The sequence below is a fragment of the Poecilia mexicana genome, unplaced genomic scaffold (assembly GCF_051168715.1).
Source record: "Poecilia mexicana isolate PSO_F unplaced genomic scaffold, ASM5116871v1 scaffold_15, whole genome shotgun sequence".
Classification (NCBI taxonomy): Eukaryota; Metazoa; Chordata; class Actinopteri; order Cyprinodontiformes; family Poeciliidae; genus Poecilia; species Poecilia mexicana.
In genome coordinates this window covers 25,876,538-26,017,993 of record NW_028263384.1, presented here as the reverse complement: position 1 = coordinate 26,017,993, position 141,456 = coordinate 25,876,538, and the positions used below count along the sequence as shown (strand labels likewise).

Here is a 141,456-nt window from a genome sequence, read left to right as displayed (position 1 = left end):
AGTTCAGGGTCATAATCCTGCTGGAAGGTGAACCTTTGCCTACGTTTCAAACAGGTTATTTTCCTACAATTGTACTGTATTTTACCTTCATCCTTCTTCCCATCAACCTTGACCAGTTTCTCTAACCTCTACTAAAGTAAAACATTCCCACAGTATGATGGAACCACTCCCATGTTTCACAGTGGGGATGTGTGAGGATGATAGGAAATCCTGTCTACAGGATTTCTCATAGTTTATTTCAACAAGTTTTTCTTTGTTGTTTTTTTTTTTTTTTTTTTTTTTTTCTCACGTCTCTTTCATGAATGACAGGTGTTGTTTTATCTCCTAACCCTGCTTCAAACTTAAACAAAGCCGTAACTTGTCTGCTGGATCCCTGGGTCTTCATGATGCTTTGTTTTATTCTAAAATCCAGTCAAATACGTTGAATCTTGTGGTCGTAATATGAAAACATGTAAAATATATCTTAGTGAGTCAATGAGAGTAAACAGAATCTTTGAGGATAGCTCATGCAGTCACACACACACACACACAAAAAAAACAACCATATAAAATAGCTTGCAGCATCACCGAGTCTTAGAAAGTGTCCTATAAATGATCTGTCTGCAGCCACCTCAGGAGAGAAAGAAGGCAGCCCCCCTACAGTTTGTCCCCCACTGCCTCAAGCTGTCTCCTGCATTTGTTCGGCTGTTCAAGTGCTCTGAAAGAGACACAAGAGGGGATGGAAAACTCTAATCTCTGCAGTGTTTTTTTATTTTTTTTTATTTATTTTTGTCTCCTTTTCAGCTTTTTTTTTTTTTTTTTTTTTTTTTTTAAACCACATCCATTCAAATCGAGGAGAGGCACTAACAAGACTCCAATGTAAAGACTCGAAATGTGAATGGAGAGTTTTGGGTGATTGTTTTTTGTCTTCCCCCGTCTCCGCCTGGCCCAGTGAAGCCGTCAGATAACACCGGATCTGACAGCTTTGGGTTGGAATAAAGAGGGAGCCAGAGGCGGGCCTGCAAAGTTCGAGTCATTTTTCAAGAGTGGGACAAAATGCCCCCCACAGTTTCTGCCTCTCTGTGTGTCTCTTTCCTTCCTTCCTTCCACTACACAAGTCTATTTACAATCAATTTATTTCCCCGGCACTGAGGCAGCATACGATGGAAAGAAAAATCATCCAGCAAGAGTCTCGGGGCCCTTTGACTGAGCACTGGATGCACTCGGTGCCCTTGGTCTGAGGTATCCTTCAACCTGTCACCGTCTCCTTTATCTCCAACCTTTTCTTCCGCTTTACTTTTCCCCCCGCCGCCCCCTCTGCACTATTCTCCTCCGTGTTTGGACAGAGTGAAAGAGAAAGAAACACAATCAGCCTCTTAAATGAACTTATAGATTTCTTGTTGCTGCTGATGGGGCTCATGAGGACGGGCACTAATTGCAACGCTTGTCCAGCATTGTGTTGATGTGGGAGAAGTTCTCACTGCTGGGGCTGAATCAGAACCTCTAACAAGTCATTAGCAGCACCCCCTGCTGATATGATGATTTTAAATGCTGCTGGAGTAAAATAATCATTACACTCGCTTTACGTCCTGGCATTCTCCAAAATGTGGCTCAGACTTTCAAAAGTTTGAAACTGGTATTGTTTTGTTTTTGTTTTTTTGGTTTTTTTAATGTAATCCTTGGGAAAACAGCAGCGAGTTTGTTTTAATTTCAGTCAAACCCCAAGAGAAGAAAGCATGAAACATTCTGAGTTAGATCAAAGTAGCTCTAAAGGAATTATGCGTGTCTTTGTTACCATTTGAATAACAGTAAGTGTTGTGAATCTAGCAGGGAAACAATATTTAAATAAAAATGTACATTTTTAACTTAGATTTTCAGGGGATTTTATGTCACAGGCTCATACAAGAAATGTGAAGTTGAGAGATAAGTTTTTAATTTTATTTATACAAATCTGAGAATTGTGCCATGTACTTGTATTCAGCTCCACTGAGTTCAGATACTCTAAATGCTGCCCATTCATCTTTGCATAATTGTTCAGGTTCACTCAGATTGGATGGAGGCAATCTTTAATGATACATTTTCAAGTCTAGCTAGGTTGGATTTAGGTGAGTAGTACTTTGACTGGGCCATTCTGACACATGAATGTTGTATCTTTATGGTTCTTGTCTTCCTGGAAGGCAAACCTTTTGACGTTTTGCAGCCTATGAAGATTTGTTTTTTCCACACTTTTTCTCATCAACTCTGACCAGCCTTCCTGTTCCTTCCGTCTGGTCTGACAACCAGACAGTCTGCTTGTTCTCACTGTGGATCAGAGCACCAAAAAAAACCCTACAGAGACAGTCACTGTTTTTATTTCTCTTCTTTCTCAGGTTAACAATGAAGCGGTGTGTTATGATAACTTTGCTACGTCAAATTCAAGAGGCATCCCTTTTGTTATTCCACCAATGTGACGCTGATGCTGAACAAATAAAACATCAAACGTGGACGAGTCACACTATGAGCAAAATATGAACCTAATGTGTGGCTGTGTGATGACGGGGGATGGGAAAGATTGGAGGGAGATGTAGGAAGTAGGAGCCCATTCAAGCCTCTAATTCAAACCATGTATTCCATGAAACAAGAGCCTGAGCTAAGAGGTGTGAAAGGAAGGTTTTGGTTTTTGGTTAGAGAGAGAAAAACAGGCTTCCTCTAATTTTGTAATGTAAATATTTTAGATTTTTTTTTTCACACTTTCTGAATCTTTGGTGCGTTTCTTAAAATAAAAGCAAAAAAAGTTATTTATCATAGTTTACGATGCAGATATTTACACAACCTGTAAAAACCAGACTACAATATAAGGCAGCTATATTTACATATAGAACCTTTCAGCCAAATGCAGCTTAAAGTGGTAGTACATGAAGAAAAAGACAACACACAATGTAATACAATGTGTCACACCAATAAAAATAAAATAGTAGGTAAAGATAGGCAGCAGCAAATAGGAAGATTTTTAAGCTAGTTTTAAGAAAACCTTAAGGTGGGAGCATTCCTGCAGCAAACAGGAAGCTTATTCCAGATTTTGGTGCATAATAGCTAAAAGCTGCTTCAGCATGCTTTGTTCGAACTCTTGGAATAGTTAGTAGATTTAATTCAGGTGTTGTTAAAGGTCTCGATGATACATTGCAATGAAGCAGGCCAGAGATGTAGTCTGGGCTTTTACCATTTAGTGCTTTGTAAGCCATCATTTAAATCTATGAACTCTATTTTTTGAGCAACAGGCAACCAGTGCATATAGACCACAAGACTGGACTAAAATGTTGGTCTCGTTTTAAAGGCAGAGGGAAGGAAAACAATGAAGGAAGGTTGGAAGGGCACAAGGAAATATGAGAGGAGAGAAAGAAAAAGAGAAAGAAAGGCAAAAAAGAAAAGGAAGCAAGGAGGGAAGGATGCAAAGAAGAAAGAAGGAAAGGACAAAAGGAAGAAAGTAAGGAAGACGGGAATGAATGAAGATTGGAAGGAAAATCATATTTCACTTATAATAAAACATTTTTCCCATGTAATGAAAATTGGCAGATTATTTACTGTAGGTGAAATAATCTGCCAAAGGAAGATTAAGGAATTTTGAACATAAAAAAAAGCTCATCTTTCTTGCTGAAAAGTTACTTGAAAGTTAGTGTTGCCTCATTTCAAGCACACTAAGATATTTGCACTATAAACTAGACCAAGCAGACCTGGTATGTTTTTTGCGTTTTTGCATCATAGACAAATGAACAGAGAATGAAATCTGGAAACACAATTTTTTTTTTCACTGTTTTCTTTTCTACACTCCTTCAGACTTGGAAAACACTGAAGTCAAATTCCATTATTTTCCACCGGCGAAAGAAATCAGCTTGAAAAATGGACAGCAGCTCCATGTTGGAGTTTCACTCTGACTGCTGCTCTCTCTCACCTGGCCTGACTCGGGTCATTTTGCCGTTCTGCTTTCACACCCAGGGGCCGCATGGTGCATGTCAGAGCGTCGTCCTGCCCACCGCCCACTGGGTTCGCTTCATCTGGACACCCAGGCCTCCGCTGTCTTCTCCTCCCTCTCAGCAGGTAAGAAAGAGCAGGGATAGAGGGAGTGCTTTGAGGGGAGTGGAGGCTCAATCTTCCAGATTCCTCTCATGTTTCCACATCGGTGCTCTGGAGTGTTTGGAATAGCTGGGATGCCTGCTCGCAGTCAGGCTCAGCTGAAAGGCGGACACCAGGAAACTGGGGTGGCATTTGCAGCATAAAATTGAGACTTTGATTGTCCCGACTTCCTCAAGCTGCAGAGGGAACAAAATAAGACCTGCAAACGTTCAGCTTTACTTTTGATCAGCATGCTTTCCCTCCCACCTGACTGGCACCCATTACTCCCAATAAAAATAACAGACCTCTGTTTTTTCCACAGGGAACCTCAGACAAATGCTGAGTGGAACTGACAACTTTAAACCTCCTCATAAAGTGAAGAATGACCACAGATTTATTTATTTATTTTTTTTTCCTGGCTTTTCAACACTGATAAGGACTTTCTCCCTCATTTTTCACTCTCCACCTTTGTCTCCAAATCTCTCTTTTATTTCACCCTTCCTCTCTCCTATTTATCCAGGGCTCAATAGTCACACTGTGCACGAATGCCAGCATTGTGCTCACACACACATAAATACAAACACATTACACAGCTCATTTGGTTCAGAGAACAGGTCACTTCAGTCGTTCCGACTATGACGCATCACTTTGTAAGTAAGGACTTCAGACTGTACACAGAGTTTGTTTTTCACCCCAATCTATCTGCCTTCTAATGGGTTAACTGCATCTACCCTTATCTGCTGTGCCACAAAAGGGGCCAACCTTCATTTTTTTGTTGTTGTTTTCTTATCAAAGATAAAGGCAAAATGATCTGTCACTTGTTCATGGGTTCTTTGTTAGTCTTTCACCGGAAAAAGGAAAAGAAAAATCAAACTTAACATCATAATTCTGCTGTCAGATAGACCGTGTTTCAGAAAAAAATGAAAAAATCCTTCAAAATTGACTTCAACAGACTTAACAGTCACAAGCCCTTGCACACACACAAAATAAAAACACCGGGTTAAAAGTAACATATTTAAGTTTTTTGCTTTTTTGCAAATGAAAATCCTGGATGAACTATGGATTGATCCAGTCCTGGGTTTAACCAGCGACATCACCAAAGGAGGGTCGGCTGCAGTGACCCACCCGAGCCAAACAGTTCCTATCAGCTTAAGATTTTATGAAAATGAACTCAAGAAAATTTAGACTTTAACGCTTGGTTTAAGCTTGAATCATGTACATTCTAACAACGGCTCTAGGTGAGTCAGAGATGGGACAAAACATGCCACTTTAATTCCCCTGTTAAATTTGGTGAAGGATCTGGCATGCATGTTATTTCAAGTGTAATAAAAACAATGAGACTTTCCTGGTTAAATGAAAGTAAAGTAAATAAACTGAAAAAATAAATAAATGCCATGAAAAAAAACCCTGTTGTTAGGTAAAGAGAGGGAACCAGAACTTTTCACAAAGTACAAAGACTGAAGAAAGAGGCTGAAAATCCCAATGTGTGTTCTGTAAGTTTGTGAAATGTTATGGAAGACGATTATCCTCCTAATAAAATTGTTCAAAGCACTAACAAATTTTGGGAAATTTGGAGAACATTTGATTATAAAATTATGATTTGCACCAAATTATTTCTTTATTTTAGTAGCCTTGATTTCTGACAAGGAGTTGGATAAGTAGATTAACTAAAGTCGCAGCCTGTAACTTGCCTCTAACTCACTTTTGTAAGCATTAAACACTTTAACATGGCTTCACATCTCCCCTGCCTAAAAGAATCCAAATCCTTCTATGCACACCTCAAAAGCTCATTAACTTAATGACTTAATTTAGGTTTAAGATTTAAAACATGTTCCTGCTGATGTCGGCAGTCTGTTATTTTAAGCATGGACGTGCTGCTGGGCAAATTTACCTACAGACAGACTGTTGAATTCAGTGGATAAGGCTGCAGTGATCCATGCAGTTCCCCTGACCAGCACAGCAGGAAGTCAGGTTAAACATTACACCAAGCACTGAACCAAACTGTTCCCCCGAACCAGCGGCCGCTCTGACTGACACAAGATGTGTGCTTTGTAGTGCCCACAATCTACTGCTCTTTTCCAGCAACTCTATCCGCCACTGCGAAGGGAACTGATGCTATCTTTGATGATGTCCTCAAGGACTCCCTTTTGAGACAGAGCGGCTTCTGAAAGACTTTCACTGCAGGTGTTTCCTATTGTGAATCTTTTCACGTTACGCAGGTGAATCCAGCCTCTATGAGAGACTTTCGGTGAGAGTTGTTTTTTGTTTTTTTTTTTCGCAGATGGTGGTAAGCGACGCACTAAAGTGGGGTGAGGAAAAAAAAAGGATAAACTCATACTCAGGGCCTCTCTGGACTGCCCACCTTTTGACAGAGCAATGCATTCCCGGCATAGACGTGGCTTTCATTGTGTTTATAGATTGAGGGAGGCCCAAGGAATAAATCATGGGGTCATTGAATAGGCTGTCTGACCTTTAACCCCCAGGCTGAGAAAAGACCCTGCTCTATGTCCTGATGTCATCAGCAAGTCATTACCGCCAAGGCTCTCAACACCTCTACCATCCTACCCTAATGCACTCCATCGACGTGCTGTTTGAATATCCCCCCGGCTGTGGCACTTAAATCACTTGTTAGCATGGCAGTTATAGACTTGACCTTGCCTTGGCACTGCTTTCCATCCCCTGCTTCCCTCACATCAGGCCATGTTTATAGTTTCTTCTACCCCTCTTTCCTGCCCCAGTCCAAAGTACCCTCAGCTACGGAGGCAGCACACCAAACTCAGACAAATGCGCTTTATGTGGTTCGGTTGGCTGCTCACAGCAAACTTTTGTGTGGCTGGTTTTTCTCAAAGTACGCCCGTCCATGTTTTCAGCCTGGACCTCTGTGCTAACGTGGGCTTTTGCTTTTGAAAGCAGCAGCTCATCCAGAAGATGTTTGGACATGTGTCAGTGGTCCGTCGAGAAGAAGCATGTTTGCTCTTGTGTGGGTGACAGAGTCTGTTAGAATGAGACAGAGGCACTGAGGCCAGGCTTATGTTTTCTTAAGAGACACTGAGGTGAACTGAGGTTAACTATTTTGACCGTGAACGCCAATCTGAGACCTAATTTGAGCTGAGAGGTCTCCCGAGCAGTCACCTCCTCACCAGGACCCTGACCTTTAAACCCTCCAAGCTGCCTCTGCTCTATATCCAGATAAACAGATACAAGAGAGGGGTGAAAGTTCCCAAAATACGTCTTTTATTAAACATTTTATACAACCCAAACTGGAAGTTGGCAGTGTGTTGGAAAAGGTGTAGCTTTTCTGTCAATGTTTCAAAAAAATAATGTTGACATTGTTCGAAAGACAGCCTGAGTAAATACAAAATGCAGTTTTCAAAAATGGCTTTGTAAATCTTTCCAGACTGATAGATGTCAGTGAGTCTGCTTTTTATCTGGTCTGGAATTTCTTCAGATTGGGGAACTGTTTTTCACTTTTTGAGATGTTTGGCCTACTTCAAGCTGTTGAGAAGCTTTTCTTTAAGGGATTTCTTGATTCTACAAGGGTAGCAAAAATACATCTGTGTGTGACTGGTTAAAGAAGATAAAAAGTTTAGCTCACCTTGGCTTATCTTCAGTTTAGCTTATTTATTCTGCATACATAATTATTTTACCAGGTACTCTTGAGACAGAATTAGTTGCAAACTATGCTAAGACAAACTTATTGCAAAAATCTGTTGCCTGCAGAGCAATGAAATCGAATAAATTATTAAAAACATCAGAGATTTTAAAATAATTCTTTCTTTTAAATGAGTACAGGCATATATGTTATTAAACTGAGGTTTGTGTGTGTAGTTTGTAAAATGTGATGTCTGACTAATCTTGTGGATATTAACTGTCTGATGTATTAATATTTTTTGTGTTTTATCAATTGGACCTCAGGAAGACCAATAACCACTTCAGTGGAAACTCATGGGAATCCTAATAAATAAACACAAAAACAGTAAATCTCAGTTAATTCAGAATTTTAAAAAGGTGAAAAACTACATGTAACATAAGATCAGACTGCTTTGGGTTCCTATTTTGCCTTAGTAATTGAACTCATCCTTCTAAAACTGCAGTTTGTTGTCGTATGCACGTTACTCAGGTTATTTTTGACAATTTTTTTGGGATGATCTGAAATATAAATGTGGCTAAACAGCAAAACCAGGCGAAATACATAAAAGACCCAATAAAAGGGTTCTTACAATAAGAATTAATACATATTGGTAAAAAGAATTCCTCAAGCCTTTCTGTTTGTGCTTTACTTCACAAAGTTTCCATGCTGTTTACATAGTTTCCTGTGCCTGGTAACAGAGAAGCGACTGTGTAAAGCGGAATGACTCAAGGCTTCATGTTGCTGCATGCCCACCTCCGGAGCTCTGACTGACAGATTTATAGCACCGTCTACCACATCGTTCTGCACTTGCAAGTTTTAATCACGCTGTTGAGCAATGGCATTCTCTGAAAATCCCATCTCTCAGCATCTAGAAGTTTCATTTTCATCCACCCTCTCGCCCACAGCAATAGCGGAAAACTTGAGGTGCTCAAAGAAAAGCAGATTAAAAACTCCTACCGGGCTCGTAAAATAACCAAGTATTCATGAGGGCACCTGGATCAACCCCCCCCTCCAGAAGTGAACTCACCTCAGCACAAAAGCACTTTTGACTAATCTATGAAAATTAAAGATTATGTCTACACCAACCATGCGAGGCTTGCCAGGAGTAGCCCTTTACAATTACAGCTTCAAGTAAACAGTCGTGTGTGTGCCCGAACATGCAGTGGATAATGTGTTCTTCATTCAATCCCATTCCTTCAGCAGCCTGAGACCCCCGTTGGTGTTTATAGCGTATTCCATCATTATAATCAAATCTCTGTGGAAAAATGGGATAATGCCAAGCAAAGCAAATCTGTTTTTTTTTCTTTTTTTTGAGAACACAAACAATGAAAATGGCAGCTCATTTATTTCTGTCTAGCTTAGTTCTCTTTACCTTAGATTTGTCAAGTTCTGGTGTTTTTACACTTACCTTAAATGATGTAATCTTATTTTAGATATTGCATTGTGAGGCTTAGTTTAGGCTAGCTTTGTTTACTTCATTTTAATCTAATGTTGTCTAGTTCAGCTCATTCAGCTTGGCTTTACTTTCTTATTGTTTTTTGTTCACTAAGCTACAGTTCTGTTTAGTTTAGTTTCCCAGAAATATGTCATTTTTATCTTAAGAAAACCTACAAAGTGTCAGTTCCACTCAGAAACACCTCGTTATGACCACCAGCATGCCACTTTAGACCACCAGGTTTTTAAAGACCATATTGAGATGTGGCAAGTTAGTAATTATTTCTTGAAGGCTCATTTTTTATTATAATACTGCAAAGCAAAAGCTGCAAACTAAAACACATGCTGAAGATTTGTGACATTCATAACGATGTTCATGATTTGATCTCTGCCATAACACGAACACCACTCGTTCTAATTTAAGTACTTTACCTGCCGTGGTGAAAACAGGTGAAATTAGAGCGACGGAGAACGACTAAAAATACAGACACGACTTTAGTAATGTCGCAAACCTGCCGTGACTCATCGGGTAAACAATGAATCATTGTTTAGCGTGTTTACTGTAATTAAAAGTACAGTCGCTTCAGTGCAAAAGTGTGGGAAAACCTCAGGTTGTAATTAGTGTAACAGTGAAAGTCAAGAAGACACACCTTTGTAAACTGACTCCTGAGAACTCAGATATTCACCCTGGAAACTCCTCCTCTAACTCTTCTTCTGGCTCCACCATTAGGCTTCGGGTAAAAAAATACTCCCCACTAACGCACGCACAGACAACATGTGATCTGCATGAAGCCATCTCAGCTCCGGCCTGGCCTGTCTTTCACATGTAAGTGCTGCCCAGCAGGAGCTGTCAAGGCTTTAGCACATCACCGTAATTTACAGGGACAACGAACAACTGCTTCTGCTGCTATTTATTAATGATCACACAGTTTTCTTCTAAAATAAATCAGTACATTCCTTTAAGAGGAGTTTTTTATGTTAAGAGATGGGAAGAGGTAACCTCTGACCTCTGGGCAAAGAAAAAATCAACTCAGAAGTTAAGTTGAACACTGCACTAATGAGGTGCAAATTTTTCATCCTATTTCTCTGATTTTTGCAACACATAGAGTAAATAGGAGATTAGAAATATTGTGAAAGAAAAGGGACAGTCAAAAGAAAGGAGCACGACCCAAAGATCAGCTGAAGTAAGAGGATAAGTCAGAAATGCCGAGAAAGGCAGCCCCCTCTCTACATTTTGCTCTCCAGCCGGCGAGCCAAATTGTTCTGCAGCAGAAAGTGGCCGCCTCTGTCGATTGATGTGCTAATAACGCAGATCAATTGCTGTTTATCTAGCCATACTTAGAAGAGCTGAAATCGGTCCTGGTGTAAACATTAACCAGAGCAATGAGAGTTGCCGGACGGGAAAGAGCTTTCAGGGAAAATGAAGAAATTTGCTCTCACATGGAAGGACAAACAGAGAAAGTTCTTAGCAGAACTAACCAAAGCTGCAAACAATGGAGCAAGAAAAACATCGTCAACCTTTACACACATACGATGTACTAATCAAACATCTAGATTTATTACGTTCCAAATCAGAAACAGTGTATTTTAAAGTTGCATGATGTGTAAAGTATTCATAGGTGTTTTCTATTTTACTCAATCAGAAACCGTTGAAAATGGGGGGAAAAAAATTGAAACAAAATTCTGAAAAGCATAGCATGATTAATTAGCACTCATTGGAGATAAATACAGGGTAATTCAGGAGGAAAATCTTCAGCTGTGGCTGACCTGGGTGGAGGTTCACTGGTCAACAAGGTACCAGGTCAACGATCCTAAACAGACAGCATGAGCAACAATGGAAGAATTTAGATCAAAACATAAATGTGTTAAAATGACCTGCAAAACTTGACCTGCAAATCTGTGATAAAACTTGAATATTGATGGTTACAGACGCTCTCCAACCACTCTGAGTGAGTTTGAGGGTTTTTTCCCCACGGGAGTAGGCAAACACATTAAATCTAAAAACAAAATGTTGTTTTCCTTTCTCCAGACATCCATCCACTCCTTTGCATTGGTCTAACACTTTAAAAACCAATAAAACATAATGGAGATTGTGGTTTTAATGTTACAAAATAAAACATAATTATGGGTTATTAATAGTTTTGTCAGGAACCATAACATTTTCATGGAGGCTTTTGCTGTCCAGTCTCATTTAGATTTAAAATTCCTCTCTACTGTTACAAAAAGTTCAGTTTTTTTTTCCTTCCAGTGATATTTTAATGAGTAGTCCAAACTGTAATTAACATTTTAAGGAGTTACGATGCAAAATGGTGGGTTTTAAATTTGAATGCTAATCAGAGGGTTAGGACATCAGAATGATTTCGTCTTGCCCTGCTTTTGGGTCTGGGAGGGGGTGAGCCTGTTGTGTGTACACTCATGTGTTCCTGGTGGGACTTGCAGCCTGTGACCATGATGCCTGATACTTTGACCCAGAGCAACACCCTTCACCCTAAACAAGATGCACAAGCACACACAATGACCAGGTCAACAGCCACTTGCTCAGACCATTAAAGAATTGCAAAACTTGTCCGACAAAGTAAAGGTGAAATTTGCGATTTGTAAAGAAGAATAACACCTTTTATTTTTAGAGTTCTGAGACGTAGGAAAGTTAAGACAGACAGTGCTCATGTAGGCATTCTTGTAATTTGGGAGTGTCAGAACAGGCATGGGCCCAATGGCCCCTGGCACTGGGGTCTCTGTGTTTGGTCCATGGCTCTGCGTCTGAATGGGCCAGTGGCTTAGCTGAGAAATGTGTGTGCACAAGGCCTCCACGGTTAATCTGCTAATGTATTGCAGAGGTCAGGAGGGTTTTGCACCAAATCAATGGAGGGATTTACACAGCTTTCCCCTGGAATGTGCTCCATCCGCACTCTGCTTTGGACAAGAAAAACACATCCACCTTCCAAATTTTCATTCCGTTTAATGACAAAAACATTTGAAAAGTTCTGTTTGTATTCCCAACTTTGTTATACGTCCACTGCAAAGAGTCAACAGAAAGAGAGAGACTCGGCTTTGCTTATCTGAGTTTGTCTGACCAAATACAGCAACTGTACTTGAATAAAGTTGAACTAACACAGAACAAATGATGTAGAGAATGTATTTACAGTAGAAGATATTTACTGGGTTCCATTTTGTTCATGTCATGTTTCTGTGATTTTATAAACTCAAATTTTAGGATACATGGATGACGGACGGATGGACGGTAGAAAAGCAGAGTCCCATAGATCTCAGGTTTGAACTTTATTGATCTAAGGAAAAGTTTTAGAAAGTTCCTAAAATGATACAAACAGGAGGAACATTTCTATTAGCCACGTTCATGTAAGCAAGAAGCAGACACAGCTTCACTGAAGCCAGGTAGAAACAGACATCAGAAAACATTTATGCAGAAAATTTAAATCATCATCAAACAACCAGACCTGATCTCAACCTCTCTTCTTCTTCTTCTTTATCTGGACTCTAGTGTGAATTTAAAACCAAAGTAAATCTCCCTCTGCAGCTCAGCCAACCTGTTTCTCATATGAGATCACCTGAGATATTTCAGACTTCTTATCTGCAGCGAGTCTGACTTGTTTTATTCGAGCGTCTGCACGTTTGCGTTTGCATGTGCGCATGTGTGTGTGTGTGTGTGTGTGTGTGTCAGTGAGATTTGGGGGTGAGCAGGAATGCAGCCAGTGCTCCATCCCTCCTCTTGTTACCTTCTCAGGCTGCCAGACCGGGCCAGGCTCAGGTCATAAATATAAGCCGGCCTGGATAGAGGAGGACACCCGATCCCAGACAAGCAGACGCAGAGAACGGGGGCCCCGGCTTTAAAACCCCAGACAGCCGAGCTCGGACCAGAGCAACAACCACAGACACTCACACAGACAGCTCACTCGCACCAGCACAAAGGTCACAGGGCTCCATGTAAGTCCGCTCGGCTCCTTCAGCTTTGATGTTTGGCTCAGGAGAATCTGGTGTTGTTCTTTTGCCTTTATTTATGAGAGTAAGATTAAGCAGCACCAACCTGGAGGGTTGGTATAATGGGTGGTTCATGTAGAGAATGGATTTACGGCCAGCTAATAGACGCAGGATCTGAAGAAGATTGATTTAGTGACTATTTTGTGTTAATTTGTCCTTATGTTCTGGATCATGCTCCGACCCAAAAACATTGACCCATTTTAGTTTTAATGGTAAAGTCCACCATATTTCAGTTTATGCACAACTTCCCCAGATCCTTTGAAAGAGAAACAGGTGGGCACCATCACAGACCCTGCTGCTGACTTAACAGTGGGTATGAGGTAGTTTTATAAAGAATGTCCCTTTGTTTTACTCCAAATCACAAGAATTAATTAGTCAATCAATTATTTATAAATAAATATCTATAAAGAGTTCATACACATCAAAGGAAACACAAAATACTTCTTTATATAACAGAAAAACAGGGGGAAATGAAGAGTCAAACAAACAATAAAAAAAAGAGATTTTTTTCTTTTTATTTTCATCCGAGACCATAATACCTAAGAATGTTATTATTTATCTAGATTTTGACACAGATTGACACAGAATTTGAATTCTGAGTTTTTAGTCAGAATTTTACTTAATTATTTTCAGTGGCCCTTATGTTCTTCCATATAGTAATTACTTTTTTTTTTTTTTTTAATAAAAACAATCCTTATTTTTGATTCTGTTTTCTTGCTCTTCTACATCAGACTGATGTATCTGTGTGAGCTGCTGCAACGCTACATGATGTGTTTACCAATAGTGTGCTTTGCTGCTGGGAGGAGAACCAGAACTGATAGCCAAAGGTCTTTTTAAAGCCTTTAGATCAGGGGTGGCCAGTCCTGGTCCTCGAGGGCCAGTGTCCTGCAACTCTTAGATGCAGGACATCAGCCAACATCCTGGTCCAACACACTTGAATCAAACAGCTGAAAGTGCAGTCAAGTTCTCCAGAGTCCTGCTAATGACCTCATTATTTGACTCAGGTGTGTTGAAGTAGAGACGCATCTAAAAGTTGCAGGAGACCGGCCCTCCCCTGCTTTAGATCATACACCTACAGTTCAGAGAAAGTCTGACGTGTCAAGAGGATTTTACAAAAGGAGCTCATAGTGTGCATCCCAGTTTGTTACATGCGACTGAAAAAAGCAGCAGCTTCTGCAAAGACGTCCATCCCAAACCTCAAGTTCACTCGCTGCTCCCACCCTGCCTCTGGCCTCTGGCCCTGGGCTCCTCAGTGACGTGATCTCTCCATTCATCTGCCAGATTGTTTCCTGTGCATCAGGAGGGGAAGTGATGCGGGAGTCAGCTGTTGGATAAACCCACAAAAGCCCCCCAGCTTTCAGTCCACGAAGGCCCCCGGTGGCCTCTGCCCTCTGTTCCCATCGCCTGTCTGTCTGTCACTCCTTTTGACTGACGAGCCTCATCACCTCCCACGGCCACACCCACTCACACACACACTTTGAATATCATTTGTTCTGTCCTGCCAGCTTCCAAAAAATTGTCTTGCATCTTCCTTTTTGTTCGCCTCCGGTTCTGCAGAAAATGACGCTGCATCTGTCATCACTGGGCTGATACTGATGTTACCTTTCTCTCTGCAAAATGGCAATTCTTAGAGAAAACGAGAGACTTCTCACAAAATCTAGTATCCGATGTGTTAGTATGCTGTTAAAATCATTTCACAAAGTGTTCATAGTGTTAAGAGAAAAAAAAAACAAATAAGCAGCATTTATTGAGTAACTAACTAACTAAATACATTTTATTTACCGATTACTTAAAATTGACTGAATTAATAAACGTTTTCAGGAAAATGAACACTGATATTTGTGGCGGTTATAGGGACGATAGCCATCTGCAAATAGCTAATAAATTTAATACTTAAAATGCCAAATATCTCTTAATATGAATTAATCCACACAGTGGAAACTGTCTTAGCACAGAAGACATCCACAGTTTTCCTTATCTCAGGTCTTGGAGGAACAGCTAATCATTGGCAAGAAAAACTTATGACACTCCTGGTTTGTTTTGCTCGCAGCGTGTTAAGCAGCACTGTGCCCAAGCGTTTCTGCTTCCAATGCTGCAGCTCTTTCAAATGTTTCAGATACGTTCTCTCAAAAAAAGGCAAATTTTCCACAAACAATTTGGAGTTAAGGTTCACAGAAAAATTTAGGAAAAGGTGAATCAGGGAATACTTATTACCTTTAAGCATCAAAACACTGCTCAAGATTTCCATTTTAACTTGTTCCCAATTTTCCCTCCTCTTTCCTTCCTTCCATGTTCCAACCACATATTGCCCCTGGATTGAGCTCTGTCTGCAAAATGGAGGGCAGTCCTGATTCAAGACGCTTTGACGGAAAGTCATCTTTGGAGGCCAAAAATTAAGCTCAATGTGTCTGAAAGCCAAAAGCTTCAAGGAATAAATGCAGGATTAAGAGGAAACCTGTGGAAGGGAGTGAGGAGGACGTCTGTCACGGTGAGAGAAATGTATTTTGGAGAACGCCGCATGGGGCGTTATCTTGAAAGCATGATTAATTTGTCTCCCGTGAGAATGGGGGAGAATTTCAGTGTCTGGTTTGGGATGGTGATTTCCATAGTAACAACAAACTGGTTCCAGTGGGGTAAGCAGGGATAAAGCAAGTCTCACACAACTGTCTCATTTATGTCTCTCTTATGTTTGTCTCATTTCAATCCATCTGTCTGCAGCGCAGAAGTTAATAAATTACACTTTAAAAACATATTCGTATCTCTTGAACTGATTTATAGTTTTTTTTCATGAGACAATTAGAAACTTCAATGTATTTTGTGATAAAGCAACACAAAGTGGAGCAAATGTATGAAGTGGAAAAGAATCCACTGCAGCTGCAGCTGCATGCATTGTAGGATTGTCTCAACCATCTTTGGTGAAACTTTTGTTCATTCTTCTTCATAAAATAATACAAACTTAGTCAGATAGGACAGAGTGTGTCTCTGAACAAATTTCAAAGTCTGCAAGTTCGAGCTCATGACACCAACATTAGCCCACTCTTCTTTTCTGCTCTTTCTTCTTTTCTAGAAGCTGGTGTTCTGCTTTGGGGACCTTCCTGCTCAGACATTTTAAATTCAAACACTGCATACTCCACATGTGCGGCATCAACCATCATTTCCCCTGTTCTGTTTACCGAACAGTAAAAATCCAGCGGCCACAAACCGACGTGGTTTCCCTCTGAGGCTCCTCGCTCCAGCCGCAAGCGACAGAGTTTCATGAGAAATAATGCTAATAATGAGGGCAAACCGACGGCCCAAACGCTTCCTTCCCACTGCTGTTTGGGTTTTTGTTAGATTGCTCCTCTTATTACCGAATCGGCCGCTTACCCGACACTTTCTGGTGCCGTAAAAGTGGTGCAGCTGAACTTGATCTGTGCTCAAGTCAACGATGTAATTTATTTAAACCCCAAACAGGCTGAAAATGAGCGTGCCGGGAGCTCCGGGCCTTTATGAGCCCTCAAATACCGAGGACAGAGAGGTGGGATTAGAGGGCATAAACGGGACAGAAAAAGGAGCAGAGTAAGGAAGACAGGAGGTGAGAGAAACTGAGGAGGGAAATAACAAGAAAGTTGAGGACAAATGGGTTGTAGAGGCCAGCTTTTCTGTTCTCCCAACTCTGGATTCTTGGATAATGACCGGCCTACGGTGGTGCAGAGCTTCGCCTCGCCAAATGAAACAAGAGACCCAGCCAGCCTGATGTTTTTCATTTCTCCCCTTTTCTCACATATATATATATATATATATATATATATATATATATATATATATATATATATATATAACTTTTTTTTTTCATTTGTGACGCAGCATCAGCATTAAATTTTTTTGAAAAACCACACAGCTTTCCTCCCATTTGCTGATCTTCTTTTTTTTGCCCATTCAGCAAGATCGCCTTGCCAAAGGAGGGTTTTGTGGGTTGCTAACCACTGGAGGGGATGTTTTCTGAGAAATCCCCTCTACCAATAACTCTTTGCTGCAACTTCACATGCTGACCTCCATGAATGACTTTTAAATCCTCGTCGAATGGGATTTTAGGGGATACATCTTTATTTATCAGTGACCTGCCCTTTATTTATCAGGAGATGGTGAAGTTGATAGGCGCAAAATATTTCCATCTAATTAATCTAGTGCTGTGTATGTTCTTGGATGAGTGCAGGTATGAAGGGACAGTGTGTTATTTCCCCATCATTTGGGGGCAAAGCCAGGAATAAAACCACAGAGAAGACTTTAAGCCTGTCCTCTCACGCATGCCTAGCAAATCTTGCAGTGCGGAGAAGCTGCTGTTGATCGGTTCTGTTTGCTCCCGATGAGGTGATGAAACAGGACCGGGACCCACACCACTGGGGATTTCTGGGATCAGTACACCGATTCTGTTTCAGAACGGATCAGACAGTCCGGCTTTGAAACAAAGAACACTTTCTGCTGATAAATCTGTATTTTGTCCTGATTTGACGTGTGACAACAACAAAGTTGAAGTTTTGATTTGTGTTTGGGATCATTGGTCTGCTGGAGCAACCAGCTGTGTCCTATTCCAATCATCTAGCTGCAGGTTTTTGGGTGAATCTGGAGGTTTTCATCTTTATTTCATATTCAAAGCATTGCATGCTTCTGCCACCACCATGCTTGATATTTGGTAAATGTTATTTTTGGTCAGCTGTGGTTTTAGCTTTTAAACTCTCATGGATGCCATTTACCCATTATCCTCTTTCTTATTGTTGAATCATGGACACTGACTGCAACTGAGGCAGATGAGGCCTGCAGTGCCTTGGATATTGTTCTAGTTTTTCCTGTGACTTCCTGGATGAGTTGTCTTTCTAACCCTTTCCAGACTCACAGATGTGAACAACTTTGATTTCTCATCCCTTCTTGAATCTGTTTGTATTGGGAAACGATCTGCTGCTTTTTAAGATTTTTGAACCTACTTCATGTTGCAAGAGAAGTTCTATTTAACTTGTTTCTTGTTTCTGCAGGTCTAGCAGTAATCGGGACTGTGTGAACAAAAATTGTTGGCACAGTTAATACATCATTTGAGCAGGGAGCAAGTATATTTTCATAGGGCTCTGGTTGCTTTTTTTTCCTCAAGAATTGAAATCATGGGGTGGTCTGTGGTTTGTAGGGAGAGTGACTGCTCAATATACAGACAAATGAGTAAAATAAAGACTAGTAATGCAAAAGAAAACTTTAAAAAATGTTATAAAATCAACACTTGAAAGATCGTTTTTTTTAATTATTCATGTTACTTTTGTCTGATATTAAGATCTGGTTGATGATCTGACAGATTTAAATGTGGCAGAAAAGCCAAAACAAAGGGAATGCGTAAAGAAGAAAATTGGTTCTTCACAACACTGTAGGTGCATATAAATTTCCGATCGACACTGTAAATTGTGCGCCATGTCATAAATGTTTCCTAAGCAATTTTTAAAGCCGCCCTTGAAAACTTTTCCAAGTTCCTTAAGCGAAACAGTTTGTCTCATTTACTTCATCCATCAGCAGATGGCAGCTCCACCTGCAGCTGCACCTTACTCCAAACGACATCCTGCACTTTGGACCGCCTGCGCTTTGCCCACTTATTACCAGAAAAAAAAACATATTTGCTCAGTTAAGTATTTCTGCAAACATTGGCATTGGAACAGAGTCCAGGTAGTCTGGCCAAGGGTGATGGAGAGATTTCCGCTCCAAGAAAGACATCACCTGCTCCTCGTTGTGGCAAAAGGAGCCAGAGGGTTCGACCTGCTCTGCACACGGCCTTTCTGCAAGGCCGTGTGCAGAGTTTTGGCTGGACGTCTCCGAGCTAAAGCGAGGCCCGTGAAACTTCACTGACATCTCCAGAATGTGTGGCTAATTGAGAATGTCAGCTCATGAGGGTTTTCTGACCAGAGGAGACGGTTGTACAGCTGTACAACACTTTGGGTTTGCAGGCCTGTAAATAACAAACCAGTGATTAATGGCATATACATGACAAATCTGTAGGCTGTTCTTATCATTATGCATTCTTTAAAAAAAAAAACATCATTCTACAGCTCAGTAATGCATTGGGAGCATAAATCCAAGTATTTAATCTGTTATTTTAAATGTATTGTAAAACAAAACGGCCTTTAAGTCAAGTTAAAGGTATTTATTGTAACATTAATGATAAAAATAATTGTTAGTGATGGAAACATGCTTAGTAAGCCACTGCAGACTATTAGGGAGGCAACATTCCTGTCTTTATTGGTTATAAAAGGCCTGGCAAAAGTATTCACATCCTTGGAAACTGTTCTACGTCTTTTAGGTACATTTTAGTTTGTTATTCTGCGGGTTGGTGAACCTTCACCTAATTCTTAAGTCTTTTGGAGCCTCAAACGAGTTTTCTTCACGGATTGACCTGCGTTCAGATCCAACAACCCTGACTAGCTTCCCTCACTGTTTATCTTTCCATCTTGATGCGATGTGTCGAACAAAGCTCTGGGAGATTCTGTTTCTTTGAACCTGAAGCATTCAAAGAAACAGGGAAGGTTCAGACCCCTTAGATCCCCTGGGTTCAGGGGGTTTGAATACTTTTCCTCTGCACTCCATGCATGTTCAGCAGGGGAAGTTTTTCAGTAACCATTCCTCTTCTGATATGAAGGAAGATTAGCCATGATTTTCATAACAATAATATAACTAAAATGAGTTTCTAGATCATGAAGGTTAACATTTTTGGTTAAAAACAGAGATTACAAACAGGTAGATCTATTTATTTGGGGGGGGGGATTATAAAGACAATTGCACTCATTGGGGATTTTGTTTAGGGGGCTGAATAAAAAAATGCCACACTTTTTAGATTGTATTTGTAAAAAAGAATTAAAGCTAAACTGAATGTGTTTTCTTTTCCTCCAAAGCAATAAGGTACCTCACACTATATGAAATTAAATGAAATAAAATATGTTGGAGTCCTCCCTCCTTCTTTCCCAATGACTGGATAGATGTTTGGATAAATACTAATATAATGGGAAAAAAGGAGTTTTGGAAGACTGTGTGTATGAGATTGTACAGCAGATTATATGAGACAAATGATGAATTCGTGGTTTAGGAATATTTTGAAAATGCCTCAGTTTTCAGCCTCTTTCTGAGACATAATGACCAAGAATGTCTGTGCTGCGATTTTAACCATGCAGATCATTTTCTGCTCTCCTAGAAGGGGTCCAGATCGCCCCTCCAGACGCAGCATGTTGCTGCGAAAATGCCAAACTCTCCCGTCCAAAACAACGGCGCTATTCAACAGGCAGTGATTTAAAGCTCTGCAAATATTGGCTGCGCCGGCTTTCACTGGCAGAGACTACTGTTTAAAAGAAGAGGATGTGCTGGGTGGGGTCCCCCCTCTTTTACCTCTATCAAACTGTAAACCTGTTGGAAATATGTTTTTATTTATACACACAGAGAGGCAAGTTTCTGCTCCGGACAGGACTGAAAGAAGCAACGAGACGATTTAGATTTTCCAAAAGAGACAGCTCGCATATTGAGAGGTGGGCCGACTCCCACAGCCGGCTGACAGCCCCCCCCCCCCCCCCGCTCTATTCAGGCTGACACGCTGGTATTGTGATGCCAGCGGGAAAGTGTATGGCTGCCTGAGTGAGGATGGCAGAAGAAGATGAGGACAAACAATGGAGGGGAGAGAGAAAGACGAAGGGAGAGACTAATGTAGGGAGGGAAAGCGAGGAGGCATTATATATGATGACAACATTTACCTCCCTGCAGTTATTATCAGTATCCCCACTCAGGGAGCCCCACTTTACCTCATTTAGTCAGAAAGTGATTAATTAATGACAAATGACTGTGCTTTTATCTGTACAGGAGAGGTGTAAGAAAAAGCACTCTTATTTTCAGGGCACATTTAAAAATAAATCATCAGATATTTTAAACAGCAATAAAAAAAAAGGACTTAGAAGTTTTGGCTTCTTGTATCTGGGATCTCATTCTTTCTGTCACAATTCACATCTCATGGTGAGAGTTGGAATGTAGACAGACCTGCAGATAGAGAGCTTGGCTTTTGACTCAGCTCTTTCTTCACCACAGCAAACTGGAGCAGAACTCGCATTACTGCAGAGGAAGACCTGGTACTTCTGTCCATCTTCTACCATCAGTCATAAGACAGCCTCTGTTCGAAGCCCCATTTAAGATGTAACAATATTTGTTACATTTTCAGCTGGTGCAGTTCCCGTTCACACTGCACTGTCAAACAAATCAAACCAATTGAGAAATCTGTTTACCTTCTTGCTCATAGTAGCACTGCACTAAAAACTGCTAAAGGAAACAACGCAAAAAAATCTGCGGAAGACACTAGCTGTGTTTCCATTGATCATATAGTCACTCAAATTGGAATTACAAAGCTATATTTTATTAATGGCCTCACATTTTTAAATTAAAATGTGTGTATTTTACAAAACGGCAATGGAAAAACGTTTTTCGCATCACTCGAGTCATGTGATCAACAACCAGATGTTACTACTGGTGGAAAAGACGAAGAAGACAACAGGAAGTGGTAGGAGGATGATGGCGCAGCAGGTTTTTAATGAACAAACTTATTCATGTGTGATTTTAATTGCATTTCTTATTTAATGGAAGCACCACAATTGACCCTTGAGGCTGACCCTCAAAACCATCATTTCCTTTTAACTGGTGGCTCAGTAGAAGAAAAGGGGCTCCCTCAAGATGATTTCAGTCAAGAACAGACACCGACTGCAGCGATTTTGTATTTGCATAACTAACAATTTTGCATCTCATTAAATATTTACACCAAGAAAAAGGTGCAACCTCTGTTAGTCAATACGCCCTCTTCAGGGTTGGAGTACAAAACCTTTTGCAAGGGTTGGGTTGCTTTGAGTCACCACATGGAAAAATAATATTTCTAGGATCAGATTCATGATGCATAGCAGCTGGAGAGATTGGAGCAGCAGATGAGGGCTCAGTGCAACGGTTCACCTCCTGCAACAACCTACCATCAGTGGTGTAGAAACCAGCATGGTTGACCCCAACATGGTGTGAGCAGTGACCTCAGAGTTAGAAGACGCCAAGCTCATCTAGGCAGCTTTGCAATCATCTGTTTCCACTTGGATTTGAAGATGGAACAATGATACTTCTCATATTTTAAAATGCAGAAAACATCTGTTTGAGGTTGGTCTTTAGTTAAATGTGGAATCTCCCCTCATTGATCCATCAGAATTAAATCCACCCCATCAACAAGTCTGATTTATACGTGCATTTTAAAACCCCTTTAACGTGTCAGGCCTGCAGGGAGTGTGAACTGTTTCACCAATAAATCAGCCGATCCTACTCAGATTATTCCAGCTTCATCCCCAGGATGCCTGAGCATACTGTATGTACATAATAATGTGATGCTTGTGGGTTATTTCCACTGTGTCCAACAGTGAGTTGGATCAACTTGAAGCTCCATGTCAAAATGCATTTTCTACGCTCCTTTAATAACACAAGCTAATCACTTCAGCTCTGTCTCTGGGCGTACAGTGTCTCCGCTCATGTCCTGCATCCCCAGCGAGGGGTTCCAGAGAGCGCCGCAGTGACAGTGTGCTGAATTTGGGTGACAGGGCCCCAGTGGGAGTGAGAGAGAGTGGGCACCGCCTCCCTTCCCTCTCTGCTTTTGGATAATCCCCAGGAGAAAAGGCCTGCATTTAGGGCATGATACGCTTAATCCAGGAGGCCCTCGTGGACAAAAGGATCCCGGCACTTCCTCCAGCCTGGGAGCTTCCGCTGGCGTGGGTGCCAGTACAAACATGAGCCTATATTACACATCTGCATTACAACTGAACAATGACGATGAGCAGAAGAGTGGGCATGAGGGAAAATCCAAGGAAACAAACAAAAACACGCCAATTTGCACTGTACTTACTTGATGCCAGTCCAAACAAGTAGCGTTACACACATGTAAAGGCCAGATAGAGTAAACATGCTACACATGCACACGCACACACACACACACACACACAAGCATGGAAACATGCAGCAGTAGCTGCTCAGCTGTGGGCTGAGGGAGTGTTTACATTCTGCCCTCTGGTATAATAAAGCAAGGCTTTGCGTGCAACGCGTGCAGATCTGCTCGCTGAAGGTCCGAAGAAGGAAAACAAAGATAGAGATCAAACACGTTGCTGCCTACATAAAGTTTCACATTTACAAACAGGAAGACGGCGTCACATACTGGCCCCTTCATACCTGCGACTGATGCGATCTGAGCGCATGCTGGTGGATGACAGCCGCCCTGAAACCGAGTGTCTCTGTGTTCATATCATTTAGAAAACAGACTAGAATAAGCAAATCTGATTGAGCGCAGAGGCAAACTGTGAAACATAGTCGCTCTTAGATTTATGTAAACAGTGGAGGGATTTATTTTTTTTTTCTTTAATTCTTTTTCATGATTTCCACATGCAAGTTTGGGAAAATAGGAAAAACCTCAAACTTGGAGACTCCTCGTCTTTCATACCGGACTTGTTTTTTTTTTCTTTTATTATTATTATTTCATGCTGTCTAATCTTCTTTTCTCAGCCTATTATGAAGCATTTTCATAAAGCCACAACACATCATGAGAGGAGGAGGAATGTTTGAAGGGTTCACCACTTCCTTAATCTTTATTTTCACCAACTGCAATCCTACATCCTAGAGTTCTGGTTAGAAGCATCAATGTGTATAACTTTACATAGACACCCACTAATTTTTAAATAAATGCCTACAGAGTTCCAAAGCATCAACAAGCTTCTTATCTCCCATAATTCATGCTGGACCTTTGACCATAGAATCTATTCATTCTTTTACAAGGAAGGACTCGACTTTTAAGCACAGTCCACACATTTTCACTATGTTTTAAGTTGAGGTTACCCTGAGGTGTCCCTTCCAGAACCAGTTCTAGCCTGTTGGAACAGACCTATTGTTTCTGTGGCTCCACCATTTAGCTCTTTAAAATTAAGTTTATGTAGCCTTCTTTCATTATTATCCCATTAACTGTTTGTTTATTTAAGGATCCCCATTAGTCTCAAACGTAGCAGAGACTATTTTTACTGGGGTCCACATCAATGTTACCGTAAGAATCCTTTGTGTGTAACTGGTAGCATAATCAGCATCACAGCATAAGCATAATGTAGAGTGATAGTTTGAGAGAGGAGTGAAACTCTAAAAACCAACCTTAAACAGAGGAGGTGGCCTCAGGTTTCATCTTTCCAACACCGACTCGTTACCTCTGGCAGTTTCACAGAAACTAACACTTTGACCAAAAAACCTTGGAATTGATGGAGACTTGGAAGGATTGTCGGTGTTAATGATGCCAACAGGGAATTAAATAGAGCCGGGGTGTTTGGATATAACGATGGGGTGTGTTTGGAGGATTCAGCCTGACCCAGCGCAGCGACTCTGGTGATACCCTCTGTGAAGCAAGGTGGTGGGAGCATCATGCTGTGGGTCTGTTTCACTGCCAGTTGGTGTGGTGCGTCGTAGGAAGTGGACATTTCAACCTAAATTAGGAGCCAGATGCAACAGAACAATGATCCAAAGCTGGTCTCAGCGCCGGTGCACGTTTGTTTCAGTTTGCTGTCTTGAATTTCAGTACCTGAAAATGTCGTCGATGTGTTTGTAACCATCGAATGAAGCTTCTGTGCATAAGAGGATCGTTTTCTGCTTTTTAGAAATATTTTATTTAAAAATAAACACATTTGAATCAACTAAGTGCAATTTATGGGAAAGGGATAATTTAACATGTTCCTGTCTGATCAGTGAGACGTTTAAATCTACAGATGTTGACCCTTGGCTGAACGGCGTTCCAGCAGCAGATCATGGTCCTCTTACTTCATAAGAGTTATAGAGTGTGACACGAGTATATATCTTGAAGCATTAAGGGCTCATTATAAACTCCATGGCTGGTCTGAGCCACTTGTTTTTACAGTGAGAGCTCCACCACAGAACTGGCTTCTGCCCTCAACCAAAATTTAAAGTGCTCTTGACGGTGCCAGGAGTGTGTGTGTGTGTGTGTGTGTAAGCATGCCTAATGTGGGAGAGAAAGAGTGCATCCAACACGGCTTCTAGCCAGCGTCAGTGTTCCTGTCGTGAAGAATTAGCCTGTCAGTCTTTTCTAATTTCCCTGGACATGGACGGCTCTCAAACTCAGGCTGGTTTTAACCTGGAAAGGCCCGACTCCATATTTTGTTTTCAGAAACTGAGGTGAAGACAGCAGGCGAGTCAGGCCTCACCAGAGTCGCTGCGCTGGGTCAGGCTGACAGCAAGCCGCTCGCATGACTGAATGCGAGTTAGAGTTTTTATGTTACTTTAACTTTTTTCTCATATTCTCACATTTCAGCCATAAACTATTTATTTCTTTAGATGAATCAACAAAGTAGTTAAATTAAATAAAGATTTTATTCCAACTCTTGGTGTTTATCAAGCTGCGTAAGTCCAACTCACCCTGGATTAAAATGTATTTTAAGTAGAGTTGCCGTTACACCGCAATCATAAAAGGAAAAATACTCAATGCTGTTTTCAAACACCACAGTCAATAAAAGTCTCAAAAGTCAATAAAATGACTTTTGAGTCATTTTACTTCATTTATATCTGTAGTGTCTGCTTCCATTTGCCTGCCAATTAAAATAAATTCTATTATTGATGGTCAAATAAAGGATCACTTCATACTAAACTGACATGTATTTCAAAACACAGTTCTGGAGCGTGTCATCTGTCTTTCTGGTATGTTAGCTAAATATTTTTATTTTCTGGTCAACTACATTAGCAGGGTACGTTGCACTAGTTTGCTTTGCTGGTTCAAAAGACTGACTCCTACATTCAGACTCAGTCCACAGAGTAGGATGAGGAGCTCTGTCATCCGGAGGAACTCAAAGTTACCTGAGCTGAAATCATCAGAGAGCTAAATTATTGAGTATGCAAACTGTTTATTTGGTTTAAACAAACAAAAGAACAGAGGGACTATATAAAGAAAATTACACTTAAAACAGAAACATGGTTTAAAGTAGCCTTGTACATGAAAGTCATTAAATTACTGATATGAGACAATAAATGTGTTTTTTATTGAATAAAAGTGAAACAAAGAAGACAAATAGCTGACTTTCCAAACAGAGCGTGTCGTTAAGAAAGCAGTGAAGTCAAACTGGAGTCAGGTTTCTAACCCGATGCTGGTTTCCAATGTAAAAACTTCAACATAAAATTTAAGGATGGTTTAAAAGAAGAATTCAAGCTGATAATCGTCTCAAAAAAAAAAAAAAGACATTCAGTCCACTGGTCTTGGAGCAAGTCAGAAAATCATCTCAATAAATTACATCATCACTGAAAAGGTCATTTAATTCAGTAATTTAATTCAATTTGGACGATTATGGCCTACAGCTAATGAAAACCACTAATTCCTCAGAAAAATCACACCCTCACTTAAGTACAACAGCATAAGAACCAGCAATCTCCCTTGGATGTTCAGAGTCCTGTTATCAAGCATAATGATGGAAAGTTGAGTGGAAGGATAAAGTGTGATGAAAAAAGCAACCTGTACCTCCATGCAACATTGTATTGACGCAGTAGATAAATAAGGAACCTTGATCAACTAACGAGCTTGCATATTGTAAAATACATAGATATAAATTTAAGTAGGTCAACATTTTTGGATTTAGTATTCCTTAATTTGATTTTTTACTGAAACACTTTTCTAACCTGAAATATTCATGCTTTTTCACATTTCTTTTGCATTCTGAAAATTTAAGCACAAAAAAATAAATAAATAAATAAAAATTGAACATTTTCAATAATTTTCATTAGCCTGGGCTGATTATCTGTATATTTTACAAATCCTGAAACAACACACTTGATAAAGAGCTGTTCCCTGCTTTTGTTGCCATCTGGATCAGCTCTGTTTCAATGCTCTGACACATTTTGTAAACTTTTATACATTTGTTCTGTTGAAAAATGATTGTTTTTAAACAGAACAATTGTCTGACCCCGTAAATTCGTGCTCAGTTTAAACACCAGAGGTGCAGGATAAAACAATGATATTAAACTGGGCTAGAAGCCAAAAAAAGACAAACAAAACAAAATGATCCTTTAGGTTTCCTTAAAATGCATGAATCCATCTTTGAGATTTTAATATTGTTGGGTGAAATTTTTCCATAAAGTGAATGAAAGATAAAGCTATGTATATGTACATATAAATAACAAAAAAGGAATATGGAAATAGGAATCCTCTGCACTAACATTTTTTGTCTCGTGGGGACAAAAGAATGTTTTTTTTTTTAGCTGTAAGCCATAATCATCAAAATGTCACTGTTTGCAAAACACTACTTTCTGATTTAAATGAGCTTTTCATTGATATTCTTATTGACTGGGCTGTATGTATGATTAGGTACTTGCTCACAGTAGATTGTGTTGAAGCAAGCGTAGTGAGGCTACAGCAGGGAGCTCTTTAAGAGACAGAGGAAACCGATGATTCTCCAGGGCGAGGTGGCAGTGGGACGATGCTCCATGTTCAGGAGCGGTAGAGTAAGATCCTTTCCGCGCAGTCCTGACCGACCAAGCTGGCGTACTCCTGCACCTCGGCCTTGTCGCTGCGGCCCTTGAATTTGCAGCTGTACACTATGTAGGGCATGACGGTGCGCTTGTGCAGCACCAGCGCTCTGCCCACATCCTTGACCGCCTGAGAGTCTCCTAGACAAAAACAAAGCACGTATAAAAACAAAATCAGGACCACTGTGGACGCATCCAACCCCATAAACTTTGGTTTTTATTTTTCTCTGCTCATTTGAATTAACCTCTGAGTGCCTTGGCAAGGATGCCTCATTATTCCGAGAAGCTGTTGGAGGGAATCTAACTCCCCTGTGCCTTCAGGTTTGAGTCAGCGCGTGAGACGGATAGTTAGTTGGTGTTACTCACAGAGCCCGTGCCATTCACTGCCAGCTACCTTGTCTGCGTGTGTCCAGAAGCTACGAGCTGCTCTCTGGAGACTCGGATGGAAAAAAAGGTGAAAAATGTTGACCCTCAAACACTTAAACGACTGCCTCCAAGAGAGAGAGGCTGAGCCAAGCCGCTAACAGCTGGCGCCAAGAGGAGGGGGAGGAGGGCACAGCAGGGAGCGCCCGGCGAGCCAACCAAACTCAAATATACTCTGCAACAGGTAAGAAGAACGCATGCCAGTCTCAAAGTGCAGCACGAGCAGAAAACAGACTCATTTTCTTCTTATTCACTGGAACTGCTAAGCTACTTAAAACACACGACTCTTTAAGATTTGCAATTCAACATCTGAAGTTCAGACCCGATGGTTTGGTCTATTAGAGCAAATAAGGAACATCATCAGGTTAGTGAAGTCAAAACAAAGAGGAAAGTTTTTAATTTATGTAATTCAGAGTTTCACCGTTTAAACACTGGGTGGTGTAAAATAGAGGTGAAGACGATTATGAATGAATTTTTACTTGATTCACGACATACAATTTCAATGTAATTTATGTTGAACAGCACTTACACTTCTGTGTCTGTGAAAGGTGCTTTGTAAATAAACTTTAATTACTTAACTGCATTCATGCTTACATTAACTAACATGCAGTGTACTGCCTTTATTTATTGGTATCAGAGTGAAGAGGTTTATAAAATCCCTATTAATAATATGAAACTTTGTGGTTATAATGTAGCTAAGCGAAAAAGGGTTGAATGGGTTGGAATACTTCCGCAAAGCACAGCAAGCTACCTTAAGGCAAGGAGAAATGTGTTTTTATCCTTTAGGTAGAGTTTTAAAACTCTCCTGGAAACTCATATTTTATTTATTAGCTGCGTTTCCCTGGAGTGCAGGGATACAGCTAACGATCCACTTCTTGAAAAAACTGCTGAGTCTGGAAATTGAAGAATGGTGGAGCAATGTGACGAAGAAAATCAGCGGTGCATTACGTTTCCTCACGAGGGATTTTAAAAGATGTTACGCAACTCCCCAGTCGCCAGTATGCTGGTCCATGAAGAATTAATGTAAGCTGAGGGGATGAGAGTGAAAATATTTAAATGTCTGATGCTTCCTAACTTAAACTCACCTCAGGTTAAGGGTGATTTGCCTCCCTATGTTTCTCGTCACAGTGACAGGACACTTTAACAGTAACCGGAGTTACACTCATTCACCCGATGGAGATATTAAGAGGTGAAGACTTTGCAGAACACAGTGGGTAGCAGCGTGCGGCTTTCAGATGGTTCATTAACCGCAGCACTAACACTGAACAGAGGGGCCATCTCTCCCTCCTACTCCAGAAAAGCCAAACATCCGTTCCTCACATAAACAACTTTCCTTTTCTTCTTCGCTCGCTCCAACCTCCGCCTCACTTTGCTCCTCACTTTGAGCGGATCCAGATCCTGTTCCTGTCAGGCCAGCCGGACGTTCAGTGACACGCCGTTCTGAGGTCGCAGCGCCTTCGAGGCTAGAGTTCAAGGGTCAGGGGGAAGAGGAGTGTTGAGGGTCAGGGCTGAGGTTTGGGGCCCTGACACCTCGCCACGCTTCTCCTTCTCGTCCTTTCCATCCCCAAAGTTCTTAACACCGGATGAGGGTCAAAGAGCCATTGGGTTATGACCACTTCCTGTGACCTAATGTTGAAGATCCAAAATGGGACTTTCTTTTCAAAAGAAAAAGGCCACGAAGGCAGTGTTGTGTATGAGAGGTCCATTATTTGACAGCGGAGACCCAAAAGTTTGAATGCTGTTAGCAGCTGAAAGAAAAACTCTCAATCTGTTTTTGACCAAGAATGTTGACCTCACTTCTTTTAATTTTAAAGGATCTTATTGTTATTATTGCTATGAAAATCAAGGTGAACTTGTGTTCAAAGCAGGAGAAGAGCACTAGGGAAACCATGGAAAACAATGAGATCTTGACATTTAAAACCAGCACCATATTTATTGTCAAAGCAGAGTCTGTTTCATGACTTTCCAGCTGCTGCCAGCATGGGATTTCATCTACTAAAGTCTGTGTGATTATTTCAGCTCACATTTTAGTTGTCAGGCTAAAACAAGAACAACATAAGACATTCACCTTGTTACAGAACAATGCCCACAGAGACACAGCCATAACGGTTTAGATTAAATTCATGTGTTAGAATGTCATAGTCAAAGTCCAGACCTAAATCTGACTGAAATTGGGGCAACTATTAAACATATAGTTTCACAGACATTCTCCATCTAAACAGCTGGCAGACCTGCAGCTGTAGTTGTGGCTAAATGTGGTTCAACAAACATGAGGGCTGAAAAAAACAAACTACACCCTTTTCTTTCTTTTTTTTTGTCAATTTATCAAATAAAATCCAAATAAAGCACATACAAAAATTTGCGAAACATCCAAGAAAATATTCAAGAGGGATGAAAACCTTTGCAGGGCCCAGTAAGAGGGAAGCGAATCCATCAGCTCCCACTCAGACTGGGAACATTAGCACTCATCAGGCTAAGGAGCTGAAAGCACTGTGAGGCACAAGAGAGAGTGTCTGACTGATAGACAAGATATGGAATGCAATAAGCCAGAAATATAGTAGAGGAGTCAGGAGGCAGAAGAAAGATAAGTGGGTGACATCAGGTAGGTGTCATTTACTGTAGGTAACACCAAAGTACATCAGATTGTTGCTAACTGATATGTTTTACAATCAGGAACGTGAAAGGCACCAGCAGAATGTAAATGCACCATTTCGATGCATGAAATTACACAAATTGCCATTTATTGTTTCCGTTTCCCGGCTGGCACCTCCTGGTTGCATTTAAAGCCAAACAAAAGACAACAGACACATTTTCTCCCATGTTTATGCTGCTGAACGGCCGATGGCCCAGCTTCTCTCCCTGTCAAACAAACAATGATTGTGAGTGTGTGAGAGACGCTACATATGTGCTGTACATTTGGTCTACGTATGTGTGCACAGACTGATGTCCACTAGGGGTCACAGACACGGTGGGACACTCAATGTGTCAGCAACAGCCGGGCTCAGCGTTACTCCAACCGGACCACCAATAAAGTTCTGCGTGTTGTGTAAATGAAGAAGGCAGTGACTTGCAGTTCAGCCTAACTGATGGTGTGTGTTTTTTCTGCACAGAATGGAATAAGACAGTTTAGCAGCAGGAAAAACACCCAGCCGACATCGACTCACCTTCCTCCTTAAAAACCAGGAGCGGAATCAAGCTTTCACCAGTATTTTGTGTTAAATGCCAATATAATTTTTTTTTTTTTACACAATTTGAACAAAACAAATGCCACTTTTATAAATAAAAGAAACACACATCACCAACAGATCTCTGAGATTAACAATTGAAATGCAAAACAATTTGCATAAAGTGAAATTAAAATACACAAGTCTTCACAAATGAACAAGAAAGTTCAGTAAAAAAATAAAAAAACAAGGGAATGAGTAATATGCCTGCAGAGAATGAAATAAAACAGTTCAGCAGCAAGAAAAACATCCAGATGACATCAGCTCACCTGCCCATGACAAAGGAACCACGTAAAAAACACTGACAGCGCTGGAAAGGCAAAGTCGGCTTGTTCACGCACCGGCTGCAACAGTAAGGCCTAACGCTCAATAAAATCATCCTGTTTGCTGCTGAAATCTATATAGAAATCAAAACTAACATCTTAACAAAATGCTAGCAGAAAGACTGTACATTTCGCCCTCTATAACAACTTTCAGGAAGTAAATTAACAGCAGCTCAATGAGAAACTCCATAATAGCCACAAACAGAATGGGGAAGAAGGAAACAATGTTAATAATAGTTTCAAGATAAAAAAGAAAGACAATAAAATTAGAAAATAAAGAAATAAAAATAGAAAAATAAAATTAACAAATAAGGGATTTTTGGTGGATTAAGTTATGTTTTATGTTGTGTGTTAGAATCTGTTTAATGACTTGAAAAATGTCAGTACAGCTAATAAAAGCAAACATAGGAAATGTTTCTCAAAGCAGCCTCAATATGAATGAGTGTTTTCTTTCTGCCGGTGCCAGTAAACAGCTCCTAGCACTACTTGCTGTCACTTCCTTCACTAAAATAATTCAACTGTGATTGCATCCTTTACCGTTTACTATGTGTATCCGACCCAATCTCTTTCACAATTGCCTTCTTGTCTCCACATGTTTACTTTTACTCCTGACTGGTGGCTCGTTCCTGTTTGACACATATTTTGTTATTTGGATTAATAAGGAGAGGGAAACAAGAGTTACATGCTTGCTTCTCCACAATTTACATTCACAGAAACAATCTTTTGGCATTTCCAATAACTATTTATTTAATGCAGACTTCATGTCATTCTAAAAGTGCACTGTCAAACTGACTGCACAAATTAAAGCAGAAAACAGAAGATTAATTTGTCTTATGTGAAGACATAAGAAGTAGGGCTGAAACGATTCCTCGAATGATTCGAGTACCTCGATTACTAAAATTCCTCGAGGAAAATTTACCTGCCTCGAAGCTTCGTTAATTTATGTTTTATTAGTTAGCGCACCGTGTTCCGGCCGGGACTTCATTTGCGTTGCGCGGAGCTCTCACTTCCGCCTCTGAGTTGTTGACAAAAGCTAAGTCTCAGCGGCATAAAGTCCAATCTTCAAGATTGGCCCGTGGGGATTTTATTGATTGATGATAATGCCCGACTTTTTTTTATCGTTTTTGGGGAACCAATAAGCATCCTTAAAATGACTGGGGGAATGCCTGGAGTACGGCAGCATTTCTCCTCCGGGGCTGCTGGTTGAAAGCGAACGGCGGGAAGAGCGCTGAGGTGAGCGGATAGCCTGAACAGGGCGGGCGGCTGAGTAGCTGATGCTTACCGTGTAAATGTAGCTTTACCGACGAACCGCACAATAAATTTCATATCCCGGTCAGAAGAAACGGGTGGCGGAGCGCATCGTACATGGCTGGTAGATGAGTTTCTGAGTGTGACCAGTGAAGGTGTCGTAAATATCCCGTATTGCTTCCCCCCGTGTTCGTCCCCCGGTCTAACGGTTCGTCAGTCCGCTGGTCTATTTCCTCCCCTCCACCCCATCTTAACGTTCGTTCATTCGCCCTCTCCTCGCACTCCAGGCGGCATTTCCCGTATTTTCAAACCCAAAGCGTGACAGGTTAGGTGGCAAGGTGAGTTTAATTAATCTATTAAACTCACTGAAGATGAATACATAAACTAAAAGCTGGATTGTAGACATTTTTTATAAGCATATTTGTGAGCCTGCCTCTTTGTTATTAAATTCAATATAATTTCAGATTTTTCTATAACTTTTCTTCTGGTTAACTTAGAAAGTGAGCTATTATTGTTACAGGTTAGTTTTCTAAACTACAAAAAGCAACTGTTAGGGATGCTCAAATATGGAAAATTGGACTGATATTGATATCTGATAGTAACACCGGTATTATGCCAGATTTACCAATATTTCATTTTATAATTTTTTTTATCCGATTACTCGATTAATCGAAAGAATAATCGATAGATTACTCGATTACTAAAATATTCGTTTACAACAGCCCTAATAAGAAGATAGAAGATGTGTGTCTAACTTGCTGAGGTCTGCCAAAAAAGGAGCATCAGTGGCTTGGTAGGCTGCTAATTTTAAAATAATACTGAACAAATGTAGAATAGGACTGACTCAGTTACTTATAGTACTAAACACCTTCAAGAAAAAGCCGTACCTGCATCAGGGTCCTGATTTAATCGAGCATAGCGGGAGTTGTTCAGCAGCGGTATGCACTGCTCCACAGAAACCCAAGTGTAGGATTCTGGGCAGAGGAGGTCAGCGGGCCGGTACTGTCCCTGAGAAATGAAAAGACAAAGATCCAACGTCAACATGCTGTTGTACCCGCACACTTTCCTTCCGACATTTCTGAGAAAGATTTTTGACCATTTATATGTATTTATATAAATTTTTAAAATGGAAACTGAAAGATGACGGATGGTAGAGGAGGACATATGGACTGATGGCAAGATAGAGAGGTGAATGAATGAACATTATCAAAACTTGTCTGTCTGTCCGTGATGGACGGATAGAATGGAGAGGTGGATGGATGAACAAATGGGTGGATGGGTTGGTAGTCGGATGGACAAATGGATAAACAAGTGGAAGAGTAGATAGATGGATGGATGGATGAATGAACAATGAAGGTATGAACAGACAAATAGAGATATGAATGGATGACCAAATGGATGGTTATAGCATAGTTTTGTGTAAAGAGATAAACTCCGGACCTTATATGGTAAATCCCAGTAATGTGTGCTTTGTTTTCATAACAGCAGCTTAATAATAATCCATGACTGAAGGAACTTGTTTTTCAGAAATCCATAATAATAATAACAAAAGAACAAGAAATACCTTATTATAGTCTTAAATACATCTCTACACCTGAGAAAATCTTAAATTAAATTACACATTTTTTCCAGACATTTTAAGACCATTTTGACTAGCAGAAAGAAAGAAAAAAATCACATTTAAATCAGCAACGTTTTTAACGTGCCCCATTTTAGTGAGTGCAAAGACATCCTGTTTTTAAATAATTACATAAAAAGTACTAAACAACTCTTGACTGCTGCGCATCATTAGCTGAGAGACACTTGGTCAAAGTTAGACAAACCTTTGTTACAACACTGATAAGACCATTTATACAAACTCTAGTGATGACCCTTCACAACTCGAGGCTTGACAAGTTGTAAACTGACCCCAGGGTCGAGGTGAAGACCCTGGGGTCTCCCTTCTCTGAAGGGAGAAGCGGGCCGGTACTGTTCCCTGTTATATCTACCCTTCTCTCTGACTGGAGTTTTGTCTACAAAGTTGAGTGGGAAACATAAACATACAAGCTTATTCTTATGTGTGCTTGCTAAATGGATGCAAGTCTGTATTTGACCTAACATTTTGGATGGAAAGTAAATCAAGCAGAACAAAAGCAGCTGCAAAGTGTAACAGGGGGAGGGGGAGGGGGAGGGGGAGGGGTTGAACGGACAGAAACGAGGCACAGGAGGGTCTATTAGACTCCATTATCAGAGACCTGCGTTCTATCACACGGCTCCAAACAAATACAAACTGCAGAAAGAGCTCTGTAAACAAGCTGGCGCCTGCAGCAGGCCTGCTGTGCTGCCTCAACACACACGATATTTGGAGTTTATATATGACGGCACACTGTAGGACAAAGACTCGAGCGTTCCTGGAGTTTCATACACAGCTGAGGTCAGAAAGTGCTGAATAAGTAAACACAAAATACAGTAAACGAAATGAACTGTAAATAATAGAGACAAAGGAAATACCACCAATGGAAATAATATAAACAAACCCTTCTGATTATGACCGATTTGTCAGAGGGGAGAGAATAAGCTGCCTGTTTTCACTTGCAACGAATTAAGCCTCTTACAGGACGGAAAAGTTAACAGAAAAGTCAACTTTTTTGGAATACACTTTTCCAACAAACTGGCACCATGTGATGTAATGTTCCAGGCACTGTCCTACTGATCTAACCAATCTCCTGTATAAAAACTGGATCTCTTTTTTTTTCCCAAAAGGTGCTTGAAGCAAGGAGCGCACATGCATCGGCGTCGATTTCCTTAAAATTGGTTGAAAAATGTAAAACCAATCACATCTCCCCATCTTATCCATCTCCACATACTGTCTTCTAGATAAAAATAAATAAATAAAAAAATGGTATTTGCAGTCCAGCCGGTCAGCGCAACCCTACTTGAAACCTCTGCTGTGAATCGGCACTAAATAAACAAAGTAAATAGAATCAAACAATCATATATTTTTAATCACCATTTAAAATTATGCTTACAGCAGAAAAGAGATAAAAGTATGACCATAGCAGCTTCTATGGATTCCTCTCTGCATCACACACCTGCCTATGAGGAAACAACATTACAGTGCAGCAGATAGCAGATGAAAGAAGTCAGAAAAAGAAGAAATTCTCACTCAAGTAAAATAAGAAATAACTTGTTTAAGTGCCTTTGCTAACAGACAAATGACAAATGGCATCTACAACGGACACACACACTCATCTAGTCCCAACAAGCTCCAGGCTCTTATACAACTGTCAGCATGATTACCCTTACACTCTCACACTCTGCCTCTTTTCTATAGAATCCTTCAACACAAGGAGACATACCTCTATACGGAGAACCCGCACCTGGCGGCATGTAGAAACACAATGAGACACACAGTTCCTGCTAAAGTGACTACAACTCTGCAAAAGCGAAATGGAAACAGGAAAGGGTTACAGTAGAAACTACAAAGATGTGACGGGAACAGAGATAGCCTTTACAAGAAAATAATGGGAAAAAAGTACAGAATCAGGCTAGCTCTTAACATCCCACAGATGTGTTGTTTTTGTTTGTTTACTCTAACCTACTTGTGTCAATGTGTTTCTACAATAGATAAAAAAGTCTTTCTGATTTTTACAGGCCTATACTTTCTGTTTATTGCGTGAGGTTTTGAGAAAAAAGCTGGACCAAACCAAAATGATACACAGAGTCTGATTATGGCACAATTCCTCAATCCTCACTTGAAAGGAGACAAGATGCACAGAGTGAAATGACCCATCTTTTAGTGGTCTGGAAAGTTGACTGCAAACATTGGGAAAAAAAACAACAACGTACTACCTCTGTATTTGTGAAGCGCTTCGCTGTATTGCACTCTCAAATCTTGCTTTCCAAATTTGGCATGAAGACCTTGTAATTCACACATGCCCCACTGCTTCCATGGATGATGCATGATGACAGAGCTCTGCACACACAAGTCTTTTTTAAGCCAGTGTAATGGCAAAGACATCACACTCGAGTTGAATATGCTCCAGAGATTTGCTTATTGTTGTGGCAACTACTATGAAAAATAATATATTTCGTATATTCTATTGTTACAAACACTAAAAGTCTGCAAAAAAGATTGAGAGTATCTATGTATGTTTCTATTTTAAACATACATAGCAAAAGTTCTGCAACTTTTGCTATTCTTTGAAACTTTCATAGCCACATTGGATAATGAAGTCAGATGGCTTAAGTACCTAGATATTTAAAAGCTAAAATACCTTCAGCAAGTTCTACATTTGATTTTCTGTGTTTGAAAACTGGAAATTAAACCTTTAGGGTGTAAATCTAACACACCTTAACAGCTGAGAGTGAAGAGACTTATCACTGCAAATGCTATAACTGAGTGCGAAATCAAACAAAAGTTTAAGTCCCTAGAAATTATAGAAGGACTCGCTTTCTATAAATAAGCAGACAACCTGCAATGTAACTGTATTCATAAGAGTTACCTTCAGGATTGTTTCAGTCCAGAATAAAGTTTTATGGGTTTCTCTGTCTTTCCTGATGAAATTTCCCCAAACAGCCCAATCTATCACAGACTCTCCATTCTTTGTTAAATTTTAACAAAATTTAAATTTCTTAATTTAAATGAAAATTGAGAAAAACAAACATTTGTAAAAAGAGAATGGTACATTGTCTTCTATGGGATATTGATATATGCGCAAATATGATGCAAAAAAAATAAATAAATAAATAAATTACAGTTTCCAATCTGAGGGCAAGATCAAATAAATATCCATGGTACTTTCACTGTCAATCTGAAAGTTAAATGCAATTATTCCATTAAAATACTGAAAAAGGTCTCAAAACTGCATTTGTTTTGATATCTATATTTGAAAACCAATTGGTTTTTAATCATAGCATAAGTTTTAACATAAGTTATAAGAGCCACTAGGAGAGTTGCAGGTTGCAGACTCCGGTTTATTGTTTTATTGCAAATTGGGTCTTTATGGAAGAGTAGAAGAAGTTCTGTTTGCAGTTTTATTAGACCACATGGCAGTCACAGCAAACATGGAATAAGATGAGATCAAAATTTTACTTTCCAGTCTACAAGCATCATTTACCCGTAAAGACCATCCACAATGTAAAACTTGGTGTTGGCAGAATCATACTGTGGGGATTATGGAAGAACAGCTGTTAGAGGCAGCAGAAAACTTCAGACTGGGGTCTAACATTGCTGAGCAATTATGGAGAACAATTAAGCTGCTGACATGCAAATGTATTCATGTGTTAGAACGGTCTAGTCAAAGTCCAGATCTAAATTCAATTGGGAACATGCAGCAACTTTAAAATTGAAGACCTCTGATTGCTCTCCAACCAATCTGTTGGGAGTTTGAACCATTTTGCAAAGAGGCAATAGCAGACACTTTAATCTTTAGATTTGCAAGGCACTGCGTGTGATGTTTTGCTGTGTGGTTGTCAGTGAGTAAGCAAAGGGTCAGTGTTTACAGGAAAGCAGTCTACTTCAGGGTAGATTTTCCAGTGAACTAAACTTTTTACAAGAGAGTAAAATTACTCAACTTCATTTGAAAAAGAAGCTGCCCCGGTGTAAACAATTACACAACCTCAATCATCTGAACTAAATAAACACGTGGAGGGCTTGATAAACAGTTACACAATGCTGTGCAGATGTATGATCGCTCCCCACTCACTCTTTTCAGACCACACATAAAGATAGCAGAGGCCCTGTTGTCAGAGAGAAATTTATTATCAAATCAAATCCTCCACTGTCCCTTTTGCTCCTCCCTTCTGTTGTGTTTTCCATCAACCCACTTCTGTCATGCTTTCGCCCTTGGTAAAATGGGGAACTACACCCCAGGCTTATAGTTCTAACTCATGAAAAAAGCAATTAATCAGACCCATAAATAAGAGTGCAGCCAAGGAAGCGTCGTGAAAACGCACGCATTTTTTGCCTTCTTTAAATTCCACCTCAAAACTTAAGAAGCTGAAAATTAGTTTGGTCTGTGCATCAGTCAGGAATCTCTTTCAGACCTTCAGCTTGTTGTGAACAAGTTTTTATTAGATTAAAATAAAAAAAATTAAAAAAGTCCTCATGTCCCATAAAACCCCAGTTTATTTAGTTCAAAGTATATTATCTACTATGTGTTGGTCGCTTCCTCCCTTCACCAATTAGTCCTTTTGAAGTTTTAGTCTGAGTACAAAAAGAAGACGTCTGTTATTGGAAATTTTGGACAGACTCTTCATCAATTTACACCTGCCAGATGCCAAGCGGTGATTTCAAGTAATTTCCCATGAAATTATTAGGAAATGGAGTTTTCTGATCTTCAGCTCTAGATTGGCTCACAGAAGACGGAAGCAGCTAAACTTTCGAGTCAACAAAAATGAGGAGTAATCACTGATGCACACTTGTATTTCAGTTTCCTTATATTGAAGATGTATTCATCTTAAAAATGAACATCTTTTTGGTGTTACCCACAGAATTAATTTTAATTTCAACTTTTCTAAAACTGTTTTTGGAAAAAGTCATTATTTATACATTTACTTTAGAGAAATGTGTTGTTTTATTGTTATAAATATCAAACGGCACTCTAGTTAAACACTCAGGATCACAGGCAGAATATCAGCATCTTAACCAAGTGAGGATATTTCAGGTTTAATGGACAGGAGGAAAATAGATGAATTTACAGCAAGAATAAGCTGTCTATATCAGCTTATTCTTGTAGGGCTCCAGGGAGGCTGGTACCTACCTGCAGTGGTCATCAGGTGAGAGCTAGAGGAAGTACATGCTAACTCTATGTAGAAAGAAGCCAAGCTTGGATACAAACCCACGACCTTCTTCCTGCAAGGCAACAGTGCAGCCAATGTGTTTTCTAGTGTCCATCACCATTGTTTAAAATGTTATACAAAGATCTACCTCCCTGTTATAGCTGTGATATTACTATTTATATGAGTCGTGCACTGAATACAGAGTTTGAAATTAGAATATAAAAAAAAAAAATCAGCTCAAACCCCTTTAAGAAAAAAACATCTGATGGTAAAACTGAAAGAACTAATTCAGCAAATAAAGTACCAAGAGTGTATTGCAAAATAGAAAAAAGTTCAACTTTGCTCTGTTTGTTTTTAGCACCAACAGTGCAACCCCCCTCAACCAAATTAAGTTTTTTTTTTTGTTTGTTTTTTTCGTATAATACAGCAAATGAAGCATGAGGACAATAATGAAAGGGATAAGCTGTTGGTCAAGTTCTCAGAGAAAGTAATTATCATTTGACCCAAGCTGAAGTCGAGGTCAGCATGCCACATTTGTGATCTTACTGCAGCATGTTGTTCAGCTGGCCGTCTCCCAGGACAGACCTGAACTCAGAGAGAACACAAAGAGGCCTAGTGTGGCCCAAAGCCAGGCAGATCTAACCTGCTCTGGCCCAGGCCGGCACACTGACCTGGGGTCAAACTGAGCCAATCTCTGTCAAAAACCAATAAACACAGGCCCTGATCCCTACAACCACACTCTCTCCTGAACCTACAGCTCTCACAATGCACTCCCTTTATCAGCCTGAACATGTTGACACACCTACATTCTGCCAGAATAGAGTGGGTGGGTGGGGGACTAGCTGCATGGCCTCTGGCTGCTGATGGACACACGTAAACGGTGCAGCTCACAGACGCAGCAAGACAAACAGAACAGAGGCCTGAGCAGATGAACGATCAGCAAAGACAGACAAGTCCAAACAAACGAGATTTCACTTCAGACAGACGCAGTAAGCCCTTCAGTAAAGATATGAAAACCCACACTGCCATGCATTTTACTGGGATTTCATGTATTAAACCAACACAAAAGGAGTGCATGGTTGTGTAGCGGAAGGAAATGCTTCTCAGTCAAAATGTTCAACAAATAAATACATGAACCCTTTATTTAACAAGGTAAGTTGATTGAAAACAAATTCTTACTTTCAACAACGACCCGTTCAGAAAACATTAAAACATCATTCAACAGAATATCATACAGTAAAAAACAAAAGAATGCCATAAAACAGAGGGAAAATGGAGCAGTGGGTATATGGATCCTGCCTCCCTGATCTAATCTTTTCTTGCTACAGTCTTTCTAAACTTTGACTTGGCCATTTTTACACGTTTCCAGATTGTCCTTCTGGAAGATGAATCTCTATCCCACTCTCAAGACTAAACCCCATCAGCTTCTCTGTTCACTCACATCACCATCCTCATGAAAAGAATGATTTTGGTTGAACACCTTCGTCTACATTTAGTGTCCTCTGAATGGCGCGAGGCAAACTTTAAACTGAGCTCTGTGAGCCGTTTAAAGCTTTCAATTATATTATCCACTAATCCTGCTTCTCCTCCTCTTGTTTCTGAATGCAGCTTGTTGAAGTGGATTTAATTTAGGAGCATCACAGTAAAAGGGGATGAAAACAAAAGCACAACATACGTTTTTGATTGGTAGAGAAATCTGAAAACCATACACCATCTTCTTCACAATTGCACACCAATTTGTGTTGCTCCATCCTGCATCTCTTCTCCATGCTTTAGCGTTATAAGAGCTAAAACATGCCAATGAGGGAATTCAACCATTTGATTCAGGTGTGTGGGAGAAGGTATGCGTCTAAAAGTTGCAGGACAGTAGCTGCTGAGAACTGAACTCAGGTACCTCTGGTCTATTTAATAAACTCCACAGAAACTAAACTAAAGTTTGTTGCTGTAATGTAACACAATCTCAAAGATTCAATGGGAGCTTTCAAAGGTGCAGCACTAATATGAATTTGTGTGAGAGAGAGGATCCTAAAAATGTCTGGCAGGATTTATGCAAACTGCTGCTGTTTAAACACTTGGGGCCCACTGAGGCCTTTTCACCCTACTCAACACATCACCACAGCACGACCTTCAAATAAAGCACACAGACTGGTAGGCTTCCCCCCCTTTGGGCCTCTAGACAACCGCCACAACTCCTTCCACCCAGCCCACTCTGCCCAGCACTCCTGTGCCTGGCTAAGCGTCATGGCTCCATGGCTGACAGGTTAATGAGGAGAAAATATTTTTACAGGATCGCATTTCGAGTGGGCCCTGAGAACCAATGGCAGCGCTTTTTATGGGCATCAGCTCCAAGACCGGGTACCTTTTATCTCTTTATCTCCTCTGGTTTTTCATGGTGAAGGGGAGCTGTTACACCTTTCTGACACAGACCACAACTCTCTGACTTGCTGCCAGAACTGCAACTCTAATCTCAGTCTTAAAACTCCACCACAGACATCTTATTATAAAGCCAAACCTAAAACCACAGTCCACAGAAAGTCTAACATGTCTAACAGCGTTTATGAGAGCAGCTCATTGTCTCTTGTGGAGCTTATCGAAGATCTAGATGGATTCCCAAAGAGGCATTTCAGACAAAGTGGCGCAGCTGCAGCGGGTTTGAAAATAAATAGAGGTGAAGCTAATGGCAATGCAAACACCTCGAACTGCCAGCTAGAGGGCTCTGGATCTGCTCAGCATGACACACACTCCAAACTCTCATTTTTGACCTTATAACCCTCAAACCTCCCCCTCACTCTTACCCTCCCACCACCCGACGTTCCTCATCTTCGTCCCGCCACCACCAGTCAGAATGGACCGTCTGACCCGACCCGCTGAACTCTGCCGCCTCAGAACCTAACCCTGTCAGCGCCCCTCGTAGGAGGTGCCAAGCGCCGGCCGCTGCCCGGCTCCGCTGCAACCTGCTAATGATTTGTTAAAAACACAATCGTGGCGAGACCGAAAGGGTGGGGTGGAGATGATGGGGCATAAAAGAGCAGAGGCATTTTTTAAAAAGCTTAAACAAATGTTTCTGCTGAGTTGCGCACTGATGGTGGTCTCCTGTCGAGCTAAATCAAACAACAACACTTCAGTTCGAAAAGGCTCAATTTTGAAACAGGGGGAGGGGAGAAAGCTGGAAACTTTAGGGTTGAAAATGGTCTAGGTTGAGGTTTGATGTTATTTTGAGGGGGCACGGAACTTTACCTGAACTGCTGAAGGGGAAAATACGACAAATTATGTTTTAAAAGTCAAGATAATTGCAGCTTCAACCAAGCACAAGAAAAAGGAGCCTATATCAGGGTAATTCCATGTTGAACTGAACTGACCACAGTACCTTTATAACGTACCACCTCGAACTGAAATAATGTTTAAAGAAACGGGATCACCAACAACCCTAGAATTAAAAACTGCTCCTGCCCGTCAGGCTTATAACAACATTGGAATAAATGAAGAACGAAGTTTTACTTCCTGTTTTTATCTCGGAATGGAATCAGCTGGAAGTTTCTTCAGACACTATTAATCTGTCATCCCAACCGGCATATAGGCGGCTGGTTTTGAACAGTTGCTGAAAGAAGAACAGAAACAGAAAAAGCCAGAAAAAAAGGGCTTAGGGGGTGTGGTTGTCCTGTGTCTGGACCAGCAGCATCTGTGAAATCCATCAGTTCCACACGAACGCCGCTGCTCAATGTAAACCTTATCGATGCAGGTCATCAAGATATGAACGACTTCATACACCTTTAAAGCCTCTTGCATTTTTTCCACTTTGAACCCACAAACTTCAATGTCTTTTATTGAAATTTCATGCAGTACCAACTCAAAGTAGAGCACAATTAAGGAGTAAAATCCTATGTGGTTTCAAAAATATAAAAAGTGTAATGTACATTTGCATCTACCCCCCATTTACTCTGATACCCCTTAAAAAACAAGTGCAAAACTGCAGTGTTCCACAAATCTGATCTTTATCGAAAAGTCTCAAAAACAAACAAAAAAGAAACGGAATTGAAAGAAAGTTCTGTAAAAAGAAGCTGAAACGTGGTGGTGGCAGCATCATGTTATGTGGACACAGCAGGGGAAGAGAAACTGGTCAGATAAATGTAGCTAAAAACAAGAAAGTAAACCTGATGGAGGTTGAAAGAGACTTGAGACATACAGCCAGAGCTACAATGAAGAGGTTTATATCTAATGTGTCAGAATTGCCCAGTCAAAGTCAAAAGCTGAGTCTAGTTGAGAATCTGTGGAAAGACTTGAAAAGCAAAGATTACACAGAGACGGTCCGCTTCCGATCTGGGCAAAAATTTCAGTCTGGAAACGTTCAAAGCTGGTAGAGAGATCCTCCAAAAGATGTGCAGCTGTAACTCCAGATGTTTATGCAGGATGGACTCATGGGAAAATGCAGGTCACACCTTTTAAGATTTGTATTTGTTTTCAAATAAAACAATAATTAAAACTATAAATTAAAACCATTAAAGCTAGTTTCACTTCTACTTTTCTGATTTGCTACAACAAATCCCAATAAAATGTGTAGATGTTTTTGTTTGTTTTAATGTGACTTTGAGTGAGTAAGAACAGATTTTCAGGATCATGCATAAACAGAAAATAAAATAAAATCGAGAGATATGCTTACCCTCTGGAAAAATACTAATCTAAGAGGAAAAAGCAGTTGCTTACAGAGATGAGGGTGTCTACATGCATCAGATTAACTATGTCACTCCCAGTATACCCAGATGTTCAACAAGTGACGCAGTAAATGTGAGGTCACACACGTACACATAACACGCCGTCTGTTTATGGCTCCTTGAGTGAAAATAGCATGCACGTAGAATCATGACAGATGTGCCTCAGAGCCTTTTAGCGTGTCACAACCCGCCACGATTAACGAGAGCACACAGAAAGCCTGTCTGAAAGTTCATTCATTAAATTAACAAACTTCTTATTGAGAACTATCTGGAAAAACTACAAGGAATGAGCAAAGATTGAAAAGGAAAATGTTTTGACTCAATGAGAACGAAATGCAAACATCTGAGCATGAGTTTGTGTGCATAGCCTAAAAAAAAAAAAAAGTTTCTAGTACATCTTTAATTTATGTCCTAAGCACAAGGTAGTAGGTGCAACAGGTGACAAAAGCCTGCAGGCATTCACTGATTGAGACAAACATTAGCAATGCAGAGGGCCTGAAACCACATCCAAATTCCTTCAGTTGTAACCTAATGCACTCTTCCACACAGCCACTGACACCTGGATGGATTAATTTTGGGTCCTCTTTATTCACAAGCTTTGGCCATGTGGAAAAGTGTTGGCTGGCTCTGGAAAACCGACCAGCTTCTCTGACAGCGTTTGTTATTTGTGGGTAAGGAGGAGTTGGACTGAAAGGAAACGGAGGTGCAGCTGCTGCAAAAAGAAGTTCTTTAAAAGTCTGTAAAGCACCGCCGGAAAACGAATACTCTTTTTCATCCTGCCTCCTTTTCTCATTTGGCCCACATCTTGTCACTTTTTTTTCTCCCCCTTCATCAACCCTCTTCCTCCTTTTTTCACTCATTTTACCAACTCCTCCTTTCTTTGTGTCCTCTGTGGAAAATTTTATGGTTTCCTGAGCTCAGAGCAAGACATTCTTCCACTGAACAATAATAGCAAGACCCACTTGATGTTACTGTTACTCCAGCACCAAGAGGTTAGAACAGCGTTAGAGTGAGGTGCAGGCATGCCTCCCCCTTGAACAGGCCTCAAAACATTAAGATCCAGAGCGGATTGTCAACGGAAGTATTTGAATGCTTCATTTGCTCACTTTAAAGTCTTGCTTATTCAGATTTAAATGCAATACCTCAGCAGCCAGAAGGTTACGCTCATCATGGATAGAAAAGCGAGTTTCAAGCAGGACCTCTGGTAGCTTTTTGGCCACCTGAAGCACAAATGCTTTTTTAATCCTGACAAGTTTTGTTTTCTTGAGGGAGATTAATTAGGACTAGCTAATTGAAACCAGAACGTCCTCAGTCTGCAGAACGTTTTCACATCAAGTCAAACACATATTTTAGATGAACTAACACTCCTGCCTAAAGTAAATCACTTTTGAAGCAGGACAGATGTAACCGACTAAACAAGAAATCATTTCTCATGTCTTTGTTGCTTTGCATTTATCATTTTTCATTTGTACAGAACAGTTTAGTGTTGCTTCAGTAGTGAATAACTGCATGCAAACTAATGCTTTGCCGTGTTTTTATCTGTCTACAATAGTAAAATAACGTAGATTCATCCCGCTTCTCTCAGTCCCAGCTGCTGCCTAAAATGAGTCGCACACAGCTGCCCTGAACGCAGTCTCAGCGCAAAACACTGTGCAGAGGACAACAGAGTGATGGATGGATGGAGAGAGGGGAAGAGAGAGAGCGTGATCATTTATAATTATCGACTGAAATGCTTCATATGTTTTTATTTAAATAACATATGAAGCATTTCATTATTTTAATATTATTATGAGTAATTATTTTTTTTATGAGCCTGTTCTTTTGCGCGTGTCCCCTTCACTTGGTAGCCTACACACTTATGCATGTGGGCGGAGCGACAACACTGGTTTCAAGTCACCATAAACTGACAGGATGTTGACCAAATGATGAAATAAAACGTCTATAAGCTCATCAGAAATTAGCATCTGCCATGACAAGAAAATTCTTTCCGGGGAGAAATCTTCTGGGCAGACTAGGCATGTTTATCGGGATTGACAGAGGAGGGTGCTTTCATAGCTTATGAAACAGGAAACAAAAGACAATGCCTTCAAAGTAAAAGCTCTTTTTTTAAATGAATCAACATAAATTGGATTTGCATAATGAAATGATAGCTTAAGAATGTTTGAATGGAAAACTGGGTGTTCCAGCAGATAATGGTCCCCATAACACATCAAACATGTTTTAATAAATAAAACATGTTTGATGTGTTAACCAAGATTTAACCGATAACCAAGATTTAGCTTTTGGAAATACCCGATTGAACTAGCTACTTTATACTAAAAAAATGTAGGATATCCTTAAACGCTGAGTCAATCAGCAGATTTATATAAGTTGTAACAAACCTGTCAGTAACAGTGGTCCAACATTCAGCCAGATTATGCAAGAAGATTATTGATGGCTGCAAAATGTTGGTTGAAGAGCAACTTGCTAAGAGAGGCTTAAACCAAAATTAGTGAGGATGTATGCATACATATAAGCATGTGTGAATAATTTATGACACTTTGCATAAGAAATCCACCATGAATATAAACAACTGCAACCAATTCTTGATTTTCAATTTCACTGAAGATGTGCGACGTAGTGAATAACTGCATGTAAACTAGGGTTTTTGCCATGTTTTTATCCGTTTTCTTTTTTCTACACTCCAGGAGAAAGACAATGATATTCATTAGAAACCTAAATGAATATAATATTAACAGCCATAATGATAGAGAACAAATACTGTTGAAATATTTCTTAATTATAATTATTTAATTATTCAAGTTCAATCATTCAATGATTATTTAATTACTTACAATTAAATAATTTATAAAATATTAAAACACAATGATTATAATTGTTTTTATAGAAAGACTAAATTGTTGTGCAAATGAAAGCGCTGTATGAGTTAAGATTATATATATATGAATAAATTACAAAGCCGACCTCAACAACTTTAAACACCTTAAAAATGAGCAAAATCCAGAAATTCCCCGTATGGAAAATACTTTCTAGTTCATAAATATCCAATAAAGAAAGGTTTGCATACTTATCACTTACACTTTCAGACTCAGCTTGCATTTGGTCATGATCTGTACATATAGAAATATCTATAGTAACATGAAGGGCTGAGATAAGTCCAGAGAATTCAAGGCGATGAGGTCTCTGTCTGTGTAAAGCCATAAGACTCACTGTTAGCTTTAACATGTGAGGCTTCATGTGAAAGAAAAATGACCAAAAGGCCAAGACCTCTGCACTCATTTAGACTCCAACAGTTTCACCTTCTGCTCCTCACAGGCAGCTCAACATCCGAAGGCCAGGGAGGGCAAATGGCCCAGGGACAGAAGCCAGGGGCAGAATATCACGTCAAACCCTGAACCGCCAGCCAAACCAGTGAGACTCTGTGGGACGTTCAGTCCCAGCTTTAGGAACAAAGGAGAGTGTCTGACACCAGCCAGGCGTCCTCCCAGCTTCTGGCTGTACTTCAAGTCTTCCGAGGGCCCTTTAAGGCTTCCCTACAGGACCACGTCCTGCCGTTGGCAGTGCTTACAAGATCATCTTGCCTGGGGCCGTCTCCCTGGTCACACAACCCAGCCGAAAGGATTCTCCTCCAAATTAACAGCTCAAGAGTAACAATAAAAGAAATTGAGATTTTTAACTTTAAATGGGTAGCACAATCATGCAGACAGAAAGCATGCAGACATATAACAGATATAGTGGGATAAGTGACTGGGCAATAAAGCTTTTAGTATCCAAGACTTTATGCACACTAGACTCAAAATATACAAGTTGCTGGACTATTTTTGATGATTACAGTCCAATATGTACTTTGTAAGAAATGTGTTCTCTCTCCCACGGGTGCAAGAATAACATAAGATCATTCTGTTCTTGCAGCTCTGGTTTGGGAGCTTTTGCAGCTTCTTTTGGACAAAAATTATGTGTCTACAGGAACCTGAAGGACTTTCCTCTTGTGTGGTATCTAATAATTATGCCGCAGTAGATGGGATCTATGAGGAGGCCTTGAAAAGTATGAAATGTCCTGATCAGAAAGAGTCTCTGTTCTAGTGGTTAAGTTATAATGAAGAATGTGTAAAACTGTTTCTAGATATTGAAAGGTGCCAAAAAAGTGAAGAAAAAACCCCCCACAAACGTTTCATTCCTCACAGTAACAAAAATATTTTTGATTTTCAATATTTTAAATAGGGAAACATGTTTCCAAATAATGATTTTCAAGATACAATCTACCAACTGAAGTATTTTATTTTTTGTTTTTAGGTTCAATAAATTTTCTTCAATGGGACATTCATTTTTTATAGAAAATACTAGAAAAAAAAGCACACAGTTTGTAACCTGTTAAGAGAAAAATGAATATTCCTCACACGCTATTGGTTTCATTTTTTGCAAAAATGTAATGCATATATGCGTGAAAATAACAGGAAAACACTGCTAATGCAAGCATTTTAAAACCATGCAGATATTTAAAAAATATTGTTAAATTCTTTAACTTTTTTGGCCACAGTTATTTTGACCCGCAGGGTAGGGCCTAAAGTCCGCAGATTGCAGACCTTTCCACTAGTTGGAGAAGAACAACAGAAGAAGGATTCAAGTCTGGAAAGTCATCAACATGTTTCTAAATTAAACTTTCTCTTCTTTTGTCCATACTTATTAAAACATGGTAAAGGAAAGATGAAATGTGAACCTCGTCCTTCAAAGGAAACTTGTAGTATTTAAAATCTGCTCAAATTTTTGAATTTTAGGACATCTTGGCACGCTGTAGAAACTCCACAAACACGAAATTAAGAAGATGGTCAGTCCAAGGTTCTAGCATTTCAGAAAAACAGGAATTATTGTTCGCTCGTCTAGCAAAGAGTCACTATTATAACCTTTTGTTCAAACTGTTTTTCTCTTGTGCACTATTGATGTTTTCCTTATATAAAGCACTTTAATCCAAACATTTCTTTACAACTATCTTCTTCCAGAAATGTCGGAAGTATAAAAACAGCCATGACTGAAACAAGAGGGACCCACAAGTAGTGGAATGGTGTTGGAATAAGTTGAGTGGTGCCCACTAGGGTTCAAGTGCTTATAACTTGGCCACTACAGAGACTGGAAGCAAGCGTGAGATCCCAAAACCAGTAAACCTCCAACACAACACCAAAGAAGTCTTAAAAGAGTCAAACAATGTCCCAGTATGTCGGTGCATTAATGAACTGAATATATGCAAATCAGACAGAGGAGCAACACACTGTGCATGTTGCTGGGAGCATGTTAGAGCGTGGGTGCTTTTCTGTGGGACTGCGAGAGTCTAAAGGTGGGAAATGGGCAACCTTCTCACCCTTGTTCTGTGTTCCCTCCCCAAGAGTAAAATAGGAAGAAGTGGGGAGGTTGTGAGCTAGACACTGCAATGACAAACACACAAGAAAAGATATGGGGGAGGGGCAGTAAATGCCAGTGTGAGAGGGTGAGGTGCTGTGGTAACAGCGCAAGTTCTCAGACAAACATTGTGATCAAGATTCAACACACAGACGCAAACACAACACACTCATGTGCATTCCTTGCACACACTGTCAAACTGAGAAATTGAGCAAGGCGTGAAGCAAACCCAAAGCAAGATGAAAGATAAAAAGATATGGCGGTTTGCCATAATCTTCAACAGCACGTCAGTCTCCCAGGAACAATCTCTGGGAACATCTAACGTAGAAACCGAGGACGGTGTGAATGAATAAAAGCGAAAGGAATGAATAGTGATTATCTGAATAATGTACAACAATGCTTCCCTGAATAAAAATATGGATTGCAGATTTTAAATGACAATGTCAGAAATTTTGAGTCACGTTTTGGGATTTTCCCAGAAAATTTGGCTGAAAGTCTCGCACTGTTAGAGTTCTTTGGGAACTAAAACCCAATTTAACATACGTAGCTACAACAGTTAGCTTCAGAGGAGAAACATGGTTGTAGTAGTCTGTTGATTGGTACAAAAAAGCCATTTTCCCAAAACAGCTGTGTGGTGTGGATTGGCTCTTCTTTGAGCCCTTTTGCACCTCAAATGTATTCACCCTGTTGGATATTTTACCCTTTTATTGCTTTTACAAATCAGTAATGGTCAACAAAATCTGGCTTTTAATGTCAAAGTAGAAACTGATTCCTACAGAAATGATGACAAATAAAAATATGCAACATGAAATAATAAGATTACATAAGTGATTTCTAACTTATTCAGTAAACATTTTTGTTAATCGTGATTAATTTGTAACAACAATAAAAAGGGAGACATCCAAGGGAGTGATTACTTTTTACAGGAACTGTAACAGAAAAAGCAACCCATTTTAATCTATTAGTTTCTTTTTCGGTTTTTATAAATGGGTTCATACTCCTCGAACATGGACATCAGCTGTTCTTTTGTTTTTGTCACAGAAATAGCTGTTGTATTGATGTTAAATAAGAAATGTATCTGGCAAGGAAAGATTCTCACAGTCACTGAAACGAGAAGGGGTGAACAAACACAAGAGGACAATAATGTAAGGACGTGCTTTTTACTAGGGGGTAAAAACAAAATGAAACAAATTGCTCAAGGTTAGGGATTCATATTCAGAGGTGAGGAGCTTTGAGTTTCTGAAAACACTGTACATGTTAGTAGTGTAAGATACCTTGTAGCGCATCTTGGGGCAGGAGTGAACGTAGAAGCCCAGGTAGTAGTAGCACAGCTTGGTGGACTGTTTCTGCAATTTCCTGGTGAAAGCAATCTCCCTGTAAAGGGGGGACATAAAAACACAGTTTGTAAAAACAGTTTTGCAGGAAAACGCTGCACAGAGATTAATCTTAATTCATTAAACAAAATGTTGTTTAATTTTTTGCATATTTATATTTTCTCAATGAAATTAAAATGGCCCTCATATGTGTTTGTACCTGAAAATTTTAACAGATGATATCAAGACAACAGAAAAATAAATGGAGGTGGGCACCTCAGGTCTTGTTCCATGTATTTTTAGTTGACATATAGATGATGTTACCTGCACATGTTCATGTATTTACTGATTTCTGTCTCACTTAAAATACAGTTGAACCTCTTGTTCAAAAGAAGCATCTGCAACGATTAAGCTACAAGAGATGAAATGTAATTGAGAGATTTGGATCTTGGTTAGGAAGCCTATTGAATCATATCACTGTCAACAAATTTTGACATTTTCATTAAATTTTCAAATTTCAAACTATTTTAAATGTTTTTTATGACAAGTTCCTCAGTTGTTCCATGAACCTTTGGTCTGCCTTACTGGTTCAGCAACACACGGAGTATCAAGTGAGAATTGTAAGATGCCGTTATGTACAAACGCTCTGGGACAAACAGAGTCAACAGTTGGACCTGTAAAATTAAAACTTTTATAACTTTTACTGCCTCCATTTTAATTAAATCTGAAACAGTTTCTTAAAAAGGACCAAATATTAAGTCATGAAAAGTCACACGCATCTCTTATTGAATTTCATGGCAATTTAATACCAACTTGCTTTGCATTAATCCTGATGAATGTTCTGTTTTTACTGTTTATATTTGCATTTTAAACCTTGTATAAATTTTGCTGCGTTTTATGTAACCAAAAGCCCAACTAGGGACATGAACTGCAAATTAGCTCATGCTATAAATATTCAACTGGGATATAACCCCTACTTAACATTTGCCTCTGCAGAAATAAAGTAAAAAAAAAAAAAAAACTGTATGAATAACTGCATTATTGTTTTTATGTACATTTGAGAAGCAAGAAAAATACATTTAATTGTTCTACACCTTAGTGTACCCCAATTATTAAGAAATAAAAATTAATCTATGAAGCATTTGTATATCGAAGAAATTAGAAAACCAAAGTGGTTCTAGCAGCTTTGACCAGTACCAAAGCTCAGGAAGTAAACACCCATTGCTTTTCTTGGACTCATCTCATCATGGAAAAACAACCGCCCTTCCTCCGCCAGCGTTAACCCCTCAGGTGGAGAAAAGGAACTGAAGAGAGTGTGTAGAATAAAGATTAAGAATCTGCAGGATTTATGCACCGCTTTTAAATACAGTAAATGTCTTGCCTGCTTTATTTTTCCACAATAGCTTCCTCCTTAATTGCATCCTTTTACTCAAAGTCTTTATCCCCCTTTCCTTTAGCCATTTCTTCTCTTCTTCCATACCTAAATTCAAGCTTCTCTTTTTGCTCCCTTTTTTGTTTCTCTCTTCCTTCCAGTGTTCTGTGCTTCACCCACTGAAAGAAAGGGGGAGAGCTCCCTTTCTTACGATGCTTAAGAGACAGAGAACGAGGCCTTAAAATAAAATAGATGCACTGAAAAATAAGAGTTGGGACAAAGGAAGCCAGAGAGAAAGGAGGGGGAGACACAGGGAGTGAGAGAGCAGGAGGAGAATATAAAGGAGGAGGGTCAAGAAAGAGAAAGGGATGGAGAAGAGAGGCAGCAAGAGCGAGGTGCTAGAAGGTCACCCGCTTTCTGCCAGGTTCCTGGGTTCCCATCCCCTTACTACAAAAGGGCCCGGCAGGCCTGAATTAGAGGAGGGGGGTCAAGAGAGGGGAGGCGCCCATTCACAAAAAGCCATGTTTCCCCCTTTACTTGAGGCCTTCACACCCCCACCTCCAGCCCCATGGCAGCAGCTTGAGTCTGCCATTATCCCCTCTTCAGCCATCTGACACTCCAGCACAAGCCAATTATCAAGGCCTCTGCTCCTGCACAGCTTCCCTCATACTGATGTGCATATACACACAAAGGGCCTAAAACAGTGCATACCGTGAGGAGCTGGCTGCAGATCTGCAGTGCATGCAAAAGCATTTCCTTCTGAAAACTATGAAATATCATTTATCTGCTTGCTGAATCTGGATCATAAAGCGAGAAAAGAGAACTTGGAAAGCACACAGAGGCTATTATAAACATATCAGTAATTATTTACACTGGAGTCAGTATATCACATAGTTGTTTTACCCAAATGGAAGCCGTTTTAAATTTAGTTTTAAAATGTGAATTTTGCTTTAAAATGCCATGTCTTTTAAAATACAGCACTGTTTCATGCCACAAGAACCTCAATAAGGGACTTTTTGTTTCTGCTCTTCTCTGTGTGCATTAGGCCTGGGATATAGTAAGCAAAGCTTGTATGCATGGGAGGTCTCAGTGTCCCCCCCTTCTGTTTCACAACTGAATTACATGTAAAAAAAAAAAAGCAAAACAGATCAAATGAACAAGAGCACAGCTGACACAGAATATGATTACAGGATAAATAAGCATTTTCTTTTACAAACACATTTAGCGACTTTTAAATGCTGAGTCAGACAGTTTTACAACAGCTGGATAACAATTACTGTGACTGCACAGATTCTACACTATAAAGTGTTTTACACACGTTTTTCACCCTCTTTACCCAAAAGCTTGATATTACTTGCCTCAAGATGTTACCTTATTAGTAAATACATCTCTCAGAGTCAGAGCACTCCTAACCTGTCATGTGAAAATGGAAAAGACTATGGCACTACTGAAAATCCACCTAATCTGAAAGGAGGGAAAGAAGTGGATCAGACACAGAAACAGTCAATGGTAACTATGAAGCAGAGATCCCCAGCTCAGGTGAAGAATCTGTCACTGGAATAAATATTAGACACACATTTCACAAATCTGACCCCTGTGGAAGAGTGGCAAGAAAAAAACGTTTTAATTTCCTTAAGCCATTAACTTGACTCAACAAACATAAAGAAGGCCCTTCTCTGATCAGATGAGACCAAAGTTCAAGTGCTTGGTATACATTTTAATGTATACCAAAATGGGTGGAAAAAGCTAATGCTGCATATCCTGTGCATATTTAGTCATGGGGCTGAATAGTAAAAATCACACCACACTTTTCAGTTTTGTATATACAAAGAACTGCAAATCTAGAATTATTTTCCCTTTTTGCCACTTTTTGTTGGTCTATCACATGAAGTACAATCAAATTTGTGGTAATGTCAAAAAGTTCAAGGTGGTATGAATACTTTAGAAAGTCACTCTTCTTATGCATCCATGGCTGACTGTCAGAAGGGACAATCAGCCACTGTCACAGCCATTGATCTTCTCTCAGCAGATCAATGGGTGTGAGAAGCCATTGATCTGAGGAGCAGATCAATGGCTTCTCCAAAGATGGAGGATTTTATTAAACTGATGGATTATCAGTGTTAAACCCCTAAAATAAAGAAAATTAGTGACAGAGAAAGAGGAAGAACAACCTCTGCAATGTACAGATGAAGTACTAATGTACAGTACACTAATGGGCTAACAGAGAATGAGTGTGTGCGCATGGGCTTCCTCCAGAACATACTTAATTAGACTTTAATTAGTAGAAAGTGCTTTGGAGAACATGTAAATTCTGTGCAGCAGGTTGTAGACACAGTCTGTACGCCAAGCAGACTCGAGTGTCCAGAGCAGATCAAAAGCTCAGACTCTCGTGTCTGTAAACAAGAGGGAGGATTTCAGTCCCGCTGGCTCCCTCCTCCACACAGAGCTGTCTGTGTTACTCTTAGACTCAGGCTCTTAAAATAATAAGTGATGGGAGACTGTGAGCTTAGGATGACCAGGGAGTTCCCTCTATTCAGGCAGCAGCAAATATTTTGACCTCTGCTGTGCTGATTTAGTGCAAGTTTACATTTGTACATACACCCAGACACCCAAAGCTCGCACTGCAACACCTGAAAATGACGCACACATACCTATGTCTTCGACCTCTGAGGATAAATATTTAAAAAAAGTCTTTCTCACATTATTGAATTACATCTTACAGGAAATGCAGGATGTGTGTGCCTATAGGGTGTGATTGCATTCTTATATTTCAGCTTGGAGGAGAGACCTGTCGTCAGCTGAACCACAAGCAGAGCACTGCCGCAACCAATCAACTCTGAAGAAAGGGCCTCTTTTTTTGTTTTTTTGTTTTACCTAAAGCATAACAGAGCCTATGATGTGGGAAACAGTTCAACAGATCAAATACAGAAAGAAAAAAATTCAGTTGAGATGCAGTGGAGAGATCAACAAAAGGAGTTAATCGTCTACAACGGCCGGTGTTTAGTTTCTCCTCCGGAGGCAAAGATCTCTCTGTTGCCCAGGAATTACTAACCTGAGAGCAGAGTAGGACCCTAAAGACAGCGATGTAAAGTCTGGGTGGTAGTAGAGGTAGACAGAAGACACACATGTAGGCAAGATGTCAATCACTCCCACGGCTACGATGCGTCCATCCAGCCAGTACTGTTGGTGGAAGGAGCCGTATCCCATCTCCGGTCCATCTGGAGAATGTTCTGCCTGGAGAAATAATAATAACAAAAACAGGAACAAAGGAAAGGAATAAATTAATGGAAATAATTAGAGTCATTGACCTGCTAGAAAATGAACCTCCGTCGGTTCTTGCTGAAGAAAAGCATCCACATAGCATAAAAATGCCACCATGTTTCAAAAGTGGCTTGTTTAGGAATGTGCAAATAGTAACGATAACTGTCAAGTTACAAATACTTCATTCTGAGCTGTGAATCTCTGCAGCTCCTCCTGAGTTACCATGGTTACTTCTCTGGTTGATGCTCTCTTTGAAGGCTTAGGATATTGACAACCTAACCCTACTTTGAATTTTCCACAACTTAACCTGACCTGCCTGGTGTGGTCTTTATGATGCCATTCACAAGCTGCATGTGTAGTGAGATTGTCTATGTTCACTATATTAAAACCACCAAAACACACTGAATTCTGTGGTTATAATGCAGCAAAATCTAAAAAACAAAGCTCCAGTGTAAATCTTAAATGGATATTCACACATCTGTATAATGGTGTATTATAACTGCTGTATTTCTCGGCCAAGTCTTGTGCATTATGAGTGGGTGTGTACAGTAGCCTCCCATTTAGCCTGCTAATGGTTCCCAAATGTGGAGTGAAAGCTGGAGCAAGGAGGGGTTGCGGCTGGGTGACGTGAAGGACTGACCACAGAAACTCTCCAGGAGAGGACTTTTTAATAAAAGAACCTGCGTGAGCAAAACCCATTCCACCAAGCGGTTGTGGCGTGCTGCCAAGCTTTCTACTATATATCTGCGTTCGCTCATTCCATGTGGCACCGAAGAATGTGGGTGTAGGTGTGCACCCGTGAGCTCGAGTCCATCCTATTAACAAAACGCTTACGTTTTTCACAGACACACTGTTTCTCATAAGAATCTGCATGCTGGGTTTTTCAATCAAACTACTTTTGCGCTTTTATCCCTGCGGCTTAAGACCAGAGGCTTGGGGTTAGGGTTAAAAGTCATGTTAAGTTGGAGTATTTATGTATGTGTGTGTGTGCGCGTCTTTCTTCAGTGCACTAGTAACAGGATCCTGCTCCTGAGCCAACATTCATCTGGACGCAGTTAAGCGGCAGACACTGCCAGTTATCACAACACAGAGAGAGCTGGCTGAGTAATCCGGGGATCCGCTGGGGCCGCATTCTGAGCAAATTAAACCTGACCAAACAGAAATAAGGCACACAGCCTGAAATACACACTCCCAGCAGGGCTGATGGTTTTCTTAGATGTAGCTGGTCACTCAAAATCAGACACGGGTCTGATCACCTTTATAACACCATTCACACCAGAGTCAGACACAACTATCTGTTTATAGAGCAGCTTGTTATTTCCATCTACCAGTTACTGCAAAAACACTGGAGTCTTTGTCAGAGGCCCCACTCGGTCATTTACAAGCTCTAAGTAATGGAAAATAACACAAACGGTTTTGTTTTACCCCACCTGGAGTACACACGCCTGTCGGAGCCTGAATGTTGTTATGAATACTCATGCACCGTCCACTTCAGATCTCGTCTGACTGACCTGCGTGCCACCTCAGACGACAGCTTAATGGTCATGTCCTTGCCACTGTGACAACAATCTCAACATTCCCTTGAACACTTCAAACCACCTGCCACCTTTCCCAGTAGCCCCAAATCGCTCACATATGGCTGAAACACAAGGACATGTGGGCAGCATGCAGAGCTGAGAGCGAAGAGGTGGGTGAACACCATGATGGTTTCAACCTTTTGATTGTTTCTGAAGTAACGTTTAGTGAACAAAACTAATTTAAAAAACTTTGATAGTGATAGTACTTAATTCAGCTCTGTGCAGTTACAATGCTTAGCATCATCTTCATCTTTATTTACAATCAGCCTGGCCATCGCCTTCCTATGAAATTTCACTCAATTCTCAAATACACAAAAAGCTGTATGTTTAAATTCAATGGAGTATGTCAAAGCATACAGCTTTAACATAAACCAATAAGACGGAAATTTTACTTTTAGATATTTGAATTTTTATGTTCCAGAAAGTAGGGTCATAACTTGCAAATGTTTCCATATTTAATTTTCTTTTCTTTTTTTCATACAGGGTAGGTTGTATGTTTTTCAAAGATCTTGTGGAGCTAATTTCTTACTTCAAATACAGTCAATTCTTTTATTTCTCACTGGGGTTTCAGGCCAGGCCCCACAAAAGTTCCACAAAAACACAGAGGATCTCACAGAACAAACCACTGAGAATGTGATGAATCATCTACCAACCGTAGTACTAAGTGCTCAGACAGACAAATTAAGAAAAAGCTTAAGAAAGGGAGCACATAATGCAGAAGTTTGAGTTCAGTCCAGCTTATAAAATTCAAGCCACCTCCAGCTTTGCAAAACTCAGCATGACTACTCCTCATTATATCTGAGAGTTGCCACTGTTCCTCTCATGGCACTAATGTAAATGTGCTGCGAAAAGAGAGGAAGGAAAGATCCAGGTGCAGTTAACTACTCTACCTGGATTTTACCATGAATCCTCTGCAATTCGGAATAAATGAAACACAGCAACAAATAAACACAGGTCAGGCAGCTGCAGCTGCATTTATAGCTGTGCAGTTTTTGCAAACACTTTTAGAGATGCAGGTTTACATGTGAGCTGAACCACACGGTTTGGAGGTCCATGTGGCGAGCGTCTGTGTGTATGTGTGTGTGCTCTAATAGCTCTCAGATTAGAGACAGATGGAGAACAACACGCAGAGCAGTGCAGATTTTTATGCATGATAATTCAACACTTGGAGAGAAACAGGAGGAGACGGAGAAGGAGATCGTCGAAAGTAATAAAACCAAGTTGTGCAAGAGGAGGCGAAATGAAAAGGAGATGGCCGTTTGGAGGGGAGGAGACAGTCCAGGCAGAAAAATGTGTTAGGCAGCGTGCCACCGCGTGAACACGTATGTGTATGTGTGCTGAGCTGTGTAATTCAGAGTGCCTGGTCGCCAGCTTTGACGAGGTGATAAAAGCTTGTTTCCTATAAACACTAATGATGTTCATTAGTGAAGACCTGAGGGGCCACACGGGACAAAACGGAGTGACTGTGTTTGTGTCCGTCTGTTTGAATGTGCTTCTGGACGTCAAACCCATTAAAATGGCTCCAATAAGTACCCGTCTTGGGGTCTAATTGTTGATGCAATTGTCCTGGCCCAACAGGGCCACTGGTGTTTCTGAATGACGAAGCTCACCGGGTCTGTGGTGTGTTCATACCCCGCAGTGAAAACACAGAAGGTTAAAACTAAGTGCCTTTTAGTTATTTTCCTTCATTTTAATAACCTAAATAGCTACCTTTGAAAATGAGTAAGTCTTTAATCATACATTCACCTTAGAATCAGGCATGGGATCTTTTCGGTGCGTAAATATTGAGCTTCTTGGTCACAATTACAAGCATATTTGAAAGAATTGAGGTGAGACTTTCAAATGTAGAAACCAAATGTAGGGTGTGGTTACTCTGCAACTTGCTAAACGATATTGATATAAGTACGTGAGTTGGGTGTGTATATTTGAGGGAGTGTTTATACTTTTTCCCTTTGGATTAGAGAAAATTCATCATAAACTCAAAGTTTTAGATTCAGTTCAAATTTTTTAAAGTCCTTAAAGTTGTCTGTGGTATATTAATTCCACAGACACAGGGAGAAGAACCATTCAAATGTGTCTTCAAAAGCCCTAAATTAATATTATATTCTTGCCAACTACAGTAGACTGCTAGTATTTCCAACTATAACATATTTGGCTAAAACCCTCATATACTTGAGACCCACACATAAGAAAACTAATAACAGCCTATTTTAATAGTTCAAACAACAAATATACCTTAAAATGCATTAAGATAGACAGTGGAAAATGCCTTGGCACTACAGCAGAAGCTAACATCCATGGACTTCCTTATCTCCGCTCTTGGGGATACCGACAATCAGGAGAAACACAAAAAATGAATGGCTTAGGTGCTTTACAAACACAAGCCACACGTGTGTGAAGTGTCATTGCATTTTGGCAAGGTATTTCAGCTCCTCAAGCTCCATTTTCTTTCAAATACTTTAAACATGCTCTATGAAAAAAATCTGCAAATAGGCTAAGTTCAGGAAGTAAATTGGAGCTACATTTCACAGAATCTACTCTGGGGTCCTCAAATTGAGTGCAGTAGTACTTGTGCAATCTGGAGACCACATTTCTCAGTTTCCCCCAAATATGCAAAAGAATCCCCCTTCTTGAATATCTTAACCCCACTCAATCCAGCTGAAGGCTCATCAGGAGAGAGCAAGCAAAGGGCACATATGTGGTAGAGCAGGAAAACTGGAGAACAGTTGTTTTCATTAGGATATTTCTGTTTTTTAATTGAGATTTGTAAGGCCATAAAAAGCCCGTAATCTTGGAGCAAATCCTTCCAGATAACACATATGGACAAACACAAACATTTTGAAAAAGGTTTTGTTTAACTGTCAACAAGTTAAAGAAAATACATACCTCAAGTGGTGAATCACAAAGAAATCTCCGGAACTGTGGAGGGAACGGAGAGAGAAGATAGAAACTATTAGTTATCTGGGTCACCAACTCTTTTAAATAGGCACAAATGAAAACCATACACATCTCCTTTGCCTTCTTATATTGTTTATCTGTTTCCATTTTCTCCTGGCTTAGCCGTCACAGAGCCTTTCTGCACAGGCATAAAAGAAGCCTTTATTTACACAAATGAAAACATTTACCCTTTCAGCCAAGGCTTGCAGTCTAGGAGAGGACACAATGACAGCTAAAATAAGCAGTGCTGCCAACGTCAGAAGTCCATCTCTCAATGTACGTTAAAATACACAGCAGATATCAATTACAGTGGGGGTCTCTGCGTTTGGAAATAAGCATCTCTGGTCTATTATCTATAATATTTCCTGTGCTTCTTTTTAGCTGGGGAATTGAGAGTGGTGTGTTTACAGTAGTGTTGGCCTTTGGGCAGGAAAACAAACTCTGCCTCCTTCAAGATTATCCGTTCCAAAACTAGAAATATAGCAGTGATGGACAGTTTTCACTTTTATACCGTCACACTCCATTTCACAAACACATATGTGACTTTTATTTGCTTATTTCATAATCTAAAGTTTGATGTGTGTGGAGCAGGTCTCACAAAAACAACTATAAAAATATAAAACACATGGACTCAGAGGCTGCAGATAAGAGTTTTAAAACAGGAGACATAATTTATGCTGGGTTTCATATTGTCCAAAGCTGTTTCACACACTAAGAGGTTACATAATGACTAAGTTTATTTACTGCCAAAAGCCCATACTCTTCCAAAAGAGAGAGCATTCCTCCATTTGTCAGCCACAGTTGTTGGGAGCACCAATGACATTAAACAAACTTTATTACTTACTGCTAAGAGCTTATGCTATTATCACAGTTTTCCATCATTTCACATTGGTCCATACATGAAGGAATGAAGCACATTCTGTGCAAATTTAGATATTGCTACTTGCATGCAGTAATTCGAAAAATTTAGTGTGCAACTCTGTTGACCGAGTGTCTTTTTGTGCCGTTGCTCGCTTGTTTCTTTACCCACAATTAATAACCCTCAATCATCTTGGGCTGCAACTTCAATGTTCTATACATGAACGAATCCAAGAAGTCAAACAGTCATTAGCTAAACTAATCACAGGTTTAAGTCTCCTGCTGTCCCAGATACCGCAAGAATACTGTAAGCCAACGTTTTTTTGTTGTTTTTTTTTATAGCTGGAATATTTCCAAAACTACAACAATACACTTTGACTATTCCAAACTCCACAGGCATAAACTACAAACGGCAACAAACTAAATCCTCTCACCTTCAAAGTAAGTTTTAAAAGCCATTTAAAGTGTGAGAAGCAAAGGTGAAACTAAAAATGCTACACAGTGCCTTAACACACAACTTTAATGTGTACCACATTAAAAAGACATGAACAAATGAAAGAGACTGCTTAAATATAAGACAAATATGATCACAACCTAAGTTTACTGCACATTAGTTTACCAAATATGTTACCCATGAAAAGTCATTGGCATATTTGTCACGTTATTAAACAGTGGAATTAACTGGTGCTTTAATAATGTGCCTACAAATCTAATAAGAGCAGTGCTCATAGAAAAAATGCTCCAAACAACTACTTTTTGACTTGTGGAAACTAATTCTATTGAGTCAGCTTTGCTGATGTGCAGAAGAGCTCATCAAGATGCCAGTAAAGTGCAATTTTCCTCTCCTGGCTCTACCAGTCAAATTACTAACTGTAAAACTTCCAATGTGCAGTATAGCTGAAAGGCACAAATAAAACATTTGTTAAAACTGGGGGGAAAACGGCTGGTTTACCAACAGAAAAACAGCTGCAGTTATTAGATGACATCATTTATTGGGGCCTTGCAAAATTACTGGCTGTTGTATGTGTGTGAGTGAGACAGAAATACCAAAAATTTACTTGTGGTTGAATACTGTCCCGTTTAGTAAGCCACAACCTAAATGTTAACTATGCATTTAAAATTTTTAATGCATCCAAATGGATATGTGGAATGTGCCTCAGCTCTGAACACTTTTTCTCAGTCTCTCCTCCTCCTCCTTACACCACCTGCAAGGTTAACCCAGATATGCAAATCCACACTGTCACAGCCACTGCAAGACATGAAGTTTATGCAAAGGCAAAGTCAACTGGCATGGAGGAAGAAAAGAAGGATTTCTGCATAACTTCAATAGTACCAACTTTTTTTCTCTGATCAGATACAAAGTCAAGCCATGAAGCTGCAGATGGAACATCCTCATGTGCATCCACACATGGAGTCCATCTCTTCCTCCTCAACTCTCCCTTTCTTACAGTAAACGCCCATCTGTGTACAATTAAGGCTCGCAAGCAGCCATTGCAAGCACACACAGTTGTGTTCTTGCACACATCCAGTACATTTAAACAAACACATCTGCTTCAGCCTAATTGCTACTTCAGCCTCTCTCATCAGTGTGATCTTTGTACAGTCAAACTGCTGCACTTATAAGTGACAATATGCCTGTATGAGTTATGTGCAGGCATAAGTAGAACAACTAGTTATGCTTGTACAATCTGTTAATATTTTGTTCTCTTTGGTTACAGCTTTGCTTAACGTATATACAAATAAGTTACAGAGACTTGTAATAATCATGCAAAGCTCAGAGAGTGGTAAAAACAAACCAGTGTAGAGTTACAGTGGAAACTTGGTTACTGAGTTCTGCTGAATGCCCTTACTGTGCACCAAGATGCTGCAAATAGTTTTTTTTTTTTTCCATTTGTTATTTTACTAATTTTTCCAAATCCTCCCCAGACATTATTTCAGGAGTTTTTGTTTACATCAAATGCAGATGTAGCAGGATTTGTTTTTCTGACAATGATTCCCACATGTGCAGGTACTGAGAGTAACGACTCACTGAAACAGTTAAGACCATTAAGCAACTTACTGTTTGACTTAATGTGTGCGTGCATGCCTATCTGAATAATTGCTGGTATGTGCTTCAATTCTGTCAGGAAACTAAAATTAGATGAAGAGGAAATTTTTTTGGCTATTTTCCAGTCATGCTTTGCCAGGAAATGCATACATCCTTATACAAACAAAGCACTTCCCCCTGTTAGGACCTTATAATCTCTAAAGATCGAAAACTTTTGGGTAGGGTTAACTTCACTCAGCACGAACACATAGTTTTTTTTATTGTCGACTGGCTCAGAACCATATTAATTGTAACCAAAGACATTGGACAAAATGAGATCAATGCAACAATAAATACTAAGCAAGCAAGAAGAGGGCTGAGCGGTTATCAAAAGGCAGTGTGGAAAATATAAAGATTTGTTTTATGCCAACTTTTCCAGACTCCAATTACCAGAATTCTCTGTCTATTTTAACAAGACTGAAAATGCAACTCTATGGCAGATAGATTTGGATTATTTATCCACTTTTTTACTCGTGAATAAAACAAACAAAAAAAACTGTGAAACATTTCTATCATTTTCCAGACTGCATACAAATCCTGATGAGCTCTCATGTAAAAAAAACAAACAAAAAAAACAAAAGAAACAAAGAAAAAACTTAAGACTTTGATGAGTCCAAAAATAATATCTGCAGATTTTGTAAAATATTGTAAAAAACAAAACAATCGCTTTTAGTGGCAACCACAACGGATCAAACTGTACAAATTAATAACAGAGCTCGCAGAGGAAAACAGCAGGTTTGCATGTTAACCCAGCATTTTATTCTTACAGTCTGTTTTGTTTTAGTTCGTCTTATTTGTTACATTCCAGTTTTACAGCAGGAAGACTTGCAAACACGAATCTGAAGCTCTGCCTTTGCCGTTTCTGCAGTGACCTTAGGAAAGCAGCATTAGATTTGTATTAACATGCAAAACACATCCCACAGAACAAAACACATGCATGCACTTGCAGCAGCATTTGTTGCTTCTATTTATTTAAAACTTATTTCATAATCAAAAACACAGACTCATAAAAATATTCTAACAGCAACATTTGAAATTTCTAAAAATGGCTTTGAGATAGTTTTACTTTCTTCACCTCCACAGAGTAATTAGAAGTCCACACATCAATTATTGGTTTATTCAATATTTTCACCAATATTATCTTATATTATTGATATAGTAGAATGCAAACACTTCAAAACAATTATGCCCAACTTGACTGAGTAGCTTTAAATGCTGCATTTGCAAATCAACCAGTTACTCGTACTGCATTAAAAAGAAAAGTTTTCAAAGACTTAAAATGATAGAATACTGAAACAAAATACTGGGAATGTCCAAGAACTAAAAAATGCTAAGCAAAGTACCACCACAAAACTCCATCCTTGGTTTATACTGAAAATACAACCTTCCTAACAGGGCCAATCTCTGTCATACATTTATTTCACTAACCTAGTTCGGACCTGGTTCCTGCAGATTAAAGAACTGCAGGAATATTCTTGGAAAAATATTCCTGCAGTGCAAACACACCTTAAAACCTCTACACGTCCCACTGAAAGTGGGTCAATATTACGTAAACAGAATGAATGAATAGTCCCCTATAAAAGCTACACCTCAGGCTTATAAATGAATAGGTTTTCTTTAAAGCGAAATTAACCCAACCATAATTCACCACATACTTTATAAACCTCTATATTCAGAACATATTCAACATGGAAAACCAATTTTTAAAAAATCTGTGCAAAAACCCTCCAGGGAGCAGAGTCACTTATGCAGTTCCACACCTTTATGTTACATATATATCGAGCTGCAGCTATTCACACATTCTACCTTTTAATAGAGTTAGTGCTATGGCACCAGACAGGAATCTGACACGGTCTGCCCAGTCTGACAGCCTTCATTATTTATTAATTACCGTACTTTTACAAGTTGTAGAATTTTGTATATTTACCGCAGCCTGTTGGCAGAAGGGTGGAGAAGGTTGTTTTTCCACCCTAGAGGGATAAAAGGCCCACTTAGGTTGGATGGGATTTCTGCATCTTGGACAAGCTTTTAGAATAATTTTACACAGAAATAAATTATATTGTAACTTACACACCAAATAAGTCACAATATGGTTTTCTGTGTCTTAATTTTATCTAAGCTTTAGAAATATATTGACTGAAGCTTGAACTGTTTATTAAGTGTCAGCCACATTTATTGTCCCTGATAAATATTTGTAGAAGTCTCAACAAAAATTTAGATTTTACTTAGTAGCGTCATATCACACACACACACACACACCCCCACACACACACACACACACACACACACACACACACACAAAATAGAAAAGTACAACTTTGGATTTGGGTACATTTTTGCAGTGGGGAAAAATGTCAAATGTTAGGAAATTATTATTTTTAACAACATTATATGTTACAATTATTAGTTCCACTTAAAACACCTTCAAATTAAATGAAATTGAAACAGTGTTCTAATTTAAACTTAGAAGTTTTTTCAGTAACTCATATCAGCATAAACTATTAATAAATAATCAATGTCTTGTAAAGAGAGTAGGAAGGTAAAGACAGTAAAAAAATATTTATATTAAAAAAAATCTATGGTGTTCAGAGAAACCATTAGTCTATATTTACATGTCAACTGGTTGTTTGAGAGTGATGCTGAAAACGCCATCACTCTCCTACCATCACAAACATAGAAGTGTAGATTGATAAACCTTACCAAGACAAAAACTGGAAAAAAAAAACATCCCAAGAAGATCAGGCGTACAAAGGCAGCAAAGGATGATTATGTGGAACTCTACCAAACCTCATGCCAGATCAACCTAGAGGTTATTCACCAGACACTCCTATACCAAACATAGGGATTTTTTAAATCCCATTTTAATGATAAATTGCCTGAGGTTAAAGTACGTTTCAAGATTAAGAGATTAATAAATTCATTGATTTGTAAACATTTTTTTGGTGTGATATCTGCAAGAAAGTGCTGAAGGTAAAGTCTCTAACCTTCTTATTACCATCTTGTCAGCAAAGACTGAACTTCTCATGGCTAATATAATTCTGTTCATAGTTGGCCCTATTTAAAGTGCCTGTTTATACCAACAATCTACAATGAAATACAAGTGAAAATAAAAATGAAGCAGCAGGATACTGTTAGAAGCATCCACAGTAACCTCCAATTAGGTGAGGGATATTATACATGCAGTACCTCACTCTCTCTACATTCACTTGGGTCATCACCATGAATGGCCATCTGGTAGCGGGCGTACAGCTCCGCCGATTGTTGATACGACGCAGAGAACTGGGGGTCCTCAAAGTTCACCGGCACTAGCCTCACCTTCAAGCACAAGGCGCGGAGGAGACAAGGTGGAGGGGTTTGGGGTTTATGAGGATTGACAATAAATTTGAAGACGATGAACAATTAGGAAAGACGTTACAAAACAAACAAACAAACAAGGATGAAGGGATGCACAGTTAGCAAACAAGCGCTTTGGTATCTTTAGATAGGCAACAGTGTCTTAGTGATTGAGCAAGGTGGTTATGCAGTTAGACGCATTTTAGTTAGCAAGTTTTGCACAAGGCAAACTTCTACAGAAGCTTGAAATCAAATTCTAAGAGACTGATGAGAAACTTGAGGATGAGGCTAGTGCACTACTCAGTTTTTCACTCAAATCGCTCGGAGAAACCCGTGACGCATACGGTGTCGATGGTCCAGGAGAGCAAAAATTTTTGGAGAGATCACAGCAGACAGACCGAAACATCCTCTTCTTTAATACCAGAGAACCCCATAATGACCATCAAAAAACACCAGGGTAAGTGTAGATGCACTCGCAAAGAAATTAAAACCTGATTGTAGTTTGGATACGAAGGACTATTGAATAAAGGCACAAAGTTGAAGAGTTTTTAAGTTACTACCCTCATACAGAAACACATTTAGACAAACACCACTCTCAACAATGATTGTTTTTTTTTGTTTTTTTTGTTAAAATATTATTTAATTTATTGAGTAAAAACTGTATCCAAACCAACCTGGTTGTGTGCCAACAACTTCCCTGCTAAACATTAACTGCTTGTGCCACCCCCTGGTTTGTAATAACTAGCAATTTGTTGTTTATGTGGCAATAGAGGAATTTTGGCCCATTCTCATTTACAGTGTTTAATTTCAGCCCCTGTTAAGGTTGTTTGAGCAGGAACAGCCTGTTAAAGGGCATGCTGCCGCATCTCCATCAGATTTAACTTTAAGTAGGTCATTCCAAATCCTTTCAACCTTTGGTCTAGTTGGTGCACTTTGGATCACTGTCAAGCTGCATAACCTAAAACCAATTCATGGATTCATCAGTTACTGCAATTCAACCAGGTCCTGAAGAACCTGAAGCGCCTGCACCTTTGAACTCTCCAATGGACGACATTTTTGGTCTCTTTATTGTTGTTGAATCATGAATGCTGATTTTAATGGAGGCAGGTGAAGCCTGCAGAGCTTAAGATGTTGTTCTAAGTTTATATGTGACCTCCTGCATGTGGTGCTAATATGTTGTCAGAGTAATTTTGAGAAGTCCTAATATACACATTGTTTAATGTTCCACTGTTTTCTGGAGTCTCGTCTTCTTAATTGCTTTGTAATCCTTTCCACATATCAAAAAATGTCTCATCAGTTCTTGAATTTCCTTAAACTTTATATTGCTTATTTATTTCTCGATTCTTTTCATTTTATTTTTATTTAAACTTTATTTAACCAGGAAAGTCCCTTTGAGGTTAAAAACCTCTTTTTCCAGAAGAGTCCTGGCAAATCTGCGGGGCGGGCAGTGGGTGTGGTAAATGAATTTGAGCTCAGCTTTTGTGGGTAACTGAATTTGTGAAACAACCAGGGGATTTATTATACTTTTACATAGGGCAAGGTTGGCTTGGATAGCTCTTTTTTCTATTAGCAAAATCCACATTTAAAACAGTTTTTTGTGTTCAGGTTATTATTCCCCTAAAAACTTGTCTTTCCTCTCACAAATTTTTTTTTATTTTTCAGTTAGAATTTCTAGAAAAGGTTTTTTTTAATTGTGTTGATTTCACCTTTTCAAATTTAAATCAATTAATTGTACTAAACTTACTTTACATTTTAATGATTTGACAGATCTGAACTTCTAATATGTTAATACCAAAAGATAAATCTAGAAAGGAGCTTCAGATGTATCACTGAGACTGCCAAACCCTGCCTGTCCCTCCATCTCTGGGTAGATGAGGGTTGACCTATGCCCACCACCCGCTGACCTGGCTCTCGGAGGGTTTGTCAGGAGGATCCTTGTGAATGGCCATCTGGTAGAGTTTGTACACCTGGTAGGAGGCGTCGAAAGAGGCTTTGAACTGCGGGCTAGGGGGATTGGAGCGCACTAGCCTCACCTTCAAAAAGAATATCAGCAGACAAGGGTTAACTTCCACACAGAAAAATAAAGAGTGATGGAAAAAAAAACATGAGAGGTTATTAAAAAGCAATAAAGGACAATTAAAAATAAAAAAAAGCAGGGAAAGTTTGAGTGAACAGTTACAAGTAGCAGACTTGGCACATCTTTCATAGCTAATTCAACAGTTATAATGTCGAATTAAAGCATTTCACATTCAAAATAGAAAATTGCAACGTAGTCGCTTTTTGTACAGTCATTGTAAAAAGAAAGCAACCCCCTCCTCTTTAAATTCCAGAGCATAATACATTTTCTATGCTGTAACATGAAGGGTTTTTTGCTGTGCATTTCTGACAAAATCTGATTTCTATGCCAAAACATATCTTGATATTATTAATAGAGTTTCCCTGAAGAACAGCTCACTGAAGTGTTATTCCATCATTAGTGTGTTAACTCTCTGTTTTCCAATTGATTAATTAGCTTTTGATGTAGTTCTATACATTTCCTCATTTTTAAGTTGCTTTGGTTAAAAGCAACTGCCAAACAAATAATCATAAACATTTCCATTTAACTGTGGGCAGATAGAACTTGGAGAATAAGTAGAATGTTTACATGGCATTAAACGCCAATACAGTCTCTCTATAACTTTACATGATTAACCCAATGAATGTGGTTTGCCTAATTGTACTACATACATCCAGAACTGATGAAGGGGGAGGGCTTTCTTTTCAACCAGACTGTACATGACAGAAAATCATAAATAGAAAAAAAAAAAAAAAAAAAAAAAAAGCATGAGCTCAACTCAGTGACTTCACCATGTTGTTCAGTTTTTGACTGAAATCAAAATGTGTTTGTATGAAACTGACAGCGGCATGCGACTAACTGCTTACTAATAAGTTGACAAACATCAAGTGAATTTATGCTGTATCTAATGTTATATTTCTAAATTCAAAACTAAAACGATTAAGGAAAGGCAGTTACTTTAACAATAAGAATTAATTGTCTGATCATGTTTCGCTGTAAATTTATTAAACTATGGTAAACAAATATGTGAAAAGCTATTTATATAGCCTCTTTCAAAATAGAAGTTTACAGTGTCCTAAAGAAAATAACAACCAACATCAAAATAACTACCATGAGTCAAATAAACAATTTTAAAAGGTGCATTTTACGATGTTTTTATGTTAAAGAGGCTCAATTGAGGCTATTAAAGTTATGATGCCAAAATATATCAACTCAACCCAATAATAGAGACATAGTAATCTTATTTTGTTCATAGACCCATAGTCATAAAATGGAAGTTAATCCAGTAAAACTTTCAAACTAATGTTCTTTAAATAACTGGTTGAGATGAGCAATTTGGTTTAAAACGAGCATTTTATAGGGAACTCCAAATAATACACCACATTTTCAATTATATTTGTTTCCACAAGAAGCACTTTCAAATCAGAATGGATAATCATTTTAAAATCTGGTCCCAGAATAGTAGATCCTAAAGTGGAGCATGCTTTGGGGTAGGAGCGCTCTGCAACAGAAAGCACAATCTTATAAGTCTCAAACAGATAAAATACATGAACATAATGTTCTGTTTTAAAGCTTCAGTGGGATAAGACCCTAATGCAGGACTTATAACCTCCATAAAAGAAGTTGCCAAACAATGAGTAATATTTTTTAACAGTCTATGATATGCTAACATCCACAGCCTATTTTTTTGTTTAATCAAAATTATTGGAGAGCTAAGAATTAGACTAAATAGAAAAGAAAAAGAAAATCAGGACAAGGTTTTTGGAAAGAGACGTGTCTGAGTGTTGCTTTCTCAACTTGTGGCTCCCCTTTTTAATTAAGCGCCTCTTTGTTTGGAAGCTTTTGTTGGCCAGAGAGATGTTGCCATATGAATATCTGAGAAGAACAGGATCCAAAACTGAACTTGAGGTTTGTTTGGCTTGGATAGAATACCGACTTTCTCATGTGAACACTTGCCATCTTCACCTTGTAGCCAAACCAAAACACCGAGTCTACTGGACATAGAAGCCATATAATTAACTACATCCTTTACTCCAAGGGCGTAGGTTCGGTCTAAGTTTTGGTGGGGACCTTGACCCCCCCCACCCCCCCCGGCAGCACAGTGAAATGCCCAAGAGCACCGAACATTTTTGAGAAGGGGGGGGAAACCACATTGGCTTAATAACCCCCTCCCCCCAACCATAACCATATCATACATCTTGTGTATACAACCAGATACAGTCATACTCAGCAGATCAGTTCAAGAACACTTTACTTTTTCCTTTCCTACTTCACATTCAGTGCTGACCTTACTAAACACCGGACTTTACAACAAATGCGTTGCGTGATAGATATCTAACTTATGGGTCCACTCACTGTACTTACAGCCGACGTAGCGAAATAACTTCTAATGTCTGTCCTTTTCTTTTTTGGTGGCGACATGGTCTCGAGACTCAGAAGGAGACGCGTGTGCCCAGCTAGCCGCCGCCTTTTGCAGCTAATCAAAGAACGTCCGACGATTCAACTGACTTCCCCCCCCCGACAGCACCGTTCAGACACGGTCTCGGAGGCTCATAATAAATGTCAAACTAAGAAGCTTCCGTTCCGCGCACCGCCTGTTGCTGCTAATCAAAGATCGTAGATCCACGTTCTTTGAGCCAATATGGCAAAAATTGGTCGGGACTTTTTCATATCCCGTGAATATTGGTTGGGACATGTCCCTACCGTCCCTACCCAAACCTACGCCCATGCTTTACTCACATAATCCTAAACATGTATTATTATCATTCAAAACTGACTTTACTGACAGGGAGAGGCTTTATTTTACAGTATCATTTATGCTACAGTGAAACTGACGTTTTGTGTACATATTGCAGAAAAAGCCCAGCTATGAATGATCAAAGAGAGATTTATCAAAAGTGATTAAACTCCAAAGATAGTGGCGGCTCTGATGATAATGCTGTGGAATGTTCCACAGTTTCCTTCAGAAGCTAAAACATCTCTGATGTTGTTATACTGACCCCTAGTGGTGGAAAATAAAACCGCACCGACTTTTAAGACCTGAAAACAACAGATAGGCTGATTGTAAATCTATATATTAGTCCTCCAGATGCTTTCAGTTTGCTATGGACTTAAAACCAAACGCATAAATAAAAGCAATGATATCAACTTCCTATTCTTTCTCAATATTTATTTTTCAAACAGTGTCCTCCACATTCTTTGTTACTATTAGACTTAAAAGCCTCAAGTCAAATTCACGTTATTTTACAGTAGAACAATCGCTGCCAAAAAAAACTTTGATAAATTTTCTGGAGACTTTTTTTATTTTGCCTTCCTTGTCATCACTCCTTGAAAAAGGAAAATTTAAACATTAATACAAATAACTCTTCAAGGTCAAAGATAGTTGAAAAGCACTAAAATGAGTCACAGATCCAGAAAAATCAGTTAAATTGATTAAAAGCGTATTTAATTTTAAAGAAAGAAATCTAATATTGCTTCACTACATCTGATTTATACTGCAGTATTGACCATGTAAAAGCCTCCCTAACGCCTTTAATTAACCTTCATTTGAGAAGCCTAACCTTGCACATTCATTTAGTGAAATTACATGATTAATGCAGGCTAACAGATGAATCCAATATAGATGCATTGATTGGGAAATGGTCTCCCTGCCTGCTTCGCTGCAGCATCTGGCTCTAAATCTGCTTCAGACCAAAACTGACGTTATGCTACCAACCTCGGTCAGAAGCCATTGCCAGCCATCATTCTACATCAACATGCTTCCTCCTGAAAGTTTATTTCCATGTCTTTGCTTCATGGTTCTGCTAAATACTGTGGTTTCAATGTCATCTAAAGTTTCATCGGTCTCTGTGGTGTGCCTGTCGTTTTGTTGAATTCGATCTAGGAAGATCTGCTTTTTCCACTCAGCTATTGCTTCCGCGCAAATAAACACACGGTGAAGTCACTGTGGTCGAGGAAGAGGCTTTAACCAAAGAATGTCATTTCTTTACGCAAAATAAAGCCAAGTTACAAAAACAGGCCGCTTTAAAAACTCTGCTCACCTCAAGGCGATCAGAGGAGCTGTCCTCTAAAGACTCGTTGATGAACTCCTCCAGTGTTTTGGGTTGGTTAGTATGGGCAGGCTTTGGTGGCAAGACTCCAGCACCATGTTGTCTTTTCTGGTCTTTCTGAAGACGACGCTCCTTTCTTAAATCTTTGGCCTTTCTGCTGGGCGGACGGCTAGGATCTGCTCCCAACCCTGTGCCAGAAGAGGAAGAATGACTGTCAAAACAAAACTGGAGTATGAGACTAGAACTGGAATTAGTCTGATGAGCGGATTCAGGTGATTGTGGGAAAGGATTTGCTTCATACAGATTTCTTCTATTTCTGAATTACTTTCAGTGTCAGGCAAAAATTTCATGGATATCTGCAGAACAGAGTTTTCAAAAGAGGATTTCACTTAATGTAAAAAGCTAAGACCTAATTTCTTCTAGACCTGTAAAATCTAGAAACCACTTAAACAAAACCTGACAACATGAAGCATGCTAAAATATTTCCAAAAGTAACAAATCATAAAGAACAAATGAAAAACAAACTCACTGACATTTATCACTCTAAAAAGTGACACAAAAGCATTTCTAAAGAAGTGGGTGACTTTCAGCTTGACCGATTCTGACTGGTAACTGAGTGGAAACACACACACAAAAGAAAAAAATCTAGATTTTCCAGTCATAGCTGCCATCAACAGCAGCACTCTTCCATGTTGAAGTTGCTACCAAGTGAAGCAGATTCAAAGTTGCCTATTTTCTGTGTCAGTGAGGTGTGGCGGCTACTTAATAGGAAACAGCATGTTGACTGTTAATTTAGGCTTCCATTATTTAACGAAGTGAGAGTTCAGCAACTGCTCTTTTTAAGCATGTTGAGCTTTCAACCTCTGTTCATGGAACATCTTGAACATCTTGGATTTGGAAATGTTGGCAAGCTTTAAGGAAATCTCAGTGTTAAGACAAGAGTTACGACCTGTAGCGAATACTCAGTGAGGCTGCTGTTTCAAGTTACAATAGCTAAACAAGCTAACTACTAGCAAGGTGCTAAAAGACAGATTAAAATCTCAAGTCGGTCAACATTTTCTTTTTAGATAAAATTGTAGTAAAGCTCTTGTCATAAGAGAAAAACTATAACTACGCTGCATTCTCCTAGTACTCTCCAATTTTTGCATTTGCTGTCATTTAAATGTTTTACTTTTTTCCCTCTGTTCATAGAAGCTGCATTTAGTTTGTTGTTCTATTTAGCTACACGTTTGAAAACTGGCTAAAAACTAATTTCTTTAGCTGTATTTCTCTTTTACTTCTTACTTTTTCTCTAACAGAAAGTAATCTTGGATCTGTGATTCCGTTTCCTTTTTGTTTGTCTGCTCTGTCTGAAGGAGGGATTGCTGCAAGTCAGTGACTCAATGCAATATCCCAAGTTTCCACAGACAGAAAACATTTCTGATGAATAAACTAAGTTTGAACTTAATAACTAAGATTAAATTAACTTTTAAAAAGTGACTTCAGATGACATGTCAAGTGACATGTTGTGAATTGGCACCGTATAATTAAACTAAATTGAACGGAGTCAATTGATCTGTGCATCTCTGGTTTCAGCCTAAAACTGTGCTGAATATCTGAACATCGGGCTGTTTTATGTGTTGTGGACATTGTTGCAGCTTCTGAACTGTTATAAAGCAATAAAGAATGGGCAAATAAAGTCCAGATGGTTACCAGGTATGTAGTATTTACTAAGAAGCAGAAGTCATCATAACTAAAATGAGTTTATCCCTTACAGGAAGAAAGCTAATGGAAACAGTTTTGTTTTTCATGCACACAAACTGTTTTCTTTCTATGTGTCCCCCCCCCTTTTCCGTCCCCACCACTACAACGTCTTGGGCTCCTGCCAAGCTCTGTAGGACTCCGGGCATCCCATGTCAACAGTTTACACCCCCACATCCTGTTTGGAGCAATAAGGAAGTGATAGTCGTATCCTGCTTGCACCGCTGCCAGCTGCCAACATCAGCCCACTGACGAGCTTTCCCCTCTGATGATGTCATGAAGAAGAGGCAGTTTAGTTCCTACTTTAAAGCAGATGCTGTCTTCTGAAGAGCAAATGATTGCTTGTTTGGTGGGTTGCTGAATCTTGAAGCGCATCATTACGCTGCCTGTTTCTGATCCAATTGAACCGAAGTTGTCAGTGCACAAATCTTGTTTCGCTACACCCTCATCAATAACAGATACTTTCCTTCTTAATATCACACAGAGACATGTTTACTCCTGAGGATAAAGAATACAGCTGCAGTGAAGATAAACTCTGGCAGATTACTTCCTGTTCAAGACGGATGCTTTCAGTCCTGCAGTTAACACTTCATAAAATCTGGGATAGTCATCGTCCATTTTGAAGGAAATTAAACAAGATACACTGATTGTAAAGTGTAAATGTAATTCAAATACAGCTGTTTTGTATGTAAACTGGAAAGATGATCCAGGTTGTCCAATGTCAGAGTTACTAAAACTCACACTTGGGTTTCTGCTTAAAACCCAAGTGTGAGTCATTTTCTGTCTACCTAAGAAACTTTCTACAGTAATTAAAACAGGACAATCTTACATTTCTGTATTGGCTCATTCCTTTGAGACTCCTGTCTGCATTTAAGGTATGGGAAGTCGTGTTTTCTCAACCTGGAACTGGATCCTCCCTAAAGGTATAAAGCCTCTAGTAATAAAAGCTGAGGAAATATATGACCAGGTGTTTTCTGTTGGAGGTAAATGTAGGGGTAGCGGGGTGGGCAGTAAATCCTCCTGTTTCCGCTTTGCTGAAAAGGCTTGTTATTCCTGACACTGTAGCTCAGAGAAGACTGGTGCTGACACAGGCATAGTGGAACAACAGCACTGCCACTGCTGCAATTTCTCACTGAATGTTTATGTCTGCGAAAAGCTCAGCTTGTTCAGAACCATCCTGCCCCTGCGTTGGGAGCTGCTCTCATTAAGTTTTTGGAAACGAAAGTTCTACTTCCTGTATCTAGAGGGAGTTTATTATCTCCCCCACTTGAGAATTGTTGATTCATTACAGAAAGCTGGCTATGAGGATATCCTGTGCTGGCCAAGTGACGAGAGGAATATGAAAAACAAGTCCAAGTCAGACAATCTCCTAATAACGAAGGGGAGAGCTCAACTGCGTCCAAACTGCTGCAGAGAGGGGCAGCTTGGTGAACAGTGACACCTTCTGGAAGGCAGTGGAAATAAAATATTGCAGAACAGCAGCACAGCAGGAGTCCATAATGGCTAGAAAAAGCTACAGAACATGAAGATTTTCTTACATTTTAATGCTTTATAAGAGAGGTGTCCAAAGTGCTGCCTGGGGGCCATTTGTGGCCCTCAAAGTGATTTTATGTGGGCGTCCACTGCAATACAAAAATGGCACAAACTTGTTTTTCCAGCTTAAGGTTGGAGGTTGATGCAGATAAATCTTACAGTGAAAATTTCACTGCCTTTTGAAAAAGATGTAGCCAAAATAAAGTCTCATAAATATCAAAGGTACAACACAAAGCACTCATTTCATTAAATTTCATCATAAACAGGACCACAAACATTCAGTGACCCTCATTCATGGACTGACATGATGCATCCTTTTAGTAAACTCCACTAAATAAAGCAAATGCTTTTGATCTATATGCTATAAATGTTGCTCAGATCCAAAGATAACAGAAAAAACACTCATCATTAAGGATGTTTTGTAGCCGTTTGTTTATGATTTTTAAACAAGACAAACCTCCCAGATTTTATGTTTCAGATCTACAATAATCTACAGTTCAGCTTTCTATGGAAATCAGACTTCTTCATTTTATGAAAATGTTGTGCAAATAAAAACAAAACATTTAACAATTTTGGGGGGAAATTTTAGTTTAAAAAAAATCTATTATTTTGTGGCCCTCGACTTAAAATTGTAAAAGTTTGGCTCATGGGAATTATGTTTGTTTAAAAAGAACTATGCATCTTTTTCTTACCTGGGTTAGGAGCTTTGGCATCTGTTCCCCCTTCTGAGACAGAAGCTGAATCATTCTGGGAATTTTCTGAGCTTCCAGCTGTAGAACCCACCGAGTTTTTCTGAACTTCTTCAGCAGCGGAACGGTTTGGTATTTCATCTTTAATATCTGCGCTAGCAACAACTTTTAAATCTGACTGACAGACTTTAGTAGGTTCCCGTGGACCAGCATCTTCGCAGACAGAATCCATTGGTTCCCCTGTAGGACATAAAACAAAACATTTATGCAACTAGCGTGTACTACAAACCCAGATCCAGTAACGCCAATGTTTTTCATACATTTACAAAACATTTTCTGTGCATGCAGGAGCAACCTTCTTACCATCCTCCTGAGCTGCAGGCAGGTCTCCTTTAGAAATATATTTGCTCATTTTCTTCAGGATTTTCTTATGAGATTTAGAAGGCTGGAAATTCAGTGCATGACACCTTGAGGGAGAAAAGATCAAATAAAGTTAGAAATTTTCAGTTTGGGTGGACAGTTCCTCTCCAAGATTAACATCATAAGTATGAATGTCAGTTTGTGCTTTTACTGGTGTATTTCTTTAGTGGTTTTAAAATAAATAACTTAGTGCCCAAGTTTAATGTCTGGTAGACTTTCTCTTATCTACACATTATCATTACACACTGAGGCCCAAATAAAAACACAACAAATTTCAACATCCCTTAGCAAGTCGTGGCTAAACTAAAATAAATATATAACATACAGTCATCATAAAGTCGGCTGAATAGTTGAACAATGGCAGCGCTCATTTCAATGGCTTGGTTTCCTTGCATTGACGAGGCTTTTTAGTGTAGCCGATACAGTTTTGTATAGGCTGAGGTTTGAGCAACTCTAGAGCTTAATGTTAGCCTGATTTATTTATTGCAAAACCACATCTGATGTGTGTTTGGCCTTATTATCCAGCTGGAACATGCAAATGGGTCTACTTTTCAACCATCTGATCCAAATTGTCAACCCCAAATAATAGGGAACAACAAAGTCATTTTCCACAGTCAAGTCACTTTTGCCATGGACAGAGTGTACTAACCCAACAAACAAGCCGCCCCTCCAAACTTTAAAGCTCGTGTGAAATTTGTAAAAGGCCACATGAACAAGCTAAAAGCCTTCTGGAGAAACTTTTAATGAGAGTCTTTAACGATGAAATGAAGATTGAGCTCAGTGAAAAGAATAATGTTTGGGAAAGTCAAGCTTTTAGACTTTGGAACACTGTTCAACTTTCAGACATGGCACTGGTAGCGTCATGCTGAGGGTCTGTTTGGCTAGCCAGTGGTAGTGGCATCACAAAAAGGGTAAGGAATAGTGAAAAACTGTGGCTGTCTCAAAATTTTTTCAACACCACAAGAAATCGACAACCTTAAAACTAGCTTCTGAATGGATAAAGAGGTGCAAACATTAACGTCCTGGAATACCCAGCCCAAAACAGACTATGATTAAAAACTTAGTTTGGGCCAAGAAAAAAAAAGACAATTTAATAATTATGCCAAAAAAAGCATCCAGAGGTGCAGTTTTTTAGAGACACAACTGAAAAATAGTTGGCAGTGTATGTATAAATTTGACCCTATAATTTTCATCCTTCATGGATCATAGCAAATCCACAACAAATTTAAATATTTGCAAACAATTCTTGTTTTGTCTTTTGGCAAACAAAATTATTAAAACCCCAAATTTAGATGAAATTCATTCCTTGATTCCAGCTGTTCTCTGGATCGGTAAATATTTGTAACGCAAATATTTACCAGAGTAGTGCATCATAATGTGAATGCTTAACGAAAAGAATTACCTGATGGTATACTGAGGACAGCATGTCTTCTTCATTATGGGCTTGTAAACATATTTCCCACTTCTGAAAAACAAAACTTTACTGTTAAAGTCATTCTTCTCTATTTAAAGACTTTACACTGATATGTCAGAATAGCAGGTGAAAGGAGAAGACAAGCATTCAGATTACTGACTGGATCGTCCATCTCAGGCAAAAAGAGCAAAAGAGTCAAATTCAAGCTTATGCCTAAATTATGAACCACAGTGGATGGTCATGGTGTACATTGAAAAATAGATACTACTTAGACTAAAGAGGAAATAACAAGACATCAACCAAAAGAAAACAAAATCAAATTACCAAGGTAAAACATGAAAAGCAAAATAAAGAAACAAGATACATAAAATCAGACATTTACAACAAATTGAACAGAATTCCTCTACGATTAAAGTAGTAAATTTGGGAGATGAGCATCTGCTTTTTTTTCCAAAGCGTAAGGGGTAGATCAGGGTTTTTTTCATATCAGATTATCTCCTGGGTGTATACCCAGAAATATCCAAATGTGCATCTCCAACATTTACACCTTCAATTATAGTCGACTTCTGCTTCTTTTTTGGCAAATGAGTTTCTAACCTCAGAAAAATTCTGAAAATGTATCTTGCTTTGATACTGTAAATTTATGTGTTTAATCACAAAAAATTGTGATTTTTTTTTTTTGCAAACTTGCAAATGACTGACATAAAAGAATAAGTTATCTTCTTTTTAATATGTGAAATTAATCTACAAATTTCTAAGTTTTCCTGGCAGAAATTTACTTCTAAATGGCCAATTAATATTTTTTTTATTTACAAAGGCTTTTACGGCCATGAGTAAAAAATAAGACCAGGCAGCAGCTTAACAATCAAAAATGACTTCTTATAGCAAACAAATAAAATGGAAGCAAAGCTACCCCAGAAACACCCAATGAGACAAATAAAACTGCAGTAAAGATACAAACAAATGAAGTAAAACTGGTTTTTATTTGAATACATGTCCAAGCTTTTGTGGGATGAGGGTAAAACTTTTTCGATATAAAACAAATAATGAACGTACCTTCTCCATCCCCGATCAATTAAATCTTGGTAGTCTTGTACGGTCATAGAATGAGACCACATTCCTGCCAAAAAATAAAAAATAAAAAAATACAAAGAATAAACGAAACATTTTTTTTAAATAAGAGTAAACATTGTTCAAAGTAATCACAGTCAAGATGTTTAATATATTTTATGTGAATGAAAAGAAAAGCTCCATTTAGAAAAGATTCTGCACTTTAGTATCAATAATTCACAATAAAATTATTGCTTATTATACACAATGGTGTGCAGTTTTATCTGACTAAAGTTACAGAAAAAAAAGAGAAATGAATTTATAAAACTGATTGTAACAATGTCAAATGATTTTAAGCACCGTTTTACAGTTTTCAGCACAAAGATAAAACAGACTAATTTATTAAAGAGCTCCTTGAGAATGGAGCACTGGGGAAAAAATATTTACTGCATCTTAAATCACATTTTCCTTGACGATCCAGTCCCAATCTCCCACAGTGCTGTAAAGCCCCAATGGAAACATACAAGTCTGTTATTTGTAGCTAGAGCAGATCCGCTGGGATTTGGATCCTGACCTTTTATTAACACACAACAACCATGTGCACATTGTGCACAAGCACACACACCATAATCTGTGAGTCTGTACAGTCAACTATCAATTTACATCTGGAACAGCCAAATGAACTGGCCTTTATCACAGTTCACAACACACACACACACATTTGTAATGAGTATAATGCTTCACGTCCCAGGAGAATAGGGTTAATTTGAGTCCACAGAGACGGGGAGAACATAGAGTGATTCAATAAAGGAAAACTACCAAACCAAACCAGTCAACGCAAACAGATACAAAAGTTCGGCTGCTGGAACTTGGTGCTGCTCAACTGGAGCATTCTCACCATAAAAGTTTCCAACAACAAAGAAAGAAAGTTAATAGATTTACCACTCTGTGGATTTTTGTAAAGCAAACAATAATAATAAAAAACCAAATCACTAGAGGTCTCTGAAAAGTCAAAAAATATAACAACATACTGACAACAGTGCATCCTTCATTCTGATCACACCCCTTCGCTTTATCCCCACATTTGGCGGGGTCTCTCTTGGCTCTGCTCAGTTTGGAGGAATTTTTCAAAATCTACCAGGGGCGAGGTTTTGCTTTCTCAGGGGGGGTTACACTTTAAAACAAAGGTGTCAAATTCATTTTCATTTTAGGCCACATTAAGATCACGAAAGAGCCGGTTGTGGCAGTACGTAAATGTAAAACTGAACAACTCACATGCGACTGATGTGAACAAAAAAGCTGCTGTCCCTGCAGCACAAAACAATCACCTGATCCATTCTTCACTTTTCCCTGAAGCAAAACAGACACAATAGCAGCAGATGTTGGGCTCTGTACTGCAGAGTGAGATGTGCTTTGTGTACAACAGAAGCCTTGATAACATCATCCAACCAATCACAGTGATGGAAACTAATGAAACAGTGAATACGGAAAGACAAATTGTTCATACACAGTTATCTGATAATCACTGCCATATTTTAAAATCTGTATGTTTTCCTCAGAAAATAAACTCTTTACATCCATAATATCACACAAAAGCCATAAAAATGTAAGAAAATTATAGTCAGTTTGAAGACAAACTGACTACACATCTTTTCCTTGGGTTATGCAGACAATTCCTGTTTCATGTAAGAATGTTTTCATGTCTTCTGACTTCCTGGGGCTTTGCCATGCCTACATGACGTAACCTACCCAGATTATCACTCTTGGATTAGATCACAGCTATCGTCTGCAGACTTTGTACCCAGTTGCTCATTGACTGCATTAGGAGCTGCCTGAAACCTAAGTATAGTCAACCTGATTATAATTAATACAACCATTCTGCCCTGCAGGAAAAAAATCACATCTGCTTTACTTTTTTTTGTTTGAAAATATTAATGCCCCATAACCCATTCAGTTTCAGGAAAACATGCACCTTTTGGTAGTAGACTGTTTGTATGCAGTTTTCATGGTAATGTACTTGAGATAAAAGATGGAGAACCACAATATAATTACACAAACAGAAGAAAATAAGCAGAAAACTAAAAAAAAAAGTAATAATCTGAAATCTGTTGCAACTTCCAGCTAAAAAAACATCAAGGTGAATAACCAGAGAATATAGATTTGTGCTGATTGTGGAAGATGGGTTTGATAAGTATGGGTGTCAACATGTGTATGGTCTACTTCAGGTGCAAAAAATGTTCACATTGTGGTCAAGGCTGACAAAACAAAAGAAAATACAAGAGAACAGTTCAACAAATGTAAAAAGAATAACAGAGCATAGGAAGAAGAACTGCACAATACACTGAAAATCAATCATGATTACAATATCAATATGTGCAAACTGTTATTTTCAAAACTAAAATGAAACAAATACAAACATCATTAAAAATATATAGCATTTAGGCAGAAGAAACCATTTTCCACATCAAAAATTTTGGATAGAAAACTTATAAAATATACTTAAAGTAATCTATTTATGTTGGACCAGAGGAAAGTACCTCCAGTGAGAATACAGAGCTTACTGCATCTCCATGACCAATTGCAAAGCAGACAGAAAATGACAATAGAACAACAAAGCTAGTCTACAAACAAGAATTCAAATATGTGCGAGTCTGGTTGATTTCTGGTTAAAACATCACTGTTCTTCATTTAGCATTACGAAGGGTATCAACAAATCTCTTTCAGCTAAGAGTAGTGATACTTTATAACAAGTCAAGTGTAGCAAAACTATTCCAAAATGTTTTTGTTTGTTTTGTTTTTTTCAAAAACTTTCCTAGACTAACTAGTTACTACCCACTTGACCTCTCTTTAAAAATGATCTGAAATAAATGCTAATAATGAAACTTAATATACCCAACAAAGTCTGAAGAGGATACATTTCAGATCTTAAAATAGACAGCATTAAAGTAAAACACATTAAAGTCCATTGAATAATCAGCCCACTGACTCTTTTTTAGATCAATGTTTAGCAACACTGGATCTGATCAATTACCTCCTGTCTCTGTTTACTTGGCAACTGATAATGCATTTTTAAAAATAACAGGTTGTAAATACAGTAACTTCAGTTTTACGTCTCTGACAGACGTTTTCTTTGACGTTTGTTTATGTCATGCTGAACTTGTCTGACCCCATGCAGCAGTCTACATCAAACCAAATGCTTGATGATACACTCTAGCTAATGGGTGTTCGATACCTTCTACAAGCCACTCCAGTTAAAGACACAGATCCAAAGAGAAAACATGATCTTACTCGAACTCTTTCCACATAACACGGAAACAGCGTCGAAGGAAATAGTTTACTCAGGCGGTATTGTTCAATAGCTAGCAGGAGTACAAATAACTTGTTGAAGTAAAGTAAATAACCTGTAGTAAAATATGTTGAACATGACAGAGGTACCATATAATGTGCTTCTGTTTTGCCTAGTTTCACTGAATGACAGTGCTGGGTTTTGGGGGGTTTCCTTCTCAGAGTAAAGCTACAGGATGCTACCGGCTAAAAGCTAAGCTAACGCTCAGAAAGTGTTCATTTAAGGGTCTAGTCAAAAAATAAAACAATTAAAATGTAACATATACTGACATTATGATAAATCGTACAGAATTAACTTCAAATACACATCGCCTTTTCCCTTTTTCTTTACCTATTTCAAGCAAGTACACGGCTCAGCGTGATTAGCATTAGCTAGCTCAGTTAAATGCCCAACTCCGTTTCTTCGAGATCTTCAAACGAACCTACCGTGAGAGAAGTTTCCCTTATCATTTTTGCAGTAACCGCAGCGGTAGCCATCATCCCCTCCAAAATATTCTACTATAGTATAAGAGTTGTTTCCTGCCATCTTTACAATGTAGACACACAGCTGACATATGAGTTTGGTAGGTCAACCGGTGACGGACACTCCGCCCACAGCCTATGCGTCTGAGGTGCTGCGTTCAAAGACTCCATGTCTGAGTTAATCTGAGAACATTAAAATCCACTGTAATAGATGCCTCTAATATATTCACAAAATTGAGATTGTATTAATCTTTTTCAAACAATTTCACGGTATTGAGTACAATAGTAACATGTAAATGGGAGGTATTGTTACAACAGATTAACAATCATGTCTCTTTGCACTTGATTGGCCAGAACTTTGAACTTAACTACTGCTCAGTGTATTTTAATTCACTAAAAATTACTCTTTTTGTTGTAGATGCTGATGGCTGTGGGAAGGAAGGATCTCTTATAGACATCTGCATTGTTCTCCAACAAAAATAAAAGCCCTACAGAACAGTTGGTTTAAGTAATTTAATTTATTAAAGAGGTTACTTGGTAAAATGTATCCTAAAGATGTTATTAATGGGGCTAAAAACAGCCACAGATTTTGTTTTGTATATTTTTCCTTCCACTTCAGTTTTGCGCTTCTTTGTTCTGATTTATCACATAAATTGAACAATGTACAGTACTTGCAATTATATATAGTCTGATAAGTACAAAGTACAAACTCATGATTTAAGAACTGTACACCATATTTATTAAATTATCTCTGCAAAGAGGACAGCAAAAAAAAAAATCAGAACCAATATCTTGCACAAACAGTACTTGCAGTGATTTACAAAACAAAGGGAGACTTTAAATGTAAAAAAATAAATTAGAAAATCACAGCTGAGCCAATGATCCATTTTTTTAAAATCTTGTTACAAAAATGACTTTATAGAAGGGAAAATGAGCTTTACTTCATGTCTGCATTATGCACAGCTTTTTTGTTGTTGCTTTAGCAAGATGTATGTTTTGTTGATGCACTGAAAAATTCAGATTCACAGGTTTCAGCACTGGTTCACACAATTAGGAAATTGGAAATCTACAAAAATCAACCCGATGGCATCTGCAAGTCTGCACTGATATAATAAACTCACACAGGTGATGAGGGAGCAGCTAGGAAGTTGAAATTATACCGTTTGACACAAGACTCTAATAAACTCTTTCCAGACATCTGTTGGTTTGGCTCCAGCTGGGAGATCTCCTAATTAATATGTCCCTGTGGGACCGGGATGCTTTCGTGGAGATATTTCATACTGCCTTGCTCAGAGAAGTCTGCAACAGTGTGCCCCTCTCCTCGAAGGACCCATTTGGTCGTAAGGAGTCCCTCCAAACCCACTGGGCCCCTGGCGTGTATCCTTGCTGTGCTAATGCCAACCTCAGCTCCTGCAGTGATTAAATAAAAAATGTTTTAAAAGAAACGTGGAAAAATCAATTATTTTTCACTTGAAGGCTTTGTTTATTAATAAGGAGGTATATAAAGGCATGCCTAATGTTTTGCTCACCCAGGCCAAAGCGGTATCCGTCGGCAAAGCGAGAGCTGGAGTTCCAGAACACGCAGGCGCTGTCGACCTGCTGCAGGAACTGCTCGGCTGTTTCCTCGTTCTCTGTGACAATGACATCAGTGTGGGAGCTGCCATATTTGTGAATGTGGTCCACAGCGTCCTGCATGCTGTCTACCACCTCGATGCAGCACTCCAGGTCCCCGTACTCTGTACGGAGAGACTTCACCTCAGACGGGCTAAAGGTTAAGTACGATGCAAAGCGAGGACCCGCGTGAATCTTTACCTGAAAGACAACAATAATCAGTGGAACAAAGAACAAAGCTACCTTTCTAGTGGAGGCCAGATTTGGTGTCAGTGCTTGTTTCTTACTTCTTCTGTCCTCAACATATCAATGATCTGGTCGAATAAAGGAGTGCGCAGCAAATCTCTGTGAATAAGGAGGGTCTCCATGGCATTACAGGCTGCAGGGTAGTCACATTTGGAGTCTTTGACTAGAACAAAAGAGAGACTCCATGTTCAGTCAGCGACAAAATGTTCACCATTTTAATAAACATTCTAACTTTTTTCATCTTTTACCACATCACGATCACAAACTTGTGTCTTATTGGAATTTTAAGTAAACATACAGTCAGAGCTACAATAACATGCTTGGATCAAAATTATTCATGTGTTAGAATGGCCTAGTCAAAGTCCAGAACTAGCTCTGACTGTTTTGCGAAGAACAACAAAGATTTAAGTCTCTAAATTTACAAAACTGTTAGCGATATACCCCAAAATTCAGCAAATTATTGTTTCAGAGGTACTGAAAACAAAAGCATGCCACACCAAACGCATGCCTGAATTTCCTCTCAAGTCCCAAGAATTAACTGTTCTGTGTTGGTCCTCTACATAAAATCCCAATGAAACACATTGCAAAGCACACACTGTAGTTTGTTGTTGTAATTGACAGGACATGAAAAGGTTTAAGAGATATGAAGCTTGAACAAAATCCCAGAATGAAGACTTTTCAGCTGTGTGCCGTTAATACATACCAACATCAATGGCTTTGTCCATGCTGGCTTCACTGTCGACGTAAACGTGGCAGACACCCTCACTGTGGCCCAGCACAGGAATGCCCTTGGCTGCCCTCTGAATGTCTCGGACCAGCTCAGAGGAACCTCTTGGGATGATCAGGTCGATCATTTTGTCCAGCTTGCACAGATCCTCTACCTCCTCGCGCGTGCTCACCTTTATAACATTTTACATTTTAGTGCAAGTAGAAAATTAAGGAGGTGACTGAATAAACAAGCCTTACCAGCTGAATGGCATCAGCTACTCCATGAATTGAAAGCGCTTCCTGTGTGAGTTGATGCAGGATTTTGTTGGTGTTTGACGCTTCTTTGCCTCCTTTAAGAAGCAAAGCGTTTCCGCTGGCAATCGCGAGGGCCGACACCTGCAAAGAGTTTTTATAGTACGATGCATCGGTTCTGTTAATCCGAAATTTTAAGAATAGCAGAATTGTTGGTCCTGGGACTGTTCTACCTGCGGGAGGCAGTCAGGACGTGACTCAAAGATGACCAGCAGGACCCCGATGGGAACAGTGATTTGCTCCAGCTCCAGGTTGTTAGCCACCCGGGTCCGCCTCAACACCCGACCCACACTGTTCCCAGAAGATACGGCAAGCTGGCGCAGGCCGATGGCGAGGCTGTTCAGCTTAGCAGTAGACAGACTGAGGCGATTGATCAGAGGCTGCGACAAACGACCTGAGTGCAGAGTGATTATTTTAAAAATCTGTTCGAGATGCACCGATTAATACTGTAAAGCCTCAATTCACCCATTATTTTAGGTTTATAAAGCACATAAACTAACAGGGTGTACTTCAGTGCAATTTGTTTGGAGCTTAATGACCAGAAAAAAAAGGTTGGGGCATGTGTTTTGATACACAAATGTAGAACATTTTGAAGAACAGTCATTTTAAAACTACTTTGTTTTTTAAATTGTGTCTCACATTCCTTTGAAAAATGAAAATTGATACTGGGAGATCAGATTTTAAAGACAAGGAAAAATAAGATTGGTTCAGCTCTGAATGAAAGGAATCATTTTCTTTTCAACATCAGCAGCAGCAATGAGGTCTACCTGTTGAAGTTGCTAACTCCATGTCTTTCCTGTTGGCACTAAGAATCTCATCCTTCTTTTCCGTAAGCAGCTCAGCAAGACAGCAGATGATTTCTCCTCTCTGAAAACACAAACATCGCGATGCATGATTTAAAAAATAAATAAAATAAAAACGCACATCATTTCCTAATAGCTCCTCATTTGGGGTGATATTTTTCACCTACATACCTGTTCAGGGAGTAAAGATGCAAGTGCCCGTCCAGCGTGCCGTGCCATCTCCGTCTGCTGCTCCACAGTCGGTCCTGATTGTGGTCAATACATATACAGGTCAACATTAAATGCACATCCAAAAATAAGGATCAAGTACCTTATCCATGTGGTTTCGATAAATACCTGCAGGTTTTACTTCGGAGAAAAAGGTGCCAATCTTTTTCCCTTCGACAATGTCTGTGATGACGTGGCCTGTGACTTTAGGATCCGTGCCGTTGGCGATGACAACAGAGGTCCCTCCTTGAAGTGCCCAGAGGGCTGCTTTCACCTGATCCACAGCAAATATTTAGTCAGAACTTTGTCATTTTTAAAGTTAAGATCTTCCTTATTTATAATCAGAGATAACAGATCGTCTGTAGTGTTTACCTTGGCCTCCATGCCACCGATGCCGACTCTGGACTTGGTGCCATAAGTGATTGACTGCTGGTCCCCGGGGTAGAAGATGTCAATGAGCTTAGCATCGTCGGTTCCAGGAGGACTGTCATACAAACCTGCAGGTCACAATTTTACACATTAAAACTTTGACTTTGAGTTAAACTTAGGATGTTTTAAGACTTTTATGATCAATTTAATCAATTTAAATTAAAACCTACCTGATTTACAAACAGTCTTAGACACCCAACTACTTTTAAACAGTAATTTTCTTCAAAGATAAACTTGGGGATTAGTTAAATGGACGAAATTATGTACAATTCGAAACATCGGAAATTGTTAAACCAAAACATTCAGATTGGAGCTAAAAAGATGAAAATTACTCATTTTTCAGTACCACTGTGAATTAAAGCATACATCCAAACTGACAACGTATTGCTGTCAGAAAAATAAATATTAGGTTGGCCCAGTCAAAGTTCAGTACTAAATCTGACAGGAAAAAAAATAGTGGTTTCACCTGAACAAGTATGTGGACAAAGGAGCCTGACAGATCTGGAGAACTTTTAAAAGCAAAGCAAAGCAAAGGGGGCAAATATTTTCAAGTCAAAATGTGACACACTGATCAGACTGAATGCTGAAATTAATTAATCGCTTATATGTCATTTTTTGTCAACAGCAAACATTTCCTTCTTCACTGTACCTTGAACGTCAGACAGAGCAATGAGAAGATCAGCTTTCATCTCAACAGCCAGCCGCGCAGCCAAGCTGTCGTTGTCTTTAATACTAATGACCTAAAATACAAACAAAAACTTATTCACCTAACATGTCTCTTAGTCACACATTAAACAGAAACTCGTGGTCAGTAAATGGACAGCACAAAAATGAGCAGCATGCCCAACACACAGTACCCACATTTACCCCCTGTAGGTCACTATTGGGAACAGGGGGTGGCACAACGGCGTCATTGGTGTTGATGATAGGCACGATGTTCATCCGCAGCAGCTCGTGCAGCGTGCTGTTCAGATTGCGACGTTTCTGCTCATCGTGGAAATCCAAATTGGTTACCAAAATCTAAGAAAAGGACAGAAATAATCACATTTAAGAAGCTTTTTAACCTATCTGCTGTTGGTTGTAATCGGTAAAGAAAAGCCAAATACAAACTTGTGCGGTGCAGATGCTGTACTGGGTGAACATGGCTTCGTACAGAGCCATCAGACCACTTTGTCCTGCAGCTGCACATGCTCTGGCCTCTAAAACTGGAACGGACTGAGTCAGAGAAATCAGATTAGAAGAGCAAATTAAAGCACATAAGCGTATTTTATAAGTGGAATTTAATTTGTGGTGCTAAACAATTAGTTACAATGTCTTTGAGTTGGTTCTGTCCAGAGTGCAAGGCTTGTCTGACGCTCTGAGACAACAGTATCTCATGTCTGAGCCGCTGCTTCCCAAACGCCACAGCACCACTCGTAACAATCATCATCTCCCGGCCTTGATTCTGCAACATGGCCACCTTATGGTACACACAAAACACAACTTTCTAGGTTTCCATTTGAAAAGCGACTCTCCAACAAAACGTTTGACAGTGTCCGCAGCATCACCTGCTCCACTATGGAGGCCAGACGTCCCAGCGCAAGGCCGCACTCATCGCCTCGTGTAACCACGGCGCTGCCCAGTTTCACCACGATGCGCTTGGCCTGCTTCAGCTCACTCCGGTGGGCAAACGATTTCCCATGGGAACGTGGGAGCAAAACTGCAAGAAAGAAGAGACACATTTTAAAAATGTGAGGGGTGTCTTTACATGAAAACATAAAATTTTGAGAATCGCAAGTCAGGGAAAATAGGTCTCTATTTAGTTGATGCTCTTATATGCAAATCGGGGTTGCTGAAAACTTAGATTTTTTTTTTTTTTTTTTTAATTAGGTTTAGGGCAGATGTACAGACTGATGCATGAATAAATGAAATGAATGGATAGATAGATTGAAATAAGCATCAGGAATAAAGCCTGGAACTATAATATCCAGACGAGGACCTGGGTGGTAGCTTACATTTAGCCTGCGAGAATCCTCTGATGGAGACTGGACAGACATTGGACTGCCGGATCCTGGATGGCAGGCGAGAGCACAGAGCCAGCCTGGCAAACATGACACAAACACCTGAAGACCTGTAGAGATGACCAAACGAATCAATGTCACGTTACTGCAACATTGGAATAACCTCAACTGAGATAAGCTGCAGTTTTATTCAAAAATGGGCTGCATGGGAGTCAATCTACAACAGAAATAGAACATTTAAATACGTTAAAATAAATACTATGTGGCGGAGGAAACCAATAAGCATTATTCAGTTGTACTTTCTGGGAAGTTTGCTTTCATGTTCGGAATGTTATCATTGTTTGTTGTCATAACCCGACACACTGACCCAGATAAGATGTTTTCAGATCACTGAAATCCACAAAAAAGTGCTTTATACAAGTAAACCATATTATATATTAATTAATTATGCTTCAAAACTCGATAAATAAGAATACAACGCCTGCTTAGCAAATACAACTGATGTCAACACGAACCTGCAGCGAGCTAATGTTAGCTAGCTTTAGCTACAGTTAGCTGCAGTTTCGAGACATTTAGCAGTGGCAGAAAGTTTTTTTTATTGAACAAAATAAGCTGTTACCTGACAGTGCGAAGAGTTAGAAAGCCAGCCAACACAACAGTGGTCTGCAAAGAGGAGACACGTAGTCAGTCAGTCAGTCGGTCTGACTGCTGCCACATCCACAGCCCACGTTGTTTGAGAAGAGAAGCGGACAGAAGGGATTCACGAAGAGTGACTACGTATCTACGCGCGACCAGCGTCTACGCAGGAAATCCTATAAACTAAAGCAACGTACGTTGTAACTACGCAGAAAAATACGTTCTGGACGGCTTCTGTTAATAAAGCTACTATATAGAAATAGTAACAACTATTCTGTAAAGTCTGTAGCGACGAAAAGGTCCAGAGTTTATAGAACACCAGTAAAGTGTTCCCTCCATCAAATTACACAGAGTACATGATGGTACTGATAGAGACAAATGTTATATTTCATTCATAAAAATCGCTTTATGTTTATCTATTTAAGTGTATATTTTCATTTTATGCTTTCCTGGCAGCTTTGCTAAAGAATATAGTGCGTCTGGGTGCCTCACCATGTAGGGTTAGATTTTTTTTCCCTCCTTAATATTAAAAAGGGACAGACTTGAGCCAATCTACAAAACGTACAACAGTAATATTACCAACGACAAACTTAAGTGGTTGTACTTTGACATTCCATCCATTTTCTTTTTATCTGAGTGTGCCAGAAATATGGACACACTCAGCTGTGTCCAGGTTTCAAATACTTGGCCTTGGGTGCCTGTTATGCATGATGGTGGCAGCATGATGCTATGGCATCCCTAAAAGCTGGGGAAACATATGAATTGAATAAACTTTGCAAATTCTGTTAAGAACAGTGCTCAAATATTCATCCAGAATTACACTAAAGTAATGTGGTCAAAAAGTGGAACATGGTGGCAAACATTAAACCAAATATTAACAGGGATGTTAATATTAATAACAGTTAATAACTGTTAATAACAGGGATGTGCTTAATTGTGAGCCAAATTTAAAAAAAAAAGACTAAAGTTAAACTTTTAAGTACGTTAAAGACTAATTTAAATGCAATTTTTCCCACAGTATTTTATTGGTTCTGCGTTCTGGAAAGCAAATGTATCTCTTCTGGGACTGGGTGGTTTACAACAGCTACTGATATACTGATATCCCCCCATCTTTAGTAACCTGACACCATGAGGCTCTTTAGAGGCTTGTAAACATGTGAAACATTGATGAGCTGGAAGGTCAGGAGCTCTGGCTGCAGAAGTCTGCCATAACAGGTGAAAGCAGCACCATGGGGACTGTTGGCGAACCTTTGAAGTGTCCCGTCTGCCAAGATTTTTTCACAGAACCCGTGACCCTCCAATGTGGACATGACTTCTGCCTCACCTGTATCCGAGCCGTTTGGGAAACAGATGAGTCCACTGAGGGTCCTTTCTTCTGTCCAGAGTGTCAGATAATCCTCCCACCTGATCTCACTCTGGACATAAACACAAGCCTTCAGGAAAAAGTCAAGGATTTCATCACAAACCAGCAAGCTGAGACCGATTCTGCAGCAGAATCCTCTCCAATTATCCACTGTGACCATTGCATAGAGAAGCCGTGTGTGGCCATCCGGACCTGCTTGACCTGTGACGCCTCGCTGTGCCAGGCCCACGCCCAGCTGCACCAGCAGAGGTCTGCCCTGAGGGAGCACACGCTGGTGGACGTGACCAAGGATCCGCTGTCGCTGAAGTGCAGGGAGCACCGGGATGAGCTCAAGCTCTTCTGCATGGAGGAGAAAATCCCTGTGTGCTGTTTGTGTGTCCTGGTTGGAGTCCACAAGCACCACAAGGCATCTCAACTTCATGACGCCAGTGCAGACTTTAGGGTAACATTTTTATTTTGTTTTTCTGACATATTCTGTTCTGCCACAAACTAAATAATGACTCCTGTAATTGTTGTTCACTACATCTATTTAAAATGTATTTTCTGATTGGTGAGTGGAAACTAATGGTATGAGTGCATATGAGGCGATTAGACTGTAGCGGGTTAGTCCATAGAATGCCACCTACTGTCCAATCAGCGCAACTTTACAATAATTTGCTAGTCCTGGAGTATGACGCCCTTTAGGTAAAATAAATGATGGTGTCAATTAAAAACTAAAGATTAACATAAATGCAATATTTAAAACAATTCAGTGATGTGAAAATATCAAATCTCAACGTTTGACCATTTTCTAACTGTATTGTTTTAGAAAATAGTTCCACAGTAGTAACTTAGTTAGTGTCAGTTACTCAAGTTTTGTTGTCAAAAAATAATTTTTTTGACAGCAAACATACATGGTACAGATAGGGTTTATTTTATATTGCTAAACTGCAGCAAGGTTTGCATGGTGGTGCAGTCAGCCGTGTTGTGAAGCAATGAGATCCTGGGTTCAAATCCCAGTTTGGGAGTTTACATGCAGATAGAACCAAGGCTTGATTTGAATACTTTGACTTAGTATAAGTCAAATTAGTATTAATTTGTTTTGCGCACACACACACACACACACACACACACACCTACACACACACACACACACACACACACACACACACACACATATACATATACATATATATATAGGTCTAAGTGCATGTCATCCACCTAAGAGCACATATGAAAATGTTTTTAAATTGTGCATGAGAGCAGAAAAATTAAGTTCACATTTTGTCTATGCCCAATGAAAAGTAAAACATCCTGAATGTGGTTATGCTAATTCATGCATGATTCAGTTTCATGTCTGTCTTCAGAGTATGTTGGTGGCTAATATGAACGAATTACTGAAGAGGAGAGGTGAAGCAGAGCATGCCATAAAGGACTTGGAGTCACTTTACACACAAACTGTGGTACAGCCATTATGAGCTTATAATACACTCCTTTTTTCTCTTGCAGGCAGCCTTGCATTTATGACATTTTAATTATCTTCCAGAAATCTGCTGCGGATTTCAGAGAGAAAATCTCAGACAAGTACAGCAGAATCCGTGTGGTTTTAGACGCAGATGAGCGTCTAATGATGCAGATTATAGATGCAGAGGAGGCGTACATGACGGACTGGCTGGAGGCCCAGAGGGGCATCATGGAAACTCAGATTAAAGAGATAGACAGATTAAGAGCCTCCAATAAAGCTCTCCTCCAGGAAACAAATGACCTGCAGTTCCTTCAGGTGAGTAAATAAATATTTAAGTATGTTACAATGATTATTAAATCACAATGGATTAAATCTGCTATGAATCAGATACCGCTGGATCTGCAGTTACAGCCCATAATCTAATGCCACCTCCTTCGAGCGTGTACAGTTTGCCTCTATTTACATGGACAAGCCAAATGTCTAGCAGGGAAAAACTTCAGGGTAAACAAAGATGGAGTAACTTGGCCACAATGACATAAACTGTGTTTGAAGGAGTCAAATCAGTTCTTTCCAAATAAGAACACTGTAAGCATTGGCAAGCATGATGGTGGCAACAGCATAGTGAGGGATCATTTTAAAGCACTGCCTTCAAATTCCTCAACTTCACGTTAATTTGATGGCTAGATAGTTCAAACATGGGCACATGTGAGAGTTTTGATTGGACAATGATCCTAAAGAGACATTAAGAACAAATAAAGTTGGTTAAATTTGAGAATTGATGATTTGAAGTAGCATCTGTGCCAGAAATCCAATTGATTCAACCAAATTCTTCCTTTCTTGATAAAGAATGTACATTTCTGACAGAAATTGTGGATTTTCAGCATATGGACTATTGATTAGTCATGAATTCACATTTGTTTTTCTTGTGTGTGAATTTTCAGTTCTGCATGTACTTGCTTTGTTTTCCATCCCCAAAAGTAACATTTCTTAATGTTGTCTTGAAGTCGAGCTAAAACTGATGGCCTGTTCATTTTTAACAGCAAATCAGATCACAGAATCTTTGGTGAGTATATTTTTACACATTATGTTTTGGTGTATTTAGCCTTTCTTTTGTGTTGTTACTAATTTTCTTTGATATATTTAGTTTTTTTTTTTCTTCACAGCGATCCATTGGATTTTCCTCCACTGCAGGCCGTAAACAGGGATCTTTGCGACCATGAAAAGCTGAAAACCATTGAGAGGCTCGTTGATGATCTCTCACTAGCTCTGTCGCAACACTTTCCACGAATGTGGTCATGTTAGTGATTAATTCAGGATTTCATAAGCAACTGATCATCATCTGCATAAATGTGGTGCTGACTGTCACTTTTTTCTATTATTATTATTGCAGACCTAAGTTCACCGGCTTTAGATCCAAAAACAGCCCATCCGAAACTGGAAATATCTCCGGATAAAAAACAAGTTTACTGGAGACGTCATCCTGTTGGGGACAGACCAAACCCTCAGCCTTATGACTCCCAGTACAGTGTTCTCACTCAGGAGAGCTTCACAAATGGCCAGCATTACTGGGAGGTGATTGTCCAGGACAAACCCTTCTGGATGATTGGTGTCACCGCAGGTTTGGTCACTAATAAAACCAGTCCGGCTCAGAGTTCCTCCAGCCTGGGTGTGAACAGCACATCCTGGTGCATCTACCATGGAGATGGACAGTACCTGGCTTGCCACGACACACAAGAAAAGCAACTGCCGGTAGCAAAGAGAGTCAGAAAGCTGGGCATACTGGCTAATATCCAGAAGGGGGAGCTGTCATTCTACGATGCGGATGCAATGACTCTGCTTCACGCTTTCTGTGTGCAGTGCACAGAGCCTCTTTACCCCATGTTCAACCCATGCATCGATATGAATGGAGTCAACAGGCAGCCGCTCACTTTGTTCTGGATTAAGGATCCCTGGAATTGGGAAGAGGATGAAAAATGAATTATATTTTCTGTTTATTTCATTTGAATAATGTGGTGAAAATGTCAAGTCAAGTAATTACTTGCAAATCTGTACAATGACAGATATTTGCATGGTTTAAACAATAATCGCTCAATCTATTTAAGTATTAGGAGGTAGATGATAGACAATATTTTCCTTCAGTGTTTATATATTATCAATATATTCCGACTTTAATTCTATAGTTGTGCAACATTTAATAAAGTAAATACACATGGAGAACTTACTGTGGAATATTTTCTTTAAAGGTTCAACATCAAAAGTTGTATTTTACTTTGCCTTGACAATGTATTCACACCGCTGGACATTTCTACATTTTGTCACATTATAACCCCAAAAAACATTTGTGTATTTTATTCAGATTGTATATGATGGACCAACATAGAGTAAGGCATAATTGTGAAATGGAAGGCAAATTACAGATGGTTTTCAAAAAAGTTTGCATCATTGTTTTGTTGTGTCACCATTCGAAACAGCTACAGGTTCAAATATGTCACATCTACAGGTTTAAATCTTTACCAGGTCTTATTTGCAGACTAGTTCAAACTCAGTCAGCAGAAGGAAGACATACGCCAAAGGTCATTGGGCCTGGACTCGAACTGTTGAGGACTGAGGTCTCCATACATGGGTCACGCACTACCCCCAAGTGTCAACTCTTGAAAGTCTCAATTATATTTATGTCTGAACTTTAACAAGGCCATGGTAAACACATAGATGTTCTGTACTATAGCTCTGCTGCATATTTAGGGTTGCTGTCCTGCAGCATGGTGAACTTACGAGTCAGTCTGAAGTCTATTGCAGCTGCTAACAGGTTTTCATTCAGGATAGTCCAGTATTTAGGGTCCATCCATCATTTCATAAACTTTATATATCAATATTATACGTAGGAATAGTGTTGCAAAACACTTTTGTAACATCTATTCCACTATTGAAGGTTTCCACCTCTTATGTGCTTATCATGTTGTTGTGCATTGCAAAAAGTACATGAATCATGTGTAAACTTCTGGCCTGTTCATTTTGTAATAGCCCACTTGGTTCATCAGCCCACAGCAGACAACAGCCTTCAGTGTCAGAAGTCCGTGGCTTTTTTTGCCTCTACAGCAAACAGTGCAGCAAGAGAGATCAAATAACATCAACTGTGAACTTTGCTGCATTGAGTTTCCACAAACACTGATGTTAGCAATTATTTGTATAACATCTTGTTTTCTCTTGAGCAAAATTGATGAACAATTAGTCAGATTACACAGGCTGTTGTCAAGTTTATAGGTTAGAAAAAGCATTTCAGCCCAGTTCAGAGATGAATGCATTTAGATCCAGCTGCCCAGATCAGCATGAAGATTTTTAAAGATGTGTAAAAAGCCTTAAAATAAACCCATCTTTCTTTCAGTGCAAAAGTTCTTTCTCTGTTCTCTAGCAGTGAACTTTGAAGATTTTTTTCTTAACTTACCCAGAGTGCATTGTGACAAAGTAAACATGTCCTCATTCTATCTTGTTCATCTCAGTTCCAGTTGTGCAAAACTTTTCAGTTATTGCCCTGAAAAAGAGAATAGGTGACCCAACTTAAATAAATTGCTTCAATTAGTGACAAGTCATTGAAATAAGTTTTTCCACATTAAATTATTAAGTTGTCAAATTAACTTCACATAAATGTAGTAAGTTGGATAAATTGATTTTAATTAATTCAAATTGGAACGGCATTCATTTTTTTACTGTATGAGAATTACGAAATCACAATTTTTTTTGTAGCCAAAGACTGACAGAAATCTTCCTAATTTGCATAGCATGTTTTCTTGTCTTTTCCATTTTGAAGAGTAGATTACACCCTATTTTACCTGAGAAAATTAGAAAGTCAGTTAATTAATAATCAATTATTCTTATCTGTTGATGTAAGAATTGCATTTTTAAAATGCATTAGTTGCTTTAATTTTATAGCGATCAATAAGAGTGCCAAAATCCAAAAGGAGAAATTCCTTTGTGTGAGAATTTATTTTATTCCTTTGTTTCAAAATTTTATAAAATTGATGCAGAAATTAAAATGAAGAAAATTTATTTATTTATTCTTATGCATTTTACTCATCTTTCAGATGTACAGTGGGTTGCTGTAACATTAATTCATAATTAATTCAAACTACAGTATTTTCCGGACTATAAACCACTACTTTTTTCCTATGCTTCGAACCATGCGGCTTATAGTCCAGTGCGACTTATATGTGGATTTTTCTTCAACCATCAGGGGGCTCTTTAACAGGAAGTGAATCATTGGAAGTCAAAATTGTAAATAAAAGAAAAAAGCGCCCATTAAAACGAAATTAGATTTTAATAGGGATTTGAAATTTGAGAATGTTGTTGATCAGTTAAATAGCATTGAGGAGAAAAAGAAGATTTTTTTTTTTTTGTTTTGTTTTTTTAATAATACTGGGATAATTATGAGAATTTGAGGTAGCAGACAGTAAGGAGATTTTTCTCTTCAAACTCATACACCCTCATAATCAGTTCAGTTAAATCTAAACTTGGCAACTTTTTCTTTTTCAACCATAATAAATGTGATATTCAATTGACCTGTTATGACTCAAATTTTGGGTGTCAACCCCCCTCTGCTGCGTGCTGCCGTTGTGGAAAACCTGAAGTGGCAGGATATCTGCGGTTTATAGTCTGGTGCGGTTTATACGTGTATGTTTACTGGTTTTTAAAACAAAAAAAACTGGGGGTGCGGCTTATAGTCCGGTGCGGCTTATAGTCCGGAAAATATGGTAACGTAGACCTTAATTCTTACAGCAACACGCACCACTCTTACTGGAATATATCTTGTCTCTCCCATTTCAAGCTTGGCTAAAGTAAAGGAGCCTGATTGCATTTACATCCTAAGGAGACAGGAAGTCTAACTAAACAAAAGTTCATAGCTATTCTGATCAACTTAAACAGGTTAAATTATATTTAAACTGGAGAATAAATGTGCTAAAATATCCCCCACCCCTAAAAGTTCTCCAAGGACGGCAACATACAAATGATAGAAAATATTATGCTTATGCATATTCTTTGACAGCCTTTGTAGTTTCAAATACAACATAAATTTAAAGGAATTCAAAGATCTTCTCCATTTGTGCACTAAAGTATATTCCCTTTACAAGCTCTTTTTAGTGGGCTTGTTCTATTGGTTGATGCATTTAAACAATTTAAACAAGTTAAAAAAAATTTATTTGACTTGTCAATCACAGATTAATTGGTGCATCAGTTAATTTTACCTTAAATTTGCTAAAATGACAAGACATGAAACAGAAACAAAAGTTAGACATTGTATCCCTGAAGGAACACAGTGGAGCACACTTTTATTGAGGTTTTTTTCAAATTATTTTTCACATTCGCCTGTGAGAAAATTACAAAATATATTGAGAAAATATTTTTTCTCAATTTTTTTTGGGGGAGGCTTCATCAGAGTTCAATCAGGTGCAGGGCAATTATGAAACAACACAAAAAAAAACTTCAATCACATCTCAATTCTCAGCCAAACACGCTGGTATGTTCATAACTAATATCCTTGGGTTGTTTAAGCAGGTCCTCGAGTCTTTGAATTGATCCAGTCAAGGAAGTTAGAGACTCTTGAATAGACTCCTGGTTTGTTTTTCTTTCCACACTGATCTCCCCAGCTCACCACACCATAAACAACACTGGTGTTATTCTGCTTGCACGTCAGTGGTCCTCCAGAATCCCCCTGAAACAACAGATGAATGGAAAATTAGAGTAGAATAGAGAACAAAAGTGGCAGGTGGATGCGAAGTACACAGACACACCTAAACGTTCAAACTAAATTTAAAACTAAAGCATAAAGCTGACTAACCTGGCAGGAATCAACGCCTCCTTGCAAGTAGCCGGCGCAGAACATGCCATTATTTAGGACGTTCCCGTAAATAGTGGGCTCAGAGCACTTTGTCTGGCTGATCAGCAGAACATTAGCCTCTAGCAGGTGATTTGATCCATAATTCGCTGCAGATGTGATTTTGAACAATTAGGACAAAACAGAACAAAATGTAAGTTGTAGTAAACAGAGTGAACCAAATTATGAGGAAAGGTTGCACACATACAGTCCTCTGTGGCCCCCCATCCAGAAATGGTGCATTCAGTCCCATCAGAGATTTGGCCACTGGGCAGACAAGCTGTCTTCACAAACTGGGTCTCATTTGCGCAAACTCCATTTGTCCCCCGGAGCCTTAACAAAGCTTCGAAAATACAAATCAGATTAATGTCACACGAAAATTGGAATGTTTTCACAAGGTACCTGAAAATGTAAGACCAGAAAAGTCTCAGATCAGTTTAGAAAATGAATATGAGTCTTACTGGTCAGCAAAAATCACTGTCAGGGTTTATTTTGATTCATTCAAAGGACAAATATCATTTTGGAGACATAAAACCTAAGAGTTTGAGTGTGACAAGTCTAAACACAATTGGAGGATAAAAATGGCTTTTTATGGAAGAAATACAGTGCAGTTTTACCTATGTCATTGTAAACAGCTTCAGAAGTCTCCCTGTAGTTCTCGTGGACAATTGCATTCTCAACTTGAATGACTTGAGTTGAAGGATCATGTATGTCCAGTGACAGGGTACCCATCACCACCTGCATGTCCTTGTTTTGTTCACTGTGAAAAACAAAACACCCAGTAAACAAAAGAGCTGAATGAAAGTCACAATCTAAATTCTTCAGATTTGGAGGGTTGTTTTCTTACATGCAGTGTCCAGCTGTCAGAACCCAGCAGCTCTTGATCAGAACTCCTCCACAGACGTGGCTGTATTTCATGTTGGAGTTCTTTGGTTTCTGTTGCAGAGAAACCTGCCAGGGTATTGCTCCGGGACTGACTTTCAGACCCCCAAAGATTCGAGTTAAGGTCTTTTTTGGTTGAGCCACTCCGCAAGTTTCGAACTGTTTCGGTGCAGGAGATGGAGATGGCACAACGGGGGGGCCTATCGGTTCCTTGGTGGTCTTTGCTGCTTCAGTGGTAGTCGGTGGCGGCTGAACTGTAGGAGGCTTGGGACCACTAGTAGGGGTCTGGGGGCCACTAGTAGGGGCCTGGGGGCCACTAGTAGGGGTCTGGGGGCCATTAGTAGGGGTCTGGGGGCCACCAGTAGGAGGTTCGGGTCTGCCTGAAAATGCAAACAAATAGCTTATCGTTTGTTGATCTGATCATCAGAGTCAGAAACCTACTAGGAGCTTTGTGGTGGACCTGTTGGTTTAGGACATTTATTCACATCGCAGTAGTCCCAAAACAATCTTAGTCCTCTTCTGAAAAAACACCAGGGCCTTGGTTCTCCATCTGGGTTTCTGCAACATTAAAAAAAGCTAAGTAATGTACCATAAATCCATAATATTGACTGTAGTAGTTGTAATACAGTTCAGTCCTGTTTTTGCTCCGACCTGCAGAAGTTATGAGGGCCAAGGCCGTCATCATTCTCAAACGAGTTGAAGGGATCAGCTGCGTTTTCCAAGATGAAGTGGGAGTTCCAGTAGAGGCAGTCAAAGCCATCATCTGTCTCGCTCACATTCCCACGGTAAGACTCGCCATCATCCACATAGCAGTCATTTGGACCTAAAAACAAGCCCAGTATTTTAATAAGTAGAAAACTCACATAGTGTGAATGTGTCACGTTTTCCATCCCTTTTCTTTTTCCTTTGTTCCCTCTGTTTTTCCTTTTTCCAAAGTTTTATTTGACAGACCATAAACAAACAAAGAAACGAAAAACAGTGTGCACTTGCTGTGAGCCCCTCATGAGTCAATAACTTATAGAAACATATTAAGCTTAGACTGCAAGTATTTTTTGATCTGTTTTACTTAGCAAGATACTGAAGTGCGGTTGCATGAAGAGGGTTTGTGAACATTGGTTTTCACACAGATTCTTAACTTGTATCAGGTCTGATCATATGTTTTGGGTCATTGTTCTGCTGGAAGAACAGTCTCAAGTCTTTAGCTACATTCAACAGGTTTTCTTCCAGGACTGTCCTGTTTTTAACTCCATCTACCTTAACGTCAACTTCTGACCTGCTCGAGAAAAACATCCCCACAGCATGATGTTGCTACCACCCTGCTTCACCGTATGGGTGTTGTGTTCAGGGTAATGGGCAGTATAAAAGAAAAAATCCCTTTTCCTCTACGTTGGGGGTGTCCTATTCATACTTTGTGGTGAATAGCAAACTTTCATGACTTGACTTTATTTTTCTTTACCTCTCTTCCATCAAGACTTATTAGTCTTCCAACAAGACTTTGTACTTTCAAAAGATTAGCCAAAACTAAGGAATGTACTTTTTTTTCCTTCTCTTCTAGTGCTAATATTAGCACTAACTAAAGTTTTCCATGCCTTTCTCATCAGTTTAGGTGGGCAGACATGACTTGGTAGTTTTGACTCCACAGGTCTAGTCCATTTACCAATTATGTGACTTCTGAAGGCAGTTGGCTATATTAGATTTTATTTAGGGACACCAGAGTGATGGGTTTTATTTAAGAAGACATTTTGAAACTGCAGCAATAATGCAATAAAATGTGTCAAAGTATAAGTGCAGTATTTACCAACATGACAGAAGCGTCCACTGAACCCTCCGGGACACTGACAGTCAAAGTCATTCCCTTCCTGGACACACTGGCCACCATTTCTGCACGGGTTGGGCTCACACACAGAATCTTTGCACAAAAGAAGAATCAAATACACACAATAAACGTCTTAGGAATGTAACTAGCTGAAGATGTAGTTTTGCTGTTTGTTCCTTACATCGTTTGCAGTCTGGAGGCTGGAACGGGTATTTGCATTTGCACTCGTAGAAAGGAGCGGTTGAAGTCAGCACACACTCACCCCGACCACAAACACCTCTTCTGCACACTTTCGGGCCTGACAACCATAAGCACAAACAGTAGCTGATGATTTTACAGTCTTAGTTGGACACTGACAGGAACTTCAATAGGAAGAAGATGACAGCTTCATCCAACCTTTCTCGCATCTCCTTCCCCTGAAAGGCCTGGGACAGTCACATTTGTACCCTCTCCTGCCTTTTTGCTTACATACACCGTTGTTAAGACAGGGATTGGGCATACACTCGCCTGGCAAATTAAATGGAAGGAGGTTTTAATCAGGCAAAGAAATACACAACTTTTTAAAGAGTAGGTCTAATCATTATACCATCTAGATCCTGAAGGTCACGAAGCCAGTCCAAAAAAGAGTGATCTTCGTCATCGTCATCAGATGACTCCTTGAAGATGATATCTAAAATATTTTTATTTCAGATTTGGAATACATAATTTCTTTTGTTGATTTTTTCTTTTATTATAGGATCAGTATTTTATGACAAAATGGAGTTCCAACCTTCAATTATATCTTCAAATGTTTGCTTCTTTTTCTCCCGCCCGTGTCCTCTTGGTTTGTCTTTGTGTTTGTCTTTGTGTTTGTCTTTGTGTTTGGGTTTTGACTGATTTACGAAAAATGACAGTTAGAAATTTGTTAAAGCATTTAATAAATAATTCCACCAAACACAATAATAATTGAAAAATAATAATAATAAAAAATACAGTTGTAATTAAGAGTGCTGCATTTACTACATTGTTTTAAGATAATATATGTTGTAAGTACTTACTTCAGTGGGGATAAGGAGCACAGCTAAGAAGAGGAAAATGAGGAGCAGCTTCAGTTTCATGATGACGGAGCACCAGACGACGTCCAGGAGGTCCAAATGAGACTGTGCAGCTCTGCAGAGAACTCGCACTTTTTCCTACATTTTTACACAAGGACACTAACCTTTGAAACTTTAGTTTAATCTGGCACTCATCCATGATGCTGAGTCAGTTTTATTGATTTAAACTCTACAATAAGAGACCCTACAATGGCATAAAGATGTTTTTACAGCTATTATGAATATTGCATGATTTTTTTAGTGTTATTTGTGACATGTTTGCAGACTTTTTACATTAAAAAGCATCATATTGTAAGAGTGAGCCCTGCACTTGCAACACAAATGCTCAGAGAGCATGTTTGCTAAAACCTCACTGTTTGTTTGCGTGTAGACTTTGAATCACATACACTGAGCACATCAACAAGTGGAGTATTTATACAGCGATGCCATTTCAGGACATGCATATTTCTGCAGGGACGTCTGAATAAATCAGAATATTATTGAAAAGTTCATTTGCTTTAATAAATTAGGGGAAAGACTAAAATTCATGTAATATGTAATGTAGTAAACTTGATGACATAAATTATCTGTATTTGTTTGATCAGTTTTGTATAAAAATAAAATAAAAATAAAAGAAGAAATAAAAAAGTAACTAAACATTTAAGATTATCACACAAATATAAAAATCAGACAATGATACCCTAATTAAATACATAATGTAGTTTTCAAATTATGTTTTCATTCCTAAAGAGAAAAAAGCTACTAAAACCAAACGTCTGTCGAAACCTGACTGCTCCCCTTTGTGAACTAACAGTTTTGGTTCAGTTTAATTTCCCACAGTCACCATGGTGATTATCTCATCAGTAGAATCAAGAAATCACATAAATGCAACCTGTATGACAACATGAAGTAGACTAAAGATCTTAAAAAACACAGTATCATGGACTCATCTAAAGAAATTCAATGACAGATGAGAAACAAAGTAATTGACATCTGTCTGTCTGGAAAAGATTACAAAGTCATTTCTAAGACTTTGGCACTCCAACTAAAGTGAAAGCCCTTATCTTGACCTGTATGGAACAAGCCCGTTTCAAAGTCATTAAAAACTTAGAACCTTTTGGACGGTGTGAGTCGTATTGGTGTAAAACTTTCCACAGTATTTCAGAAAAAGACAATTGAACTTATGGACCTCAATGAATTGCTGCAATCAATCTACCCACGAACTGTGTTCCCTAACAGAGCGTCATGAGGGAAAATGTCTGGTCACAGTTCACGACCTTAGGCTCAAGCACACTTGGGTTGCACAACAGGGTAAGGATCCGAAGCACAGCAGCAGGTTCACCTCAGACAGGCTAAAAAGAAAAGAAGGATTTGGAGAGGCTCAGCCAAAATCTGGACTTAAATCCAATTTAATGCTGGAGCATGACCTCTAAATTAGAGGCTTATGATCAAGAATCCGTCTAGGATTTTAACAAGGATATATTTTTTTACAGTTTTGCAGCTATCAAATAAATTAAATTTTAAAAAATATTTTATTTACTTCCTGTGTCAAACTCGAGGCCTGGAGGCCAAACCCAGCCCTTTTTTTTTCTTTTTTTTTGTGGCCCTTTAAACATAAAAATAATCTTTAAAAGCAGTCACATGCTTAAATATTGTTTTAACAATTAAATAAAGACAGTATTTGTCCATATGCTGCCAAATTACTTCATTGTAAGAAGATGCTGAATGTTGATCAATAAAAATGAACATTGGTCATTGGCGGAGATACTTATATTTGTTCTGTAAGCATAACATTCAAGTCTCCTTTAATGCAATTCCTAATTGTAAAACTGTCTTTGAGCCAAATTAAACTTAATTTCATTCTTTGCTCATTTTATTTGAATGAATGTGATAAAAATAAAAAAGTCAAATCAAAAACAAGAAATTTATTATCCATTTAATTGTCTTACAAGGTAGCAATGAAACCAAACGCAAAACATCAAATAAGTTACGTTTGAACAGGACACATGATTGGTGCTGTTGTGATTGGTGGGCTAAAATGGAAATGGGACCCCAAATCCTATTCTGCTCAGGGTCCCTAAAAAATCTTGTGCCAGCCCTGCATTTTTGTAAGTCATGTTCTTAGTGTGCATTCTTATTCAGCTACAGGTCACTCGTAGGAGACGATGCATTACAGATTACAATAGCACTTGAATTGGCGCCCCTGTGGTTGTGACCAGGACACAGGGCCAGGTGGAGGCACTCAGAGAAGGTTCCAGCACAGAATGAGAACAGTGGCGTCATTTTGTCCGCCTCTAGAAATGTCACCAGCCCGCCAGGGAAGCTGCACAAAACACCAATTCGACAGAAATGTTTTGTAAAAGGCAGCTGGTGAGGCACCCCTCCATGCCAGGCCGTGTATTCCCCATCGAAGAACTCCACACACCAGGACACGGCACCCCGACCCAGCCAGCACTCCTCAGATATACCTTTGCGAGGAATGGAGGGATAGGTAACACCAAGCTCCCAGTATGTCTTCCCAGTCACATCGATTTCCCAGTAATGGCGGCCAAAGCTGAAGCCCTGCAGACTGATGACATTGAGGGTAGTGTCGAACCGTCCCGGTTGGTCAGGGAGTTTCTGCCAGGCGTCTGTGTAGGAGACGCTGTCACATTTAGGGGAGATGACCAACTTTGGGTGGGCCGTCTCTGGGTCCAGGTGCACCTCACTGGAATCTGGACACAAATGGGGAAAATTCAGCATAAAATGTTTCCTAAAGAGATAGCGGTGTAAAGAAGGAAGGTGATGTGGGAACTGACAGCTTTTCAGGAGCTTCTTCATTAATGGGGTCTGCGAGCACACAAGGAGCAGCATGCTGTTGGTGAGGCTGAGGATCTGGTTAGCTTTAGCTTCATCGAGGCTCACACTGCTGGGATCTGATTGGTTGAGGACATCCAACACTCTGACGAATGAAAACCATAAAGGAAGTATTACATATTAGCATAATGCCTTGAAAATTCCTGCTGAAGTTTTTTTTTTAGCAGACATTTTCTAATCATGCCACAAGTTCAAACTTCAGTTTATTTTATTGGGATTTTATGGTAGATCAACACAAGGTAATTCATAACTTAAGCAAAAAAATCAGTAGAATGTGTGCGGGTTTTTTTTTATATCTGATTAATCGTCACGATGATCATTACAATAAATGATTACACAAAAAGTAATTGTAAGAAAGGAAAATTAAACAGAGAAGGAGGCAAGAGACCCATGTTAACTGCAATGATCCACCACTCAGCTGGGAGAATCTGTTGACAGGAATCAAGTGGTGTGATCTACAAATCTTCTACCAAAGAGTGGCATTAAGAAAGCCATGAGGTCTGACCAGACAAGGCTGAAATTAAACTTTTTGTCCTACTTGCAAATTTCTATGTGGTTAAAAACGTTCATAACCCTGAACAGACAATCCCCTCTGTAAAACATGGTGGTGGTACCATCATGCTGCAGAGTTTTATTTCCTTCTTGTCAGATTGCTCCTCCTCTTATCTGACTGAGAATGATCTAAATTGGCAAAACAATTTCAAGATGTGCAACAACTACAACTTTAAGTGTTATATATGGTTCCACAAAATATTAGACTCTGAGGGGTGGAAAAAAAATGTACACCACACTTTTCAGATTTTTAAAACCATAAGTTATCATCCTTGCATTTCTCAGTTGTGCACTACTTTGTGTTGGTCGTCACATAAAATCCTCTTATAATTCTCTGAAGAGGAACACTTTGTGAAGAATCACAAAACAGGAGTTGTAATTATCCATACCTATCTGCTGTCTCTGTGTCGTCCAGTTCAGCATGTAAAACGAACGACTGAGGAATAGTGGAAAATCTAGGTCAGCTGTAGGTTTTTGCTCTTTACATTTAAACTCTCATATGTTTTTTTTTTTTTTGTTGTTGTTGTTGTTTTTACCATAGAATCAGGCTCTGTGTCACTGTGCTCCAAAACTAAAGAAAGTCTGGCCAAGTCCTGCTCTATTTCCTGGATCAGAGCACAGTTTCTCTCCATCAGTCCATCCAAGGCAGAGACGGCAGCCCTCTCCTCCATCTCAAGGTGGGACAAGGTGAGCCGCAGGTCCTCCTCCAGAACCATCTGGATCTCCTTATATTTCATCGCTACATTCTCTCTTATCGCTGCAGACTTTTTCTAGGTACAGTAGACATTGAAATCAAATAAAATTCTGCTGGTGGGTCATTCGTAGAGAAATTGTTAAACTCTCTACACATATAGAGCCTTTTTCAGAAACCATAGTAAAACTCACAGTGATTTCTGACTGACGGGCTGCCAGTTTCTTCAGTCTGTGTTTCACAGCATCCCTTTGTTTTTTCAAAGACACTAGATGCTTTTCTAATGTCTCCTGTGGGGAAAGATTGCACACTATTTAGCAAGCTTACGTCTGATGATTTGCTCACCGTAAAATATAAACTGCAACTAAGTGGTGGCTGAATGTGAACATTGTTTAAAGAGAGACTACTTTCTTGCATCACGTCTTAGCACTGTAGCTGTTCTGTAAATCATTTGGCTTGTATGTCTCTACAAGCCCTACACGGTTTTGGAAAATTTTCTACTATTTTCTTTACAAGCTGTCATATATGTTTTCTTGAGAAATGTCTCTGTATTTGTCCTTTGCCACTTTAATGACAAGTTGCCCGGAGGAGAGGTTCATACCCACAGCATCATGCTGCCACCACCATACTTTATAGTGATGGTGTTAGTCAGGTCCTGAGCAGTGGCTGCTTTTTCTCAATACATAAAGCTTGGAATATAAGCCTAAAAAAGATCTACTTTGCCTTTATCAGACCTGAGACTCTTGTATATTTGTTCTAACAATCTATTACAGATGTTTCTGCAAAATTAAAGCAACAAGAGGATTTATTTCTAACTCATGCTCAGTCAGCTCAATTTACCTCAGGTGAACTCTGCAGGAGGATCTTAAGGATTAGTGGAATTAAGATGCACCTGACCTCAATTTTAAGTACTTAAAAAAAGGGTATACTTTTACCGTTTTTCCTTTTACAAATGTATAAAAAATATCTAAAATATGTTTGTCTTTGCCATTGTGCATTATTTTGTGTGTGTATTTTGAGTTGTGTTGAGTTTCAACAATGAAAACGATATTCAAATCTGTATTTATGGGGTGTAAATACTTTCAGATCAGACTTTATGTATATTCTGTAATAAGACCAGCACTCTATTGATTTGCATCCATATATTGATTTTTATCCACTTTTTTAAAATTATCTTACTCAGTTGCATATTTCTTTGAATTTCTTCAACTGTACAGTCAATTTTAAATGTTGTAAATTTGCCTTTACTATACAGTCTCATTTCTTTTAGTTATGCATCTTCACTTGTGTGTGAGTCTACATGCTTCCATTTACCTGTCACTTTGCTGCTGATACACGCATGGACAAAAAAAAAAGAATATTTCTGTACTTGTGTCAGTCCACCATAGCTTAAACATGTTACTGCCTGAACAGATGTCACATGACTGCTGTACCATTTCTGCACAGATTGACATACACACACCATTTCTACTGTAGACATTGGTGAACATGTCTTTATTCTACAAAGATGGAGTTGAACCCTGCAGAAGAAAGTTGTTGAGAATAGACCAAGATGTGAAATTTTATTCTCAATTTGAGAATAAATAAATCACAATCTATAATTGTCATGGAAATCTTTGTGGTTATTGTGCAGACTTCAAGTTTTGATTAAGTTTTTTATCTCTCTATTTTTAAAACCTTACTGCCCCTGCTGAGATCCCAAGTGCTCATTTCTAGTTTTTTTTTTTTTTCTAACTATTTAGATTCAGTTTGGGTCCTCTGTTGAAGTGAAATGTCACAAACCACAAACAACCTGGGAAGAAACTAAAGTCCAGGCAGAGTTGAGATGTTCACAGCAAAACACACAAAATGATCCAACGGGTCACAAAAAACAAGATCAAACAGGACTAAAGCGGAGAAATGCAGAACAGAAAATCTGGGTAGGAGTTGTAGAAAACTAAACAAATAAATACAAAGGAGATTGTAAGGTATACGTATGGAATTTCAGTTTTAGTTTTTACAGAAGAAAAGGGAAAATATTGCAGAAGGTATCAAACTTCATAGATGGAAATGCAAACTCAAAGGAGGAAACCCCTGATTGATTAAGAAAAAAGAGTTTGGGGACATAGTTTTCTGAGATAAAGTAAGGGAAAACCATAAAAGAGTGCAATTGTGGATGTTTCCCTTCACCACAATGCAGTAAATCTTAGACTGGAGCCTTCTGTAGTGTAATGTTTTCAGCACTCATTGCAAATGTTTTTTGACACAACTATGGACTTGCAAAATTAACATGTACTGCATGAATGGTGGGACTTCAACAGGTCAGCTGAAAGCTGCTGAAGAAGCAGAAGTCAGAGCAGACTGACCATCTGAACCTGCTGATTCATCAAGTTCAGACCTGAAGAATCAGCATCAGTTTCTGAAAGGAATGCAATACTCTGAGTAGTATAACATATCTGTCTTGCTTTTCAATGGTTTGGAATGATAAACTGCTTTTGGTAAATAATCACAGAAGTAATTTGGGGAGGACATCCCCACACCTTTTTTAAAAGGCAGTTTAGGTTCCCTGCTGTTTTTACCATCCAAAAACATTATCACATTGTCAAGCACCAGTATCAAGCTGAAGCCAGTTGCCCTTTAGTTCATATTGTTTTGTAGGGTAAATGGCATCACACTCATCGGCATCCAAGTGTGTCATTACTTAATTTTATAAAAATCTATGCAAGCGCTCTGTCTGCACTAATAAGGATTCACTCATTCCAGGATGCCGAATGCTTGAAACTGAAATAGAAAAACTAACGGCATGAACTACTTTCCACTTGTACAATTAATTTAAGAACTATCTTCCAGCTTAAGGCTCTTAAAGATCATGGAAATGTCATTACCAGATGGTCACTTGAACATTAAATTTAAAAATCCCCGAAAAGGTGATGTGATGGTAAAAGTGACATCCTGATTCAGCCGAACACTGTGAATTCATCATCAATATACGCCCCATATTCAAACCGGGAATGAATTCAAAGCAACACAAATACCTCAAGACGTTTTTCTACAACTTGTACTTCATTTACTCATGTTTCCTGCTATACAAGTGGCAACTTAAAGATTATCATTCTTTTGTATGGGAACTTTTCTTATATAAATATTTTAAGTATTGGTTTTATTTAGAATAAAAAAAATCTAAGTAAAGTGAAGTCATAGCCTGTCTTGATTCAACTGAATTATTTTTCAGTTGAGAAAACTTTCAGAAAAATTGCAACAGGTGACAGTGGTGTGAGTATTTTACATCATTATTACAGTAAAGTTAAATGAAGACTTCTGATGAAGATTTTAGGTTTGTATTTCAGTCCTAGGATAATTTCCCACCCTGTGCTAACATCCACAAAAGTCCACATCAAGTGGGAACAAAATATTAGAAAAGAGGCTGAGGGTAACTTTGGGATGGCAGAGGACCAGTGTTCATGGTTCATGGCAATTTAAAGCTTTATTGGCTTAGATTTCAATACAACAAATGGCAGTGTGTTTTTTCCATTTATAAAACAATACTTTCAAATACAGTTGTTTCTTGAAATAGGGGGTCGTATCTAGTTTAATGTAACTACATGTTGGAAACAGCCTTAAAACATAAGATTCATACTTCCAATATAAGTAAAGGTAAGGTGTATAACTTTGTTTATGACAGCCTGAGAAAAGAGACATTTTTTTGTCCATTCAGATGAACAATTTGTGTGCATGGAAGCCAGGGGGAAAGGAGACTGGTGATATGCCGGCTATTGGAGGATTCATTTCCACGTAGATCCAGTCAGACAGTTGGTGCGTGTGCTCACCGTGTTCCCACAGGCTTTTCTCATCGTATTGTATCTTAAAAGACTCACTGAGCCGATTCTTGAAACCTTTGGGCTAAAACTGTTTCAGCCCAAGCAAAACAAAAAAATTGACAGATTTTTGAGCTACAGGCATGGGCATTTTTGTGACTGTGCCATGATGGTCTACTGTAATTACAAAGTTCCACGGGAATCAACAGCAACAAATAGGGAGAAACAAGCAGTAACGTAAAGGAAGGATTTTCACTTAAAGCAAAGCAGGAGGTAAAATAAGTGCAGTCAAAGCAAATAAAACTTGACCCTTCTCATCATTCTTTGTCATTTTTGAACATGGAAGAAGTTTCCTTTCATTATTGAAGTCCATCATCGCAAGATCAGTCCATTTCTTGGCATCCCCAGGTATATCCAGGTGACATATGCAAAAAAAAAGGGAAAGGAAATAACCCAGAACCTACATCTAGATTACAACTGTGTGCTATCTGATTGTATGTACAGAATAATGCATGCTATAAATTAGAAAACAACAAAAAAACAACAACAACTAAAAGAGCTTGGCCTTCTTTTTCATGTCGTTGCGTTTCCACAGGGGAAGCCTGTCAAATTCCTGGATCTCCATTCCAAAGATCTCAAAGAACGTTTCGGGTGCTAAGTGGCGCTAGAAATGAGAACAAAGGTGGAGAAAAAACAAAGGAGGGGGGATGGTGGGGGTTCTCAGTTAGCGTCAAAGCTGTAAAAAAAGGGTTTTGCTGCAAAAATAACAAGGAGCAACTGATACTGCATGTTCTCAGCTACAGATGTAAGTTTGTGTAACAATGCTGTTGACACAAAATCAAAATGCAGTGTTAACTGAGGAGCGTCAGGAGGAAAACTGATACCTCCAGTCTGGTTCTGTCCACATCCCTTGGCAGTTTAGCTCTCCCTCTACTGGTTATCATGAGCATTTCATAGGGATACACCTTCAGAAGGAGACATGCATCATTAAACAAATAAAACCTTTAGCTAAGTCCCAGAAACGAACAGATATCACCAAACAAAAATCACTAAATTTGAAGTTTTTGGGTAATTCTGACTGTGAGAAAGGATGGGAGAGCAGGTATGTGACAGGAGGCTGACTGGGTTTGTTTTGTTAAGGATATTCAGGAAATGCAGGTGCTTTGATGTGCACAATCTTTTAGTGCTCAAACGTGCAAACTACCAGATAAAGAGAGGAAAAAAATGACTTCAAACTCATGTAACTGGTTATAGTTTGAGAAGCATTTAATATTTAATGGGAACTAAAAAAAAAAAAAAAGAGAACCAACATCTTTAATGTAGGCCATATAAATCCACATGGGAATGATTGTCCTGGAAATTCCAGGTGCTGGTATTTTTCCAACTAACTGAGGAATAAACTAGCTAATCCTAATCCCAGCTGAGATGCTCAATAATAAGCAACTGAAAGCTCCTTGAAGCCCCTGACCAACTCATATCCACACAGTAATGCCCTTACACACTACATACACAGTATATAGTGATATGAGTTGTTTGGATGAATGACTGGACTTTTACACTGTATGTTGCATACAGTATCCAGTCACTTTGAGTCACAGCCATGTGCAGATGAGCATGAAGAAGCCAGCATGCTATAAGCGCTTGAGTGACTCGGCAGCTCCTTAAGCGGCATGCTGAATCAGGAACCCAGCTAAAGTGAGTCTTTTGTTGTTTTGCTAAAAGAATATATTGGGGGTTTTTTGTATTTTTTATTTTTTTTGTAAAAAAACTACATTAACTGTCCCCGCTCTATCTGATCATATTTTAGCCCATTTGTTATCTCTTAAATACAGTTTCTTGCTAAAGTAGCCCTGGCATTTGGACTTTTTCACATTTTGAGTCATTGCAACCACAAGATTCATTGCGTTTTTAGTGGGATAGAGAAATTTTACACAATACGTTTTTTTTTTTTGTTTGTTTGTTTTTTTTTATCTTAAAATCTGAAAAGTTGTGAACATTTTTATACTATCCATCTGAACCTAAACATTGCGCAACTACTTACAGCTAAGGAAATGTTTAGGTCAAAGTATACTGATGTGCTAGGATGGCCCAGTTAAAGTCAACCACAGCATCTCCATGGTGAAACATGGTGGTTGTAGCACCATGCTGTGGGACCCTTCTCTTTAGCAGTGTCAGAAAAGTTGATGACAAGATGGATGGAGCGTGCATTAGTTTTAAACCATCCTGAGGCAAAAATTGGTAAGTCTCTAATAACTTGGCTCCTCTAGATACTGAAAGTTGATCACATACATCTCTGCAATATAGCTCAACCTCAATCAGGACTTGTGGTTTTCAAGTTTGACCAAAAATTCTAAACTGAGTACAGTCTTGACTTTGACTAGGCCACTAAAGTACATGCCTGATCGCCAGTTTTTGCTATTTCAGCACACACACACATATATATATATATATATATATATATATTTTTTTTTTTTTTACATTTTCCCTTCTAAATTTGAGAAGGTTTGACTTGTGTCTGTAACCCCTACATTCCTGGTTTATTCTATGAACTTACTGTCTTCAGTTGTTGCTTTGATAATCATATTTACAAAAGAAAGAGCAAGAAAATAAATATTTTGTACATTGTTTTACAATGTACATTGCTCTTATATTGTTTTCAAGGCAGGCTATTTAAGCCAATTAAATTACACACACCTGCATTTTATTTGACATTGCACTGAATTTAATTTTTAGGTCATCACAGTAAAGTGGGTGGGATAAAAATGCATGCATTTGAAAAACAATGTATAATTTTCCTTCCACTTCACAATTGTGCCCTACTTCGTGTTGCTCCATCAAATAAAATCCATAGAAGTTTGTGGTTGTAATGGGACAAAATGTGAAAAGGTTTAAAGGAATATGAATGTTTTTTGCAAGGCTCTATATTTCTAAATTCACTATAAACATTCAAATACAATCAAATATGAGACATTGTACTCTTTTTTAATGCATCTCATTTGTAATTGATACAAAAAGAAGAAGATACTTGCTTTTGGTTCCAACATATTAGGCATAGATACTCCCCTGTCCATCCTTGCAAGTGCTGCATGGCCATCCTTAATGTGCTAAAGGACAGAACATATACACATGTAATATAGTGGAAGGGGACTGCAAGGTTCATGGCATGAATATACATCCACTCATGACAGTGGGTGCAGTTTTTACTGGATGGAGCGAGTAGCTTGAATACAGCTCAGTTTCTTAGTACTAAAGATGGGCAGTCGTTTACAGCTTTCCTAAATAAACAGCGGTTGTTGTTTTTTTCTGTCGTTCATTTGAAGAAATAAGTATAACATGTAGCTTGAGTCATCACATTGATAAACAACACAGAGTAAGACATGAGGCAATGGTTGTACATTGCATTTACAGTACAGTTGTTCAGCTACTTGGCATATGTGTGTTTGATTCTTATATCTGTTGGAAACCACGGCACAATATGCCCTGTAGTTGAAACTAATTCAAACGGTGATGCAAGCAAGGAGCAGGAGTGGGTGGTGTGCATTCAGGGCAAGGTGACTCTTGCAACCCAATGACCAAGCATAGAATATGATGCAAAGATGAGGAGGCATGCCATGTGAAGAAAAGCAGATGAGAGACATACCTGAAACTCTGCAGGACAAAATGGGACAAAGAATGAGACTCACAGTTAATGGTTTGCTGTCGAGTCCCCCTGCAAGGCTACTTTTATCTACAGCACTGCTGTCCTTGATGAAAATCAAATATTTCAAAGTGCATGTCTTTGTATATGTATGCTTTACAAGCCAATTCTAATGCTGAATATCTCTGGTGAAACTTGCTTTGTGTGGCTTTGTTCGGTTTGAAGTGCTCACCTCTTCCTCCACCACACATGTCTCCATAGCTGTTGTACTGGGTGAAATCTGTAGACTGAGGCTGAAAAAAAAACAACAAAACAAAAAAACATGGAAATCAGCTTGTTAACTTAGGGAAAAATGTATCTTACAGAGGTTTCACTCCATGTTTCGAAATCTGTTTCCATAGATTTCTTGACACATAATATTCACCCCCCTACTGGTGTGCATTAAGGTTTTATTTACTGGACAAAATTATGAACATACTCGCATAACTAAACATAAAGCATAATACAAACTATAACCTAACAAAATACAACTAAGTAGTGACAAAAAGCAGACAAGGAAAACACAGACAGACACTCAGATATGTAAAACTAAAATGCAGTAAATAGTAAAATAAACCAAACAATTTAAATGTTGAACATGCTTATATATAAAACGTTCTTAATGTTTGTTTGAGTGATAAAAGCCAAACAACATATTGTAGTCAGTTCAGATGGAAATAATATTTCTTTTTTATCTTCAGCCAACTTTGATGGTCCATACAAAATCCACAAACTCAAATAAATGTTTTATACCATCACCCTGAGTGAAACACAGAATACAGTCAACTTTCTCCAAATCATATTCACTGAGTACTCAATGTACTTTAATTTGCATGTCTTTCATTTTATGAAGGAAATACAACTTGTCTAAATTATGAAAATATCTTCAATAAGAGCCACCTTTTGGATTGTTTCTTCAAATTGTTGTTGAAATCACGAGGATTTCTACAAGAGTTTGATGTGCTCAGCTGACTTTAGTTGATCTGACAAATCCTGTAACATGTGCAGAAGTTGCGTCCAGAAGGGAGTTTACAAAATATTAACTCAGAAAGGCTGAGTGAGGACAAATCCACTCAGAAAAAAAATGTGAAAACTATAAATTACATTCACAATTATGCACTCCTTTCAGTTGTTCTATCACATGCTAATTTCAAATACATTATAGTTTGCGGTTGTTAACATGAAACAATGTAGACAAGTTTGCGGTGTGTGAAAGCTGCGTTCTTTACTGTTTATGTAACATCAACACGTCAAGTTTTTCTTACCCGATGCAGACCGTTCCGTCCATAACCAGGCAGAGAGTTGGTCTTCGTTGGAGACGTTGGATCTGAAACACAAATTACACACAATGTACTTATAAAAAAAGTTACTTTTTTTTTTAAAGGTTTTGTTGGTTCTAGTGGTCTTTTTTTTTTGAGTGGTCAAAGAGGAAAGTGAGTAATGAGAGACAGGGAAGACATACAGCTAAGGTCATCAGGCCAGGTCTCGAACCTGTGACAGCTGCGTCGAGGACTAAGACCTCCATACGTGAGTTGTGCTTTAACCCTGCGCCACCATAGCACCCCAAGTTTAATTTCTAACTTTGGATGTTTTATGATGCAGGGAATTTACAGTACAGATGTTCTGTTAAGGTACATTGCTGACAAATCAAGACTAAAGCAGCTGAGGAGGCTGTTTCTGGCTACCTGCGTCACAGTTGTTCATTTTGGGATCGTAGCGCTGAGCAGAGAGGCTGCGCGCGTGCCGCTCCCTAATCTGCTCTTTCTCCATCTCCTCCTTCAGAATGAGTTTTCCCAGACCAGACTGAATCTGCACAGTCAAAACCAAACATTAAACCAAAGCCAAGAAGCTTCGGAGAATAAACTAAGACAGCTATGAAGTATTTACAGTAACAGGAATCGAAATATTATCCGACCAACCTTACTGAGATGTTCTTCCTGAAGTTGCTTTCTTTTCAAAGCCTCTTCCTCCTCCTCTTCTCTAGATCGCCTCCTCCCTTCGGAACCTACAGGATTTTAGAGAGGTTACAAAAACCGTCATAAGACGTAATTACATCTAAGACAGAACTGAATCAAACCTGTGTCCTTTCAGGAGACCATGCCTTACAGACACTTCCAGTGAAAAGTTTACATACACTCATTTAGGGCTGATTAATGTAGGTATTTTCTTATAAATGAACCATTTTTTCCAGGGTGGAACCATCAGACACCAAACAACCTCACTATTTTTTTTAAAAACAAAGGAATTGGAAGAACAAATTTGAATCTAGACTCCATTTTGTATAACGTCTAAATACGAAGGCTCGAATCTGAAAATTAATCCAGACTATAAATGATGTCATTATGCTTAAAGAGGTGCAACTTCACCTCTTCTGGCTGAAAATGTGACCAATGTTCTTGACATAGTAGGAGGAGCTCATTTTAATTGATTGGTTTCTTGGTACAGACTTTACTTTTAAGCATAAACCGTAAAATTTTAACATAGTTAAAGTGGAAACCATTCCAGAGTTTTAATGTCAGCCTGCTTCAGATTTCCCAAAACCAGTTTTGATGTGTTGGGATCCTTGTCTTGTTGAAAGATTCATGTTACAAACTGTTAGCTTTTGATTGGAGCTGAAGATGAAAATCGTGAAGGTTTGTTGCTTGTGTGTGTGTGGGTTGCTGTAAATTTGAATGAATAAAGCAGACTAACATGAATCTTCTGGATCTGTCTTCCCAAAGCCCAGACATCAACACTATTGAACATTTAGCTGGGTCAGTACCATCCATCTTCAATCAACCAACTCTGTCACAAACATTAGTTAAAACAAAAAAAGAAAAAAGTCCAGCCAGAAACATTCCAGATGAACGTCAATGACTACAAAGAGAATCAGAATCAACTTTTCTGGCCATGACTCCAGAAATTTTACTTCGGTTTCAAGCACTCACAGCATTTAGTGTAAATACATACCATTTAGAAAAAATACATCAAATAATGAAATGAGCATTTATGTATGTAAATGTACAGCCATTTTTATATAAAGAAAAGAAGAAAACAAAAGACAGGTTCTAGTAGTGTAAATATGCTAACTCTGTTTCACCAACCTAAATATAAAAGTCTAAATAGTTTGTGTCCAGGATGTGTGGGGTCTGCAGAGAAGTCAGTAACACTTAATCGAAGAATTATGGAAGTGTATGTGTGTATTTGAGCTTTAATGCATCATTTCAATACTTTACTCATAAGAGAAAATCAACAAAAAAGTCAAACCCAATTTCTGCTTTCATGCAGCCGTTTCACCCTGGGAAAAGAATGGCTAAAATAAATACATAGACCCCTGTAATTATTATGACACCTACAAAGAGAGGATGTGAACTTCTCACCAGATTTCTTTGTTGAGGGCATAGAAAAACAAAACAAACATGGCTGACTCAATGACTAACAGGTGGACGATTTAACACAAGTCTGAGACAGAGCTGACGAGACAGACAAACAGAGAGAGACTCGTTGGACTATTTGGATACACAGACGTCACAGCTAAATTACACAATTTAGAGGATGTCAAATACACAGAATGTAAGACAGACAGACAAAAGTTTGAAGTCAGTCTCAGTTATCTCTGTCCAGGTTATTTGTGAGGCTTTTGTGATTAGCTGAAGCAATAAAGCAGGACCTCTTGAAGCAGAAAATAAGACAGCCGCAACAGAAACCAGCCACGCCTTCACTCAGCGCAAGCAAAACTTAAATGGCAACTGATGGGTGGGTAAAGGAGTACACTGGGGGTTAATGGAGGGAAGGCAGGTAAGGTGGGGGTAGGAAACAAGCAGAGCTCGGTCTGGGTGAGCTTTTATTTTACCACCAGGGGGCAGCTGCGCACACACAACAATCTACCGTACCTAAAACAGCGAGAGAGTGGGGCCAACAGTCGCCCTCACTCCGGGAGCTGTCATCCAGGGAGGGAGCATGGGCAGCAGGGAAGGTGGCGGATCTGATGATGTCCTCACCGGACTTGCTTTGCTGAGCTACGGCAGCTGTATCTAGGTTGGTAACCATGGGAACTGAACTATCAGTGTCTGGGTCACAGTCTCAGCCACGAGGAAATATCTTAGCGCCACAATCATTCAGTACCGGGTCGTGTGTTCACAGTGCAAAAATGACTTTCCCTAGCAAGTCACTGCGTGTCATGCAGAGCAATAAAACAAGCCGGAGCAGCTAATCCAATTCACTGAGATGAAAACTTAATGTCTATTCAAGAGAGCAAACTCTGCAACCCAGTAACATCCAAAATAGAGCTGCAACATCTCTGTTCAGAGGTAAAAGCTTAGTGACTAAGGTGTTAAAGACACATATCTATTTTTTACTATCAATAAAAAAAATACTTCCTCCACTTTAAACTTGAAAACTGATAGATTTGAATAGAGTTGAGCTTGCTGCAGGCAGGGGAATACAAGAAAAATGCTGCTTCAACCTAAAGCATCAAACAGGTAAAAGTAAACTAAAACAACAGCTCCAATCTCATCTTTAGTTCATGTGGGAAAATAGACTGACAGCTTATGTGCTTAACCACACTTAACGTCATTGGGTAAATTCTGGGTCAAACATTTCAAGCTCATTTTGATTTTTTTGTCAATTAAAAGAAGAAAAATATGTGAACTGGATCTGTTTTGGGGGGGAATTTAAGTTAATTTAAATACATTTTATATTAGCAAAGAAAACAGGACATATATTAATAAGCTAGCAAGCTCAGGTTACAAATCCTACCCAATGAGATCCAATAAATTAATATATTAAAGCCCACGTAACATTATAACTTAGCTTGCACAATGCTGCTCATGAAGAATTAACAATATCGCCTACTAATGCAACCCAGCAAGAGTTTTGCACGTTGTCTTATCCGAGTCATAATCACACCATTTTCAGAACTTGTTGAGATGGACAAAGTGCCGTGTAGAAGCAAACTACAGACAGAAAAGGATTAGAGACAGACTTCAAACATCACACTGACACTGAAGGTGACTATGATTAGATGAACACACTGAGTCAACTGGGTTCAGTTGAGATTTTTTCTTCAACATCCAAAAATGTTTTTGTTGTTGTTTTTATATTTAATACCTGAAATTGTTTGCATTTTTATTTAGCACTTAGATAGAACATATCCAGGAATGGGAATCATAACTATTAAAAACATTTCTGTTTTAATAATCACTCATTAAGGGAAATTTTAAATTTTCATAAATTATTATTCTGCAAAACAAATCCTGAATTAGGCAGAAAGTTACCGTGAAGTTTGTAGATGGGCGGTTTTCTGTAGATGTTGATCCCCTGATCTGAAAGCAAATAAATACAGAACAAAGCTTCACTTAGAAAACTGCTTTTTGTATTTACTTAAATGATTTTTTTGCGTGGTATTAAAATTGTTCGATAATCTGATACATTTAAGTGGGACAAAAAAGGAAAAACACAAGACACCTGCACTGTACATCATGTTTATACGCCAACTTAATTTTTTTTATACATATTTTGTTGCTGTAGGTCTAAAAGCGGATCCTTTATGGTGTAGAGAGAGACAGAAAGAAATAAACCAATTGAGACAACAACATAACAGAAATGCAAAGAGAGTCAACAGGACGAGCAGTGACAGGGTGCGCTCCAGCTCCTACCTGGGACGTGGAAATGTTTAGGGGTCTGAGAGAGAGGCGGGGTGACCGGCCGGCTGTCGGGCCTGAGCGGCAGGGGGGAACTCCGGCCACTCGGTGGGTCGGGGCCTCCAGTGAGAAGAACCAAGAACAGAACATGAGCACGTTCACTAAAGTCTGAATTGCGCAACACACAGGGGCCAAAAGGACCAGGTGAGGAGATGCTGGATGAACGAGACGCATTCTGGAAAACCCAATTGATGTAGTTGAACAGATGCAGCTCAAACTAACAGATAAAATGCTCTGGAGATGGTAAGTAATGTAGGTTAATCGCAGGAGCTTTTATTCAGGAAACTAATTCCTCACAGCAAGCAGCGGCTAACCTTCGCAGTAGAGGGGAGAAATATTTGTGCCCTCTGGAATTTTCCACATTTTCTCATATTCAAGCCACAAAGCGACTCGTGTTCTCTAACAAACCTCCGAGGCTTTTATAAGTCACTCTGTCTTCTGAGAGCAACTGGTTGCATTGCTTTTTCCCAGGGAGCAAAAATGAAGCTGAATGCAATTGCATGCCACACTTTTCAGATTTTATATTGCAAAACGTTTGGAAAAACATGCATGTCATGTACCTCTGTGTTGTAATTAAACACATTGAACTTTGTGGTTGGAATGGGACAAAATCAGAAAACGTTCAGTATGAATGAATATTTTTGGAGGGCAATATGCCCAACCCTTTTATTGTGTTTTAGTTTTAGATTTAATGGACCTATTGTGCAATCCAATAGCGGCGATGAGACGTTAGATATTGACTTTGTTTTGCAGATACCTGATAAGTGCATGCAAAGTGACTAAAGACAAACAGTGAGTCTGTCAGCTATTTCAGTCAAACTGGCAAGTTGGTGAAAATGTAAGGGTTTGGCTGCAAGACTCTTCTTAAGACAGACTACAGGTGTGGTTCTGACGGGATATGGGGATGGATCCGGGTGACAGATGACACACAGATGAGGGGCGGCCATCTGACTGAATGGAAATGACGTGTTGCTTCAAAGCTGGGCGTCAGACACATGTGGCTTAGGCCCCTTACCTTGGCTATGGGGGAGGAAGTGGTGTCTGAAAGGGGAGGTGGGACGAGAGTCACTATTTCTGGAGCCCACACTGTTACTGCACAGGGAGGAGCAGAGCTTCTGCATGCCTGTCAGAGCTTCTGCAAGGAGGGAGGAAAGGTGTGGGGCAGAAACCCCAGTGCCAGGCAGCAGAAGTGGACAATGTGAGGAGGAGGAGGAAGTAAAAGGGTGAGACGACGGGGGGCCAAAGGAAAGGGGAGAAATACATGAGTCAAATGTGAAAAAGTAATAAAAGACACCCAAAGTGAAAGGTAAGAAATAGGAAAAAAAACAAGTGTAAAACAGGCCATTTTGCCCCCTTACTAGTTTGTACCATCACTTCATGCTGTTGCCATTCCACTCTAATCAACCTTCCCATTCACAATCTGCCAATTATTTTACCATTGTACTGCAACAACACAAAGTCTTACCAAGGATTTCTGGTCTAGTTTCTAGTGCAAATAACTTGGTGCACTTGAAATAAAATAAAACTAACTTACAAATAACTTTCCAGCAAGTTATAGGAGCTTATTTTAAGTCAGTAGTTCCTTAATACTGAATTGAAAGAAAAGTACTAGATTATTAACTTAATGCATTAGTGATTTTGCTAACTTAGAAAACATTTATCACACGTTTTACCAGATTAATTCTAAAGCGCTAATTTACTTGGGTGTTTTGTAAAGTTTTCGTTGAATAAAGTTCAACGTCTGTGATGAAGTTTTGGTTGTCGACCGATGAATTTCTCAAGTAGTTACATGTAAATATTCATGCTCTCATTTTGAAGTGGGTGAAAACCGTGCAGGCAGTAGTTCAGCTTTCTCTCCTCATGTTTTCTCTCATGAGGAGTTTGAAAACTTTATTTCAAATTTAGAAATAGGACCACAGTAAAACACGGACAGTAGAGAGCAACATATAAATATGAATATAATACCTAAGGCATCACAGTATATGTAAATTATAATATCAAAATTAAATTATTGCTCAATCAAGGGCAGATATCAACTGAAGTTAGCGTTTTAGCATTAGCTTCCACTAAATATTGTGATTTAGCATTAACAGAACTAATGTCTACGATTAGTTCTTTAAGGTTAGCGAACTAACTTTTAAGTTTGCTGTGCCCACCATTGTACGTTTATTTATATTAATTACTGGAAATTACAATAAGTAATTGCTCCTAAATCTCCAAACAGAGGTAACAACTATCTGATGGAGGTAACATATTGACCCTTAAGAGATATTCTACCAAACCAATTTTTCATCACAATGAGGAAAGTGAATCATTTTCTAGAAGATAAACGTTATAATAAGCCTGAAATCATTTGTTTTGAAAGAAAAAAAAAAAAAAACATGACCAAACCTCCACATTCTAATCTCTTTGAGTACGCACCAGGTCGGTGAAAATGCTGCGGTGACCGTGATAGGGTGGGAGTGTAGCCATGGCGATTATACACCGGGGACCCTATGGAGCCTTGACTGGTGGATCTTTGGAGAATGCGGTCCCTCCTGTCATAAAAACTCTGTCGCACATGCACAGATTGGGAAATGTTTTATTGAGATCAATCACACTGCAATTCACAGAGCGAGCGGAAACGACTGGCTCACCTCGGCTGATGGGGTTGGCGACATGTTTCTGGACGACTTGAAAAATAAAACAAACAGTTCTGATTCAGAACAGCTGTTTTTTTGTTTTTGTTTTTTTTTATAACAAATATTAAATATAATTTATATTTCCTTTTTCATTCAGTGAGTAATGGCTTCATAACTGTCACAACAACGTTCATCAGGAGACGCCTTACCTTGTCATCGGGCATCGGGGAACGCTCCCGTCTAGCAGAGAGGAGCTGAGAAAAACAAAACAGTTGTCTCAAGGGAAAAAAAACATTTTTTTACTCATCTTTACCAGGCTGCTGGTGTGCATTCAGCAGAAGAAGAAGCATGCAGTTATTGTATTTACCTCTCCCACACACTCTCGTCTCTCGTCTTTCTCGTCCAGAGAGGTTGTGTACATGGGTTCATACGTGATAAGATCAGGGCGCTCGATGTCATAAATGGCTTTGACTTTTGGAATGGCAGCTAAGTCTCTGTAATCAAGGATCTCATTGTCTACTTTTGCCTAGGGAGACAAATGTGCAAACACACACAAGAATGAAGGGAGATTATTGAGATTTTAAACTATCTAAATATATTTAGACATGTTCAGCATGTCAGCGGGAGTTTCTCACATAGATGGTGTGACCCGGTGAGCCAGGTATGCTTGAACCAGGTCTGGAACAAATGCTCTCAGACGACGACCTCGTAGGCTATGAAATACAAAAACATGGGTAGATTTTTTTTAAACTATCTGTAAGTAAGTCACTCTTTTAACACAATCCACAACCAGCTGCAATCTGCAAATTGCAACTACATTTTAATTCATTTGAATATCACTGAAAAGTTGATTTACTTCACCAAATGAATTAAAGTCAAACTCAAATACTGTATAGGTTCATCACATACAGGGTGACATATTCTATGCATTTATTTCTGATCATTTCAGTGATTATGGTTTACAGCTAATGAAAAACTAAAATTTAGTTTCTCAGAAAATGTAAACATTACTTAATAACAACAAAGCACAGAAATGCTATGATACAGAAATCATGAAGAAGAAGAAGAAGAAGAACTTTACAGTTATACAACAGACATTCACTGGCACCCTCACATGAAAAACAAGCCACAAAAAGTCTTTGCAAAAGAAGTTCACTGTTCACAGAGAGCTGTGTCCAAGCGTACTAATAGGAAAGCTTAGTGGAAGGAAAAAATGTGGTTGGAAAAAGTGCAAAAGCAACAGAGATGTTTGCAGCTTAATGTTTATGTGGTACCTGAGGCTCATTTTACATGAATTACTGAATCGATGTGGCGTGGCATGGATGAAATCAGCTGCGCTGAGGCGTTAAGAATGACTTTAACAATGACCTTTTGTGGCGTGCTCTCTGACGATGTACTTCCTTGACAACTCATAAGCTACCAGACTTTCTCATGACTTCGTCAGTCATAGCTTTACTATAACAACACATTTCTATACTGATGGTTTTGTTGATCTTATGTGATATTCATAATTTTCTGAGAAACTGAACTTTAGGTGTCTTAATGGTGTTCTAATTTTTTGGGATGCTCTTGTAGATTATTTTCCAATCTCCCTGAACAGTTCACATTAGCTTAATTGTTGTATGAGCAATGAGGGGGAACCACCTTATATCTTGCAGCAAGTTTTGCCCAAATCCAGTCCTGGGGAGCTGCAATTCTGCAACTTTCAAATGCATCTCTGCTCCAACCCATCTGAATCTAAAGAATGGCTTGTTTCAGCGTTTTGATTCAGTTGTGTTGCAGCAGGGATGTGTTTAAAAGTTCCAAGGTAGTAGTTGGTCTTCTGTACTCTGGTAACCTAAGGCACTTAATACTAACATGTCATCTCATGATGAGTTCATTCATTTGCAAATTTTGCAAAGTGAATTAGTGCTTTAGCTCTGTGGTTTGATGGTCTAAAGAGCCTCATGCTTGGAGATGAGGAAGCTGAATGGCAGCAGCAGGTCTGAATCTGATGAGTTTTGGGTAAATGGAGGTTTTATTAAAAAAAAAAAAAAAAAAAAAAAAATTACTCAAAACTTAAAAGTTTTCTCTTCCACTAAATGTGTGCCTCTTTGTCTCATCATGCAGCGTAGAAGTGAACAAGGTTAGGTCTGCACTGAATGGCTGAGCCAGAGAGAGGGCACTGCAGGCTGTCTCCAGCAGGTGGCAGCATGTAGTGATCTGGGTCCTTAATGTATGTGGTGGAAATACAGGATGATGCCATCTGATAGCCAATACTGAATACAGTACCTGCCTTTCTGTTTGTTGGAGGAATAAGAGGGACGGAGGCAACAGCTGTGGAGGAAGGGAGAGGGGGGGTTCACAGTGCCTCTTCTGCCCAACACCAGTTCACACACACACACACACACACATCATCACATGTAAATATGAACAAACAAACACTCGCACACAGCCTCGACAGTGCCCAAGCAGGCAAATTATTTTAACCACAGATGGTTAAAGTTTAACATGTCCATCCAGGGAACATAAGAGAGCATGTTGAGCTTGTTACACATTCTTAATCTCTGTCTTTTCCTGGAAAATAAGGTCCAGAGGGCTAAAACAGAAAGGTAACAGGAAGTGGCATAGAAATAATTCCCAAATTCCTACCCGCTCTCTGTGTCTCTCCTCTGTTCTGGTGGTGTTCTTGCAGCCGGGATGCCACACTGTCGAGCCTGGAAAGCAAGACGGAAGGTGATTATGTAAGCCCAAACAAATGTTTTTGGTCCCATAATTTAAATAATTATTATCAATCATCATTAAAAGCCAAATCTGTGCCAAGAAAAGAACCAATCTTCATGAACTTTACAAATTCTGACAAGAATGTTGATCAAATTATTCTTCCTTCAACAATTATGTGGAAAAATTGTTGATAGCTGCACTTGTGTTTTAAAGATAAATGTATGAATGAGTTTCTCAAGATCTTGCTCGGATTTTAGTCCTTTGACCTTAGAAATGTTCTTCTGGTGATAGAAGGCCGACTATGTAATTGTCTTCATTTGTCTCTGAAGTTTCAGGTGTTTGTTAGGTTTAAGGTAAAGGCCAGCTTTAGCCTATAGAAATTAATTAAAAATAAATTTAAGTCAATGGAAATTCTTTGTGGAGATAGAAAATATACCCATATGGACATGCAAATAACATAATTAATGTTTGACGAGTTTAGCTGCAAAGCAGAAAATGACATTAAGTTAAAAAAAACTTAAAACAATTTTTAATTCTTAAATTGCCAATTTGTTGATATATGCTATTTAAGTTAATATAATACAAATTAGGCATGTGGAGAATGAATCACATCATTTGTAGCTTAATCCTGATGGGAGATAGTGGAAAGGTAACAACTATCACATGAAACAACCTCTTATGTTTAGGCATGTATATTATTTCCTGCTTCAAACCCATTATTAGTGGCTCACCTAAGATTTACCCAAGAGATCACAACAGTGAATTTAGGTCCACTCACCTTGCAGATACATCTCTTCTCCCTCTGTGAACATCTGATTGCACCTGCTGCATCTCGCACAGCTGGGGTGGTAGTGCTTATCTCCTGCCTGAAAAACACGGAGCAAAAACTCAACAAAAAAAATAAAATTAAAAAAAAGACTTGACATCACATGGAAATGAAGATCAATGAAGCCTGCAGCGAGCCAAGCTGAGACTTCCAGGCTACAAAACCAGGTGCTCCACCTGCTTCCTGTTACACTTCTTCCTCCTTCCAAGATCCAGGTTACTCTTAATGTATCGCACTCCCTTTAAAGAGGATGCTTAATTTCACTTTGCATGCTGCACTCAAGCACGATGACCCACAAAATCGCTGACTTTGTTCAAAATGTGACCACCACGACATCCATCCACTCAACGGTGAACCTGCCTTTCAAAAACCCGCTTTGAGCGAACCTACAAAACGCAACGCAATAAAAAGATATGATAGCTGGAGAGTCTAAATTTCCTTCCACTCAGATGTGGCACTTTGCATGCAAAGTGCTCCATCATAAAAGCTACTGCAAGTTTGACCACGGATGATAAATAGCCAAATGAAATACAGCCTGCAGGATAACAACTCTGTGTAACATTTCAGCCTGCAAGTGGCCACTTAGTGATATGCATAGTATTTGCATTTTACTGCATAAAACAGTTCAGTTGTCTGTGCTATTACTGTCCAGTTTATGGCCTGACTCAAATTTCCTTTTCAGCATAAAAAATAATTAATATTGTGAATAAGGAACTGCTTTTTCTTATATGATTGTGGTGGCTTCATAAAGTATAAAGAGCTCCTGTTTGCCTCCGATGGGTTACTATTGCTGTGCAGACAGATCATCAGTGCCTAAAACTGTTAACAATTTACACAAACACAGCTCACACCATATGAAGCTTAAGCCCAGAGTTTCATAAGAGCCGCACGACATACAGAATTAATAAATAATCACATCCTAAATGTCAGAGGACATTCGTTGGGTGGGTTTATGTAATAATTATGCAATTTGTGGCAACGAAAACTTGTAGAGTGCATGCCACTGGAGTTAGAAAATCTGCAAAGAATTAATATTTTACATGCATAAAGTCATGTAAAAGAGTCTGCTTGGATGGATGCTGAAGAGATTACACATCAGGGATTACAAACTACATTTCACAATTCTGCTCTGTGCAACATTTTATACTGGAAGCAGAGCAGCTTAATATATGCAAATTCTCCATTTATTTCAGTGCAAAACATTTAAATATGCATATTCCAAACAATATTATGTACGTTCAAGAATATTCCTGCAGCAGTTTTACGTAAAAACATTGTGCCTTCGTATTCTTACCTTAGGCAGGCTCACATAAGAGTAAGATGAGGTTAATAATTTGTTCCAAGAAGCATGATAGATGGCTGCACAGAGAGTGCACAGGGACACATCTTCCTTTTGTATGGAGTCTATCAGCTGTATGCAGGGTGTGCAGTTTCTTACCTCTAACACCTTCCCCGTGATGAACTGATGACACGCCTCACACTGAACTCCAAAATGGATCTGGTAGTCCTTCTCACAGTAGGGGGCGCCATCCCTATAAAGAGGAGTGAGACAAATCCAATCCAGGATCCAGACATACTGTCACAACGCACGGCTGGATCTGAGCAGGAGGCGTGTTGAGAGAGCAGCTGCTTACTTGCTGATGTACTCCCCGGTCAGCACTTTGCCACAGGCCTTGCACTTAAAGCAACCCAGATGCCACTGTCTGTCCAGCGCCAGAAGAGCCTGACCGTTCTTGATGTCGCGGCCACATCCTGAGCAATCTACGAAAGTAGAAGGAGTAGAAAGTGCGGTTAGGTGCAATACGAAAGGTTCATTCCTGTCAATAATGCCAATAAAAAAGTGAAACCCAGCTATTTTGCACATTTTACACAATTATCTATGTCAAGTGTTTCTTTTTTGTTAAATTTGGTGATTATGACTTACAGCTAATAAATTCAGTTGATCAAGCAGGAAGAATATTACATGAATGAATTTTTTTTTTTCATCCATAAGGCTTGGGGTGAAGGTTTGGGGAGCAAAGTCATCTGCTGGAGTTGGTTCACAGTGTTTTATCAACTCCAAAGTCAATGTGGCCATCTACTTCAAAACTTTCCCTTTTACTGACAATCTGTATGGAAATGTTATCATTCTCCAGTGGGACTTGGCACCTACACATGATGTCAAGCGTACCAAAATGTGCTTTAATGAAGATGGTATCACTGTGTGTTGTAGGCTAGGAAATTGGCTTAATTTCTGTGTTGCTGAATTTTGGTTTGTATTATCAAAACTAGCACTAAAAATATATAATTCTGTGTGAGATACGTCTGTAAATCCTGCAAGTTTTACAAATGAATTCAGTTACTGAAATAAATTCAATTTTTTGACTACATTCTAACTGAGTGAGCAATATTTTTGGTTGAATTATAAAATAAATTGACATTGCCAGAAACAAAAGTTTGGATTCAAGTAAAAACACGCCTCCACGAGCTGAAAAACTGATCAGGCGTGTCAATTCTGACCCGAGACATTAGATGGTGACAGAGTGCAATCAGCAGCGGTCTGACAGCTGCCCCTTCTTATCAACACTCAGGACTGAAAGCTTCATCCATATCCAAGTAGGATCTCGAGGCAGTGCAAGTGCAAAATGTTGGTCGCCATCTCCTCTTTAATAAATAGAACAACTCAGAGCCAACTGTAAGCACAGAGGAGGATAACTTTGTACGGCATAACAAGGCTATGATGATGACGCGAGTAGAATCAGCATGCCTTATTTATAGGTGACCTTGTCTAAAAGCTCTTCAAACACAAGCAGAGAGACCAGCAGGGGTGGGAGAGGCGAGCAGGAGGGAGAGGATGAGGAGCTGGAAGAGGAGGGGTATTTCAGGGCAACGCATTCCCCGCTCCAGAGGGAAGGAAATGCATGGGTATGAATTATTTAGCAATGCCTGTCTTGGTGTTATACACAAAGCAGAGCTGTGCAGAGAGAGAGCTGGAGGATCCCCTTCAAAAGGTGGACCTCTGTCATTCCTCTCATTCCTTTGGCTTTACTGGAGACTTTCTGGGATATTATGTGGATTGGAAAAGATTCCTTTACATCTGTTTGGCATTTAGCTTTAGTTGGTCTTTTATTGCCTGAATAAACAGCTTATAGCTGCAGATTGTTGCTAATATTACACCATTTTAAACTTTCAAGAAAGTTGTATACAGTGACTTTACAAAGTATTCACCCCATTGTATGTTTCGCCCTTTTTATTTCTTTAACAAATAGAAATGTGTGGGGGGTTTTATTGTAGTTAGTATGAAAAAAAGGAAACATTATGACTTCATCATATGGGTTTTAATTTTTATTCCTATGATAATGAACACAGCAAACAACCAACAGCAATTATTCTAAAATCATCTGGACATCTAATTAGAGATTACGAGTAATTTAATCACATTTGTGTGGACAAAATCCTCAACTTCCTAAAACGTCTTTTTAATTTGTGAATGAATGCGGGTTAATCCCTCTTAATTGCATGAAGTCCTGCGGTTAATTGTGATTGAAAATTGTAATCATTTCATGCTCCCTTGTATTTGTACTGCCTCTCAAAATATTGATGCCCTTTAAACTGTTCCACATTTTGTGATTCCCTCTCTGTTAGATAATTACTATATGTCATCTTACAGCTGGCAACAACATATTGAACGTATTAACGTATTAAAGAGTAGCTTCTCACTTCTTACACAGCTTTGTCCAAAAAAAAAACATCCTGATTGTGGAGAGGATGTTAGTCTGTCTAAGAAGGGTGAAATGATTGGCATCCATCAGAGAAAACATCCAAAGAGATTGCAATACAGACTAAAATTGGGTTGAGAACTATTGAATGCATTATCAAAAATGGAAGGAAAGTGGGGAGCCATCGTCTTCGAGGAAGAAATTTGGTCAGAAAGAAATCCTGATTCATCGTGATTAATAGAAATCCTCCTTGCAGTTTACCATGGACACCATGAACATGTGGAAGTAGGTGCTCTAGTCAGATGAGTCCATAATTTAACTGTTTGACCTTTGCAAAAAACGTTATGTCAGGCAAAAAACTAAAATTACACTTCACTACTGCAACAAATGGTGGTGGCTGCATCATGCTTTGGGATGCTTTTTTTCTGCAGGAAGGTTAATGTGGGGAAATTTCAGAAGAAAACTTGTTAGAGCCAGGAAAAGAATAGACACTAGAGTGAAGGTTCACCTTCCAGAAAAATAACACCTCTACATCTGATGTCAACTATACGATTGAATACTTCAGATTAAGGTGTCTAAAATATCCAAGTCTTACCTTATGTTGTGTTTTATGTTTCTTCGTTTAGTTTTTTTTTTTTTTACCAAAGTCTTTACAAATCGTTGCCAAAATTGGGAAAACTCATATCCTTTTAATTTAACTTCACAAAGACCCACCAACACCTTAACAAAATATATCAAAATTTGTGTGAATATTTTTGAAAAACAGTGCCTGAAAGGATTTATCTGTAGAATATTTTCAAATTCTCCGACATATTCTCTGGAAATTAATAAAATCACATGTGTTTAAACAAAATTTCAGTTAATATTTACATGCTTTTGACATGTAAATAATTCGTAAATACTGAAAAGCAGTTAAAAAAGACTGTAAACAACTACATTAGAAGTCATGGAGCTACACACTAGTTACTCCACGCTTTCCAGCCTCGAGTGAAACCAAACATGAGCTTTTGCCAAGCTAATTTCCTTCCTGTATTTTTATAAAACAAAACAATAGCTACTTACTGCTGGAGCCCAGGATGTCCTTCGGTCCAGGAGACATGGGCTCGACGCAGTACTGACACAGGCAGTCCTTCCCGTTGAAGGTCACCCTGTCTCCGGCCGGGAACGGTCGTCTGTCAGACATGAAGTCAAAGAAACAACATGGTGTTGTTGCCCCGTGGCAAGTGTTACAGCTTATTAGTTACGGGTTGCAGGGCTGAAGATGACAGGACTCTCTGATGAAGATGTGTGTCAACACTGAGCGCCTGAGTAGGACATTCGGTCAGACAACGTACAGAAACGACACATGGCATGCTGCTGCACACTGTCGACTGGATTTCCCACCAGTCTCATCTTAGTTCATCACCACAAATCAGTCTGTGCATCCTGGGTGTGGTCACCAGCTGTCCTTGAAATCTGATTGGCCACCCTGCCTGGCCACACCCACCACAGCTGCCAATCAGTTTGTACTGTACATAGATTAAATGTTTGCATTTAAAAGGTGTGCCTTATTTTATTTTATCCATTTACGTAGAAATTTATTGAACTTACTTGAATTTATTTTTAGTTTGTAGATTGCAAAACCTGCTTGTGCTTATTTTATATTATTTATGTGACATTATTCCTCAGTTTAATTTTTTTCAATAGATTAATCTGATAATACTTATTGAGTTGAAGATCTTTCTATGTAATGTTATTTGTTTGAAATAAAGTACATTTAAAATATAAACAAATAAATACTGTGCATAGATTTTGTCTACACTTTCAGTAGATGACAGAAATGCTTTTTTGTTGATTTTTTTTTAAATGCAACATTACATATTAATTGACATTTACAAGAAAATCCAGGAGATGATAGCCAAGTGGCTTATTTCCGTCCCTAATCCCTTCAGCAGGTTGATGTACATGACGTTTAATAAGAAAAATAAAAAGCAGCCTCCATACTGCAAAAGAAGAAAAAAACTCTTCATAAAGGAGAAAAGGGGGTAATTAAACAGTTGTTTGCAATTTGTAATCAATAATGGCTCAGTAATTTTGACTTTAAGTTGATAAGTTGAATAGAGCAAGCACAACGGCGTTAAAAAAGAGTTGTATACTCTTCTGTTTAGCTAAGCTATGCTAAGCTAAACAGGCTAATGATGTGACAAGAAAATAAGCCTGCTAAACAGATTCATGTGTTTTGTTTGGATAAATAAATGGTTATGTTATTCACGTTTTCTTCCACTGTTCATTGTAAGACTGCAGTGCATTTATATGAAATTACAATTTTAGCGTGCCACCCTGGTCTGGCCCCATAATTAGAAAAAAAAAAAAGATCTAGACACGCCCCTGCTGTGCATGATGTGATTCTCACTGAACTGGAAACTTTAAGAAATGTTTCTGAAATCCACGTTACGTTTGCAGAGACATTCAAGCCATGGCTTCAGCAGACGCCTTACTTGCAGATGGTGCAGACGAAGCAGGAAGGATGGTAGGTCTTGCCCAGGGCGGTGACGACTTCTCCCTCGACAAAGTCCCCGCACCCATTGCAGCGGGTGCCGTGCATGCGCTGGTAGTCGAGCATGCACAGATATTCCCCATTCTTCATGAAGAAGCCCCCCTGGGCGAGGTCACAGCCGCACACTGTACATGACACATACATTTGTTCTCATTTAGTCCTTTGCCAATATCTCTCATTAAAGCCACCCAACCCCTGAACGCACCGGTGGCTTTGTTGAGAGGCTCACCCAGTGTGTGAAATAGCTGCTGACTAAAAGGTCACAGGGAAATACATTTAACTGCTTTCTGAATTGCAGTGGGAAGCAAAACATAGAAGTGTTCAATCATCTTTGATTATAATCGCACAACTAAAACAAAATGAAGTAATAATTTAGCTCAGGAAAGATTTGTTTTGCTGATAAACGGTTTTGAATAATGTGCCAAATCTTCAGGCTCCAACAAGTTTCCTTCAATTCAAATATAACCTTGTAGTCTGCACAAACATGAAAGACTGAAATAACTAGAGATGCTATGTGGAGGATTATGAAAAGTGAGAAATGTGATGTGATGTTGAATTCAGCTCCAAGTTTGTAAAAGTAACTCATCTGCCCTGTTCTAATCATTTAATGAAGGAAAATGTTGAATTCAAGCAATTAAATAAAATTTCAAAATAGTTTATTGTAAGCATTTTAAAATTTACAAGTAAAATAAATTTCACCACAACTTATGCATTTAGCTACAACTTTATCGGGGTTTGGTCTTGGTGGCTGGTAAAATGCTTTTCGGTTTTTAATAAACTTTTAACAAGTGGCCAGAAAATTTGTGAACATTCATCAAAAGCTTCCATCATGACCCATGCACTTCATTTATAGGCCTGTAATTTTAAAACCTTTGTGGACTGTTTAATGTTAAATATCATTCTTATGTAAACGGCCAACACTAAGTCCTGAGGATGGATGGAGAGGGTGACGAAAGGAATCATCTTTAATTGCATTAGAGCCCAGAGATGATGAGATTACTGACATAACTGAGTCCAAAAGAAAACCAGCGCCAGAGATGTGGTGCCTTCAGACTTTGAGCTCCAGCTGTTTCCACTTTTCATAAGTCTCATACCACTACAGAAATAGTAAACTCAATAAGACGGATTCATGAAATTCAACTGAAAAAGGGGAAACTTGAATTTGTGTGTCAAATGTAGTAAGAGAAGGAAACCAAAGATGTCATGTTTGGTTTATTTCTAAAATGACGAGGCTTCAGCTTCATCCTATAGATTTGTCAGGGAACAGAGGATAAAGTTAAAACTAGGACTAAGACGGCGCCCAGTAAAGCTGTTCTTGTGTCCCCTTTGAGAATCATTAACCCCGACTAAAAGACAGAATTAGCACTAATCTCAGCGTTGGACAGTATTATTCTGAGCCCATGGCGAGCTGAGCTAACTCTATAACAGTGTTTAAGTCACCGATTAACAACAACGGTTCAACAGGGTGAGTTCAGGTCAAAATAGGGCTGCCTGATTAGTAAAGTGAGCCTGCATTATGCATGTGCCAGAATGCCAAGGGCGTTCCACCCATGTGGATTACAATGATTACATATTGAAGTCTGAATGGCATCTTAATTAGTTAAGAGACCTCATTTAACCTTATTATAGAATCAACTTCGTAGTCCATGCAATTATATAAAATATATGACTGCTACATGAATAGTCAGTATCTACTATTGGCACTTCAGCTACACATTTTCACACAACTCCCACAGTTTTATTTATATTAAAAAAAATCCAAGCTGTTTCATTTCTTGAACTGTAGAGAGACCACATGTTCATCCATCATCAGGGATATTAGGTTTCTCAAAGCTGAGTGAAGGCTGAGACAATCTTGCAAGCAACATCAAATGAACACATAAAAAATTGAATATTAGTTACTCAAATCAGTACATTTCCTGTTACAAAATGTTTTTTTTTTTCCTTTACCTTTACAGGTGAAACACTTCAGGTGAAAGTGTTTGTTCTGCACCCGGAGGACCTCGCCCTTACATGGTTCCCCGCACTTGTAGCACTGAATCAGGGGCTTCTCGCTGGAGTGGTTGTGTGTGTCCTGAGTATGAGACACTGCAGGAGATGGAAAAATAAGCGTTACTACTGGCTCTGTTAATGTGACCTTGTTCATCTGAGAAGGAACTGAATCCAACTTCTCAGAGCCTGTCAGAGTAAAAAAAAAAAAAAAGAAAAGTGAGTGGGACAGAGCAACTCTGGGTTTTTGGCCAGACAGACTCTCTAGAGAGAATCCAAATATAGAGTGTCTTGATCAGCGGAGGACGAGTCAAATTGCAAAGGAGAGCAAGGCTTTGGAAATTATGCTGTAAAAAGGTATTGATAAAGTCGTTTCCACTATTTAAATTAAAGTACTTTCACCCTCCAAGGAAAGCATCATATTTATGACCCATTACCGTTCATGATTAGCTTCCCATGTTTTTAAAGAGCAAGCATCTCATATAATTAAGAATAAAAAGGGGAAGAGTGCTGAGAGCAGAAACGAAGCTCAGCACAAAAAGTTTAAATAAGAGCAAATGCTGTAATTAAATGTGATTCTCAGTAAAACCTGCAACTTGTGACAGAAACATAGGCAGCATCAAGAAACCGGTTAACAAAACAGAAGATGACAACAGACAGAAAGCAAAGAAAACTGCAAGAAAAAAGCTGATTTTAATTTGAGAAAACCAGTGGGATTTACTAACTGTTTTGGTGCTATTATATTCTTGCAAAGCAATGATTCATCTCTGTTTTATGTGTTCAAACTCATATAGAGCAAGTTCCATCCATCCATCAACTTCTTCTTTATCTGGGATCAGATTCCTGATCTGGAAATGTTTGGAAAATCTTTTAGAAATCTCAGAGGGAAGGTAAGGAGCTACACTCTCCCAGTGAATAAACCTAAATACTTCTGCTATGCTAACTGCACTAGCTGAAAATACAGCACTTTCAGACAGTTTTTATCAAATCCATAATCATGTTGTCTTTGTTTTAAAACGTCATAGAAACCCTGTTTCTCAGCAACTCCTCTCAAACTCATGCAGCATGACATCACATCTGCTCCTTACATAAATAATGAATGACCGCTCATGGCAGAAAAGCTAGAAAAAAACCTGTTCTTATATCTTCTTGTGTTTTTAAAAGAGAAAATCCAGATTTAAGATTCTTTACTTGGCATTTGTGCAATAAGAAAATAAGGCAAGGGTAAAAAGGAAATGAGAATAATCAAGAAAATAACTAAAATGAGATGCACAAAAGCATATCAGTGGCTTGAAACCAGCAGATTATTTCATTTTCAAAGAAATAATAAGGGCAGCTTCTTTCACTCATCCCCTCTGTATATTTCAAAGCTAACAACACACCAACAGAGGCTTGCAACATGAAAACACACATCAAAGGATCTTTGCTCTTTCCGCTCTGCAATGAATCATTAGTCTGAAAAGCTAAAATAAGACTCCAGTAAAAGGACAGAAATAGCGTCATGAACAATCGATGGTCTAACCAAAGGGAGACATTACCCTGGATCATTGATTGCCAGGCCTCGTCTCACCCTGAATCCCACCTTTGCAGCTGCAGTGGCTTCCTGGTTTGATTGCAGTGAAATAACTCACTGCTAAAAAGTTGTAAGTTAATTCTTGCAGGCAAAATTACAGTTGCGAGAGTAATCTATTCATAATTAGGAATGAGAGCAGTTGTGAGCTAATGAAAAACGGAGAAAGAAGAAGACAAATCCTCAGGAGGGAGACGAGAAGGAAGGCGGGTTACAGTGGGGAGGACCTGTCTCCCTGGTGTCTCTGATGTGATTACACTCAGCAGGACAATGAGTCATCTCTGGGTGAACCAAACTGCTGTGACACTGAATCGAGTGTCTGCAGCTCTGTGTGTCACATCGCACCTCCGTGAACGAAGCACAGACCATCTGGGTGACTGCGCTGTGGAAAAATATCTAATCTAACCATTTATAGACCCAATCTACAGGTCACTTTCTTTACAATCAAACTTGAGCTTTTTTTTTCTTGTTTGTTTAAAGGGGACCTAGTATGCAAAATAAATATTTTGCATGTTTTTATTCTTTCAGATGGGTCTCAACTGCTTCTGAAAACACCCCCAAGCACTTAAAAAAACAATCCAAGTGTTTATTTGACCATAAGCTAATGTTTTCTTGTCTAGAAAACGAGATGTTAAGTCACAATCAACAGCCACTGTTACCTAGCAACCCCAGCAGAGCTCCTGCACATTTTACTGCTGTACAATGGCTATTGGAAAAGACAAGCATTTTGCTTTTGTCTTACTACCCAGAAGCCACTTGCTCAAACTGCAAAAAACACAAAATCTTACCAGGTAATTTTTGTTTAGTTTCTAGTGCAAATATCTTAGTAAACTTGAAATAAGGCAAAACTATCTTAGAAGTAATTTTTCAGGAAGATATCAGAGCTTGTTTTAAGTAAATAATTCACCCCCTCCGGTAGATAATACAAAGGTACTAAAAAGGCTGAAACTGCAAAAGGACAATGAGGTGAAATAATCAGGAACAGTTAAATTGGGGTTCATGCAACTTTGAGAACTGATTATTTTAAGTAATTTTCTAGAAACTTCTCTAGTCCTGTCAAAGTAATTATGTGAAGAAGAAGGCTGAAGAGGACAAGTGGGTTGGTTAGGTATCTAGCTAAATAGCTGTCTCGCTTTCTTTTAGCACTAATTATGCCAAAACATTTGACATTATTGTAATTACACACAAGAAAACATATAACTGTCTGTAAGTCAGACTCATTTCCCTTCTCTTTCTAGCTTTGGTCTTATGAATCAAGCAAAAAGATGTCCATTTTCCCTCTAATAGTTGGGTAATTGACTGTTTCTTCTACCATGTCACTCACTGAATGCCATTTAGGTTTTATAGTGAAAAGCTTTTTCTTTTGCAAGAGCCACTTAGCTGGTGAGTCGAACCTTTCATGTAATACTACTATTTATCCGGTGTTGTAAAAATCTAGGGTAGTGTTGATTTTTTTTTTCTTTTTTGGTTCTCTCCATTTTAAGCATTTCTGCATGGACAAGAAAAAAAAGGAGCTGACATCAAAACAGGTTGATGAGAATCCAAGACAGATGTTGGGATCCTATTTGCTGAGGATTTTAAATGCAATTTGTGCTTTTCGAGCTACAAATAAACATTAAAACATATGGCAGACATGATTTTTTCATTTATTTCATTAAGAGTTGAACATATCCATGAATCCATTGTTAAACTTTCTCAGAGAACTGAAATTTGACCATATAAAAATCAAGTTCATTCATTATTGATTCTCCATGAGGTTTTGTTGCTCTTATTATGCTACAAGGCCACAAATTTGAGGAAATATGTTTTAAAATATGGATTTAGAGTGAATCCATTAGTAGATCTCTAGTGGTTCTTGTGATACAGGCAAAGTGGTGCCTCATTTGCTCAAATTTATATGATATAACAGTATGAATAAGTTAGGAAGAAACACATTAGGCAACCTCAGCACAAAGTGACTTACTGGAGTAAGGAATTGTAAGACTTTTCTGACCCCGGCTCACATTCCTGTTTCTGGTCTGCATGTGTTGGCTCTGCTGACAGAGTTATCTGTCCTGCTTCATCGACACCGGATAAAGTGACAAATCTGAGGCTGAACGCACAATGAATACCCAGAGAACCATGCTGCTGAGGGAACAATAACTAACACGGGCCCAGAGAAAGAGGGCTGCCCCCTCCAAAACCCAGCCCCCAACCCATTTAACCAGAGCCTCGCTGCGTTGGCAGTAATAAATACTGCAGATGATGCTTGCGGGAAAGTGTTGAATCCCCTCAGGACCGTGTATTTTTATGAAACAAGTACCCCGACTCCAATTGTACAGCCCAGTGGGTTGTGGCTATTGACACAAGAGCGCAGGACCTGCTGAGGAGGCTTCAAAATTTGTTGCCTTCATTTCCTCCCATGAATCCAGAGGAATGCAAAAGCGGGGAGTTCGGAAAATGCACTGGGAGAAGGGGAATTCCATAAAACAAAAAGGCATAAAAATAAGAAGACTTCATAAAATATTCAATTGCTCTTTTCCTTTGTTACTGTTGAAATTGCAGACATAAGAGCTTCCAAATGTACGTCAGTCAGTGTGAGCTTCACAGTTTTCGGGAGTTTGTGACCAAAACAAATATACAATTAGAGGGATATAGGCAATCGTCTCCACTCCTTCTGCCCCAGCCAATAATTTTGGTAGCTGTGTCCACTTCATAGACAATAAAGCAGAGGCAAACAGAGTTTTTACCCCTATAATCATCCAGTCTAAACACTCAGATGGAATATTCCAGAGGGAGTCTGGGCTAAGATGAGCATCAAAGAGGCACAAATAAATCCCACCATGATATCCAATTAATATTTCTTCAAGCATGGGTATATGCTTGATGTGTTTTGGGGGGTTAAAAGGGGCGGTGGAGCCTTTTATCACCCACATTTGAAAAGGAGCTCTTAACTCCTCCCCCTCCATGAATATGTATGGCTCTTCTTCTTCTTTCTGCTCTGCCACCAACATCCCAGACAAAGCACTTCAAACACTGGGCAGAAACCGTAGGAGGAGGAGTGGGGACCCTATCAGCCTCCAGCAGATCCCCCCCTAACACTTAATAAGTAATCCTCTGGGACCTTAGCTTTGAATAATGACCTGCTCTCTATGGTTGAGCACAACAGTGCAAAATTTTAGTCACTAGCAGGTTCACAATCGTAATAATTTACTGTTAAACAGAGAGAAAGACTTCTATTATAGCTATTTATCTGAGAGGAGACAATAGCAGCTTCATGAACTGCAGAAGTCGTGATTAAAGAGAAGCTGATAAAGGCCTTGGCTCTTTAATAGCCTGTATTGGCCCCATAGTCTGGTTGGATTTCCTGTGACCAGCTCACTAAGTGAAAAGCTGCTGACTTGCACAATGTGGACTATTGGCAGTTTTGCCCCTTTGTACCTCTGCAATGTTGGTCATTTCAGTCCCAACTTTCAAGAGCAAAATAGAGCTATCTGCAATGGGACACGTCACCAACCAACTAATTTACAGTCAAAATTAATTTACTAGTCTCTGCTGTAAGTAAATGTGGCGATATATCTTTAAGAAATAGTATAAAAATAGTAAAAATCTCATGAAGTTTTGGACACTTCACACCTGACTTTTTCAGGTATGAACTGCTGCCCATCAACGTATCCTGTGAGGTGTTTTATTTAAAAAAAAACTGCCAATTCATACCAACTTTCACAAATACAATATAAAGTAATTGTATTCTACTCACAATCTACTGTATGGAAATGTGGTTGCATGACTAGTAATCTATCTATACGAGATGTGAGCCTATTTATCTCTAAACTAAAAAAAATGCAGGCTTTGGTTTTATAAATATATCAGTAAGAAATAATTTGTTTACAAATATAAAAATAGAAGTTGGAAGTGAATAAAACATAAGGAGTAGGTTTAAAATGGGAGTAAGTGTTGACAAACAGGCAAATTAAACCAGAACTTAGAACTACTTCGGTTTGATCAGTCGTCACAATCTGCCATGTATCAAAATGTTAAAATATTCACAATATATTACAAATAAATAATATATGCAATTTGAACATTTAATTTGTTTATCTAATTTATCACAATCTGAACATTTTCAGCAAAATAAATAGATGCCCGAGTAACTTTGGGTCAGTTTGTGCCTTCATACTTGCATTTCATTTTTATTTTCTGCTTGTTTCTTTTGAGTATTTTCATGAATTATGGTGATAAATAGTCCCAAAATGTCCAAATCTCACACAGTGTATTTAAATAAACTTGGATGTTATTATCTGATATGCAGTTTTATATCCAATTCCAATTTATTTTGGTTCTGATCCCAGTTTGGATGAGTTGATTCATATAAATGATAACATATACATCTCATCAAACCAGGAAAAACTCTGAGCGAACTCCTGCTGTTGTCCCTTAAAGGCATTTACTACATTTCTCTACAGCGTACTACACATAAAGTATAGAGAATTAATTTTAATCAAAGATTTTCCAGTTGAGTACAAATTTATATAAAAAAATCCAGTGGTAGAGAGCACCCTTTTGTACAAGAAAAAACTGAATCCTAAGATGCCAGACCGCATTTCTTTCATGTGACTCCTGCTGTTTTTAGCTTGTTGGGTTCAGACGCTCTATGACAGAACACTTATCTCATCTGTATATTCCGGTGCTATCTGCCAGCTGTATAAACACTGTGTGTGTTGCACTGCTGCCTGTGAAAAGGAGTTTAGCTCCTTTTTCAGGGTGTAGGCACAGGCAGGCTTCAAAGATGAGGCACCACTGCAGTCGTCTGCAGTCCTCTGCAAAAATAAAAATCAAAGGAGACAGCTACACTTGAAAAAGAAAATGTCACATTCACATAATGAATATATGGAGTGTAGGTCAAGAAAAAAGGATTTGATTGTTGTACATAGTCTTGCACAATAAATCCGTGGATAAAATATGATTAAAGAATTTGAGGAGCATATTAGGTTTTGAGTTTAAAAATAGGTTAGACACAGGGGTGTAATAACAATAACATCACAATATAGTCTTGTGAAATCACACTGTTGCGTCGGCAACACTCAGTTACAAAAGCACTGAAGAAGCCTCCACCACTTTTTAAATAGGTTTTGTGCCAAAGGTTTATTACTCACTACACTAGAACAAAAAATGTTGACAGAGGGACATAAAAGATGTAAAGGATTTGTCCTATATTTACGCTTTAGCTGCTAATATAATAATGGCTATTTCAAAGTTTTTGATGGCTGAACTTGATCTGATCTTTTAATGGTTAACAATCTAAAACATAGGCTGATTGAACTTAAGCTGGACAGGATGAACCATGTAGGATTAATAAAATCATTATACATTTTTTAACTACAGAATTTGAACATGTTTTTAATGTATGGACCATCGTCAAATTATAGTGAAACTGTCAATCTTGATATTCTATAGTAAAGTAGTTTATTTGTTTGGGGGATAAAAATAGAAACCAGTTGGAATAAAGTTTTTATCTAGATCAAATAAAGCTAGAAAAAGCTAGCTAACTGGAGTATATAGCTAATGAAGGTAGCTAACTGGAGTTTCTAATGAAGCTAGTTAACTGGAGTAGCTAGATAATGAAGCTAGCTA

General features: G+C 39.0%; 6 protein-coding genes across 10 annotated transcripts; 1 reads left to right on the top strand and 5 right to left on the bottom strand.

The window, feature by feature from the left end:
- Positions 1–26,047: 26,047 nt before the first annotated feature.
- ate1 (arginyltransferase 1) lies at positions 26,048–83,428 on the bottom strand. Of its 4 annotated transcripts, XM_014970586.2 has the most exons (13): positions 83,219–83,428; positions 79,454–79,517; positions 78,386–78,448; positions 76,927–77,030; positions 76,567–76,803; positions 72,593–72,789; positions 68,401–68,529; positions 66,350–66,478; positions 60,169–60,201; positions 55,497–55,678; positions 51,034–51,133; positions 33,785–33,905; positions 26,048–27,820 (listed from the first exon to the last, which is right to left on the bottom strand). In XM_014970586.2, the coding sequence occupies exons 1-13, from the start codon at positions 83,316–83,318 to the stop codon at positions 27,642–27,644; spliced, it is 1,638 nt and encodes a 545-aa protein (XP_014826072.2). In that variant the 5' UTR covers positions 83,319–83,428; the 3' UTR covers positions 26,048–27,641. The 4 variants fall into 4 exon arrangements, with proteins under 4 accessions (XP_014826072.2, XP_014826075.2, XP_014826074.1 ...); XM_014970589.2 differs by lacking the exon at positions 68,401–68,529; XM_014970588.2 differs by lacking the exon at positions 66,350–66,478 and having other exon boundaries at positions 83,219–83,427.
- Positions 83,429–83,970: 542 nt separating this feature from the next.
- LOC106907288 (delta-1-pyrroline-5-carboxylate synthase-like) lies at positions 83,971–90,340 on the bottom strand. The gene is made up of 17 exons (XM_014972899.2): positions 90,190–90,340; positions 89,565–89,680; positions 89,118–89,269; positions 88,880–89,029; positions 88,681–88,785; positions 88,432–88,590; positions 88,220–88,310; positions 87,514–87,638; positions 87,271–87,415; positions 87,106–87,179; positions 86,899–86,998; positions 86,305–86,525; positions 86,078–86,215; positions 85,815–86,010; positions 85,153–85,274; positions 84,784–85,066; positions 83,971–84,664 (listed from the first exon to the last, which is right to left on the bottom strand). Exons 2-17 carry the CDS (start codon positions 89,659–89,661, stop codon positions 84,483–84,485), a joined length of 2,340 nt encoding a protein of 779 aa, XP_014828385.1. The 5' UTR covers positions 89,662–89,680; positions 90,190–90,340; the 3' UTR covers positions 83,971–84,482.
- Positions 90,341–91,435: 1,095 nt separating this feature from the next.
- LOC106907283 (E3 ubiquitin/ISG15 ligase TRIM25) lies at positions 91,436–94,990 on the top strand. The gene is made up of 3 exons (XM_088013464.1): positions 91,436–92,011; positions 93,095–93,328; positions 94,553–94,990. Exons 1-3 carry the CDS (start codon positions 91,436–91,438, stop codon positions 94,988–94,990), a joined length of 1,248 nt encoding a protein of 415 aa, XP_087869590.1.
- A 3,303-nt stretch (positions 94,991–98,293) lies between these two features.
- On the bottom strand, positions 98,294–102,781 carry LOC106907281 (factor VII-activating protease). Its single transcript, XM_014972880.2, has 13 exons — positions 102,615–102,781; positions 102,347–102,449; positions 102,164–102,247; positions 101,974–102,084; positions 101,759–101,875; positions 101,560–101,670; positions 100,413–100,584; positions 100,222–100,319; positions 99,727–100,141; positions 99,497–99,639; positions 99,088–99,222; positions 98,844–98,989; positions 98,294–98,717 (listed from the first exon to the last, which is right to left on the bottom strand). Exons 1-13 carry the CDS (start codon positions 102,672–102,674, stop codon positions 98,553–98,555), a joined length of 1,860 nt encoding a protein of 619 aa, XP_014828366.2. The 5' UTR covers positions 102,675–102,781; the 3' UTR covers positions 98,294–98,552.
- A 1,792-nt stretch (positions 102,782–104,573) lies between these two features.
- LOC106907287 (putative E3 ubiquitin-protein ligase TRIML1) lies at positions 104,574–107,166 on the bottom strand. The gene is made up of 6 exons (XM_088013463.1): positions 107,157–107,166; positions 106,944–107,059; positions 106,595–106,828; positions 106,448–106,494; positions 105,449–105,591; positions 104,574–105,364 (listed from the first exon to the last, which is right to left on the bottom strand). The coding sequence occupies exons 1-6, from the start codon at positions 107,164–107,166 to the stop codon at positions 104,793–104,795; spliced, it is 1,122 nt and encodes a 373-aa protein (XP_087869589.1). The 3' UTR covers positions 104,574–104,792.
- Positions 107,167–110,186: 3,020 nt separating this feature from the next.
- LOC106907285 (actin-binding LIM protein 1) lies at positions 110,187–134,723 on the bottom strand. 2 transcript variants are annotated; one of them, XM_088013068.1, is made up of 24 exons: positions 134,235–134,723; positions 132,226–132,409; positions 130,811–130,920; positions 127,685–127,811; positions 127,489–127,582; positions 126,003–126,090; positions 125,153–125,217; positions 123,157–123,234; positions 122,889–123,047; positions 122,731–122,775; positions 122,537–122,572; positions 122,322–122,451; positions 120,916–121,035; positions 119,856–120,008; positions 119,475–119,522; positions 118,092–118,232; positions 116,139–116,224; positions 115,905–116,028; positions 115,485–115,546; positions 114,413–114,473; positions 114,184–114,191; positions 113,573–113,647; positions 111,428–111,508; positions 110,187–111,207 (listed from the first exon to the last, which is right to left on the bottom strand). In XM_088013068.1, the coding sequence occupies exons 1-24, from the start codon at positions 134,428–134,430 to the stop codon at positions 111,094–111,096; spliced, it is 2,385 nt and encodes a 794-aa protein (XP_087869194.1). In that variant the 5' UTR covers positions 134,431–134,723; the 3' UTR covers positions 110,187–111,093. The 2 variants fall into 2 exon arrangements, with proteins under 2 accessions (XP_087869194.1, XP_014828376.2); XM_014972890.2 differs by lacking the exon at positions 118,092–118,232 and having other exon boundaries at positions 119,856–119,960.
- Positions 134,724–141,456: the final 6,733 nt, after the last annotated feature.

Bases quoted from the DNA above. Each gene is read 5' to 3' on its own strand.
- ate1 (XM_014970586.2), bottom strand. From the start codon at position 83,318: ATGGCAGGAAACAACTCTTATACTATAGTAGAATATTTTGGAGGGGAT. The intron at 77,031-78,385 runs GTAATTCTTTTC...TTCTCCCTCAAG, and splicing joins TGTCCTCAGTATACCATCAG to GTGTCATGCACTGAATTTCC. The intron at 51,134-55,496 runs GTTAGTAATTCC...CCCCCTTTACAG, and splicing joins GGGTCCTACTCTGCTCTCAG to GGAGATTGCTTTCACCAGGA.
- LOC106907288 (XM_014972899.2), bottom strand. From the start codon at position 89,661: ATGTTTGCCAGGCTGGCTCTGTGCTCTCGCCTGCCATCCAGGATCCGG. The intron at 88,591-88,680 runs GTTTGTATTTGG...TCCTTTTCTTAG, and splicing joins ACAGCATCTGCACCGCACAA to ATTTTGGTAACCAATTTGGA. The intron at 88,311-88,431 runs GTGGGTACTGTG...TTTGTATTTTAG, and splicing joins GTGACCTACAGGGGGTAAAT to GTCATTAGTATTAAAGACAA.
- LOC106907283 (XM_088013464.1), top strand. From the start codon at position 91,436: ATGGGGACTGTTGGCGAACCTTTGAAGTGTCCCGTCTGCCAAGATTTT. The intron at 92,012-93,094 runs GTAACATTTTTA...ATTATCTTCCAG, and splicing joins ACGCCAGTGCAGACTTTAGG to AAATCTGCTGCGGATTTCAG. The intron at 93,329-94,552 runs GTGAGTAAATAA...GTTCTCACTCAG, and splicing joins ATGACCTGCAGTTCCTTCAG to GAGAGCTTCACAAATGGCCA.
- LOC106907281 (XM_014972880.2), bottom strand. From the start codon at position 102,674: ATGAAACTGAAGCTGCTCCTCATTTTCCTCTTCTTAGCTGTGCTCCTT. The intron at 101,876-101,973 runs GTTGGATGAAGC...TATGGTTGTCAG, and splicing joins GGGAAGGAGATGCGAGAAAG to GCCCGAAAGTGTGCAGAAGA. The intron at 100,320-100,412 runs GTCGGAGCAAAA...TTAATGTTGCAG, and splicing joins GGCCCTCATAACTTCTGCAG to AAACCCAGATGGAGAACCAA.
- LOC106907287 (XM_088013463.1), bottom strand. The intron at 106,495-106,594 runs GTAAAAACAACA...ACTATTCCTCAG, and splicing joins ACACAGAGCCTGATTCTATG to TCGTTCGTTTTACATGCTGA. The intron at 105,365-105,448 runs GTCAGTTCCCAC...ATTTGTGTCCAG, and splicing joins GAAGAAGCTCCTGAAAAGCT to ATTCCAGTGAGGTGCACCTG.
- LOC106907285 (XM_088013068.1), bottom strand. From the start codon at position 134,430: ATGAACAAGGTCACATTAACAGAGCCAGTAGTAACGCTTATTTTTCCA. The intron at 122,573-122,730 runs GTAAGGCGTCTC...TTATTTTTCAAG, and splicing joins CCCCGATGCCCGATGACAAG to TCGTCCAGAAACATGTCGCC. The intron at 121,036-122,321 runs GTGCGTACTCAA...CCCTCCTTGCAG, and splicing joins GCAGCATTTTCACCGACCTG to AAGCTCTGACAGGCATGCAG.